The 144,179-nt window shown below is 45.0% G+C and overlaps 4 protein-coding genes across 5 annotated transcripts; 1 reads left to right on the forward strand and 3 right to left on the reverse strand.

Annotated features, from left to right (window-relative positions):
* Positions 1-30,494: 30,494 nt before the first annotated feature.
* AMPD2 (adenosine monophosphate deaminase 2) lies at positions 30,495-45,183 on the reverse strand. 2 transcript variants are annotated; one of them, XM_052636649.1, is made up of 19 exons: positions 45,095-45,183; positions 41,987-42,131; positions 36,975-37,105; positions 36,619-36,749; positions 36,059-36,127; positions 35,858-35,969; positions 35,434-35,620; positions 35,076-35,217; positions 34,859-34,948; positions 34,479-34,608; positions 34,145-34,339; positions 33,927-34,058; positions 33,597-33,760; positions 33,234-33,360; positions 32,982-33,145; positions 32,578-32,698; positions 32,136-32,309; positions 31,845-31,955; positions 30,495-31,522 (listed from the first exon to the last, which is right to left on the reverse strand). In XM_052636649.1, exons 2-19 carry the CDS (start codon positions 41,994-41,996, stop codon positions 31,313-31,315), a joined length of 2,400 nt encoding a protein of 799 aa, XP_052492609.1. In that variant the 5' UTR covers positions 41,997-42,131; positions 45,095-45,183; the 3' UTR covers positions 30,495-31,312. The 2 variants fall into 2 exon arrangements, 1 of the variants encoding a protein (XP_052492609.1); XR_008199102.1 differs by lacking the exons at positions 32,578-32,698; positions 45,095-45,183 and having other exon boundaries at positions 31,495-31,522; positions 41,987-42,417.
* A 4,230-nt stretch (positions 45,184-49,413) lies between these two features.
* GNAT2 (G protein subunit alpha transducin 2) lies at positions 49,414-58,096 on the forward strand. The gene is made up of 8 exons (XM_052636755.1): positions 49,414-49,531; positions 51,225-51,267; positions 51,562-51,703; positions 52,645-52,802; positions 54,805-54,933; positions 55,166-55,295; positions 57,109-57,262; positions 57,906-58,096. The coding sequence occupies exons 1-8, from the start codon at positions 49,414-49,416 to the stop codon at positions 58,094-58,096; spliced, it is 1,065 nt and encodes a 354-aa protein (XP_052492715.1).
* Positions 58,097-66,326: 8,230 nt separating this feature from the next.
* Positions 66,327-110,703, reverse strand: GNAI3 (G protein subunit alpha i3). The gene is made up of 9 exons (XM_052636599.1): positions 110,543-110,703; positions 83,546-83,588; positions 83,283-83,424; positions 78,669-78,826; positions 76,226-76,354; positions 72,945-73,074; positions 72,219-72,372; positions 67,536-67,748; positions 66,327-67,444 (listed from the first exon to the last, which is right to left on the reverse strand). The coding sequence occupies exons 1-8, from the start codon at positions 110,658-110,660 to the stop codon at positions 67,558-67,560; spliced, it is 1,065 nt and encodes a 354-aa protein (XP_052492559.1). The 5' UTR covers positions 110,661-110,703; the 3' UTR covers positions 66,327-67,444; positions 67,536-67,557.
* A 4,239-nt stretch (positions 110,704-114,942) lies between these two features.
* Positions 114,943-116,326, reverse strand: GPR61 (G protein-coupled receptor 61). The gene has a single exon (XM_052636686.1). The coding sequence runs from the start codon at positions 116,296-116,298 to the stop codon at positions 114,943-114,945; it is 1,356 nt and encodes a 451-aa protein (XP_052492646.1). The 5' UTR covers positions 116,299-116,326.
* Between the last annotated feature and the right edge of the window lie 27,853 nt (positions 116,327-144,179).

Consider the following 144,179-nt stretch of genomic DNA (forward strand, 5'->3'; position numbering starts at 1 on the left):
CCATGTTGATTGCAGGGTTACTTACGGTAACCAAGACAGACAAATACCATATGATCTCACTGATACGTGCAATCTAAAAATGCCAGGTTCATAGAAAGAGAATAGGTTGGTGGTTGCCAGGAGCCAGGAGGTAGGGGAGGTGAGGAGTTGTTGGTCGAAGGGTACAAACTTACAGCTGTTAGAGGAACAAGTTCTGGGGACCCAATGTACAGCATCGTGAAAGTGAAAGTAAACACTACTGCACTGTACACTCGAAAATTGCCAACAGAGTCAATCTCAGATGTTCTCAACACACACTGCATGGAAACAGTAACTACGTGAGGTGACGGTTGTGTTAGCTGACCTTGTGGTAATCATCTCACAATATATACATATATCCACTCATCACATTGTCTGCCTCATACTTAGGCAATGGCTTATGTCAGTTCAGTTCAGTCACTCAGTCGTGTCCAGCTCCTTGCGACCCCATGGACTGCAGCACACCAGGCTTCCCTGTCATCACCAACTCCCAGAGCTTGCTCAAACTCAAGTCCATCGAGTTGGTGATGCTATCCAACCATCTCATCCTCTGTCATCCCCTTCTCCTCCCGCCTTCAATCTTTCCCAACATCAGGGTCTTTTCCAATGACTCAGTTCTTCCCATCACGTGGCCAAAGTATTGGAGTTTCAGCTTCAACATCAGTCCTTCCAATGACTATTCAGGACTGATCTCCTTTATGATGGACTGACTGGATCTCCTTGCAGTCCAAGCGACTCTCAAGAGTCTTCTCCAACACCACAGTTCAAAAGCATCAATTCTTCAGCACTTCGCTTTCTTTATAGTCCAAGTCTCACATCCATACATGACCAGTGTAAAAACCATAGCTTTGACTAAATGGACCTTTGTTGGCAAAGTAACATCTCTGCTTTTTCATATGCTGTCTAGCTTGGTCATAGTTTTCTTCCAAGGAGCATGCATCTTTTAATTTCATGGCTGCAATCACCATCTGCAGTGATTTTGGAGCCCAGAGAAATAAAGTCTGTGGCTGTTTCCACTGTTTCCCCATCTATTTCCCATGAAGTGATGGGACCAGATGCCATGATCTTTATTTTCTGAATGTTGAGCTTTAAGCCAACTTTTTCACTCTCCTCTTTCACTTTCATTAAGAGGCTCTTTAGTTCTTCACTTTCTGCCATGACGGTGGTGTCATCTGCACATCTGAGGTTATTGATATTTCTCCCGGCAGTCTTGATTCCAGTTTGTGCTTCATCCAACCCAGCATTTTACATGATGTACTCTGCATGAAGTTAAATAAGGAGGGTGACAATATATAGCCTCAACGTACTCCTTTCCAGATTTGGAACCAGTCTGTTGTTCCATGTCCAGTTCTAACTGTTGCTTCTTGACTTGCATACAGATTTCTTAGGAGGCATGTAAGGTAGTTTATGTCAGTTACATCTATTTTAATAAAGTTGGGGGGATATTCTAAGTAAACCCCCTGAGCACAATAGTTCTTTTCACAGAAACAGCACAGTAACTCAAATATATCCTTTCATTTCTTTTTCATATCACCCCAGGTTAAGGAAACCTGACAACGTCAAAGGGCAATGTGTCAATCAAAGCCTGATGAGAATCATCGGTGGGCAGAGTCTGTAAATGCAGACCCCTCCACCCTCCACCAGACCTTTTGAATTCAAGTCTGGGGAGGGTGGTGGTACAGGGCACTTGCATATATTTATTCCAGACCCACAAGTGCTGCTGATGGGCAGCAAGGGTTGAGAGTCCCAGACCAGAGAGGACATCCTCAGGCTGGGCAGGACAAGGCCCGAAGCCTCCAGCTTCAGAACCAGAGTAAGAGCAGTTCTGGGGCTGAGACAGCAGGGGAAATGGTGAAAAGAGGATGGAGGGGTGGGAAAGGCACGAAGTAGAAGAGCTGCTGAACTGAGGCTGAGATCCAGACACCTCGAAGATGGCTGCTTTCTTTCCAGCTTGTTCTTGATTTCTTTCCAGGCTGGCCTGGAAGAAGGGCAGGTTCAGACATCATCCCTCCCATTTCTCACATCTTCACTGAATGTGCAGAACACGCCTGGACAGTCCAGAAGGCTTTCTGATTTGGTACAAATCACCAGCCTTCAACCCTGGAGATCTAATTCTCTGAATACCTTCATCATCAGGAAAAACTAGAGTTTGCAAACATGTAAACTCCAAACTCTTTTACTGAAGTACAGGGACATATGCTGTGAAAATGGGAAAGCAAGTGTGGGTGAAAATAAGTGCCCCAAAGGTAATTTGTCTGAATTTACAAACATCTACAGACAGGCAAGGTAGAAAAAGCTCCAGGTAAGCAGATCACAGGAAAGAAAAGCTGGTCAGACACTCTATGAAAACAGGCAGAGGGGAGACTGGGGATTGGAGGCTTGCAGGCAGTTTCTCCCTGTGGCCTGGGTTCCAATCCTGAGTTGGCCCTTTCCCAGCTGGGGAATCTTGGGCAAGTTACTTCATCTCCCTGCATACTCGGACTTCCTCCTGATTCCAGCACTGCTGACAAACCTCACAGGGTTTCTTCCTTCAGCAAATGTGTATCAGGTGTCTACTGTGTGGCAGGAACTCTTGAGAAATTCCACAGTGAACAAAATAGACAGATTTTGCAAAACGCATTCATGGGGGGTGGTTTGGGGCATTGAATCTGCTCACATGTGAACAGCACCTTGAACAGGGCTCTGCACAGGGCACGAGTTCCATGAGTGTGTGTGTGTGTGTGTGTATGTGTGTGTGTGTGTTATCCTCAGGCCAGGCCTGGCTCACTGCCTGTGGAGCCTCAACGGCTCTGCTAAGGCTGGGGCCTGAGTTCTCACCCAAGGCTCCTGGAAGCTCTGCTATTCCCTGAGATTGGATCCCACCTTTGGCTTCAGTCCTTTTACATAATTCCCCAGAACAACCTGCCTCTGCCTCACCTGGCCCAGGTGGAGGGCTCAGCTCCTCAAACTGCAGAAGCTGGAAATGGCCCTTCTCCTGCTGTTTGTCTGAGGCTGCAGATCCCTAGCACCACGGGGCAGCCCCTCGTCCCTGCTCCCTGAAATAACCCTTTCCCCAGCCTCTGCTCCAGGATGTCTGGGGGAACAACAACTTCTTGGCAAAGTGTTTGGTAAAGAGCTATGTTCCTTTTTAAAGGAGGAGCCTGTAATCCTAGTACTAATTACTAATTGACTAGTAACCCTAACCAATATTTTTCTGAGTGCCAATCATATCTACTACATATACTTTCTCACTGAATTCTCAAAACATTTCTCTGAAAAAAATTTTTTTTATTTTGTATTGGGGTATCGCCAACTGAGTATAGCCAATTGGATCATAGGAAAAGCAGTTCAGTTCAGTTCAGGTGCTCAGCTTGCAACATGCCAAGCTTTCTTGTCCACTACCAACTCCCAGAGCATGCTCAAACTCATGTCCATTGAGTCGGTGATGCCATCCAACCATCTCATCCTCTGTTGTCCCCTTCTCCTTCCGCCTTCAATCTTTCCCAGCATCAGGGTCTTTTCCAATGACTCAATTCTTTGCATCAGGTGGCCAGTGTATTGGAGCTTCAGTTTCAGTCCTTCCAATGAATATTCAGGATTGATTTCCTTTAGGATGGACTGGTTGGGTCTCCTTGCCATCCAAGGGACTCTCAAGAGTCTTCTCCAACACCACAGTTCAAAAGCATTGATTCTTTGGTACTCAATTATTTTTATAGTCCAACTCTCACATCCATACATGACTGCTGGAAAGACCATAGCCTTTACTAGATGGACCTTTGTTGGCAAAGTAACGTCTCTGCTTTTTAATATGCTGTCTAGGTTGGCCATAGCTTTCTTCCAAGGAGCATGCGTCTTTCAAATTCATGGCTGCAGTCACCATCTGCAGTGATTTGGGAGCCAAAGAGAAATAAAGTCTGCCACTGTTTTCACTGTTTTTCCATCTATTTATCATGAAGTGATGGGACCAGATGCCGCGATCTTTGTTTTCTGAATGTTGAGGTTTAAGTCAATTTTTTCACTCTTCTCTTTCAGTTTCATCAAGAGCCTCTTTAGTTCTTCTTCGCTTTCTGCCATGAGGATGGTGTCATCTGCATATCTGAAGTTATTGATATTTCTCCCAGCAATCTTGATTCCAGCTTGTGCTTCATCCAGCCTGGCATTTTGCATGTTGTACTCTGCATGTAAGTTAAAAAAGCAGGATGACAACATACAACCTTGACACACTCCTTTCCCAATTTGGATCCAGTCTGTTGTTCCACATCTGGTTCTAACTGTTGCTTCTTGACTTGCATACAGACTTCTCAGGAGGGAGGTAAGATGGTCTGGTATTCCCATCTCTTGAAGAATATTTCACACTTTGTTGTGATCCACACAGTCAAAGGCTTTGGCATAGTCAATAAAGCAGAAGTAGATGTTTTTCTGGAACTCTCTTGCTTTTTTGATGATCCAGTGTATGTTAGCAATTTGATCTCTGATTCCTCTGCCTTTTCTAAATCCAGCTTGAACATCTGGAAGTTCACGGTTCATGTACTGTTGAAGCTTCGCTTAGAGAATTTTGAGCATTACTTCGCTAACGTGTGAGATGAGTGCAACTGTGTAGTAGTTTGAACCTTCTTCGGCATTGCCTCTTTTTTTAAGGGAATTAAAAAAAAAATCTCGGAGAAGGCAATGGCACCCCACTCCAGTACTCTTGCCTGGAAAATCCCATGGACAGAGGAGCCTAGAAGGCTGCAGTCCATGGGGTCACTGAGGGTTGGACACAACTGAGCGACTTCACTTTCACTTTTCACTTTCATGCATTGGAGAAGGAAATGGCAACCCACTCCAGTGTTCTTGCCTGGAGAATCCCAGGGACGGGGGAGCCTGGGGGGCTGCCATCTATGGGGTCGCACAGAGTCGGACATGACTGAAGTGACTTAGCAGCAGCAAAAAAAAATCTACTCCTGCTTCATTGGGACTATGCTAAAGACTTTGACTGCATGGACCACAACAAACTGTGGAAAATTCTCTAAGAGATGGGAGTATCAGACCACCTTACCTGTCTCCTAAGAAGTTCAATTCAATTCAGTCACTCGGTCATGTCCATCTCTGTGACCCCATGAATCGCAGCATGCCAGGCCTCCCTGTTCCCCAGAGTTCACTCAGACTCACGTCCATTGAGTCAGTGATGCCATCCAGCCATCTCATCCTCTGTTGTCCCCTTCTCCTCCTGCCTCCAATCCCTCCCAGCATCAGAGTCTTTTCCAATGAGTCAACTCTTCGCATGAAGTGGCCAAAGTACTGGAGTTTCAGCTTCAGCATCTTTCCTTCCAAAGAAATCCCGGGGCTGATCTCCTTCAGAATGTACTAGTTGGATTTCCTTGCAGTCCAAGGGACTCTCAAGAGTCTTCTCCAACATCACAGTTCAAAAGCATCAATTCTTCGGTGCTCAGCCTTCTTCACAGTCCAACTCTCACATCCATACATGACCACAGGAAAAACCATAGCCTTGACTAGATGGACCTTAGTCGGCAAAGTAATGTCTCTGCTTTTGAATATGCTATCTAGGTTGGTCATAACTTTTCTTCCAAGGAGTAAGCATCTTTTAATTTCTTGGCTGCAATCACCATCTGCAGTGATTTTGGAGCCCCAAAAAATAAAGTCTGACACTGTTTCCACTGTTTCCCCATCTATTTCCCATGAAGTGATGGGATTGGATGCCATGATCTTTGTTTTCTGAATGTTGAGCTTTAGGTCAACTTTTTCACTCTCCACTTTCACTTTCATCAAGAGGCTTTTTAGTTCCTCTTCACTTTCTGCCATAAGGGTGGTGTCATCTGCATATGTGAGGTTATTGATATTTCTCCCGGCAATCTTGATTCCAGCTTGTGTTTCTTCCAGTCCAGCGTTTCTCATTATGTACTCTTCATATAAGTTAAATAAGCAGGGTGACAATATACAGCCTTGACGGACTCCTTTTCCTATTTGGAACCAGTCTGTTGTTCCGTGTCCAGTTCTAGTCTCCTAAGAAGCCTATATGCAAGACGAGAAGTAACAGTTAAAACTGGACGTGGAACAATGGACTGGTTCAAAATTAGAAAAGGAGCATGTCAAGGCTGTATATTGTCACTATGCTTATTTAAATTATATGTAGAGTACATCATGCAAAATGCTGGGGTGGATGACTCACAAGCTGGAATAAAGACTTTGAGGAAAAATATCAACAACCTCAGATATGCAGATGATATCACTCTAATGGCAGAAAGTGAAGAGGAACTAAAGAGTTTCTTGATGAGAGTGAAAGAGAAGAGTGAAAAAGCTGGCTTAAAACTCAACGTTCAAAAAACCAAGATCATGGCATCCAGTCCCATCACTTCATGGCTAATAAATGGGTAAAAAGTGAAAGTAGTGACAGATTTTATTTTCTTGGGATCCAAAATAAGTGCAGACTGTGACTGCAGCCGCAAAATTAAAAGACGCATTCTCCCTGGAAGAAAAACTATAACAAACCTAGACAGTGTGTTAAAAAGCAGCAGCATCACTTTGCTGACAAGGGTGCGTATAGTCAAAGCTATGGTTTTGGTAGTAGTCATGCATGGATGTGAGAGATGGACCATGAGGAAGGCTGAGCGCTGAAAAATTGATGCTTTTGAATTGTAGGACTGGAGAAGACTCCTAAGAGTCCCTTGGACAGCAAGATCAAACCAGTCAATCCTAAAGGAAATCAATCCCGAATATTCATTGGAAGAACTAATGCTGAAGCTGAAACTCCAATACTTTCGCCACCTGATGCAAAGAGCCAATTCATTGGAAAAGACCCTGGTGCTGGCAAAGACTGAGGACAAGAGGAGAAGGGGTGACAGTGCATGAGATGGTTGGATCACTGACTCAATGGACATGAGTTTGGGCAAACTTCAGGAGCTAGTGAAGGACAGGGAAGCCTAGCATGATGCAGTTCATGGGATCACCACAAGTCGGACACAACTTAGTGACTGAACAGCTATAGTAGCCGATTACCAACGCTGTGTAGTTTCACATGAACAGGAAAGGGACTCGGCCATACACGTACAGGTAGCCATTCTCCCCCAAACTCTCCTCCTATCCCGGCTGCCACGTAACATTGAGCAGAGCTTCCTGTGCTAGATAGAGGTCCTATGCTATCCATTTGAAAGAAGTTTGGAATGGACATGTACACACTGCTATATTTAAAATGGATAGCCATCAAACATCTCTTTAAATTACATATTTCTTCTACCATTCTATGGATGAGGAAACTAAGTCTCAGAGAAATTAACTAACTTACCCGAGGACACTTAGCTAGTAAGTCACTGAAATATATTTGGCTTAGTCCAGACCACGCCAAGGCCTACTTCTATCCAAGATACCACTCTGCCCACAAAGGCTGTAAACTGAAACCACAGGACCGGAAGATCCAACAACAACTCAAGAGTGTTTCCAAACACCGTGGGAGCTGATGCTAGACAAACTTGGCAGTAAGCAAAGGGCCCTCACACACCAAACATAGTGGGTGTTTCTTAGAATGCTTTATGTCTTTTGTATCGGCAAAAATGCAACTTCACAAGGCCAGAATATGTGAAAGTTAGTAGATCTTATAAATACTTTGAGTGCTGTGAACAAGGTAACTGATACACCCAAGGGAGATCATAATAAGCCAGAAAGAACGTGCTGGAAAGATTCAAAACAGTGAATGGTGGCGGGGTGGGGGTGGGGGGCGGCACAAAAACCTTGCTGGGCTGCAGAAGACTCATTGTATCTAACCTTTGGGCTTTTACACACAATGATAAGATTAGTGAACTTCTGAATACAAAGAAAGTGTCAGAGAAAGGGTGTGACTGGGTCAGGTGGAAACAATTAGACAGCATTGCTCATCACCCGGTTCTGCAAGGATTAACCCACTGCCATTGCTGACTGACAGCACCCTGCGCTCCAGACAGAAGAAATGACTATGATAAAAGGATGCTCCATGCGTTGGACAAGCAGGCCTCTTAGATGTATTAATATTAATTTATTAATCTCAGGAAGAATTTTAGTGACCTCAGATTCTCTGACCTTCCTATACATAGAAAAGCACTTAAATTAGCAACTTGAGCTATCTATTTTGCGTGACTAGCAGTAATGTTTTGCCAAGATGCATGCTTGACTGCACATCAATCAGTTCACTTCAGCCACTCAGTCGTGTCCGACTCATTGCAACCCCATGGACTGCAGCACGCCAGGCCTCCCTGTCCATCAGCAACTCCTGGAGTTTACTCCAACTCAGGTCTATTGAATCAGTGATGCCATCCAATCATCTCATCCTCTGCCTTCTCCTCTTGCCTTCAATCTTTCCAGCATGAAGGTCTTTTCAAATGAATCAGCTCTTCGCATTAGCTGACCAAAGTATTGGAGCTTCAGCTTCAACATCAGTCCTTCCAGTGAATATTCAGGAATGGTCTCCTTTAGGATGGACTGGTTGGATCTCCTTGCAGTCCAAGGGACTCTCAAGAGTCTTCTCCAACACCACAGTTCAAAACTATCAATTTTTCAGTGCTCAGCTTTCTTTATAGCTCAAATCTCACATCCATACATGACTACTGGAAAAACCATAGCCTTGACTAGACAGACCTTAGTTGGTAAAGTAATGTCTCTGCTTTTTAATATGCTGCCTAGGTTCGTTATAACTTTTCTTCCAAGGAGCAAGCATTTTTAATTTCATGACTGCAATCACCATCTGCAGTGATTTTGGAGCCCAAAAAAATAAAGTCTATCACTGTTTCCACTGTTTCTCCTTCTATTTGCCATGAAGTGATGGGACCAGGTGCCATGGTCTTTGTTTTCTGAATGTTGAGCTTTAAGCCAACTTTTTCACTCTCCTCTTTCACTTTCATCAAGAGGCTCTTTAGTTCTTCACTTTCTGCCTTAAGGGTGGTGTTATCTGCATAGCTGAGGTTATTGGTATTTCTCCTGGCAATCTTGATTCCAGCCTGTGCTTCTTCCAGCCAGCATTTCTCATGATGTACTCTGCATATAAGTTAAATAAGCAGGGTGACAATATACAGCCTTGACGTATTCCTTTTCCTATTTGGAACCAGTCTGTAGTTCCATGTTCAGTTCTTATTGTTGCTTCCTGACCTGCATACAGATTTCTTAAGAGGCAGGTCAGGTGGTCTGGTATTCCCATCTCTTTCAGAATTTTCCACAGTTTATTGTGATCCACACAGTCAAAGGGTTTGGCATAGTCAATAAAGCAGAAATAGATGTTTTTCTGGAACTCTCTTGCTTTTTCCATGATCCAGCGGATGTTGGCAATTTGATCTCTGGTTCCTCTGCTTTTTCTAAAACCAATTTGAACATCTGGAAGTTCACACTTCATGTATTGTTGAAGCCTGGCTTGGAGAATTTTGAGCATTACTTTGCTAGCGTGTGAGGTGAGTGCAATTGTGCAGTAGTTTGAGCATTCTTTGGCATTGCCTTTCTTAGGGATTGGAATGAAAACTGACCTTTTCCAGTCCTGTGACCACTGCTGAGTTTTCCAAATTTGCTGGCATATTGAGTGCAGCACTTTCACAGCATCATCTTTCAGGATTTGAAATAGCTCAACTGGAATGCCATCACCTCCACTAGCTTTGTTCGTAGTGATGCTTCCCAAGGCCCACTTGACTTCACATTCCAGGATGTCTGGCTTTAGGTGAACGATCACACCATCATGATTATCTGGGTCGTGAAGATCTTTTTTGTACAGTTCTTCTGTGTATTCTTGCCACCTCTTCTGAATATCTTCTGCTTCTGTTAGGTCCATACCATTTCTGTCCTTTATTGAGCCCATTTTTGCATGAAACAGGAGATGGCAAGAGTACACATTGACATTTTAGGAATCAGTGAAATAATATGGATTGGAATGGGTGAATTTAACTCAGATCACCATTATATCTACTACTGTGGGCAAGAATCCCTTAGAAGAAATGGAGTAGCCGTCATAGTCAACAAAAGAGTTCAAAATGCAGTACTTGGGTGCAGTCTCAAAAATGACAGAATGATCTCTGTTGGTTTCTAAGGCAAACCATTCAATATCACGGTAATCCAAGCCTACTCCTCAACCAGTAATGCTGAAGAAGCTGAAGTCTAACAGTTCTATGAAGACCTATAAAACCTTCTGGAACTAATACCCAAAAAAGATATCCTTTTCATTATGAGAGACTGGAATGCAAAAGTAGAAAATCAAGAAACACCTGGAGTAACAGGCAAATTTGGCCTTGGAGTACAGAATGAAGCAGGGCAAAGACTAATAAAGGTCTGCCAAGAGAACACACTGGTCACAGCAAACACCCTCTTCCAACAACACAAGAGAAGACTCTACACATGGACGTCACCAGATGGTCAACACTGAGATCAGACTGATTATATTCTTTGCAGCCAAAGATGGAGATGCTCTATACATTCAGCAAAAACAAGACCGGAAGCTGATTGTTGTCCAGATCATGAATTCCTATTGCCAAATTCAGACTTAAATTGAAGAAAGTAGGGAAAACCACTAGACCATTCATGTATGACCTAAATCAAATCCCTAATGATTATACAGTGGAAGTGAGAAATAGATTTAATGGACTACATTGGATAGACAGAGTGCCTGATGAACTATGGATGGAGGTTTGTGACATTGTACAGGAGACAGGGATCAAGACCATCCCCAAGGGGAAAAAAATGCAAAAAAGCAAAATGGCTGTCTGAGGAGGCCTTACAAATAGCTGTGAAAAGAAGAGAAGCAAAAAGCAAAGGAGAAAAAGAAAGATATACCCATATGAATGCAGAGTTCCAAAGAATAGCAAGGAGAGATAAGGAAGCCTTCCTCAGTGATTGACTGCAGATAGCCTGTAGCTAAAAATTACACATAAACTGGCCTCTCTGTGTACCTCTTTGGATTCATTACTCTGAGCTAGTGAATGACTATCTGCTGGGCTGTTGTCCTCAGTAAGATACTGAATAAAACATAAACTCACAGCTCTTACATTAGGGGTCTTGCTTATGGTTAACTGTTTTAGTGACCACAAAGGGACCCAGAGCAAATTTCTCTTCTTCACCTGAATCGACAAGGATCCAGAGCGTTGGTACTGGTAAAGTTTCCTTGTGCCCTTCACCTCCTCGAGTCCCGATAACTGGATGTCTCTCCTGGCCTCAGATCTCACATCTTAGTTGATGATCCTGAGTTTTATTCCATGATTGGTAAACTCCTCACTATGAGGAGAAAGTTTCTCTGAACTTAAAGCAGTTCAGAAAGAGGTACCTGGACTTTCAGTTGAAAGACACTGGGAAGGAAGGTCACTCAATGGAAAGGGTTTTTAGGTAGGGGGCTGACCTGGCTAAAAAGACCTGGTGTTCTTTGTTAATTAGCTACTTTAACAGAGTTTATTTGAATAAAGTGAAGATATCATATGAGAGCTTTCAGCTTCGAAGATAAGGGACAGAGTTCCTCCTGGCCAGGTACAGATTTCTCAGGCAACTGAGAAATTTACAGAAGTGGTGGAGGTGAGTCCTCTACCTGGGCAGTGGTCCCTCAGGGAAAACCACTCACTGGTTTAAAAACTGCTTGTCTGAGGGACACACGCATTAAGATTGGCCATGTGAGAACCAGGTTGAGATTGGCTCTGAGAGCCCATGCTGGTTTTAGACTGCTGGAGGGAGAAGAAATAACTCTTGAGTGACACCTAGAGGATTTCAGCTCAAAGCAGCACACCAGCCCGCACCGTTTTCCATAGTAATTCTGTCCTGACAAACCACCTTGAAATGGGAGGCAAAGGCTTCAGATTGAACGAAAAAGGGGTGACAGATGGATGGTCAAACCCTGACCACCCTAGCCGGGCTTATGCATGTACAGAGAATATACTTAGAAGTACTTACTTAAATGGGAACTAAAGAAGATATGGCCTTGAAATGGTCAAGGTGAGGCTCCAAATGGGTTTTTTGTGTATGCGGCTAGAAAAAGCCAGCTTGAGAAAAACATCGTTTCCAAGTTCTGACCCTAGGGGAGCAAAAGTCCTTCTGGAAGGAAATTACACTTATCTTCCTGTGCCTGTGAGATGTGGATGTTTCTCCAATTCTCAGGATGCTCTCTTATCTAGACCATCTCCAATTCCTGAGACTGAGAAGGAAAAAGGCCTTTCTAAACTCTAAAACCTTTGCCAACAAAGGCCCGTCTAGTCAAGGCTATGGTTTTTCCAGTGGTCATGTATCGATGTGAGAGTTGGACTGTGAAGAAAGCTGAGCGCCGAAGAATTGATTCTTTTGAACTGTGGTGTTAGAGAAGATTCTTGAGAGTCCCTTGGACTGCAAGGAGATCCAACCAGTCCATTCTGAAGGAGATCAGCCCTGGGATTTCTTTGAAGGGAATGATGCTGAAGCTGAAACTCCAGTACTTTGGCCACCTCGTGCGAAGAGTTGACTCATTGGAAAAGACTCTGATGCTGGGAGGGATTGGGGGCAGGAAGAGAAGGGGATGACAGAGGATGAGATGGCTGGATGGCATCACGGACTCAATGGACATGAGTCTGAGTGAACTCCGGGAGTTGGTGATGGACAGGGAAGCCCGGCGTGCTGCGATTCATGGGGTCGCAAAGAGTCGGACACGACTGAGCAACTGAACTGAACTGAAACTCAGGCAAGAGACTTAATTTATTCTAGCTGTTATTCATAAACTAGTGGGCTTCCCTGGTGGCTCAGTGGTAAAGAATCCACCTGCCAATGCAGGAGATACAAGTTTGATTCCTGGTCCAGGAAAATCCCACATGCCTCAGAACAACTAAGCCTGTGCCCTGCAACGACTGAGGCCATGCTCTAGAGCCTGGGAGCCGCAACTACTAAGCCCAAGCGCTGCGACTACTGAAACGTGCGCACCCTAGAACCCGTGCCCGGCCACAGGAGAAGTCACTGCCGTGAAAAGCCTGTGCAGGGCAGCCAGAGGGTGGCCCTGTCCTCCGAAACTAGAGAAAAGCCCGCACAGGAGCAAAGACCCGGCACAGCTTAAATTAGAAATTATCTATAAACTAGTGAGTTGTGTTTTATACCTGATTCACAACTAAAGCCTTAAAACAAAAGCTATGTGATCTCTAGTTGTGTCTACCTATTATGTCTTATATATTTTATAGATAAGTTGTGTTTCTAACTTCTGACAGTATTGCCAATCTTAATTTGTAAAGCAGCTCTATTTAATTGGCTTAAAAGTAAATGCTTGTGAATTAACTATTTCTAAATGTAATAGAAACCAACACATTATTTTTAAGATTATATGACCTAGGATTGGGGCTTCCCAGGTGGCACTAGTGGTAAAGTACCCGCCTGCCAATGCAGGAGACATAAAAGATGCCATTTTTATCCCTGGGTCGGGAAGACCCTCTGGAGGAAGGAATGGCAACCCCACTCCAGTATTCTTACCTGGAGAATCCCATGGACAGAGAAGCCTGGTGGGCTATAGTCCACGGGGTCACAAAAGAGTCAGACACTACTGAAGCCACTGAGCCAGCCCGCACGCACGATCTAAGATTAATACTTAGTAAATAAAAACAAGTTTGTTGCTTGGCTTAATTTACATAGGCCTATCTTGTCTACAGAGTTATCAGTATTAAAACCTTTATTCTACCTAGGTTTACTGAAAGTGAAATAAGTTCATGTTATCTCTAACAAAATTTGTCAGCAAGAAAAATAACTTGGTATGATGGTATTTTCATAAGTAAACTAAATGTAAGTGAGATAAGAGTTTGATGTAAACTTTTGAGAATAATAACTTCCCTGGTGGCTCAGATGGTAAAGCATCTGCCGGCAGTCCGGGAGACCCAGGTTCGATTCCCGGGTCGGGAAGAGCCCCTGGAGAAGGAAATGGCAACCCACTCCAGTATTCTTGCCTGGAAAATCCCATGGACAGAGGGGCCTGGTAGGCTAAAAAGTCCATGGGGTTGCAAAGAGTTGGATATAACTGAGCAATTTCACTTTTGAGAATAATTATGTCTTATGGTATATCTACTGAAAAATAGTTTCTCCAGGGAATGCCCTGGTCAATGTTTTCACTGCCACAGGCTCAGGTTCAGTTCCTGGTCAGGGAACTAAAATCCTGAAAGCCATCCAGAATGGACAAAAAATAGGAAAGAAAGATCTTGAATTAAAAAAAAAATTTCTACAAATCTTTATGGTAACTTGAAACTTTGGAGTTTTGCTACATTAAATTAAATTATGGGAATTCATGGAATGTCTAGATTATTTTCAAAATAAGACAAAATACTTAGGCATTAATTGCTCAAGTCTAAGTTTACCTATTTTTATCTTCTTAGTAGAGAAAAAAAAAGAAAGATATTTCGGTTTATCAGACACACATCTTGTACCACAATGAGGAAATAAATTATGCTGGGAAGACATGCGTGTGGAATGTGTTCATAAGCTTGCCAATCTCACGCTGCTTATGTGAAAGTGAGTGAGAGCTTCCCCAGTGGCTCAGAGGTAAAGAATCTGCCTGCCAGTGCAGGAGATGCAAAAGACAGGGCTTAGATCCCTGGGTTGAGAAGATCCCCTGGAGAAAGAAATGGCAACCCACTCCATTATTCTTCTCGGGGAAATCTCATGGACAGAGAAGCCTGACAGGCCGCAGTCTATGGGGTTGCAAAGGAGTCAGACACAACTTTAGCCACTAACAACAAATGTGAAAGTAAATTTACAATTGTTTACTTCTTAGTTTTCACTAGAAATCAAGATTTTTAAAGGTTAAGAATTCCAGTCAATATGTGTGATGAAAACTACTAAAATTAGTAAGGAAAAACATCTTGGTAAGCAAGGAATGAAAATGTGTTTGTTAAGGGAAAAAAGTAATTTTATCCTTAAAAAAAAGGTTAAAAAGAGTTAAGAGAGAGAAAGGGAAAACATAGGACAAAATCTGAAGGTAAAAAAGTTGTAAAAAGTTTGTGGAAGAAACCCTGAGAAAAGAGTTTTGTGCATGGTCAGGACTGGCTAAGGTGAGAATAAATTTAATTGAATGAATGACTTTTTAATATTAAAAGTAAGATAGTGCAAATCTAGAAACTGGCTTTCTCTCTGTTAAGAGAGACAAAGATTTCTTGGAATATCAATCTGCTTTTGATAACAGACTGTACAGTTTCCTCATCTTTTAAATAACCTGTTGTAACTTTCTGTATTTGCCTTTGAAATCTTTATTGTCACTTTGGTTAAGTGAATAAGCATTGTTTAACAGTGACCCATGATCCTATTTGGCCAAGTGTTATAAAATCTTTTGATATCTTTGACAAACTTTCCCGAATCAAATTCTAAATGAAGCCCTTTTAACCTCTAACTAACTTTGAAACATTTTAGCAGGACTCTGAAACATCTTGAAGAAAGATATTAAACAAGGCTTATTTGATATATTAAATTACATGGCAAGCACTGTCAAATGAGTGATAATAAACCTTCTTAATTTATATTTTATGGATAAATGTTACTAATATAAATGCTCTAGAATTATATGAAACTTGCATATGCTCTGGCATAATGTTATCAATCACAGTTCTAGCTATTATGTTAAAATGTCATATGTCATAGAAATAACCAAATTTCTTTGTCAATCACATTGTAATCCAATCTTTAACCATGCCGTTTTGTTTTGACATTTAGAAACAGTTACTGTTTTACTTTGATGCTCTTACAAAATGCTTTATCTTCAAGACAATTCATAGAAAGAACTTCTTGACAAGTAGAGGTTTCTGATAACTTTTAGACCAAACACTGAACGGGGTTGGAAATTACTGAACTCCAGAGGAGGACCTGATGGTCTCCTAAAACTGTTAACAGAAAGTTAATATCAACAAGAATTAGTTACATAGGGCTGAAGGTTTCCTTAAATCATACTAAGTTTAATACATATATCAGCTTAATATTAGTAGGAAATTGGACTGGGCACCTTATGAACAATGTGCTTAGTCAGTCATGTCCAACTCTTTGTGACCCCATGGACTGTAGCCCACCAGGCTCCTGTGTCCATGGGGATTCTCCAGGCAAGAAGACTAGAGTGAGTTGCCATGCCCTGCTCCAGGGGATCTTCCCAACCCAGGGATCAAACCCAGGTCTCCAGCATTGCAGGTAGATTCTTTATTCTCTGAGCCACCAGGGAAACTCAAGAATACTGGGTTGGGTAGCCTATCTCTTCTCCAGAGGAACTTCCCGACCCAGGAATTGAACTGGGGTCTTCTGCACTGCAGGCCGATTCTTTACCAGGTGAGCTACCTAGCAAGCCCCACCTTATGAACCATATCAATATATAATTAGCCTTAAAGATAGTAGTTGGTATAGAAGAGACTGGGTCAGGTAACCAGGGCTACACTAGGCTGCACCTAATGGGAGTTCTTGACTTAAATTTTCACGTATGACCTTATTAACGTTTAAGACTTGTATTCTACTTTACAAGATGTTGTTTCTGCAGGCTTCTCATTGCGGTGGCTTCTCTGTTGTGGAGCCCAGGCCCTGGGGCATGCAGGCTTGAGTAGCTGCAGCTCACAGGCTCTAGAGCACTGGCTCAATAGTTTGGTGCACAGGTTTAGTTGTCTCACGGCACGCGGGATCTTCCCAGACCAGGAATTGAACCCGTGCTCCCTGCACTGGCAGATGGATTCTTTATCACTGAGCCACCAGGAAAACCCAAGATTATAGTTTCTTGTATTTCCCAATGTGTAAGTGAGCCTCTGACAAAAACAATGATTACTAAGCTACTTGAAATCATCAATCAAATATATAGTTCTATATAAGATTAAAATTATTGTCATACTGTAACTCTTGGTATGGGAAGAAGCAGCAAGGCAGAATCATGTCCTAGACCATAACAGCGAGATAAATGGTGCAGAGACCTTTATGGCTACCATTGGAAGGGCCCGGTCCAACCATAACACATCAAGAGGCCTGCCAAGAAAATCCGCATTTGGCCTAGGAATGAGCCTTCCTAGCACCATGGGACAAATTGGTCAGGAAATGTCTCTCAGACGTTGGTAGAATTTATGACCCAAAGGGGAGAAACTATAAGTAAGCAGAGAGCATTGCTCATCACCCATTTCTACAAGGATTAACCCACCGCACTGACCAACAGGATGTTCCGCACTGTGGACAAGCAGGCCCACAGTCAGATGCACATCTCAGGAGGAATTTTAATGACTTCAGATTCTTGTACCCTTTCATGCATAGGGAAACACTATAATCCTTAACTTGAGATATGTGTCCTCTGTGACTAGCGTTAATCTTTCACCCAGATGTACGCCTGACTGCACATCGTCTCTAGCTAAAAATCACAAAAACCTGGCGGTTTACTCAGAGCTGAGTACTCATTTACTGAGCAAATGTCTCCTGAGCCACAGTCCTCAGTCAGATGCTAAATTAAATTTACACTCACAACTCCAGCCTTATGCGTTTTCCTTTCAGTCAACGGTGACAACGAGTGGGTCTGGCGGGAGCACAAAGCAAGTTGTAGGCGTGGCTCCAGCAGACTGGAACTGGGCCTTGTGTGCCTTCAGAAGGCCTGAGCTGACGTGGGAGAAGCAGGAATCGCTAAGTAGTGATGATGTAATAGTGGTGGTGGTCTCATTCAGGGAGTTCTGCCCTTGGTAGAGCATCAGGAGTTGGGGATGCCCCCAGAGGAGGGGCAGTGAGAGCTGTGGTCTCAGTGGGCAATGTGGGACAGGTCAACTAAGCCTGGCTTGAGAACTAACCAATGAAACATGAAGCAGAGGTGACGCAGACTCACGCAGAAGTGGCTGGGAGAGAGGGAAGGCTGTGGCTTCAGGACACAGAGAGGTCGGAAACCCCTCACATCCCCACATCCCTGAACCTCCAGCAAGGAGACCAACTCCAGCCCACCAGTTCCTGGGTCTGAGCCTTCCCACACTGGTCCTGCCTCAGCACTGGCCAGGCCCTGGAGTCAGGGGCAAGGCCAGAAGTGCCATAGCTGGATGGGGTGGATGGAGGAGTGGGCGTGGGCAGAGCCTGACCTCCACTCCAAGCCCACCTCCCTCCCTGCCAAACACACAGTGACCTCTACTCTATTCAGCGTGCATGCAAGAAAGGAGAGGAGAGGAGCCAAGAGGGGTTGCCTGACCACAGGGGCAGAGGGTCTTCCCCTCTTTCCCCTCTCAGTTCTTCTGGCAGGCATAAGGTGGATTAACAGGAGAAAATCAAGGTTATCATGTGCACACAGGGAATCCACATAAGTATGAAGAATTTAAAACACAGCAATGCAAGATTAGGTATATGGACACGGGAGTGCTCAGTCACTTCAGTCTTGTCTGACTTTTTTGCAACCCTATGGACTGTAGCCCACCAGGATCCTCTCTCTGTCCATGGGGACTCTCCAGCCAAGAATATTGGAGTGGGTTGCCGTGCCCTCCTCCAGGGGAACTTCGTGACCCAGGGATCGAACCCACATCTCCTGAATTGCAGGTGGATTTTTGTACCACTGAGCCACCAGGGAAGCCCAGGTATGTGGATGTAGACACTGATATTTGGTCCATCTCCTGGTGGTCAAATTTTCAGGTCCCAGGCAGGGGAAAAGCCACCCCTTACCTCTTGCCCTGGGAATGCCCAGTTTCAGCCCCTCCAGACCTCCCACAGAACACTCGCTTGTTCTGCCGTGGCTCCACTACTCTGGCAAGGGGCATATCTTCATCCACATGAAAACAATAGCCCATTAGGTACCATCTCACACCTAGAGCTCTTCGGGATTTTTGCCCAGGGAGGTAAGCCGCAGCTCCTAGGAGCCAGCAGGGAGACTGGGGCATCCCTGCTGCAACCTTAGGAAGCGGTATTCAGAGATCAACAGGCGCCTTTTATTGAAGAGCTGAACAGGAGCCACTTTGTACGTACTGTTTTATTCCTTACCACCTCCCAAGAAGTAAGTCATATTTTAGCCTCTTTTGCCAATAAGAAAACTGAGACTGGTTATTTCTTCTCACATTTGTTTTACATTGAGGTGAAATTCACCTACCATAAAATTTAACATTTTAGGTCAGCAATTCAATGGCAATTAAGTACATTTAAAATATTGTGAAACTGCCACCTCTATCTAGTTCCAAGGTTTTTATCACCCCCAAAGCAAGCCCCATACCTCTTATGCAGCTGCTCCCCATTGTCCCTCTTCCTCAGCCCCAGGCTGTCTCTATGGATTCACCTGTTCTGGATATTTTGTATAAATGGAGTCACACAGTATATGGCCTAGCGTGTCTGTCTTCTCTCACTTAGCACAGTGTTTTCAAGGCCCATCCCTGTTGTCACATGGCTCAGTACTCCACTTCTTCTTTTTAAAATGTATTCATTTATTTTATTTTGGAGGATGGATATTTATTTTTATGGCTGGATAATATTCCACTGCATGGATATACCCTTTTTGTTTATCCCTTCTTCTGTTGCTGTATCTTTGGGCTATTTTTACTTTTAGGTTATCATGAACAGTGCTGCTATGAACATAAACGCTCATGCATTTATTTAAATACCACTTTTCAATTCTCTCAAATATGTAGGTAGGACTGCAGTTGCTGGGTCTGATGGTAATCCTGTGACTCACTTTTTGGGAAACCACCAAATTGTTTTCCACAATGGCTGCACCATTTTAAATTGCCACCAGGAATGTATGAGGGTTTCAACCTCTCCACTTATTTTCTATTTCTTCCTTTTAATTATAGCTATCCTCATGGTTGTGAAGTTACACTGAGACTGATTTTTTTAATTATTATGATTTTTTTTATTTTCATCAGATACAATGTTAATTTTTTTCCTCCTCCACAGCATGTGGGATCCCCAACCAGGGATCAAAGCTGTGCCCCCTGCATGGGAAGCACAGACTCTTAACCACTGGAACACTGGTGAAGTCCTGAGACCGTTTTTGTTTTTTGTTTTTTTTTTAATGTGAATTAATTTTAAATCAATTTTAAAAAAAGAATAGCTTGGCTGTTTGTGGACAGGGTAGGTAAGGCTGGCAAACACAAAGCCTGCAGCCTGGAGGCAGGAAAGCAGATTTTTTGCCGGTTTGTCACTCCTCTGGCCCACAATGTCTCCCCTGTAGCACCCCCAATGCCAAACCCAACCCTGACTCTGCAAGAAGCCTCCGAATCTCCTCTGTCCCCTGCATCGAGGTGAGCCCCAGGTTGAGGCAAATCTCCTCTGGGTAGAAGGGCCATCACTGTGTCCCCCACCTTAATACCAGGGACCCGACCACAGAGACCAAGTCTCCTTTGCAGGCTCTACCTGGTCCTGTGCGTGAGAACGCCCTGACTCAGATCCCAGGGTTTCCCAGGGCAAGTCTGCGGGTTAGTCCCACCCTTCCCCATGACTCTGGTTTTTGACTTATTCTTATTTCCTATATGTATTAAATATGTATAGGAAAAGTACACAAGTTACAAGTATACAGTTCGATGTAGTTTCACAAAATCTGGACTCTGGATAACAGCATCGAGTAAAAAATAGGACATCACTTATACCCCCAAACAGCCCTAAAAGTCTGTACTACCCCTCAGGGGTTACCGCTGGCCTGACTTTTAATACCACGCCGTGGTTTGGCCCGGTTTGAGGTCTGGGTACCTGGAGTCACTCAGCACAGGTGTCCGGTTTCTTCCGCAGCACTGCCTGTGCGGTGTTCCTGTGTGTCTGTGTGTGGCTGTGGTCTGCTCGTTTCCCCCACTGTCTGGCATCCCTTTGTGTAACTCAGCCGCCTCCATTTCTTTATTCTGCAGTTGACCGGCAGTGAGGGGACTGCTTGCTGAGCTACCTGGATGGTGCTGCTATGACAGCCTACCAAGGAGTGGGGTTCCTGGTCACAGGGCGTGCCTGTCCTGCTTTGCCAGATACCACCAGACAGCTTCCTGTATCCACACCCACTGACACTCCCGCCAATAACACGGGACAGTTCCAGCGGCTCCACACCCTCATCAACGCTTGGCGCGCCACCAGGCTTTTTCCTTTGGGGCCAGTTTGGCAGGTGTCCAGTAGTAGCAATCTGAGGTCTTAGTTCAGACTTCTCTGATGGCAAATGAAGATGAACACCACATGTGTTTATTGGTCATTAGATGTTCTCTTCTGTGAAATGCCTACGACCTCTGTTTATTTTCTATTGTTACCTTTCCATCATTGCTTTTTGGGAGTTCTTTATTCTAGATGCAAGCCCTTTATTTTATGTTCTCATCCTGTGGCTTTTGATAAATAGAATTTCTTAATATAAATTTCATTTATCATTGTTTCCTTCATGATTAGCACTTTTAGTCTCCTGTCTGAGACATCTTTGCACTCCAGAGTCATCAAGATATTCCTCTATATTTTCGTATAAAAGCAGATCTTCAAGACATGCAGAACTGACTTCTGTACATAGCGTGAGGGTGGGGTTGGCCTTGTTTCTTTATGCATATCCAGTTATTGAAAAAGCCATCCTTTCCTGACCCCCAGTTTTCAAGTAATAACAGTGGTTTTTCTTTGACTCACAGGAGCAAGTAGAAGGCATTTTGTTTTCTCCAGGTTTTGGATAAGGGTTGCACTTAGAACTGTATCTGTCATAGCCATACAAATGGTAAGTAGTCCCTAGGAGAAAAAAAAATTCTCCCCAGGAGGCAGGAGGCAGTAAGGAAATCAAAGACTTAGGGGCCAGAAGAAGTATATAGGTGGGACATTCACAGGGAGTCCAGGGGATGGAGCTTTGGCTTGGTAGGTAAATGACAGAAAATGAGGACAAAGAGTTGACTCTAACTTTGGGTTACAGAGACAGGGCAACCCCCAGTTGCCATCCCAGTGGGTAGAGATTGTTGCTCAGCTCCAGGGCTGCAACCATGTCTTACACTGGAAATTCATCCTGGGGCCTGCCACGGGCACCCTTCTCTTACAGTCTAAGGGACCTGCCCCCACCTTAGCCACAATGGGCTCCTCGGCCACCTCATCCACAGAAGCCAAAGGAAGAAGATAGTGGGACCCAACAGACAGAGCCAGATATCCTGGGTTGGCATCCTGGGTCCACCACTTCCTAGCTGTGTGACCTTAGGAAAGTTACTTAACTACTCTGTGCTTTTTCCCTCTGTAAATGGCAATAACAATAATGCCTTAAAAAAAAAAAAAACAATAATGCCTACTTCACAGGGCCAATTTGAAGATAAATGAAATCATACATGTAAAATTCCTAAAACAGTGACATGTGGAAAGTGTTCAGTAAGTGTTAGCCATTGTTATCATTATCCTGGACCACTGAATTCAGGACCCCAAACTCCCTGCCAGAGCTATATGCTGAGCACCCATGGGAAGCACCCGTTGAGAACAAGCCTCCCATTCCAGCTGACTCAGTCCCTGTCTCCAAGAGCCAAGGAGACCCCTCCAGGCTCCACCCCAGGGAGGCACTGCCCATGCAGCCTTCAGGATACTGACCCCGCACCAGAGGATGAAGGGGGATGCCCCCCAGCCAGCCCTAGGATGCCTTTCTCCCTCTCCCTCCTCCATACAGGTTTTCCCCATCCTTGCAGGGGCCCAGTCAAAGCCCACTTCCTCCTTGGAGCCCAGAGCTTCCTCCTTGCTGACCACCACAGCCGACACCCGCCTCTGCCAGCACTCTTAGCAAGAGCCTTGTCTCCTTGACTAGGACCAGGGTACAGCCGGAGCGCGTCAGGAACATACGCCTTCCTCAAGCTCTGAAGGCTACAGGAAAATCCACTCAGAGGAGGTGAAATGAACTTCTGCAGTGCTCAGCTGATCAGTCATGTCTGCCTCTTTGTGACCCTATGGACTGTAGCCCACCGGGCTCCTTTGTCCCAAGGATTTCCCAAGCAAGAATACTGGAGTGGGTAGCCATTTCCTCCTTTAGGGGATCTTTCTGACCCAAGGATCAAACCCACTTTTCCTACGTCTTCTGCATTGCAGGTGAGCCTCTGGGGAAGCCTGAACTCCTGTAGAAATCATCTTAAAACTAAGAGGTGCTCCAGATGAGGGGCCTGGGCAGCCAGGAAAGCCAGTCAGGATCTGATGACTGTAACAGGACAGGGGGCCTGACTACATGTGGCCCATAGACCTGAAAGAAGAATGTGGTGACGAGGGAGTGGGGTGGAAGGGGGTCTGCAGCAGCAGAGCAAAAGGATTCAAATCCTCGAACGGGAGACAAGAGTGTCCGCACCAGCTCACCCCGGGCAGCTCTTCTCCTGGGAGAGTCCTGCCTTAGCCTAAGCCGCATCTCAGTGGGAGGATTCATATGTGAGCCAGCCTGCCTACTGGGCTAGTGGGGTGGGGCCCCATAGGTGCCAGCTGCATGAGACAGTGGTACGGGTGTCTGGAGAGGGCGCCCCAGCCCAGCCTCAGAGGCAGGAGCTGAAGCCCTTGCACGTCTCACAAGGATCTCACTACTGCCACCATGTGGATCTGTTTGAAACCACATAGGGCTACCAGTTAGTGGGGCAAGTGGAAGCTGAAATTTGGTCTACACTCTGCTCACCAAGGAACTTGCCCTGGTACGGTTGCCTGGGCCGGTGAGGACGAGGGGAGCCGGTGGGGGGGAGGGGGGCAAAAACTCTTCTCTACCCCAAAACGCTATCAGGGCTACAACTGCCCAAAGGGCACACATTTTCCTGTCTCCCACAAAGGTGACACGTGGGTGAACATCAGCCCTGGGTTTGTGCGTGACCCAGTGTTCAAGCAGCCCAGCAAGGCCCCTGCTGCACAGCAATGATATGTGGCAGAGGAGAAGGAAGAGAGCCACCTGATTCTTCACATCAGGGGCTCCAGCACCCAAGGCAGACTGCCCTAGGGGCACCGTGACATGAGTCTGTGTACCCCCACCGCAGCGCCGAGGCCCCTGGGCAGCGCTGTGGAAACTGAGCTTTGTTCAGCTATAAGTCAGGGATGGGTCAGAGGGGACTGCAGCTTCATTTGACTTATAAGCTCAAGTCGGATGCTGCCAGGAACTCCCAGATCTGGCTGGGTGACACCTTCCAAGGGCAGATGCAAGAGCCAGTGGCATCAGTGACAATGTGGCTGTACACACACCCTCAGGTTGCAGGTGCCCAGGGCCCAGTGTCAGTCTACCACCTCCATCCAACAGGGTATCCACTGACAAGAGTTCCTGGGTGTTCAGGGACCAAAAGCCAGCCTACTGTCTGCTCACCAAGCTGTGTTCCCCAGCATGAGTCCTGTCTCTTCAAAGGAGGAGCATCTTATTCTAGTTACACAAAGGCACACTATGAGCTAGCATGGCTCTGCCCGGGGGCATATGGCTGCAGAGGAGAAGGGGGTCCAGGGCCAACGGAGGCTGTTCAAAACCCTGGTTCCATCTCACTATTCACCAAGCCATTGCAGGTGGACTTTCGAGAAAACCCTCTGCTGGTATTTGGATTCCCTGTTATAAGTTGGTGAGCAGTTTGCCTGGTCTGCTGCAGGCCTCCTGTGAGCTGGGTCAGAGCGAGTCAGTTTCCGTGCTGCAGTGATCTCCAGACATTGTGACAGATCGAGGATCTGGCCTGCAGGGTCACTTCCTCCAGCAGCCTTTTGACTACCACACTACCATCTCCATCTTGACCTCTGCCAAGATGTTCACCCACCAAGGCCCTCAGCACGTACTCCCGCCCTTCTGCTCCCCTCCCCCACCTCTGCCCCAGTACATGCCTCTCGCCCAGCGAATGTCTTTGCTGACTCTGGGATGTGAGCAAAAACCATCAGCAGGAATCGGACTCCATGGTCTGCTGGGGAGAAGGAGGGGGGAGGTAGAAAAATAGAGACAGGAAGCATTAAGGTTTCATAAATGTCACATGAACACTCTGGCTTTTCTGTGTGCTGATCACCCAGCTCAGAGCTTTATTTAATGTCCACGATAACCAGTGCAGGAGACCTTGGTATCTCCAGGAGACCTTGGTATCTTACCTGTATCTCTCTACAGGTAAGAGAACTGAAGCTCAACGTTCATACGATTTTCCTAAGATCACAGCAATAAAGTGAAAGAGCTATTTACCATGAAACAGTGATTTTAACCAGGGGTCACCAAGTTAACGACCTCCCTGACAGCATATAGACTGAGCCAGGTGAAAGGCTCAGGGAGGGGTGGGGTGCTTTCAGTCCTTTCCAGATGCTGCATCCGATTCTCGGAACATTGAAACAAACATTGAAATTGCACACACATCCCTCATTAAATAGAACCCTCTTTGCTTGAAATGTGAAAGGATTTTCATGAATTTCCTTTTGAAATGACTTGCCTCTGAGTAACTCATTCAATTTACTAGTGGCTATGATTTCTCTCCAATCATCCTGCACAGTCTGGAACTCTTGCCAAAAATCCAACTTACAAATTGTTTTCAAATATAATGACATGTGTATGGATACCAAACTTAAATATTAAAGTTGATGTTAGTTTCTGAAGGCACGTTGTTAAACATTCAGCAATTTTGACATTGTCTTTTTCATAGTTTGCAGCTCCCAAAGATTTTCTTTCAAATCTCCAACATTCCTGGGCCTTTGGAAGTCCACCCTGGCCCCTAAATAGGAGGGTGCGTGCTAAGTCACTTCAGTCGTGTCCGACTCTTTGCAACCCTAAGGACTGTAGCCTGCCAGGCTCCTCTGTCCACAGGTTTCTCCAGGCAAGAATATTGGAGTGGAGTGGGTTGCTGTGCCCCTCCTCCAGGGGATCTTCCCGACCCAGAGATGAAACCCATGTTCTGTCTCCTGCATTGGCAGGCAGGTTCTTTACCACTAGCGCCACCTGGGAAGCCCTCAGTTCAGTTCAGTTCAGTCGCTCAGTCTTGTCCGACTCTTTGCGACCCCATGAATCGCAGCACGCCAGGCCTCCCTGTCCATCACCATCTCCCGGAGTTCACTCAGACTCACGTCCATCGAGTCAGTGATGCCATCCAGCCATCTCATCCTTGGTCGTCTCCTTCTCCTCCTGCCCCTAATCCCTCCCAGCATCAGAGTCTTTTCCAATGAGTCAACTCTTCGCATGAGGTGGCCAAAGTACTGGAGCTTCAGCTTCAGCATCATTCCCTCCAAAGAAATCCCAGGGTTGATCTCTTTCAGAATGGACTGGTTGGATCTCCTTGCAGTCCAAGGGACTCTCAAGAGTCTTCTCCAACATCACAGTTCAAAAGCATCAATTCTTCAGCACTCAGCCTTCTTCACAGTCCAACTCTCACATCCATACATGACCACAGGAAAAACCATAGCCTTGACTAGACAGACCTTAGTCAGCAAAGTAATGACTCTGCTTTTTAATGTGCAGTCTAGGTTGGTCATAGCTTTTCTTCCAAGGAGTAAGCGTCTTTTAATTTCATGGCTGCAGTCACCATCTGCAGTGATTTTGGAACCCCCAAAAATAAAGTCTGACACTGTTTGTACTGTTTCCCCATCTATTTTCCATGAAGTGATGGGACTGGATGCCATGATCTTCGTTTTCTGAATGTTGAGCTTTAAGCCAACTTTTTTGCTCTCCTCTTTCACTTTCATCAAGAGGCTTTTTAGCTCCTCTTCAGTTTCTGCCATAAGGGTGGTGTCATCTGCATATCTGAGGTTATAGTGTTGCTCATAAAGCCAGGACACTTGGCTCCTCCCCATCTCCAGACATGCAGGCTGCCCCAGCAGGTCCAGCTACAAGACCACCCACGCAAGATGGTCCAGGGCATCCTAATTTGGGCAACTTGGGCTTCCCTGGTGGCTCAGACGGTAAAGAATCTGCCTGCGATGCAGAAGACCTGGGTTCGATCCCTGGGTTGGGAAGATCTTCTGGAGAAGGGAATGGCTACCCACTCCAGTATTCTTGCCTGGAGAATTCCATGGACAGAGGAGCCTGGTGGGCTACAGTCCATGGGATTGCAAAGAGTCAGACACAACTGAGTGACTAACACTTTCTTCATAGATTATTCTCATTTTGAAAGCAGAATGATTTGCCAAATGTTGGGTTAAATGTGATTTAATGCTTAAATCTTTATTGGAATTCCATATAAATACATTTATGAATGATGCAACGCTTTGATGTGTGAACGTTCTAATAAAAGGTTTGGAAATTAGGATAACTGTCATCCTAATCAAGCCTTACCAGCCCGTCCCATCTAGGGGCGCAGCCAGTGGCCGCCCTGGTCCCCTCAAGTCCTGCAGGATGGGGCACGGGAAGGTGAAGTAGGGCAGGTCAGGGTGTGATGTGTCCCGGCACAACCCGCCCAACCACAGTGTTTTGTGACTGACAAGGGACAGTCCCCCAGTGCAGACTTTACTCATGGCTGGCCCCATTAAAGGCAGACTGGCCAAGGCAAGTGGACTTGCCTATTTTATTGCATTCTGTTTGGGGCCTTTTGGAGCAGAATAGTTTTTTAAATTCCCTCTGCCATCCACCATCACTCCACTCCCTTCTCCATGTAAGAGGCAGAAGCCCTAAGGAGGGAAGATGCATGCCTCCCGAGCCGATCATGCGGAGAGGCTCAACGTGATCCCATGAAAGGGAAGACGGCAGGACTACACAGGAGACGTGGGAGATGTAGAGGGTGGGAAAGAATTTTAACTGCAGTTTGCACACTTTGATTCATTCTATCAAGAAGCAGTAAGACAGATAGATGATAGACACCTCGGACCTGGTCATTTTACTCATGGGCATCGAGATTCGAAGTATTCTGTAAAGCCTTATTTGCATGCTAAGTCGCTTCAGTCGTGTCCAACTCCTTGCGACCCTATGGGCTGCAGCCCACCAGGCTCCTCTGACCATAGCACTTTTCAGGCAAGGATACTGGAGTGGGTTGCCATGTTCTTCTCCAGGGGATCTTCTTGACCCAGGGATCGAACCCAGGCCTCCTGCATCTCTGGGATTGGCAGGTAGGTTTTGTTTACCACAAGAGCCACTTGGGAAGCCCAAAGCCTTATATGCAGAGATAATAATATCTAATACTTATTGAGCACTTAGTGCTTTATATCCAGAGATTCAATGAATCCAGAGCCAACCTGTGAGGATTATTATTATTGATTGCTATTATTACTATTATTGCTGTTATTATCCCTATGAAATCAGTGAGGACATGGAGGCACAGGGAGGGGAAGTAACTTGTTCAAGGTCACACAGCCAGCAAGCAGTGGAGCCAAAGTTCAAACCCCTGTGGCCGGGCACCACAGCAGACAGTGGTAGCTGGCCATGACACTGCTGCTGCTGCTGCTGAGTCGCTTCAGTCGTGTCCGACTCTGTGCGACCCCATAGACGGCAGCCCACCAGGCTCCCCCGTCCCTGGGACTCTCCAGGCAAGAACACTGGAGTGGGTTGCCATTTCCTTCTCCAACGCATGAGTGAAAAGTCAGTGATGTCGCTCAGTTGTGTCCGACTCTTAGTGACCCCATGGACTGCGGCCCACCAGGCTCCTCCGTCCATGGGATTTTCCAGGCAAGAGTGCTGGAGTGGGGTGCCATTGCCTTCTCCGAGCCATGACATTAGGCCACAGTTATTCCCAACAAAGAAGAGCCCTGATGGTCAATTATGGTGAGGTTCACCATGGGACAGTGTACAGTAATTAAAATTTATAAAGAATATTAAAATATCAATGAAATGTGGAAAGACATTAAAATATTTTTAATGCAAAATAATACATGTATGATCTCATGTTGATATAGGGCAGAAGCCAACACAGTATTGTAAAGCAATTATCCTCTAATTAAAAAAAAATTTTTAATGTCTTTTAAAAAAGAAAAAAGATGTAATATATTTTAAACATATAAATGCATCTCAGAAGTTGACCAAATATCTGTTGAAACTGGTGGATGGTGAGTGGACTTTTTTCTTCTTATTTTTCTGTATTTTCCAAATGTCTTTCATGAAAATTATTCTTTTCAGTTAGGAAAAAGTATTAAGGGCTGATTTAAATTATTTGCTCTCAATGAGTGTTTAAAAGAGAAATTTCTGAGAAACAGAAACTCCACAAATTAGTTGTTTTTAAAAAAAAATAGTGGGGGGAGTTGCTAAGAAACTTTTTAAACTGGTAATATGCTTACAGCGACGCCTCTGAACACTGAGAAGAGTCTACAAGAGACGAAAAAACGGAAGGAAGGATTCTATGATAAGACAAGTTCATTTACTCATTTACAATGAGTAAATAAGGAGTCTTTGCTGTCCTAAGGCAGCTCTTGCCTTTAAGGAACCCTTCTACAAATCCTTTTCTTATCTTACAAATGAAGACACAGCAAGTTTGTTATTAAATACATTCACTTCCTTGAAAAGTAAGGTCCATCAGCCTGTTAAAGATCCTCCCGTGCACAGATTTAGGCCCAGCGTGGGCCCCGAGCTCCCCTGGCTCCAGCCCAGACTCAGCCACTGGCCGATTCCATCTCCTGAACCCATTCCATTCCCAACAGAAATCAGCCAGACTTGTACAATCTCTTGCTCATCATCCAGCTCTAATGCTCTGCTCTCCACTGTATAAATGGCTAGAACGAATTGGCTAGAGATGCCTTCTGAAGACAGGACGCTGCGTCTTGGCCAGGAGCAAGCCCATAGCCCTCAGGTGGCAGCAGCATCAGGGAGCCTCTGTCCAGAGGTGCAGATGCAGGAAGAGATGGGGCTGGAGAGGGGCAGGCTGAGAGATGGGGCTGGAGAGGGGCAGGCTGAGATGGGGCTGGAGAGGGGCAGGCTGAGAGATGGGGCTGGAGAGGGGCAGGCTGACAGAGAGTAGGAGAGTAGGGAAAAAGCCAGCCTTCTTCCTCCTCCCTCACCAGGCCCTCAGTCACACAGGCTCATGCTGTTCCGGGGCTAATTGAGTCAGAAGAGAATGAACAGCGTGTCTTTCTCCCCACTCAGCAGCAGCAGCAGGAAACAGCTTCTCTATCATCAGCCCAAGACCCTGCATAGCACAGGGCACATTCCACTCTCCTCCTTACATGAGCAAGACTCCAGCAACCTCTGTGCCCAAGGAGGTGCTCCCCAAAACCATGCATTAACCATGGGACTGAAGCCAAGTTGCTTAAGTCTGCATTCAGAAGGCACAGGCTTGCTCCAACCCTTTGCAAGAGAATCTGCTGGGAACATGCAGATTTCTGCACTACGCCTCCCACCTACTGACTCAGAGTCTCTGAGGGCAGGACCTGGAAATGGCATTTTAAACAAGCTCCCCAGAAGAGCCTGATGCTCCTGGAGTTGCAGAACCACTGGCCTCAGGGTTGCATGTAAGCGCATATTCCCACATCTACTGGAGGCTGGGAGGGAGGAGGATGGACAAAGTGGAAAGGGGATGCTACTCCACAAAATGATGTGATATGGATGTGCCCCAGACCTGGATCCAAGCGTCCACTTCAGAGGGGGTGGGCCGGGCTGGATGAGGGCCTAGGGACAGCAGTCGGGTCCCTGGTGGGCCTCTCCTCCCACCTCGCTTCCTCTGTCAGTTTCCACATGCATAAACAGTCAAGTCCATTCGTTCCCCTCAGAACTTGCTGTCCCTCCATCCATAATGCTCCTGGATCCAACCTCAGCCACCATTCACCACAGGTCTCCCTCTCCCAACAGAGACTCCACCTGCCTCATTACTTAAATAATCTTTATTTCTCATGCACTAGGAAAGATGGGATTGTATGAAACACTGCATTTCACAGCAAAGGCCTCAGTCCATATCACAACACAAGGGACCAGGGGGGATCCAGGTGTGGTCAAAACTCTGGGGACCACAGTGGGGTTACTATCCTCAGGGAAGATCCAGAACCCTCCTGCTACAAGGGCCCCGGACATGGCACAGGGCGGCTACCCCCTCCCACAGAGGCACAGGAAGCTGACACCAGAGGAGCACACAAACCAGAGAAAGGACAGAGAAAGCTGCTGGGCAGTGACTTGGCAGAGGCGGTGGTCCAGCACCTCCAGGGCCTGAGTCCAGGAAGCCAAGGCTGGGACTCAGCCAACCCTACCTGCCGACGAGCTGCTGGAGCTCACAGATCCCAGGCAGCCCATGCCCACAACATATGTGTACAGGCCACACCTGACTGCCTCCCCGGCCACATAAACAAGACGGGGGCCTGAATTCAAGCTCCAGTCAAAGGCTGAATTTACCCAAGCAGGACCCCAAGGGTTAGAGGGGCCAGCCCCCCACAACCATCCCAAGCTCTCAGATGCTCGAAGGACTGGTCAGGCTACAGAGGATCCTGGGACAGAGCTTCCAGTGGGGCAGACCTCAAACCTGGACCCTCAGGTGCCACATGAGCCAAGACGAGGGCAAAGCGGCTCCACTCGCCCCGGGGCGGCACAGGGACAGACACAGGTAGAAACATGCAGGACAGAACAAGGAAGAACGACACATGCAGAGACCAGAACAGGCTGGGAGGGGTCTGCAGACAGAATGTGGGCAAGGTGCCGAGATGAAGGGCACTGCAGGGGCCGGGCTCACTGAGGCCCGGGGCTCAGGGTGATGCCTGCCTCCTCCGGGATGGTCTCCAGCATCTCGCTCTGCACGGCCTGCGTGATGAGCGCCAGCTCCTGGCACAGGGTCTCGTGGCGGTAGCCCACGCGGATGTCCGGCACGTTGGTGCGGCGGATGTCATTGCCCTCGGGGCCCTCCTTGGTATAGTTGGGTCCCAGCCAGTGGCTCTTCTCCTGGAGGGGCAGGGTAAGGTGCAGGGCTGCAGCCTGCTCTGAGAGGCCAGCAGCCCTATGTGTCTGTGTGTGTTAGTGACTTGGTCATGTCTGACTGTGTGACCCCATGGACTACAGCCCACCAGGCTCCTCTGTCCATGGGATTTCCCAGGCAAGAATACTGGAGTGGGTTGCCATTTGTTCCTCCAGGTAATCTTCCCAACCCAGGGACTGAAGCCGAGTCTCCTACATTGCAGGCAGATTCTTCACCTCCGAGCTCAGCACCCCCGGGACCTTCCCAAATGCAGAGCAGGGGAGGAGGGATGGCGAGGGGATGTGGTACCTTGTGGGAGAAGCCACTCATGAGCACGCTGTTGCGTGCCAGCTCACACATGTCACAGGAGCTGAGCTTCCACACCTGGGTGGCGATGCTATACTCCTCCATCAGCGGCTCCTGCAAGGGCCAGGTTCCCTCAGGCAGGTGCACCGGGGCCTGCTGCCCACCCCCTCCCAGGGCCTGACCAGTAGGCATGCTGCGCTCCAGCAGCAGAGGGCAGCACCAGCCCCGAGGCTCCTCAGTCCAGGTGGCCTTTGTGCCCCAGGACACCTGCCTGGCTGCCTGCCAGGCGCTGACCTTGGTGAAATGGAACTGGAGGGGATCGTCCGTGGACAGCGAGACCATGAGGCCGCGGGACAGGTACTCGGGCAGCGGGTTCCGGTGGTAGCTGAGGAAGAGGCTGTTGTTGCTGAGCGGGGACATGGCAATGCCGACCTGGGCCAGGTAATACAGGTACTGCAGGACCGGGGCCTGGGTGGGCGACAGGTAGGGTGGGCCTATCAGGTTGGGGAGGACACCTGGTTCTGAGGGGTACAGGCCACAGAGCAGGTTTGGGGGCAGTCCAGGCTGGGCAGGAGTTGCAGAGGGTCGGTTACAGCCAGGTTCCTAATTGGGGCCTTGGTGTGGAGACTGGGGTCCCAGCTGGGGGTGGGTGAGGAGGACCAGCTGCTGAAGAGGCCTGATGGGCAGGGAGGAGGGGAGCCTCTGGGATGGGGCAGGCAGGGGTGCAGAGCCTGACCTTGCGCAGAAGCAGCCCATGCGAGATGTTCTCAGCCAGCATGAAGGCCGACACCAGGTGGTGGATGGGCCCCGCCTCCCCGCAGTGTGGCCTCAGCACGAACGTATGGAAGCCCCTCTGTCTGGGGGGCCAGAAGACAGAGTTGGGTCCCAAGCCTGGTGTGCCCAGGCTCCTGAACCCCAACCCAGTGACTCTGTGGGCTGAGGACCAAGGGTCAGGGGTAGGTTCTTGACTGCAAGGGTTGAACTGCAGAGCCCCAGGGGCAGAGAAACAACCCGTCAGATCCAAGAATGGGGTAAGAGGTGGGTCAGGTGGCCCCAGCAGGCCCCGGGGCAGGCCCGGAGCAAGGCCTGCGGACTGAGAGCTAGCCGGGCGGGTAGAGACGTGGAGCCCAGGGCAGGCACCTGCGAAGGTGGTTCAGCATGGCCATGTTGGCGAAGGTGTAGTACAGGTAATAAGCGTAGGGCGGGTTGTCCTCCTCCACCCAAGCCTCAGGGAGCGGGCTCTCCAGGTTGAAGACGTGGTTCTCGGGCTTCGACTCATCATCCACACTGTCAAAGCCATCCACCTGGCCCAGGACGCTGGGTCAGGCCCAGAGCTACAGCCGGGCCTGAGGCAGTGTCCTCCCCACTCCCAGACCCGGGCCACCCCCTCACATGCTCCAGGAAGAGATGCAGCTCCGGGTGGCTGGCAGGGTGGATGGTGGCCTCGAACAACGGCAGGAAGATGTTCTCCAGCATCTCCTGGAAGTTGGCCAGCTGGCCCTTGGTCCGGTACACATCGCTGCGGGTGAGATGTAGGTACACAGGCGCACGCAGGTCAGGGTAGAACCACAGAAGCACTTCTGAGCCATACTGAGTGAGAGGGGCTGGAGAGACCGTGAGTGGAGCCAGGGCTCCCTCCTGTTCCGAGGGCTCGGCTGGGATGGGGGAGGGTCAGCCATCCCAGAGGGCAGGAGGCCAGCCCTGGCCCCATGACCTCTGCCCGCCACGTTCCCTCCCACGCCCAGGGACACTCACAAGAGGCGGGGCACCTGCACGAGCCAGCGCACGTTGGGGGAGTGTACACGGTGCATGACGGCCCAGCGTGCTAGCTTGTCCCACTCGTCCCTTGAGCGGCCGTAGATGGAGAGCCGCAGCTCTGCGTTCTGGTATTTGCTCTCCTCCAGGTCGGACATCACCTCCTGAGCAGCATGCGTGGGCAACTGTCACCCTCAGGCTTCTCCCCCATCCCTGTCCCGGTGCCCACGAGGCACGCTCCATCCGACCTCTTCACGCCTCTCACCCACCCCGCAAACCCCCAGCCACCCAGGCTCTCACTCAGTCAGGGGGGGCTGCCCTCCTCCTCACCTTGATGATGTGAGCAAAGTACTTCCCAGAAACCCTGTTGTCCGTCTTGATGAAGATCTCTCGGAGGACAGACTCCCCAATGGGGTTGTATTTGGCATTGAACTTGTCAAAGCGATGGAAGGTGTTTCTGTCCTGGGGGAGAAAGGCCAGCCCAGGTCACCCCTGAACCCCAGCCTGCACACCAGCCCAGCCTCTAAGCCCCCGTGCCGTGGACTGACGGCGTGCACGTCGAGCGTGTCCACACTCAGGTCGTAGGCTGTGAGGTTCATGCTCTCGAAGACCTCCCGTAGCGTCTGCTCACGACCCTGCTCCACGTGCACAATCTCCTCCAGGTGCCGCTTCATCGCCCGTTTGATGAAGCGCAGCAGATGCTTCTGGTTCATGCAGGATGAGGCATGGATGTGCGTGTCCACCTGCGATGGAACAGGGACTGCTGGGGCCTGGACGGTGGGATGGGAGAAGACTCTCCAAACTGAATGTTGGGGAGGTGGGCAGGCTGTGGAGGGGGAGGCTGGGCACGGGTGCTGGGTCAGTCGGGTGGGGAGGGCTCACCTTGCGGATGTTGTAGAAATCTCGGTGTGGCACCTTCTTCTGCGCGGCCAGCTCCTTCATTTCGTTGAGCAGCACATGCATCTGGAACTTGGAGCTCAGGTACTGGAGCCGGCGGTAACAGAATGACTTTCTGGGCAGGAGAAGAACCAGGCAGGGGCTCAGGCATGCAGGGAGGCACCCGGGAGGGCCTAGGCCGCAGAGTCGAGGGCGGGAGCCAGAGGGTCAGGAATGGGGCTGCCAGGGGACAGCAGCCGAAGACGGGGGATGTCTAGGACTTAGGGACTATGAGAGGGTGAGACTGGGTGACAGGTGTCTGGGGCCAGACTGGAAAAATCCAAGCGGGGAGAGGAGCTGAGTGTCTGGGACAGGAGTGGACTCACATGGGGCCATTGATGATCAGAGCCATCAGCACATTGACATCTGCCACAAATTCCTGCAGGTCGGGATATGGTAGCTCCACCTCTGAGCAGCTGGTGTGGAAGGGGAGCTTGAGTGAGGAGAGCAAGCCAGGAGGCCCTGCGGGCCCTCCTGAGCCAATGCCATCCCTCTTAGTTGCCGCCCCTCCACGGCCCCCAGCACACCCTACACCCCTCTTACTGCTCATCAGCTTCCCTGCGGGTGTACACATGAACCACGCCCCGCACCATGCGCAGACCCAGGCCCAGGTCCCCTGGCATGGTGCTCGGCTCACAGCGCTCATAGGGGTGCTGCTCCAGCACTGGTGGGTGCACCGGGGCGTCTGCAGGGGTGAGGAGGGTGAAGTCAGGGCCAGAGCTCTTCCAGGCCACCTGCCTCCCGGCCCAGAGGCCCCAGCAGGACAGCTCCTGTCCCTGCCTCCCCACCCTGCATGCCAAGAGGCTGGGAAGGAGGCGGCAGGCTGAGGTTCCTGGGCACCCAGCTCAGGGCGGCTGGGATGCCAGGGCACACGGAGTAGGACAGGGATGGGGGGTCCCACCAGCGGACACGGGGGTGTCGGGGCCCTGCTCGTAGGTGCGTGTCTCCAGGGGCTTCTCGGCCAGCTGCTGCAGGTACCGGCGGGTGGTGGGGCAGAAGCTCTGCAGCGACAGGGCCATGTACTTCTCCCGGATGAACAGCGCCCGCACCACGCTCTTGGCCGCATCCAGCAGGTCTGTGAAGGGCACCTGGAGACAGAGATGTGGATACGCTCTCCTCGGTCCCAGACCCAGCCCGCTCTCACCTCCTTCCTGAGGCCCATACCCTAGAAACACTCAGACCATTCTATGCTCAACAGGGTGACTAGCTCCCAACCAGAGCCTCTGCCTCTCCAACTTTTAGAAAGAGAAACAGCCCCTCTAGCCTCTATCCCCATAGCCCCAGACTTGGGGAGCCCAGCAGGATGCAAGGATGGGGACACTCACCCCACACTTCTCCTCTCCGGAGATGGTCACCCGCTGAAACTCCCGCTCCAGCACCGCGTCGCGCTCCCACAGGCCCCGGTCACCCTGCCCCTCACCTTTCTCCCTGTAGAGCCTATAAGTGGGGAGGACAAGGGAGGGGCTGGAGGCAGCAGAGGGACAGGCCCCAGCCCCGCAGCCCCCGTGCCCCTCTGCCCTCCTCACTGGAAGTCTGAGTCACTGTCAGTCTTCAGGAAATCTTGCTTGGCCCGAAGCAGGATGTCCGGCTCCAGCCTGGAGGTGAGAGGAGAGGGCAGGCACATGAAGAGGCCCGTGCTCCCAGCCAGGGCCCTGCACTGTCCGAGGTGCCGTGTGTGTGGTCACGTGTGGCCCTCACAGGGCTGAAGAACCCTGGGCCATGCAGGCTGCTCTCGCCCCACGTCAGAAATCAGAAAACACACCCAGAAGTTAAGCAACATGTTCCAGGACACACTGGTGGGCAGAAGGCTGAACCGGGCAGAGCCCAGCAGCCTGACCCCAAAGCCTATGTCTGAACACCACTACTCTGGGCCACCTCCCGGGGGCGGCCCAGGGGGAGGACTGGTTGGACGAGAACAACGGCCGGGCTCCACAAGAGCCCAGGTGGAAAGAGAGGGATGCTGGGCGGACTGCCCTGTCCCCTCCCCACAACCCCACAGCCGCCGCCTGGCTGTGCCCCTGCACCCGGCAGCGGCCTGGCCGAGCCCCCGCCCTGCGGCCGCCTGGCTCTGCAGCTGGGGGCTCACTTGACATCCTGGCTGATCTGCCGCTCCAGGCGCTGCCTCCGCTCCTCCAGCTGTTCGATGGGGCTCTCCTCCGGGAACTCGTAAGGGGCGCTGCGGAGCTCACTTTCAGCCAGGGAGCGGCTGAACAGCTCCTGGTGGGAGGGAAGGAAGGGTCAGTGTGGCCGAGCAGTCAGGGTCCAGGGATGTGGGGAGGGCACAGGGGGCTGGGGGTACCTGGGACAACCTAGGGATCAGGGCAGAGCCAAATATAAAGTAAGGGGACAGCTTGAGGTGGAGGGGTGCAGGGAGCAGGCACCAGGTATGGAGGCAGCGACGGGGTGAGTGGGGGAAACGCAGGGGGTGGTGCCAAGCGATACCTCGGCGATCTCCTTGCATTTGCCATCCATGGACGTGCGCAGGTCGAGCGGGAAGTGCTTGAGGCAGGGGGCAGGGCCTGGCAGGGATCGGGCAGACTGTAGCGGAGGGGCCCCCAGCCCACCCCGAGCCTCTGTGGAGACAGTGATGCAGGGTCAAAGGGTGCGGGGAAGGGCCTGGGTGCACTGGAAGCCCTGGGCCCCGGCATTACCCCAGGCCAGCCCCAGAGAGAGGCCAGTCCCGCTCAGAGGCTGAGGCGTGAGCCCACCTGTGGACCTCACCTGCAGTCTGGCCCCGGGACCCCTCAACTCATTCCAGGTTCGGGGGTGGGGCTAAGAGTCTGCCCCTACAACAAGCGGACTCATTCACCCCAGGAATAAAAATCTGAATCCTGCACTAGGGGCCACTCCATCGGGCCGTGAGAGAACCTCCAGGTGAGAACCTGCTACAGGCAGCACCCACGTGTCCATGCACACCTATGCACACTCTCACTCTCTCTCTCTCCAGGCGCTCATCTACACCAGCGAAGCCCAGCGCAGCTTCCACGGCAGACAGTCCAGGGTCAGACCTGCCACTGGATGAGCAGACAGCCTCTCGAGGGCAGGCTGACCTAGACCTACAGAGCCTGGGGAGCCACAGCTGCCACTCGGCTCTGGCCTGGGGACCAGCCCCCGAGGGAAGAGGAGGAGAGGAAGTGGAGGACTTGGTTGGGAGCAGGACCCTGACCTCCTCCTGGGAGGCCTGCCTTCTCCCCCAGGACCCCAGAGCTGCCAAGATGTGGCCTGGCCTCAGCCTGCCCCTCCCACTGCTGGCTGCCCCTCCAAAGGGAGCTGCCACAAACAGTCTGCGCCACTCAGAGGCCCCAGGATCTGGGCCGGAGGCCCTGGGGAGGGCCAGGGGAAGGGAGGATCGGCAGCCGGAGTCTCTCTCCACAGAGGGAAGGATTCCTCAGCTTTCAGAGGAGGCTGGCACTAAAGACCTTGACGCTGAAGAGTCTCGAGAGCCTGCCTGAGCTCCCAGCCCACCCCCAAGAACCCTCCCTGGGCTCCCCAAGCCACCCTCCCCGGCAGGAAGCTCTCAAGCCAGCTCTGGGGTGCTCCCCTTCAGCACCCTCCTTTCCCCTCCCCACTGTGGCTCAGGGATGGACTGGAAGCTCTACCCAGGTGGCGCGCTTTGAAGTCTCCAGGCTGCTTCCGAAAAACCTGAGTCCTGTCCCACAGCTGGAAAAAAAGAAGAGGGGATATCTGTCCCAGATCTAGGATCTAGCCCCCACACACACACCCTGCTGCCTGCCTGGGTCCTACCTGCCAAGTCAGGCAGCGCCGGCCAGCAGCCCTGTGCCCCTCGCCCGCCTGTTTGCTGAGTGGAGCTGCAGCCAGTCCCCCAGGACAGCTCAGGGGCCGGCACGGGCTGTACCAAGTGCAGCTGCATGCAGGGGAGACCCTGGGATGCTGGCAAGCAGGGGGCTGGGGAAGCTCAGGGGAGCTCAGAAATCAAGGGAAGGAGTAGCACAGCTGAGAAATAAGAGAAACCCCCAAACTGAACAGGGCCTTAACCTCCACAGTGCCAGGGCCCAGCCCAAAGTGGGGCCCCCAAGGGGGAGGAGCAGAGCAGGCTGATATGGGCAGGGCGGGCTGGCAGGGAAAGGACAAGCCCCCTTAAAATGCAGTGCCCTAGGGGATAGCATCCAGGGCCTGGCTGACCAAAGGGCAGGAGAGGGCAGCAGCCCTCCTGGGCTCCACACCCCAATACCCCTGTCAGCTCCCTCTGCCCAGTGGCCTTGTTTTGCTCGCCACTGTCCTCTGGGCCCCTGACTATGGGGTCCCTTGGGAGAGACAGGGCCTCTGCAGGGGGGACGTGCTGGCTGGCAGCTGGGGTAGACACTCAGTCCAGGGAGCAACCAGTTTATGGAGCTTCCCTGCTGCCCCAGAGAAGACCAGTTCTCAGCCCCCTAGACCTCCAACTCTTCTCCAAGCCTATTGTCAGGGACAAAATGCCTGGGAAGAGAGGTTCAGACATAGGGCTAGAATTTGGAGGACTTAAGTTTAACTCTGTTCCCAATTATTGGTGAGTCTCTACCATCCGGGGGCTTCAAGTCTGCCTACTACGGGGTGATAAGGGGTCCTGCCCTGCCTAGCCACAGCTACCATAAGGCACACAGAGATATGGCTCTGCAAGCATTCTGGAAAGCCCCATCATCTGTGATTAGGAACTCCTGGGACCCTCCAAACACTTCCCACACCCAGTCCCGCCCACTGGGGGTGGGTGGAGCTTCAGGTCCCAGCGCAGAGAGGCACACAGGACTGAGGGCGTGAAGGGAACAGAATGGGTGGGGTGGGGACACTATCTCTAACTTGGAAGAGAGCAGAGCAGAAAAAGGAAGGAAAGATGGACACTAGCTCGGCCCTCAGAGTTTAAGGCACAGCCTAAGGTTTTTGTATTCCCCCCAAGAACCCTGATCCTACCCAATCCTCCCCTTTTCTAACCCCTCCAGACAGGCCGGCCACAGACCCCCAGGACTGGTCTGTATCAAGTCAGCAGAACTGACACAGAGGCCCTGATCTCAACCACCTCTCCTAGCAGGGTGACCCATGGCCTCCTCAGAAATGCTGGGGTGGCCCGGACAGGTCCTAGCAAGCAGCACCATCCCCTCAGGCTGTTAGGCCACCATAAAGGACTGCCAGGGCTCACTAAGGGTGACAGACAGGCAGTAACCACCACGCTCCCTGAGGACCAGTCGCCTACTGGTCACTTTCTCCCAGGGTCTGTGCCACAGCACCATACACACACACACACACAGACACACACACACAGACACAGACACACACAGACACACACACACACACACACACACACACACGGCGTGGGAGAGGTGGCCAAAAGTCACAGGGGCTACGCCCTAGCCATTCCCATTAACTCCAAGATTCTTGCCAACCCGTCTACCCGCTTGACCAGAGCCCCTCACTCACTGCCAAGGCTGCCCCAGTAGGCAGAGACTACTCAAGGCTTTGACCTACAAGCATCAGTTGCTCCCACCATGCGACCACCCAAATGTGGACAAATCTAGCCTCAGGGGACACACCCTGTGGGGGCACAGACCTGGGCACAGAGAACAGAGCCCCTCGGCCCAATACAGAACTCAGGCCACCATCTTCAGGAGCATAAGAAAAACAGAAGGTAGGCAAAAGAAAAATCAGGCTACGAGTACAGACAGCTGCTGGGGGGATGCAGAATACTGGCTTGACCTGGTCATCAAAGTAGGGGTGGGCATCCCTTAGCCACAGGCCTGAGACCAGCAGACAGAAGGTAGATTCCCTCAGCAAACACAGATCTGGGCAGTGGAGCCCTCAGGAAGATGGGCACAGCTGCACCATGCTGCCAGCTCCAAATGGTGCAGAGATGTCTACTGGAGTGGGAGCCGAACCCGAGGGTGCAGGAGCACACACAGGCGAGCAGCAGCCCCAGCCTGAGCCCAGCACTGGCCCGGCCCAAGGGCACCCCACACTTCGGAGGAAGCTCGCAAGACAGACCAGAAATGAACAAACTGCAAACAATAGATACAGTTGAGCCTTCAGCCCCTGGATGCCCACAGCAGTAAGTGTGCCCTAATGTCAGGCGCCCAGTAAGAGGGTTCGAGATCTGGGATCCTGGAAAGAGAAACTAACCTCAGGAGGACAGCCCGAGTCTGCCTGGTAACCACACAGCCGCCAGCAGTGTGGCCAGTCCGCAAACCAGTCAGTCCCACACATCCCCCACTCCACACACACTCCACATGCAAACAATCTTAGCACAGCCACACACGGACACGTGTGAAAATACACTCTTGCTGCACCCACACCCACGCCCACTCCTCATTACAGAGGACCGCATCCCTGACACGGAAACCAGTCACCATGCACCCCACCTCCGTCCCCAAACCACCTCCCAAGCCAGCTGTCCCTGGGAAGAGGACAAGGGGCATCACTGCCGAGAAGGTGTGAGAGAAGTCCCCCTCGTTAGGGGACTAGTGGCCTGGGTGAGAGGTGAGGGTGGGGAGCAGGGCCAGACTGAGGACAGGAGGCATACACTCACCTGGTACTGCAAAGGAAACCTGGAGGCTGGCCCGCTTCTTAAAGGGATATTTGGCCTTGGGATTGCCGGGGCCAGATGAATAAGATGCCATGGCTCAGGCTGCCGCGGAGCCCGCGGGGGTAGTCTGAGCTGCACCAGCTGGGCTTGGCTCTGCCACATCCAACCCCTTCCTCCGCCCCGCCCCCAGCGGGAGTGACTGATGCAGGAAGCAGAGGCCCCGCAGGCGGAAGAGGCCCTGGCCACGATTTCTGATGTTGTCTAGGCAACCTCAGGAAGGGGCGGCCTCCATCCCTGCTCCTTATCCCTCCCTTTCTCAATCCCTGGAGTGACTCGACTGATGGTAGCTGGGCCTGAGGGGGTGGAGGTGAGGGGGATGGGCCAGCCCCAAGCACCCTACTAACCCCGCTATGAGCCAGGGCTCTGGAGCAAGAGAGTCAAAGTTCAGGCTAACTGGTCCAGCCAGCCTGGGAGGAAAAAGATAATAGAGAGAGGGATCCAGCGCAGGTACCCCAGGCTCAGAACACATTTCTCTCAGGGTCAGCGGACTCCGTGAAAACACAGCCCCTCTGGGGCAGAATCCCCTTTTTTCCTTATCTGAACCTCCGGCCCCCGGTGGCTCAGTTCTGGGAGGATGGGGTAAACTGAGAATCCCAGTCCAGTAGGGAGGAGCCTGTCTTGGGAAAATTCCACTGTCCACAGAAGCTGCCCTCTTAGAAGACAGGGAGGCCAGGAGGCAGGGGCTTTCTCTGGGGTCTGGGAAAAGCGACCCCAATGGCTTCTGACGTTTCCTTCTGTCTTTCCACTCAGGCTCTGCTCTCCTGGCCGCTCCCCAGGAGCCGACCGCCTTCCCTGGGTCTGAAGGCAGTGCCCACCCTATTGTCACTCTGGCCACTGCACTTCTCTGTCCCAGAGACCCTGCCCCCCTTCACATGCACACACTCACCTGAGGCCATGCTGCTCGAGCCCTGGGGGGAACCAGGGAGTCTGTTCGTCAGGGTCTGCACAGCCTGGAAACCCGGTCACGAGGGAGGGGAGGAGGGCTAGGGTCCAGACCCTGCCAAGTGGCTCCAAGGGCCTCTGCCCTGGCACTGAGATGGGAGAAGTAAGACAGTCTTTCAAAATTGCTGGCTGGTTGGAGGCGGGCCCCCTGCCGACCTGGGCCGCTGCACTGGCCTTGTAGACCCCGGAGCCCCGACCCCCAAGCCCGGCACTCGGGAGGCGGGCAGACCACGTGCTCCCCAGAAAGCGGGACCCGGAACTCGTCTGGACTCGTCTCCACACTTTCAGGGTATTCGGGGTCGGATTCCGGTAGCTGGACCGTGAGGGAGTCACGCAACAGGTGCGACCCCACCAAAACCGCCCTAGCGACGGCGCTCTCCTCCGCAGCCCCAGGCCCAGCCAGGTCCGTGGCCCCGCCCCTGCCCGGGCCCGCCCCCGCTATTCGGCCCCGCCCCCGCTATTCGGCCCCGCCCCCGCCATTTTCGCTCTCCCCGGCGCCACGTGGGCAGCCGCCACTCAGCATCCGCCCGGCAACGTCTTGGGTAACTTCTGTGCGTCAGCTTCCTCACCAGTAAAGTGATGGGGTAATCGCAGTACCTCACTCAAAGGGGTTATTGTGAGAATTAAACGTTAAGCACCTTTGCACGATGCTGGGCAAAAAGCCAGTGCCCAATAAAAGACAGCTATTATTATAGTCCCAGGATTCTCTTTTAGCTGAAGCCCTTCCCCGCATTCTTATTCTAGGTCGTCTTTCTTACTCACGCAAGCGTACCTGGGCAGGGTGTGCCCTGCAATTCTGGCTCCTATTCCCACATTTATCTGTGTACTTGTTGGTCAAGAGCTCAGGCTCTGTAGCCAGAATGCCTGGGTTCGATTCCAGACTCCACCTACTTCCTGACTGCCCTTGGGAATATTGTTAACTTCTCTGTGCTTCTTCTATATCCTCTATAAAATGAGTGTGAGACCCTACTTTATAAGCTGTTAGGATAAATGAAGTAACAGAAGTGCCTGGCTTTAGTTACACTCAATGTTTCCTATTATTGCTGTGTCCTTGGCCTCAGTGCCCTTTATATTTGATTCCCTTTACACTCTCAGTTGATTCACCTGTCACCTATAAAGAAGGTGTGCTGGGCTATTCTGGGGACTGCAGATACCCCCCCTAACCAGCACCCCTACTCCCAAGTGGCAGAGAATCCTACCACCAGGTTTAAAGGAAACCTGTGGGGGAAAGGACCTAATGTATTAGCAGCTCAGTCTTTTTCCTATTCTCCACCTTGTGGGAGCCCTTTGTCCCCCAAACCCAGTTGTATTAATGCTGTTTGTCTAGCTCCTCCCAGTCCTCACCATCCCTGCAGCCAAATTCCTTCCCAAACTCTGCCTCCTCCTCCATCCGCCCAGGCTGGATTGTGGACCCTGAACCCTATTCTCTACCTGAATCTAGTATTGCCTCCGTTGATCCCTGCCTAATGCTCTTCACCCTGGACAACTAAAAAAAAAAAAAAAAAAAGTCTCTGTAAACAAGGGGGAAAGGTTCACCTCACACAGAATCAATAAAACTAAAAAGAGAACAAGGAGAAACCATGCTAACCCATCAAATTACCAAAGATTAATGAGAAAAGAGTCCTAAAGCAGGCAAGGGTGTGGTTAGTGAAATGGGACACATACATGTCCTACTGGTGGTTGTAAACACTGGTAGAATTTTTCTGAAATCAAGAGTCTTAAAAAGGTTCATATTATTTGACATAGTAATTCCACTTCCAGGAATTTGTTCTTTAAAAAAAAGCTGCAAGAAAAATATGCACAGAATTGTTCATAACTGCAATGTTTATCACATAGAAAGGTTGGAAACTTAAAAGCCCAACAACAGGAAAATGTTTAAATTATGTCATATGCACACAATGAAATACAACCATTAAAAATTGTTCTGAAGAATTTCTTAATAAGGTGAAAATGTTTACAATGTAAAATTAGGGTGGAAAAAATGGGTGCAAAAATCTGTACAATACAGGATGGTCCTAATTGACACAGATGCATAGAAAATAACCACCTCAACAAATATAACAAATGATTATCTGTGAGTGGTGGAATTATGGGTTATATTTATTTTCTTCTTTGTGCTTACTTGCATTTTAAAAACTGTCTACCATATATATCCATTATTTTTATAATCAAGGAAATAGAAAGCAACAGAAGTCTATGAAAATCTATAATAGCCTCTACACCCCACCCACTTAATACTCTTCTGTGTTTTAACTCCAGACTAAATTGGTTTGGTGGCCTTTAAGAATTGAGGCTGCTGTGCTCTCAACAATGAATAAAATAAATCTAAAAAAAAAATTTAAAAATCAAGGACCAGGTAAACCATGCAGAATGTCATCTATATTGTGCTTGCACTAAATCACTTCTGTTGTGTCCGACTCTTTGCGACCCCATGAACTACAGCCCGCCAGGCTCCTCTGTCCATGGAATTCTCCAGGCAAGAATACTGGAGTGGGTTGCCATGCCCCTCCTCAGGGGATCTTCCCAACCCAGGGATCAAACCCATGTCTCATATCTCCTGCATTGGCAGGCGGGTTCTTTACCACTACCGCCACCTGGGCAGTCCCTGGGAAATCATCTATATTGATACAATGCAAATTTTGACATAGTTTTATGGGGAGGTATCTTGCATTGGACCAGGTCTTTTTAGGACTCCCCCTTAATCCAGATCTACCTACCTAACCAGCCCGTAGGTGGCAAGGCAAACCAGTTCACTAGTCCCTTCCTGTCCCTCCCTAGTCCTATCTGCAGCACACCCTTCACCCTGTAATCCTCCCTATTTCTAGGCCTTTTGATATGCTGTCCCTGCTAGGAAGTCTGCACTGATTACAGTTAAGCAGCATTCTCCCCACCTACACATTATCAGCAAGAATCTTGGTGGGATTTCACTGTCTATCTAGAACAGTTTGGGAAATGAAGGAGTGAGTCATTCTCTCCAACCTCTAGCTGTTGGGGACTGAATGTTGCCTTTGAGCCTCTGAGATCTTCCTTAGCTTGAAACAAGCTTCCTTACCTCCTAGCCTGTAACCAAGATGGGTTCTTGAATGGCTCTCCCTGAGCCCCAGGCCTCACTGACAATGCACTCATCTCTGAAGAACTGCTTCTTATCTTCTTGCCCGATGCTCACTTGTGATGTCAGCCTCCTACCGAGGCCAGAGCACTCTCAGCAGATGGTAAGCCTGGGAGAGAACACCGGCAGCCTCAAAGAGATCATTGGCCCTGACGCTTTCCCAAGCCATACCTTATGCCTAGACCCTTTCAGAATCAAGCTGTTCAGCTTTTCCTCAGCTTCTATCAGAAGCCAGCCCCCCACCCAGCCACCCAGCATTGTTTATGGCAACATGCAGCAGTATCCAACCATATTTGTTTGTAAGTCTTCAATGAGCTTTAGCCAAACCTTTGTCATTCAAGGCCCTTCACTTATCCTTGATTTCATCTCCCAGCCCTTCCCTCCATGTACTTTTCACTTTTACTCCAGTCCCATCACATCAAACTTGCCAGTCTTCTCCAAGCACACTTTGTACCTCCTGCCTCCATGCTTTTTCTCATGCTCTTTCTCTCCTCCAAGTGCCTATCCTCCATTTCTGTTGTTCTGCTTTTCTGTTGAAAGTTTGTTTGTTTTATAATTTTCCTCCCTTCTTCTACTATAGAATTGATCCATCTGCCAGTGAGATGTGTGTATAATTGTCTTTCCTACCAGGAGTCGAGGCTAGGTTTTAAACAGCTCTGAATTCTCCAGCACTAGCTGGAGTGTTCCTTTAACTATGTTGTTTCTCTGTGAATTTACACCATCTCTTCCTTTGGACTGTAAGGTCCTGAAGGAAGTTCCTCCTTCTTCATGGCCCCACCCCCAAACTCCAGCTGGGTGATAAGGCTTTACCCACAATCCCTACCACTGGGTATAAGACAGATATTAAGATTTCCTCTTAACTCAGAAAGCAGGACTTAAGTGGAAATTGTGATTTTTTTTCTTTCATTTAGAATAATTTGGTTATGCAAATATTCAAACAGTAAAGTCTGTTGCTAAAGGAGATAAAAATTTTGTTTCGGTTATAAGGGCTATGAACTAGGACACCTGAGCTCTGGCTGACTCTAACTTGTTTATTAACATGAGGATCACCTTTCCATGCTTCAATTCACTACCTCTAAAATGGGAATAGCACCTACATGCTTTACTGACTCCATCAGGACATTAAACCTAAATAAAGGAGAACAGCCACAGGAAAGGCACAGGAGCTGAAGACAGGAGACAGGAGGCATCATGGCGGTCCATGCACAGCAGCAGGTCTACACAATTAAGAGGTCAGACGAGGGCCAGGAGTGCCCATACTCAGGTTAGTAGTGGAAATTGAGAGCCCAGCAAGCTAGGAAACAAGCAGGAGCAGTTTGCAGAGGTGGTAGATGAGAAAGAAAGCGGAAGTGTTAAGTCACTCAGTCATGTCTGACCCTTTGCAACCCCAGACTGTAGCCCCCAGGCTCCTCTGTCCATGGGATTTTTCAGGCAAGAATCCTGGAGTGGGTAGCATTTCTCGTCTCCAGGGGGTTTTCCCAACCCGAGGATTGAACCCAGGTATCCTGCATTGCAGACAGATTCTTTACCATCTGAGCCACCAGGGAAACCCAGATGAAAAAGGAACAAGTATATTTTCCCCACTTGTGAAACAAATTAGAGGTCCCTTTAACAACACAAGTGCGGCTGTTATTGAGCTCATGCATTTGCCTGTCTTTTTTGCCCAACATTCTTTCAGTGGCTGCTTTTATGGGGCAGTGGAAAGAAAGATCGCCTGGTCTGTTTACTAAGCTATCTGACCTTGAACAAGTTATTGATACTTAACCCTCAAGTCGCAGCTATCTGTTCTGTAATTTGGGGACAAGAGCACTTACCTCGAAGTTAGCATGGGTTAACTGAGATGAACCATGTAAACTGTCTAGCCCAGTTCCCAGCAGTCCCTTGCTCTGAACAGCGCAGGCTGCAGCACAGCTCCGCCCTGGGTATACGTTGCCGATATTGTGGGTAGGTTAGGCAGGGCTGGTGAGATATAATTACTGAAACTTCATAGCCAAGATTCCAAGCCGGTAACAATTTCAAAGACTCTCCTGTTTTCCCTCAGTAAGCACTTGCCAATATCTGATTGGGAAAAGATGATCACTGTGGAAGGCACCTTGGCGGCTGCCTTCTTCATCAGCCCTGAGAGTCTGGGCCCAAGGCCCAGGGCTTCTCAGCCAGATACCCAGATATGCAGGCCAGCAGCAGTAGAAAGGAAGATGATGATTAAGGATGGCTTAGAGTTCCTGGCAGGCAAGACCTAGGTCCTACCCCCCACTTTCTCAGTCTCCCTGGCCACACTGCTTCACAATTCCACTCTAAGAGGAATAAGCAAGTTAAACCCTTCAAGGTCAGTGGCTCTCCACATTGGCTGTACGTTAGAATCACCTGGGAAATTTTAAAACTCTTCATGCCTGGACTGCACTCTAGACTCATTAAATCAGTATTTTTTAAAAGGCTTTCTGGGCAAATTCCAATCTACACCAAAAGCTGAGACCACTGTTCTAGATCAGGATTTTTCAAACTCTGTTAACTTAGAATACGGTTTCTCAGGCTCTGGGATTGGCATTACTACCGGAACACAGGGCTTCCCTGGTGGCTCAGTGGCAAAGAACCCTCTCCGCCAATGCAGGAGACGCGAGTTCAATCCCGGAATCAGGAAGATCTGCTGGAAAAGGAAATGGCAACCCACTCCAGTATTCTTGCCTGGAAAATTCCGAGAGAGGAGCTGGCGGGCTACAGTCCATGGGGACCCAAGAGAGTCAGACACAACTTAGCAACTAAACAACAACAACAACTGGAACTTATTGATTCAAAAACACACTCTTTTCAAAACATGTATGTATTAACATCTTTGAAATCAGAATGATCTTCCAATCAGTGCCATCTAAGATTTGATGAAATACAGAAACAAACGTCTCAGGTAATTCTTATCATTTAGCCAGTCTGAGGGGGAAAAAACAGTTCTCTAGTACTACCGAGGGCAGAGCTTTCCAATCTTTAGTATCCTTAGTCACCTGTGATCCTGTTAAAATTCAAGTTCTGAATTGGAAGGTCTGCGCTAAGCCCTAAGATTCTGCATTTCTAAGAAGCTCCCAGGTGATGTGTGCGGGGCCTTGCATACTTTGGGTAGTGATATTCTACAGTATGTCCCTCTGAGGAGCTTCCACAGCAACTCATTTAAGTAAACTTGCTTCCCTCGTAGCTCAGTTGGTAAATAATCTGCCTGCAATGCAGGAGACCCTGGTTCGATTCCTGGGTTGGGAAGAGCCCCTGGAGAAGGAAATGGCAACCCACTCCAATATTCTTGCCTAGAGAATCCAGTGGACAGAGGACCCTGTCAGGCTACAGTCCATGAGGTCACAAGAGTCAGACACAACTTAGCGGCTAAACCACCACCATCCCCATTCTCTCTACCATATACTCATTTTCCTTCCTTCTTTCATCCATCAAACCATCACAGAGGATCCACAAATAAACCACAAGATCTGAAGGATTCAAAGATGAATCAGATTTGGTACCTGACCTCCAAGGGGAGGAATTCGGTCTGGGGAAACCCATTTGTAAAACCGATAACGAAGTGATGAAGTGGTAATAACAGGAAGATGTAAAAAGAGACAAGCCAACATAAAGGAACGCTAATAGCTTCCTAGTGCAGCAGTCACTGGAGGAGCTGGAGGGAGCTGCCCCAAAAAGGGCAAACCCTAAACAAAGATTCCTTGCCAGGAACCGGCCTGCTATGATGGGAGCAGTGCTTTGATGCCTTGAAACCATGAACTCTGGAGTCACAACATGGGGAGAGCTTCCTCTGCACCTCTAATCTCTAGCTGTATGCAAGTGTATCTGGAAGAGCCTTTTAGGAGATCAGCCCCTCTGAAGTATGAAGCCAACCATTATCTTACTCCAGAGTTCCAGTATCTGCATCCTAACCTCCTGTGTCAGAATCCAGCACATCATTTCCCTAGTTACGGAAACACTTGAGTCTTTGCCCTTTGTCATACTGAGCTCTTAATTGGTTTAGCCCATCACACTGCTAGATATAAAGGCTACAATCCCTAGACTTAAGTAGGTCTGCGGCTGGGATAGAGTCTCAGGCAAGACAGGCAGGGTGCAAGAACATAGCACCTGCTCTTTCACCCAGCTCCCTACAGACTGGCTTTTTAGGACTAAGAAACTGATACTTGATCCCAATTTATTTTTCCTTATCTTCCCATCTCTCAGATAGGAAACCCTGGAGGAGAATCTTAAGGGCTGAAGGAAGCCGCCGAGAAGGAGACGGATGAAAGATGGGGAGTGGAGCCAGTGCTGAGGACAAAGAACTGGCCAAGAGGTCCAAAGAGCTAGAAAAGAAGCTGCAGGAGGATGCTGACAAGGAAGCCAAGACCGTCAAGCTGCTATTGCTGGGTGAGCGAGATGGGACGATGAGCCAGAGGAGAAGGTACTGCTCCTTCCCGCTTATCCTGGATGGTAGGTGGGTTCTAGCCTGCCATGTGGGGAGGAGGGATGGAAGGTTATTTGTCCTTCCCCCATGCAGTCTCAGGCTAGGGGATCAGGAGCTCTAGGGCTGAGCACAGCTACCCCAAGATGTTCTACCAAAGTTACTCTGGAATCATTTTGCTCTTCCTTGAACCAGGAACAGTGCAAGGGCCAGGGTGGACCCACCCATCTCCAAATCTACCAAACCTAACACCTAACAGCTTAGCAACTTACCATGAACTCTGGGCTCAAAGACACTTAACCAAGTCTGCAGTCAGAGAACTCTGAGTCAATGAACTCAAGAGGATAGAGAAGTCCTACCATATAGTCAGTGTCATCTAGACTCAGGAATATGATTTTTACCAGTTCCTTCTCCTTGTTTGCAGTAAAAAAAGAAATCTTTAAAAACGTTAGAAGTGGGGAGCCCTGAGTGGGAAGGAATGGAGTCTTTACAGAAGTCCTTTCCTGGCTTTCTAGTCAGTGGCTGCCTCTAAAGCCCCTGCCAGATGGGAGGCTCATCAGCTTGATGAGCTCCTAAGCAGATCACAGGTTTGTGCTGAAAAAAGAAAAGCACCTCAGTCAGTCAGAAACTGATCGTGGCTGTAAACAGAACTAAGACAATAGAGTTTGGGAAACCTGGCCTAGAAAAAACCCCAGTGGTAGTACAGAGGTAGGCAAGCTGGAGCAGCTAAGATCTTTATAGCAGAAGACTGGTTGGCTGGGTCTCCAAGCCCATGAGGTGCCTGGGAACTAGAGCCCCAAGCTAAGGCACCTCCTTTTCCTCAGCTGATCTGTGGCACAGCTCTAAGGACACAGAGAAAAGCACACCTCTCTAAGCAGACTCAAGGAGCCCAGGAGGCTACCAAGGGAAAAGAGACGGCAAGGCCACTGAGCGAGCTTTTAAGCCTAAGCAGCTTTCTTCTACATTCAGGATAAGAAGCTTAGAGGAACCAAGCACAGGATAAGTGGTGGAGTGGGGATGGGGGTGGGGGCAGGGCGGGTATTAAGGCATCAGGGATAGTATAGACTGGGGGAGTGGGTTGAAGGGTATGCAAGTTTTTGATGGAGGGAGAGTGAAGTGTGAATGAGGATATAAGAACATTTTAATCAGTAAGGGAAATAGCAAGATAATAAAGTGTTTCAGTGAAGTGATTGAGTTCTCCACAATCCTGCTCCAAGATCACTCCTGAGTAAAAACAGGCAGAGCAGAACTGTGTTGAAGGAATTTCCCTGAATCTATCAGTGGTTCTCAACAAGGTTTTGCACACCTGCCCCCTTACCGCAAGACATCTGGAAATGTCGAGAGCATTTCTGGTGGTTACAACTGCAAGAGTGGAATGCTATTGGGCTCTAGTGGGTATTGGTGGGGGCACGGGACAGCCCTCCACAGAAAACTCATCCACTCAAAATGTCAACAACGCAGACGCTAAGAAACTCTCCTCCAATTCCAGATCAAATGGCCTGAGCTCAAGGCTGGTACACATGGAGGTAGTAGGCATCCCTGTATGTTCTCCCCTAAAAAGGCTCCCAAGTGAGGAGTGGCTTAGACTTCTCACAGGCCACTACTGGAGGGTTGGGGAGAACTGGTGGAAGTCTGAAGCATAAGCATTTCTCCCTGCAGGTGCTGGGGAGTCAGGAAAGAGCACTATCGTCAAACAGATGAAGTGAGTAGGAACAAAGCCCCACAGGACTGAGGTAGGGTGAAGAAGTCAGTGGAGTCAGTAGAGGCCGAGGATAAAGGGCTCGTTACCCTTTAGGAACCCACATATAAAGAATATAAAGGACCTTATTCCCAATGTCCCTTATTCATGCCCCATGTCCCTCACTCTCCACTCTGGGACAGCAGTATGAATAGAGAGAGATTGGGTTCTTATAATCCTTTAAATCCTCCCCGATTCACAATCCCTTAGGTCTGGTTATTCAGGTCCAACTAATGCCTGGGTGTCTTCTCCTTGCAGGATCATTCATCAGGATGGCTATTCGCCAGAAGAATGCCTGGAGTACAAGGCCATCATCTATGGCAATGTGCTGCAATCCATCTTGGCTATCATCCGGGCCATGCCCACACTGGGCATTGACTATGCTGAAGCGAGCTGTGTGGTACGTGGTTAATGGTATATGGTTAAGAGTGAAAGGAAAGGCTGAGGAGAAGAAACAGACCAGTGGCCAATAAGCTATGAGGAAACATGCATCAGGAAAAGGTTCATGTCACAAAAATCCCACTCGAAAAACGTCAAAGTGTTAGTCCCTCAGTCGTGACCAACTCTTTGCAACCCCATGGACTATAGCCCACCAGGCTTCTCTCTCCATGGGATTTTCCAGGCAAGGATACTGTAGTGGGTTGCCATTCCCTTCTCCAGATCTTCCCAACCCAGGGATAAAACCTCAGTTTCCTGCATTGGCAGGCAGATTCTTTACCATCTGAGCCACTGGAGCAGCTCATTTGCTGAGCTTCAAATCTTTACTTCAGTCCTAGCAAAGCATGCAGTTCTTACCTTAGTAAGTGTTCATTAAAAAATCTGCTCTCAGCTTCCTCTGCCTTTTTATTTTACCACGTAAACTGCTCCCCTCAGGTTCCGTGCCTTGAGTGTGGAACTTTCGTAAGCTAAATCCCTAGTTCCAGTATTTTCCTTTTCCTAGATTTGAATCATTGAAGAAACAAGGAGGGTGAGCTCCTGTTCACCATCTTGTCCAATTCATGGCCAGTCTGGTCCTTAAACCAATCTCCCTGTAGAAGAGGACCCACATTTCCTGGCAGGTCCCTCACATTCGGACTAAGGATGGAAGATGAAAACACCTCAGAGGAAGCCCCTGGGATCTCTGCTATCCACCAGACATCCCAGGGCTGGGTGTACTGTCACGGTCCACACCGCAGAAGCACCCTCAGAAAGTAATCAGTTTGTTTACTTAGAATCTTTGTCAAACACCGCCTCCACTTGAGGCTTTGACAGAATGCAAAATGCTTTCCTTTCAGAATTCCCAAAAGCCTCCTGGAAAGTCATTACTCCCATGTAATTCTGATCCTGGTTTCTGCCTTCCAGGATGATGGGCGACAGCTCAACAATCTGGCTGACTCCATTGAAGAGGGCACCATGCCTCCTGAGCTAGTGGAGGTTATCAGGAAGTTGTGGAAGGATGGTGGGGTGCAAGCCTGCTTTGACAGAGCTGCAGAGTACCAGCTCAATGACTCAGCATCTTAGTAAGACTCTGGGGGCAGGGTGCGGTGAGGTGTCAGCAACATTCTGGGAGAAATCTCAGCCAGTTGAAATTTTCTGGCCCTGAAAAATGGAGAACTAAGGACTGAATTCAGCCTGTATACCTACCTGTCTTGTTAGGCTTTGAACAGTGTTTTACTATACTCTGAATTTAATGCCTTTGAGACCTCTGCCCCAGTTCCCTTCCCTCTGTATTTATTGCTCTAACATTGGTCCACTGCAGCCTACAAAGCTGAAGACTCAAAATCCAAAACAGAGATGCTCTGTTAACAGCCCTCAGTCCCCATCTTAAGTCAAACACAGAGCCTCTTCTTTCAGAATCATGAATGCTAATACAGCCCTACAGTTCTGCCACATACTCCTTTAGGAGGCATGATTCATGATGGCCCTTTCAGTGCAACACAGGCTCTACCTAAGTCACTAACCTGAACTCTCCTTCACCCCTAGTATCCTATGTCAAGGTGCCAAAGGACCCAAACTGCCATGGCAAACCAAAGGTCAGGGGTTAGAGAGCACCAACTTTGCAAAGCTGCTTTCCAAAATATAAGGTAGACAGAGTATCAATCCTACTCAGACAGCACGGTCTCACAGACAGGCATCAGCTTCAGCATCAAAAAGACCCGGATTTAGCCACTGTTCTATCACCTGGTCTAATAATAAAGTTATCATTTACTGTCCTTGCAGCCCTCACTCAGGCCTAGACACTGCTCAGTGCATTAGGTACATCTCATTTAATCTGCACAATATGTCTTCATGGTAGACAGTAGTTTTTATCAGTCCCACTTATAGAGGAAAAAACTGAGGTTCAGAGAAATAAATTAACTTACCCAAAGTCACACAGATAAATGGCAGAGGCTAGGATTTAAATCTAGGTCTATCTGACCACAGAGTTGAAGGTTTTTTATAATACACCCACAATGCCTCTTGTCCTGGACCAGTTATTTAACTTTTCTGGATCTTTCCTTCATCTGTAAAATGGGATATGAAACCTGAAGGTTTATGAGGTTAAATGAGAACTTAAATGTGAAAAGCCCTGCCATATATAAAAAAAAAAAGTCCTTTACTTTTCTTTTTTCTCTGTCATCTCACTTCATATCTGCCTTTTTTTTTAAACTTTTAATGGTAACTGTCAAACATATACAAAAGAATACAATCAATCACTTGGCTTCAGCAGTCACCAACTGATGCCGACTTGTTTCATTTTATATCCATTCCCCATTGGATCACTTAAAAGTAAACTCAGATATACCATTTCATCCTAAAATTTCATTATGTATCTAAAAACATACTCCTAAAAAAAAAAAAGTCACATCATTATCACACCTAAATATTTATTAAGTCCTTAACGTCATCAAATATCCAAGTCAATGTTCATCCAACTTTCTTCAGTTATCACAAATGTTTTCCCTTCAACTTGATATACAATGTCTATGCATTGCACTGGTTCATGTCTCATGTTTCTGAAATCCGTTTTAATCTACTCCTGCTTCCTGATAGAACTTTTGACACCCATTTAAACCAGCAGCTCCCAAGGACCAGTTTCACGGAAGATAATTTTTCCATGGACCCAGGGCACGGGGCGGGGGGGGGGGGGGGGGGGGAGATGGTTTCAGGATGATTCAAGTACATTACACTTATTGTGTACTTTATTTCTATAATTATTACACCAGCTCCACCTCAGATCATCAGGCATTAGATCCCAGAGGTTGGGGACCCTTGATTTAAACCACCAAGTCTCATTCAAGAGTCTAGAAAACTTTGTAGTCAGATGAAACATGAGGAGAAGTTATCTGACAACCTATCTTCCTTTTGTAAGGATATATGAAGAGGGTTTGAAGTAAACACTCCTAGATTTAACAATACAGATTCTCGTGCTGGCTCTATCACCATATTACAGTTATATGCCTTTGGGTAACACCCTTCACCCTTCTTGACTTCAGCTGTGGAAAATTTAATATCAATTTAATTGACAATCCCTTTTCTCAGCTACCTGAATCAATTAGACCGAATTACAGCCCCTGACTATCTCCCTAATGAGCAAGATGTGCTACGATCCAGAGTCAAAACCACAGGCATCATTGAGACTAAGTTTTCTGTCAAGGACTTAAACTTCAGGTGAGTACATTGTTCCCTCGGAACACATCAGATACCCCAAAAGGGGGCGTAGGAATGCTTCTTGGCCTTCACTAAAGCCCAGTGTGAACTACTACTACTTCCCCCCCTTTCCTCTCCACTTCCCATCTTACTGCTAACTGGCCCCAAGATGGCCACCTCTCTGGGGTAAACACCAAGTGCATGTGGGTCATACGTTGGGTATACGTTTAAGAACAGGTGTTTTTTCTCTCAGGATGTTTGATGTGGGAGGGCAGAGATCAGAGAGAAAGAAGTGGATCCACTGCTTTGAGGGAGTCACCTGCATCATTTTCTGTGCAGCCCTCAGTGCCTATGATATGGTGCTGGTGGAAGATGACGAAGTGGTGAGTGACTTCTGCACCGAGCAGCTTTGATAAACAGATCCCCCATGACCCTTCCTCTAAGCTTTGTGTCACTCCAATGGCCCAACCTGGGTGATCTCTGCTAACACTAATGGTCGAGCAGTCTTCTAGCAATCAATGTCTCAGGCAAATAATTCTAGAAATACTTCTTCTTCTGCAGGTTCTAGGTTAGCACTTTAGAGATCCAGATTTACTGAGAGCTTGGTCTCAGATGAGACATCCAGGTACTACTTGGGACATCAAAAAGTTCATCAAAGAAACTGAGTATTACAGAGATAAGTGATCATTAACTTAGCAAAGCAAAAGAGTTACTTAGTACTCTCCCAGGCTGCCTCTGGAAGTAAAGGAGATGAAAATGACAGAGCAGAACAATGAATGATGTGCATCTTTATGCAACATGATAGAAGGGTTGAACTAGTAAACTCACTTGAAGCCTAAATATATACTCAAGTGTCAACAGAACTACAGTGAGACTGGCAAACCAGGTTTCTCACATGCCACTTAAATTGGCAGCTGGAGAACTACCTGAGGGTGGTTCTCTTGAGCCTATAGACTTTTACAAGACAGAAGCTCTGTAGGATACTGTCAGCCCAACCAGGTAGCATCCGAGTTTTAGACAGAGGATGTCAAAGGCATGGAAAGCCCGAAATTCACATAAACATCTGCTCCACAAATGGAGGCCCACAGTTAACTGCCAGAAGACAAAGCTCCTGTCCTCCGACCCCCTGCTCCAGTTCTTCTGCCTTCTCCTTAGTGCCTCAGGTTCACATTTCAGCACTCTGAATATCCTCTAGCGAAAATGTCTTACAGAGCCATTCATTTTCCAAGAACTCTTCTGTCCTTAACCTTAAAGTTTACAAGGTCTTAAAGGATTCTGTAGGAGTGTTAGCAATGAGCAAAGGTTACAAATTAAATTTGTTTTACAGGTGAAAAGACTGAGCCCAAGTCAGCTAAGAGCACATTCCAAGACCCTAAAGGCCTGCTCCCTAAAAAAAGGCTGCTTTGGGGGCACTGGGTAACCTCTGGACTCCGCAGATTATAGCACTACTTCTCACTCCTTCCAAGTGGCAATCAGAAAAGGAAATAAGGCAGAAGTGCTTGTGGTGTGGCACTGAAAATTTTTTAGCCCTTACCATTTGGCACTAGGGCCAAATAATCCCTATTATGTTCCTACCCAAACTGAGATCTAGGACTGTCTAACAGAAACCTATCAAAATCGTCCTGGAGATGGAAATGGACACATGTTAACTGGCACCCAGTTTCAACCCTGAATCAGCAGCCTTTAAGGACATCAGAGTCCTTACCTGTGCCCTGGCTGCCAAAGATTTCCAAAACATTTATTGTACACCTATACGCCAGCTACTATTATGGACACTTAGCGAAGGAAACGGCAACCCACTCCAGTATTCTTACCTGGGAAATCCCATGGACAGAGGAGCGTGCAGGGCTACAATCAATCAGGTTGCAAAGAGTCAGACGTGACTTAGTGACTAAACATCATCACCATCATGGACACTACAAACACACGGTCTCATTTAACTATCATAATAATCCTATGAAACAGGGAAACAGAGACTCAGAAAAGCTCACTAATTTCCTCCAAATCATACAGCTGATATAGAGATCAGAAGTCAGATCTCTTTGGATCTACTCTACCACACTCAACAGAGATAAGCTGTTCCTTATCTTTCCTTTTACATTTGGAACACAGGTCTCTTCAAGGGGAGCAACAACAAGAAGCAAACAGGTATGCCATAAGCCCAATCTGATATTTCTGATGGTTTCCTCTCAATAGAATCGTATGCATGAGTCACTGCACCTGTTCAACAGCATATGTAACCACAAGTTCTTTGCGGCCACTTCCATTGTCCTCTTTCTCAACAAGAAGGATCTCTTTGAGGAAAAAATCAAGAAAGTCCATCTCAGCATTTGCTTTCCAGAGTATGATGGTAAGTGTCAAAGGCTAGAGACAATTCTTTCATAGTAATGATAGGCATTGCCTCATTTCCTATACCAAGAAGTTCCTATTCTAAGGAACTTGTCTTTCAGTTCAGTTCAGTCGCTCAGTCGTGTCCAACTCTTTGCGACCCCATGAATCACAGCATGCCAGGCCTCCCTGTCCATCACCAACTCCCGGAGTTCACCCAAACCCATGTGGAGTAGTAAGTGTAACTCCTTTGCTTTGCTGAGTTGATGATCCCTAATCTCTTTAATATTGTCTTATGAGTTTTATGATGTCCAAGAGATATTTGGATGTCTAACCTGAGAAACTTGAGTATTCAGTTAGAGGTTTAAATTCAGATATCTCTGGAATAGAGCAGACATTAAATACAGATGAGCCACTGATTATTCAAATGATACCTGCCAGAAATCAAAGGTGTCTAAAGAGACAGAGACGCCCTCTCCTCAATTCCTTTGCTCAAGTGTGAAACACTGGAGTGCAAGAGAGGAGAGGACCCACCCTCCAAAACTAAACCCCCAACCACAACTGTCTAACACATTTTGAGGATCAAATCAGTCACTTAAAAAGTAAGTGAGCAACTAAGAAGGCCTAATTTATCCCACTTCTTCAATATTTTTCTGGAAAACCAGGGAACAACTCTTATGAGGATGCAGGAAATTATATCAAGAGTCAATTCCTTGACCTCAACATGAGAAAAGATGTCAAAGAAATCTACAGTCACATGACCTGTGCTACAGATACACAGAATGTCAAATTTGTATTTGATGCAGTTACAGATATTATCATCAAAGAAAATCTCAAGGACTGCGGACTCTTCTAGTTCTCACCATTCCTCAAGTATGTTCTATAAACAGGCTCCGAATTTCATTAATTTTAAGCAGAAAATTAAGGTCAATATATTATGAAAAGAAGAATGAATCCATTCTCCCTTGGAGATGGAGTATGTATGATTGCAACTGTGTCTCATTTGTTCTTTTAAAAGCGAGATAGCTAGCACAGTTTAAAGAATGCGAGACCAGGAAATCAGAAGACCCAGGATCCATTATTGGCTCTGCAACTTACTACTGATGCAAAAATGTAAATATTTCATTTGTCTGAGCCTTGAGTCCCTCATCTATAAAATGAAGGTAACTTCTCTACTACTTCACAAGGTTATTCTAATGATCACAAACATAACTGAAGGAAGGCACATAAAAACTGTGTGGTGACGCAAAGAAATCCCAAATTAAAGCTCCCACTAATGAAATTCAACACCAAGGTTTAGATGAATTATCCCAAACAAAAAAGCCTAAATTAGTTAAAAACAGAATTTCAATAAACCTACCACCCTTTTTTACTATAAGACCTTTATGTGCCTTAGCTAAGAGATCTGAATCACCAGAGAGATTTGAGTTTGTGAGCTCTAAGGCACACATCCAGTTGCTTTTTTTCTTTCTTTTTTTCTGTTTTTTTGGCCACATGGCTTGCCTTGCAGGATCTTAGTTCCCCAACCAGGGACTGAACCCAGGCCCTGGTCAGAGTCCTAACCACTGGACCACCAGGGAGTTCCCTAAAACAATTTTCATTAAATCATATTATCCCTCTGCTCCCAAACTGCCAGACTGTGTTTGTTCCCTATATCTCTGTAGGTATAGAGATACTTATCCCTCTAAGTAACTCTCTCAGCTATATAAGACACTTTCTAAATGAACCTAGAGGACAGAACACACTCCCACTAGAGTATTAATGACTGTATTGCTGCTACTTCTCTGTCACAGAATTTAGAACAAGTGAGCAGTCCTAAAATCCTCATTTCAACTGCTACATGTTTCAGAACAAAAAGGGCAGCTGATTTTGCTTTAGGCGCTGAAAATCTTTGCAGTTGGATCCATGTGATGCCTGGCTGAAAATAACATCTCCCCAAACAGGCCAACAATTAAATTATCCCTTGAACTCCTTTGAGGGGAAACAAAGCTTGTATTTATCTTGACAGGAGGTGGTGAAGTCAAGTATAGATTTAGCATTTACAACTACTAGTGAGGAAAGCTCTTGGCATCTAAGACTTAGTATATAAAAGAAAGTGTCAATTAAAATGAAAATCTGCTCCTTGCCAGAAAAACACATTCACACTTAGGCTACTACTAGCAATATTGATACTAGAAAGCCATATGAGCTTGAAATACACTGAAGAATAAATTTGCAGGTGTTAAAATTGGATTCATTTAATAGTCTTTCTGATTCTTTGAAAAGAAACCAACTTGGGAAAATTACCAGGGAAATAAGGAAAACTACTGTCTACTGCCGATTAAAAAACTTAAACCCAAGGAAAAAAATCTGGGCAAGATTTCTTGAATCCAAGCACTGTTCAGGGCCTATTCTAAAGGGCACACTCTAATGCTCACTAACCTCTTTGCTTTAACTCAACTTATAGGGGGTTCTGAGGTGTTTTTTTCTTTTTTCTTCCTTTTGGTATCATAAATCCCTCTAGCAGTCTGATGAAGCCTATGGATCTCTTTCTCAGGATACTTTAAAATGCATAAAACAAAATTCAGAGATCTACAAAGGAAACCAACATACTGAACCAACAACGGTTTTATCTCTGGAGTTCTGAAGCCCCAGGTTACGAATTTTGCTACAGCTATGATCTTAGCTATTCAAGGCCCAAATGTAGTTTTTCCCATTTATTCCACCTTCAAGTAGGGTAACCCCACCTACCCCAAAATCACGCCAAATTGTTTGCTTTTCTAAATTACCTTTTCCTTGATCTTTGACTCTAGGCAGGAATTGGTTATAGGTCAAACAAACTATAGAAGCCCAACACAGACTCCTTGGTTATTAATGTTCATATAGAACTTGCCCTACAGTACTAGCATGAAAACAGAGTCAGTGGGACAGGTCTTATGGTAGAACAATCTCTAGCAGAATAAAACACAGTTATATTTTAGTCTTCTTCTGCTCTGGTAGAAGAAAACTTTTAACTGGTTTATAAACAAATTCCCAAAAGCCAAAAGATGCCCTATATTCACTTTGCAGAAAGGTTATCTTGGAGGCTGGATAGGGAAGTAGCAGTACTTAAAAGCAACACTTCTACAGCTGCTTTACTCAGGTTAGAATCTGGTTATTCATCTCATAATGCTTTCAAGCTAAAACTCTTCTGGTGAGTTTACACAGAATAAAAATTGGGGGCCTTGGTCATCCACTCATCTGTTCCTTAAAACAAAGTCAAAATAATTTCCTAAAGCTCTTAGCAAACACCAGGCTCTTCTCTGAGTAAAGGTAAGAGGACTTGACTTTAAATGTTCTGGGTAGGCTTCCAAAAAGCATGTTAATCCTTACTGCAGCTTAATTGTTTGTCAGACCCAGAGATGATTCCTAAACCTTACACTATTAGAGACAACTACATTGGTACTTCTCCTATCCTATTGGCTTATTTTTATCTCATGGACATTTTGATTGTGTCCATGAAAAGTTCTCTTTGCATAAAACAGCAGCTAGAAAGCTTAAAACCAAAATTATGCCAAATACTCACTCTGCTGTCTATGTCTTCTTTTGCTCCGTTTTAAATTTACATTATACTGTTGAATTTTATGTCATCACAAATTCTTTTCTGTAACAAGATAGGTTAGAAACTAATACTCAACCCTGTTTTCATACACTGCAACCTTAATGCTTAGGATGATAAAGCTATTCCAGGTCCATCACTAGCAATTTATAGATAAGAAACTGAGGCCAAGGGAGGTGGAGTGTCTTCATCAAGATCACACTGCTGGGAAGTAACAGAACTTGAACTCCAAAATAGGTCTTCTGAATCCAAAGCCAGTAGTTTTTCTATCTGCACAATACCAACAGTCCACCAAACACCGTAATGTCAAAGTCAATTTTCTCATTCACCTAAGCTCCTTCTAGTCCCAAACAAGTCCTTTTATTAGCACAGAATAAAAAAATATATAAATAGCTTTGTTTGCTGAAGGTATAATTTCCTGTTCTGTTCTTAAGAGGGCAGAGACCATGTTTTCCTTGAATTGCGTGACTAGACATTGATGAAAGTAAGCCAAATGTAAATTAAGTTCCATTTCATATCAATCTGATGACAGTTGCTTTTTTTCTTACAAAAATATGACACATAAGGACAAACAATATGATTTCACTTAGATCAAGAATCTAAAGTAGTCAAATTTATAAAGACAGAAAGTAGAATGGAAGTGAAGAGTTATTATTTAATGGGTACAGTTTCAGTTTGGGAAGATGGAAAAAGTTCTGGAGATGGACGGTGGTGATACTGCATAAAAACATGAATGTACCTAATACTACTGAACTATATACTTAAACATAGTTAAAATGGCAAATTTTATGTTATGTACATTTTACTACAATTAAAAAAAATAGAAAAAATATAACTGAAAATGTGCTTTTATGTCTCTGTCAAATAAAGGATGGATAAAATGAGCACAAAAATTCAGTATAAGAACCATATAAAGACACATTTACTCAAAATAGTTCCTACTCTGATAAAAAAAATTCACGCACATGTACCCCAAATAGTCAAAATCTGGGTGGCCCCATCCCCAAGGTGAAAAATAAGAACCTTCAAAAACCATGCTATACTTGGAGATGTGCCGCAGACCAAAGTGTGCTGGCCCTGCTGGGTGGAGAAGGTGGTGAAGGGTGAAGAGCTCTTACCTCCCACTGCCCTCTCTACCCGGCACAGCCCCCGAAGCACAGATTCCAGCAGGACTTCAGTGTTGGGCCAGGGACTGCAAGTGTGCCAAGCCTCTGGTGATCCTGCTAGGCAGAAGTGTGAAGACATCTCTGTGAGGTCAAACAGATAAACTGCAAATTGTAGGAACTTTTCTGCCCTTTGGTCATGGAAAAGCAAACACTGGTTTGAACAGGAAATAAAGAACTGGATTTAAATGCAAAATTTTTACAGACCTTTTCACCCGGCTTCACAAAATAAAATTTGCAGTTGAATTTGTAGTAATTTAGTTCAGTTTAGGTTTTTGAAATGGGTAGGGAAAAGTGATTATGAGAAAAGACAACTGGCAACAAAGAGCAACATTTGTAGGTATTGTCTCAAGACTTACTTTTTTTTGGAGTAGAGTATAATTTCGAATATCATAAAGAATATTTATGAAACATTTCTAATGTTATTTCTATTTGATCAGAACTATAGTGTATCAGAACTGGAAGGAGTACTTTAGTCTGTCTTTAGATGAGGGATATAAGACTGAAAGATTTCATAGCTAGCAGGAAGCAGGGAAAAGACCAGAACCCAGCACATCAAGCAACTCTCCAACCTCGTAAAAGAACCCTTCATCCTATGTAAGCAAAGGTGAACAGTTAGAAAAAACAGGTAATTTCTTATAATTTGTTATGTCCACTGGGATTCTCTCTTACATATAAACAAGCCTCTTGATAAAAATGTTTGGATAACCCAAAGGAATATGGCCGGGGGGTGGGGTAAGATAGGGTATCTGTACAACCAGGGTGTACAGAATTTAATATTCCAGCTGTAAATGATCTTACAGCTAATGCTAACACATTGAGACAGTGTACCCCATAAGTATATTTACTAATATTTGATTCTCTCTCCTACCATGTTGACTCCCACTAGATTTCAGGAAGGGAAAACATATACCCCTGGGCATACAGAGATATATATTTAACTCCTCAATCATTCATTCCCCTTACCTACCTCATCCCCAACAAACTTTCATTCTATAGCTAGTTTTGTTTTTTATCTACCGACTGTGAATGGATATTCATGTTATTATAGTTATCTTTGTTATAGGATTTTATCTTTACTTTGGTGTATCTATTTTCACTGAAAATAAATGGAGTGAAATAAATGAAATAAATGTTTAGAAACCCCAAGTTTCTTGTTTTGTCTAACTTTTGTATAAAAACTAAATACTCTTATCCAAAATGCAGTAATGTTCTTTGGCTAAACATTCCTCAAACTAACGTTTTGGGTGAAAGGCACTTTAAGTTATGTACAAAAGGTGCTTTGTCCTTACTGCAAATAAAAAATAACTCAAGTCTTTCACTAGTGACTTAGAGGTTGTTTACTATTCCTGTTGATCTTTAATATGAGGTCTACTCAGTTGTCCCCAGGATGTTGGCCCAGGTTAGTCACATCAGAACCACCTGAGGAATTTACCTGAAAAATACATATTCCCTGGACCTGATTTGGACATGTTAATTGAGTCGAGGTGAGCCAAAGAGCCTCTATGTTAATCTTGCACCACAGGTATCTGCTGCTGCATAATATTCCATATTATCTCTTATTCCTGAGAAGACCTGAGTAAAGCCAGGTGCAGGCCTGACATAGTATCAGAAAATAACTGTCCTGCCCTGATTTGTTCTGAAATATGCTCTCCTCAGCAGAAGTAATTCATAAAAGATTGTGAGAAAACTGGAGGGTGGGTGGTGAGGGGGAATAGGGATTCAAAACCTAAACAAGCGTAAAGGAACAAGGATCCTGACCATCCTGGAAGTCTGTTCTTCAGTATGCCTCACTTAAATTAAATCTTTTACTTTCTGATAGTTGATAGCTAAAGGTATCTAAGTTTCAGGTCTCTAAGCAGCTTGGTTTTCTTTTGTGTTTGGACAGTCATAAGTTTACAAGGAGACCTGTGGCTGGTTCAGGTCAGATCTCTGATTTGTACTTTGAAGCCTAAACTGGAAGAAGAAAATTACCTGGCAGTACAGGGAAACTGAGATAATCTTATTCTTAAAGTCAGAAAGATCTCACAGGGAATCAGTAAAAGGAATTAGTACTATTAATATTTTAGGTTTGTATCAATGAGTACGGGGCCACTGTTTTTTGAACATCTAAAAGAAAAAAAAAATCATTCAAAGGCAGCTTTCTGACTGACTGAGAGACTAACTTCCCCTTGTATGTAACTGCCAATACAGCAAGGAGCTCTACAACAGGAAATGCCAGAACTATGCTAAGCAAACGGATAAATATAAAAAAGTAACTAACCAGATCAGGCCATCAAGGTCCAAACAAAGTTATAGCTACAAATCAGAGAGAACGGCCACACATCAGTGGCCAGAATATAAGGTGAGCAAATAAATTCGAAGAACCAGCAGTTATCCTTAAATACTCCAAAATGTGTATATAATAAAACACAAATAGAATACATAAGAGAATAAAAAGTAAACAAGGCAAGGAAACAGGTTTTTAAAATGTGGTCCATCTATTCTTCAAAAGCAGCACCTTGTAAAAAGTCACAACCTGTCAGGTACAATGCACTGAACTAGAGGTCTAGAGTCAAACCATCCAAGACAAAAATGATACTTCAAGATCCACTTATGAATAACTCTAACAGTTCTTAGAATTTTCACGCCAGGAGGTGAATCTGTTGAAAAGCTGAAATTTTAAGGTGATTTATTCCCTAAGACTGACCATTAAGGAGCAGAATTCTTCCTCTTTACATAGGAGTGTAACAGATGGCAATTTTACACCCCAGAGTTTTAATCAGGTGGCTAAGATGTGACTGTCAACAAAATAAAGCTCCTGTTACAGTCCTTCCTGCTAACGGCTATTTATTGTTATTTAATTTTTAAATTTTCTTAGATGTGCTGATTTCTTAGATGGTCCAAAGCCTGGCCAACTAAATTCTGAAACATGATCCATCACAAATTTTCAGTATTCTCCACCAAAAAGATACAGGCAATTTTTCATTTCTTTGATTACAAATATCAATTCTTTTTCTCCAAGCTAGTAGATATGATGTGTCATCCCCACATTTTGGCTCTGCTATAAGAAAAGATCTTTTAATTCAAAACACAATAGTGGTTTGTAAGGCAGACCATCAGATTCATCAGATCAAAATCACCCTTTTAAAATTATAGACTGCTAGCCCACCAGCCAAGAGTCAATCTCTGAGATGGATCCAGGTGATTTTGACTGAAGGCATATTTGAAAACCACAGACTGAAACTGTGCCCTCAACGAATGTGCATTTTGATAAATTATTTGGGATGGAGGGGTAAGAGGTGATCCTCACAAATGTAGGACAAATGTAAATGGTGTAAAGTCAAAAAAGCAGAGAATTACTATTTTCATTAATGAAAAAGCTAAAAAATTAACACATCAGATAGACATATTCAAATGAAAATACAAAATGCATTTCAAGTTAAATTAACTTTTTTGGATTATCTCTTGTTTTGGGTTATCAACAACACGATCCCACTAGCCCAGACTGTAGAAAAACTACAGTTAAAGTAACATTCTACCAGTTCTCATTTCCAACTGATTCTACATCACAGAATACAATAAGGAAAAGATATATTCAAAATGAACAAGAACGATCCCTTATTTACACTGTGAGCATAAGTCAATCACCAACTGAAGCTGATACTCTTCTTTCTTTTAGATCCAGTTTTGCCAGTCCTTAAAAAAAAAAGTTGTTAGATAATACAGTTATACCACCTGCAGAGTTATAATTTTCCCAAGAAAGCAAAAAGAAAAAAACCTACCAATAAAGGCACTGAACTGCTGTGGCTTGCTTTCTGAACCAGTTTTGATGACCACCAACCTTTTTTTAAAACTACTGAAAGGTCACATCAAAAGATGAAATAGAATCCAATCCAAAAAGACTGGACCCCCAAAAGGCACTACTCAAATTACTGATTTGGAATGCTCAAACTGCATTCTCTTCATTTGCCTTCCCCTAATGGACCATTCAATATTTAATGACATTTGCAGTACATTGCACAAAAGGACCTGCAGGCTGACGTGAAAAGAGCTCTTCACAAAACCAGAATGTAAATCTGGAAAATGGGTTTTGACTGTGCATCACTTATACAGATATGACATAACAACCTCAGTCAGGCCAAGATTCAACAATACTTATACACCAAAAGACTTAAGACCTTCAGAGAACCCTTCTACCTAAACCCATTCTCAGACAAAGGCCTAAGCACACAGCAAGGGCAAAAAACAGCAGAGGAAAATATTTCCAGAAAGGACTAATTACAAACAGGAACAAACCTGGACTCTTTACTCACCATTTTAATACTGCTGTCAACTATAACAGATTAAAAATCTGTACACACGACAAAGTAGAAAAAAGTCCCCAAATCAATAGTTTCAGCAAAACAAGGTACTGACTAAAGATTACTACAATCAACATTGCTACAGTAAAAAAACAATGGCAAACAGGGATTTGGCACCACATTTACAAAGTAAAAGCATGCACTTTTAATACACTTCAGATGTTTCTCAACAGAAAAGGCCAATGGAAGATGGAAAACATGGGGCATCTTTTACAGAACTCCCTATGACTGAGACAAACAAGCAAGGATCAAAGTGATCAATTTAGCAGATATGTAGCAGCAAAGTCACTGGTTCTGTTTGGAATTTAGCAATATACTTTTCTAACTGACTGCTGCCCTGGGTGTGTCTGTATCCAAGAAGCTGACTTTATCATACTACATCAGCATTTATCTCGTAATTTGGTGATAAGCATAAACTAGGTTAACCTTCAACCACAAGCTTAAAAAAAAAGAGAGCGAGCTAGAATCTTATTATAGACTTCTTCAATGTAACTGCCATTTAGAAACCATAATGGTACTCTGAGCAGGATAGTAACATAAATTTCAACCAAAAAACCTATAATTAGAGCCCAAATAACTGAAAAGAATTAAGTTATTATGGAAATATTATATTCTGACCATACCTAGAGTTAAAAACAAAGTGTTCCTACTAAGAGGAATATTTTCAAGATGATCTGGTCACATCATGTGCATAGTTAAGATTGTGTTTTAATAAAGGTTCTTTCACAAAAAAATAAAATTCAGTGAAGTTATTCTTCCCTTAATGAAAAAAAAAACTTGAAAAAATGAACTACTGGTGGTTTGTCAAGAGGGAAGAAGAATAACAGTAAGCTACATATTGAAGTTCTGGAATGCAGCACCTCAACTTCACATCTGCCCTAAACGTTTGAGACTATGAAATCCAAGTCATGTCTCGATGATCAAATCATACTACAGTTGCTCCAATTCCAATGTCTGACTTTAGCATCTTGTGTCAATTAAGAGTTCCCTAATACAGAAGATTGTGCTAAAAGAGTGCTAGGATTCTGCATGCTGCTGCCATTCCCTGGTCCCGTTCATGCTTGCAGCTGCCCAATGAGGCAGCAAAGGAAGTCTGGTCTCAACACTCCACACCGTAATAACTAGAAAAGAAAAACAGCTGTAATTAGGAAAAGTTTACAAAGTCAAGAGACATCACTAACAGCACTATAACTAAACTGTTCAAAGTTTTACCTTTTATTAACATCCACACTCTTCAATAAAGTCCACATTCCTTTAAGTTGTTTTTAATGATGACATCTGTTACAGCATCAAAAACAAACTGCACATTCTTGGTGTCTGTGGCACAGGTGAAGTGGGTATAGATCTCCTTGGTATCTTTTCTTCTGTTCAGATCTTCAAACTGGCACTGAATGTACGCAGCTGCTTCTTCATATGTGTTGGAACCTGAGGCAGACACCCAATATTCTTAGTTCAAATTATAACAGCTGCCTGAACTCAATTAAATCAGGCCATCACCATTTACTTATGGAGAGAGGGACTATAACCCAATTGAAATAAACAGATTCCTATTTTTCTATAATCATTAGGTTTTTCTATAATCACGTTTCTTGAGTGCACAATCTCATTGTCAGTAAACTTATCACAAAGATCCAGGAAAACAAAGCTTTTTCCCTTTTTCCCTTTTATTTGCATTTTTTTAGCTAAAAAATTTAGAAAGTATAAAAAGAAACTAGGGAAATAGGAGGATGCATTTCTAGAAAAACACAATTGCTTAAGAAGTTAAGAGAACTTGTGTTCCTTGGGTCATGTTGAAATAAACAATTCAAAAGGGTAACTCACGCTTCCTTTCAAAATCATCCAGTTTTAACAGAGCTTAGCCTCAGAGCCTTACAGCAATAGTTTAAATAACCAAAGGTAATCAGTAGATGCAAATGGGAAGGGGCTTGAATCGCACACTTTTAAGTGGTGCATTTTATGGTACGTGAAGACCTCGATAAATCTGTTCTTGCTTCAAAGAGGGGGTTATCCAAAGTAACCCTATTTCAACAACATTTGAAATTAACACTTAATCACTTGCTTCCGAAACAATCTTGTTTACTTGTGAGTTTTTAGAATAGCTTTAGAAATTGGCTACAGAGTACCCAGGGAAACTCAACCAAGACAACACATAGTTGCCTGAGAATTAGGGGCTATTTTCAGTGACATTAAGCATGACCCAAAAAATATCAACAACCAAGTATATAAAGAAGACTAAATAACAAAGGAAAGCTTAAGAAAAAAGTGACTATTATTTAAACAATATTTTAAAAGAGGAAGGAAGATAGCTTGGTAGGTGGTTGAATAAGATTTACTGAGATGTACAGAACTTCTGTAAATTAAAGCAGCTGCTGCTGTTCACTCACTCAGTCATGTCTGACTCTCTGCAACTGCATGGACTACAGCGTGCCAGGCTCCTCTTTCCTCCACTATCTCCTCAAATTAATGTCCACTGGGTCAGTGATGCCATCCAACCATCTTATCCCTCTGTTGCTCCCTTCTCTGCCCCACGAGGAATGCAGAAAGGCAAACATTTAGACAGATGACCAAAACATGATGCGAAAATTCTTAAGAAGAATGACAGCAATGGAAAACAGGCTTGGAAATTCATCCCACCCCCTACCAAAAAATGGATAAGATACTGACAACTCTTTGCTGTGTGTGAAGATTCCCAGCTGAAACATTAACATCAATCCTTTACTTGTCTTAAAATTTTTCTCCCATTCTGGCCACCTTTTATAAACTTAACCAACTCTCATCTTCCTCCTGGTGGCTCAGAGGTTAAAGCATCTGCCTGCAATGCGGGAGGCCTGCGTTCGATCCCTGGGTCAGGAAGTTCCCCTGGAGAAGGAAATGGCAACCCACTCCAGTATTCTTGCCTGGAGAATCCCAAGGACGGAGGAGCCTGGTGGGCCCCAGTTCATGGGGTCGCAAAGAGTCGGACACGACTGAGCGACTTCACTTTCACTTTCATCTTCCTCCTCACTCTTAACAGAGGCTGCAATTCTAAATTCTCTAAGAAGAGAGAGGTCACGGGGCTTTAAAACTACATCTCAACTTTTTAAGTTGAGATGAAACTCACATAACATGCAGTAAGTTTACAATCAGTGGTATTCAGTGCAGTCACATGTTATACAATCACCACCTCTCTCTAGTTTCAAACTTTCCTACCACCCCAGAAAAATACTCCATTAAGTAACCATTCCTCATTCCCCCGTGTCAATTTCCTGCCAACCAACTTGCTTTCTGTCTCTATGGATCTGCCTATTTGGGATATACCATATAGAAGGAATCATACAAATGTGACCTTTTCTGTTTGGCTTCTTTTATTTAGTATAAAGTTTATAGTATTCATCAAAGTTGTAGCATTATCAATACTTTGTTCCTTTTTATAGCTAAATAGAGGCCTGGCAGGCTGCACTCCATGGGGTCAAAAAGAGAGAGATATGACCAAGCACACACACACACATACCTAAATAATATTCCATAGTACAGATATACTAATTTATTTATCCATTCATCCTACCTAGACTCTTGATTCCTTCTTTTCCCACCTGATTACAAATTTTGCTCCATTAATTACATCTACTTTTAACAACTTCTCTTTTGCTTTAGGATCTTACCTCTAAGCCTATAAACATTTAAAGATCTCTCCTTCCCCTGTCATCTAAGCTGCTCAAGAGGAGGCTCCACTTGTCTTTATTTCTTCACTTCCCACTCAGTAACTCACTGGTCCTGGCTCTGCTCTCATTCCACTGACAATGCTCTCCATTAACAGTCAATGATCTTCTAACTGCTAGCTCCACAAGACATTTTTCCAAAATGCATTTACTTTACTTATCTGCATATGACATTGTTGACCACTCCGCACTATTTAAACTCTCCTCTTAGTTTATGACACTTTAGCTTTCCAGATTCTTCTCTTTATATCCAATACATACCTTTCTTTCTCTCCTGCCAACAGAGGCTGGTATTTGCTCCCATCCTACTCTTTTCTCTCCTCATTCTATATCATCACCCTAGGTCATCTCATCCATTTTCATGTTGTATTTACACATGATCCCAAATCAGTATCTGTTACTAACCTTTAACCTCTCCCCAAGCTCCAAGGCCATATATATAACAATCTATTAAATATCTCTATCAGGATGTTTCAGAAACTTCAAAACCAACATTCCAAAATATGAACTCATATTTAACATTCCTAAATGAATTTATATTTAGGAATGTACCAAGTACCAATCAAGAGTATCTCTGACTCTCCATTTCCTTACCCTAGCTACACCCTTTCACCTTATTATATAAAGCATTTACAGCATCTGCTCAGCTAACAAGAGGTCTACTTTCCTAGAAACACTTAATTCTGATCTAAAGGTCATAATGATACAGCCCTAGTGCTCACATTTGTTGACCCTAACCTCAACTTACTGAGCTAAGGGTTTTTGCCTTACTTAACCTTGGCCAATCAATCTGAACCTTGGGCCAACAAATCCCAATCTAGCCTGATTTTTTAAATGGAGGAGATACAGTAACCATGACAGGGCCAACTTTTATCATATACACTAAACAGGAGAGAGTTGCTAAGGAGAGAGAGAAGAATAGAGAAGACACAGGAGAGAAAAAAGATGGGGAAAGAAGGGCTTCCAGGACTTCTGACAATATTTCCTAATTCTAACTGCATTCTTGAGGACCGTCTGCATTCTTGTCCCTGAATTCTATATCTCTGTACCTTCACCAAAAGTTTCTATGTGTATATTCAAAGTCCTTACTAATTCAACTCCCCTACTATCTATCTTTATTGGCATCTATTATGTAATCTTTTAAAATCAGTTCCTACTACATCATGTACCCCAAAGAATATCCTTCAATAGTTCCCCTCTGTCTCAGCATGGCATACAATGCCCTCTACAAGCATCCCTGCCCATTTCTCTAACCACTCCTCCCCACAGTCTAAGCTCCAGCAATTTCAAATTCCTCCTAGGTTTTAGAACAAATCATGTCTTTTTCTTTTTTTGCACATCAAGTTAATTAATGATGACATTTTGAAGCCAACCATTTTGATCCAGTATTTAAATAACAAGCTGTTTAATATTAAAGCAGAAGCTACTGTCACAATGCTGCAAAAATACAGCTTTACCCATAAACCTTTCACACAATTATACATTAAATGCTATTTTTATTTAAGCAAGGCACCCCTATTTGTTCTAAAATATGAGATGTGCTCTCCACTGGAGTACCAAATGAGGAGACTGAGATTTTTTTCCTATCTAGAGCTGGTTTAAATTCAAGTGAACCCACTGATGTCCTTACATGGCAGTTATGACAAATGATGTCAATTTTAACTGCAGATTTTTATATATGCTATTTTCTTTTCCTAAAATGTTTTTTACTCCCCCACCTGCCTGATGATTTCTAGTTCATCCTCCTACTCTCTCACTCCAAGTGTCATTTCCTCTAGAAAAAGATTACACTGATCCCACTGAGGTAACCACTTCTTTGGTTCTTCTATTAACGAACATTTCACACTAAAATGAAACTCTTTACATGTGTCTCTCTCTCTCTTTCTATAACTAATGTTAGTTTCTTGAGTGCAAAACTCTATCTTATCCTTGTTTTTTGTGAATATATTTATATCAAATTTTTATCTTTCTTTACCTCAAAAAATGAAGGCAGAAATATCATAAATATGATTATATCTGGAATAGCACTTTAGACTTAAGGGGTCTTACGCACATGCTTAATGCTGATACCACTACAAATGAACACTCTCCACAAGGAGATACATACAATATTCAAAACAAATGACAGCTGTAGGAAGGCCATGAAAGTTTTGATTCAAGATGTATACCTCCAACAAAATCTTTCATGACCCTTTACCTGTGTATTCTGGATAACAGATAGTTAATGAACTCCTCTTTATTTTTTCCTCAAAAAGATCTTTCTTGTTGAGAAACAGAATGATAGAAGTGTCTGTAAACCATTTGTTGTTACAAATGCTGTCAAAGAGTTTCATGCTTTCATGCATTCGGTTCTGAGAAAGAAACAAAGGATGATATAGGTCAGTAGCAAAAAGTAAAAGTAGATTAACTATTAATGAAAAACAGACCAGAAAGGGTTTATTTCTTTTCTTTTCTTTGACTGTGCTACGCAGCATGCAGGATCTTAGTTCCTCGACCAGGGCTTGAACCCATGCCTCCTGCAGTGGGAGTGTGGCGTCGTCCTAGCCACTGGACAAGAGAAGTCTCAGACCACAAAGTCTTAAAACCACTGATGTGCAATCATGGAAACTAGTCAGATACTGATAATACAAAAGCTGAGTCAGTCCTTATTTTTATAATTCTTGAAGCTTGGGAAGTGGGAATAAGGACTAGCTAATAAGAGACCTAATCCTGTCCATATACTCAGTGTGCTGTCATATCTCCTTATGGTTAACAGGATATAAATCAATAATTTGAAAATTTAATCTCACTGACAAGGAGAAAAATTAAGACTATTAGGTTCTGGTTCAATAAGTAAATGGATGCACAAAGTCTTCCTAAGAGTTATTTTCCATTTCCTGCTTGCATTAGACAGGTCTTTTATTTACCAGAAGCTCCAACATACCATCTCCTCATCTTCAGCCAGAACAAGGTCATAATCACTGAGGGCCACACAGAAGATAATTGCTGTCACTCCCTCAAAACAGTGAATCCACTTTTTTCGTTCTGATCTTTGGCCACCTACATCAAACATCCTGAACAAGGGGAAAGAATGCACAGTTTTAGCAAGGTCACACACACACACACACACACACACACACATTTCTAAACTGAAATGGTTAGGGAAGTTACCACTATTGCATTTTCAAAACCCCATTTATAATTAAAAAAAGACAAACAAGAAGCAAATAAAAATTATCTGTAGTTAAATGTAAGAGAACAATATGAGAAAATAAAGTTGAAGAACAATCAAGATTCTCATTTTAGAGAAACAGTTGAGCCTCCTCTCTATCAAAGCTTGTGCCAGACGTGCCAAAAGTCAGCAGAGTGAGCAGTGAAACAGATTAAAGGAAGGAGGGGAAAAAGACAGGAAAAATGAAAAGCTGAACAATACTGAACAATCTGAGATAGTAAAAATAATAACATTTGCCAGACACTACCCTAAACATCTTTAAGTACATTAACTCATTTAACCCTCATAACACTCCTGCCAATACTATTATTATCCCCTTTTACAGATGAAGAAACTGAGGTGCAGATATGTTCATTTGCCCAAGGGAACACTAACTAACAAATGGGGACTGGAGCTCTAATCCCTGTACCCAAGCTGGTACTCACAACACCACTCCACCTCTCAAAACGATTTATCTCTTTAGTTAAACAGATAAAAAAGAAAAAGAACGATGAAAAAACAGAAATCCCCAACTTGCATCCTGCTTCCATAATTCTACTGATTCAAAATTTTGTTCTCCTTACTTTTTCTTTCTTTAAATCGAGTTATAACTGAGATATGTTTTTCTTACTTTAAGGAAAATATTTTCGAGATTAACTGCAGAAAAAAGTAAATTATATTTTGTGGTAGAACTCTAAGAACCCAGTTTCTAAACACAAAACCAGTATTTTCCAACTTCAAGTCTCATTCAACCTAATGAATAATAACAAAGCCTCAAAACCATTCACACACCTCATGTTCCACTTCTGATTAGTTTTACTCCACTAATCCCTTCCAGGAGACTTAACTTGATATTCTGAGTAAACTGCTGAACTTCTGTCAGCAGTGTCCTCTTTTGCCACCTACGGTGAAAGAAGGACCTGCACCGCTTTGTTTTTTAACTGGTACTAGGGTCTGAAGAGGTATGTATACAAATGGTTAGCTACTCTTAAGTTATATGTTTGAATGACAATGATAAAATGTTTTAAGGTTAAACTCTGCGAAGCTGGTTCAGTGTGTCAGATCTACAGGGACTAGGTGTCTATTTCAAGAGAATATTTCCTATAGAGACTGAGAGAAATTTAAGACATAGTTGAATAATTTTTCAGTGTATGTTTTAAAAGGACAGTCATCTCATCTCTTCATGACCCAACTTCAACTTTTGGCTGATCTTAACACAGTTTTTTGAAACTTTAGTCCTGACCCCTGAAATGAGGCAATCACAAGTTGGCGCTAATACAACTTCTAAAACTTGTAAGTTTTAGAAAAGTTAACATCACACATTTCACCATGGACCTTCCAAGGGCAGACACACACTGGTACACCAATAATTTCAGTATGCTCTACCATTTCTTTCTATGAAATCCATAAAACTGGTAGAACACTGTGAAGTTCCCAAAGTGGGCTTTTCACATATATTAACATTTACAGTATCATTCACTAACATCAACATTTTATAAACATTACCTCATAACTGAGAGGCAAGTAAGCAATTACAGAATGCCTTGCATATAGCAGATGCTCAATAAATGTTTGAATAAATGGATAGTAGTTTTTGCCTAGAGAGAAGAGGAAAAGGAAGAAGTGATAGTACTTCATAACAAGATACCTACATGCCAACAATAAAGTGTGTGCAGAACCTTAATTAGATCAGGCTATTAATCCTGACATAAAGAGACCAATAGGATTTACCTAACTAAAGATCAACTATGACATCGACAAGTTTCCCACACTAAATAAGTAAAGGTCATGACATATAAATGGATTACTAATCTTACAGCATACATCATCTCATTTTTACAGTTTCATGACTTATAATCCATGGAGACTCTGCTATTCTTGTTAATAAATTCATCAATACTACGAAAGCAGCTCTTCTACTCTAAAAATATTCAGCTGAACTGCTATTTTCCATCAGGTTTCAAATCCATTTTGGTGTATTAAGACTTCGAGACCTCAACTAGTGTCTAGTAATAGCTAAACTCTGTATGGATTTTGCATACTGTTCTGCATACAGAATTCTATGAAGCAATTTTTTTCAGAGAAAAGAAAATCGAGAGAATCTGAGCTAGAAGTTACATTTGCATGCAATAATGCTAAATGTCACATTCTACATATAAGCATAACGAAGTAGCTAAAAAGGACATCATACATTGAAGAGGGAAAGTTTACTCCTAAGCTCAAAGGTCACAAAAGCAGAAAACAGGAACCAAAAAGACAGGTCTATTATTAACACAGAGACAAGCTGAAGCCTATTCTAGAATTACTAATGCTGATGAGAAAATCCCCTGTATTAGAATACCAGAGTTTTCTCTCTCTAAAACAGTAATTGTTTATAAATCATCTTACTTCTGCAAATTGACTCTACCCCTAGATCAATATTCCACTCTGTACATAGTATTAAGAATTAAGCTGTGCATTATACTGTGCACTAATCAGTCAAAGGCCATGACAATATTAGCTTCATTCCATTAAACTTAAAGAGAAGTGAGATCCAGTAAGAAACGGTTGACACTCGTGAGAAAAGCATTTCTATTTTAATATCAAAATGCCAGAACAAAGCCACATAAACTAAACCAAAACACTACTTTCTATCCTTTTAGTATTGTTGCTACCCTTCTAAACAACAAACATTCAATACCTGTTTTGGTGACTCCAATAAAAAAGCAGCTGAAAAGAATAAAATTAAAGATAAAATAAATTGGTAACCACATGATTACTTTTATTGATACGTAAGTTCTAATTTAATTTTGAATTCAAATTGCTCCAAATAGAAAAAATATTTGACGATATTTGGAGAAAGAAGAAACACTTGGACCCATTCACTTAAAAGAGCCAAATACTAGCAGATGAATATAATTATAAATTTCTGAATCAAAGAAAGTTGCCTAGATAAATTATACCCTGATTAACAGATACTAACTAAAGGAAAGATATTTGTGTTTGGCATATCTAGAAAAAGGCTAGTGACTTACTTGAAGTATAGGTCTTTGAAAGTGAAATGTGTTTCCACAATGCCTGTGGTCTTCACTCTCGTCCGCAAAACATCTTGCTGAGTTGGAATGTAGTTGGTTTGGGATATTCTATCCAAATCATTTAGGTAACTAAGTAAGTAAAATACACATTTATTTTTACCTAATGAAGCCAACCATGTGCAGAGCAAGTCAACAGACTAAACTAGATCCTTGCTGAAAGCAGAATCTGTACCTGTCACTAAAGTGGCAGAACAAGTCAGACCTTCAGTATCTTAGAAATGATAATGAGGAAAAAAAAGGGGCATCTAGCACAGGACAATTGAAGTAGATTCTTTATACACTACACAAAAGTGTTATTAATTCTACCAAAATTTAACTGTGAAAGCCAATTAAAAAACATGAAAACACTATTCTTAATAAAGACTCCTGAAATTCGATACTAAATCAACTGTGCACTGCACAGTATAAAAATCCAACCAAACAAAAGCCCTCAGACAGTTAAATTAATGGGTCATTTGTCTGTTTAAACATTTGCCAGGCATTAGAAATGCCGTTTGAATTATTAAAATTAAAAAGAACTACTAAGCTCAGTAAGAATGAGTATTTATTTCCTCCTGTTTTCATTCATGAAACAGAAAAGTTAAAAGATTTCTTTTTAATCTAAGCCAAAAACAAATAAATACCTCCAAAGAAACTTCACTTGTTCAGTGAAATAATTTAAAAACTTCTTCAAAGCTAAATTAAATTCTGCACAATTTCAGGTCCCCCCCCCCAATCTTTTTTTAAAGAACAGCTGATATCATAGTAAGTGAATTATTAATGACCCTCTATACAACTTGGTAGGAAATGGCAACCAACTCCAGTATTCTTGCCTGGAAAATTCCACGGATAGAGGAGCCTAGAAGGATATAGTTCATGGGGCTGCAAAGAGTCAGATACGACTCAGCATGCACACACACACAAAGCTAAGTACCATCATTAATGTTAGGGAATCAGTCAAGCTTAGATCAACAATTATGAAAAAAAAAAAAAACACTCTATAAATCATGTGTCTTCAGGTATAGTTAGAGCATTCAGAGCTTACTGAATGCATGTTTTAAAAATTACAATCTAGCTTTGATGACTACAGAGAAAATTACAGAATCCTGACAGGAGGAGAAGGGGACGACAGAGGATGAGATGGCTGGATGGCATCACTGACTCGATGGACGTGAGTTTGGGTAAACTCTGGGAGTTGGTGATGGACAGGGAAGCCTGGCATGCTGCGATTCATGGGGTCGCAAAGAGTCGGACACAACTGAGCGAATGAACTGAACTGACATGTTTCTGAAGTCAAGTTTTCATTTAAAAAATATGTTTCTCAAATATCATTTAATTTCTTCTTATAACAATTTAAGCTAGAATGATAGGAAAAGTAGGGGAATATAATATTGGAAAAAATACCTTAATGCTTAGAAATGCCTTCATTTAGTACAGAGATGAATATAGGTAACAAAAGCACACCAAGACCCCAAAACAACATTAAGAAAAAACCCACACATTCTGAATACAGGTCTTATAAACACATTGTAAAAGAAGCAATATAGGACAACATGTAATAGCTTAACAGAAGTATTAATTACAAATTTTCTAAAACTATGTAACACTCCAGAGAATTTTCTTAACAAATAGATGCTTCAACTTTGTCCCAAGATTCAACATTCTCCTTCTATACAAAGGCTATTATTGTGATCTAGACAAAAGATTTTTAAGTGGTAACTGCTAAGTTGCTTCCGTCGTGTCCGACTCTGGGCGACCCCACAGACGGCAGCCCACCAGGCTCCGCCGTCCCTGGGATTCTCCAAGCAAGAACACTGCAGTGGGTTGCCATTTCCTTCTCCAATGCATGAAAGTGAAAAGTGAAAGTGAAGTCACTGAGTCATGTCCAACTCTCAGCGACCCCATGGACTGCAGCCTACCAGGCTCCTCCGTCCATGGGATTTTCCAGGCAAGAGTACTGGAGTGGGTGCCATTAGAGAAATCCATAGTGCAGCCCAGCCACAGAGAGTTGTGTGCATAAAAGGGATATCACAATTTTAACTTCTCTTGTTAGCTGGCAATCAATGTAAAGCCCTTATGCAGAGAGAACTTACTGAGTAGAAAGAAATTCAGGACTCAGCTGCAATTGATTTCTCTCCTCTCACTTATTTACTATAAATGACCACAGAGCTACTCTAATGATGCCAAGTCTCCCATTTACATTCCAAGAGGAAATATTTTTCTCCAAGCCACATAAAATGACCAATGGCTCTATAACCCTAAACTGAAACAATTTTTATAAATATATCCTACAGAATTCTAAGGGTGTCTGTTCCTAAAATATTCCCTTAAGAATAGGCACTGAACTTTCGATAGGGTCACCAAGATACTTTCTGTTTTAGTTTCACAAGGAAAAGTTACTTACTATGAAGCAGAATCATTGAGCTGATATTCCCTGGATCTGCTGAAGCAAGCTTGCACCCCACCATCTCGCCATAACCGTTTAATCACTCCTGCTAATTCTGGAGTCATGACTCCTTCTTCGGCACTGCCAGCTAAAACAAACAATTGCCGGGCATCGTCCTGAGGAAAGCATTTAAGGGAGAGAGACAGATGATTCTCTATTTCTTGAAGACTTAGTAAGTGTCTCGTTAACACACACAGGCAAATGGTACCACACATAATACATGGTAACTACTTCTAAAAAGAGACATGAAAGAGACCTTTCTTGGCAGTGTAGTTTGAGAGAATTTACAACGAAGCCTGTCTCCTCCCTTCTCACCCAACTAGTCAGAAGTGCACTCCCACTTCTCACTCCACCATTCCCTGAAAAGATCTCTCCTGACTGTCCTACAAATCTCCATGCCGGTCACTCGTGATTTCTTTGACAGAAAAAACTGGTCTGAGAGACAGGCACATGGAATACATCCCCATTCTGTTAAAGGAAGCCTACAATAAAAATAGCAATGAAAAGACTAGCAGATAAGAGGTAAAGTCTAAACACATCAAAGGGAGTAAAACATTAATCAAGTTTAAGGCAACACTGTTCTCTTTCCCCACCTAAATCTCAGACAGAGAACAGGAAGAAGAGACTGAAGCATTTACAGAGTCTGGACGTCTAGTGGAGGAAATAAATCCCTAAGGGAAAAATTCAGAGTCTCCAGGTTTCCCCCAAGTATAATAATCTTCTAAATAAGAAAGAGGAAGAAAGGTAGAAGAAGAAAAAGAAAGTACCATAAAGAGATTTGATCAAAACTTCCTGAGTCACAGGCACAGCTTTCTAAGTGGTTATACTTTTAAAACCTAAGACATGTGAGAGAGAAAGAGGACAGAAAGGGCTGTGAGAATTGTGACTGCTTTGTTCTAACCAGCCCTGCTTGTCAGATACTTTAAAAATAAACACAGATCTCATGGGATGATTTCCCTGCCTTGAATCTAATTATTTATCTGTCTCAGGAGATTTTTAATTAACTATAAGAATGCAACTGCTAAACAAATTCATAAAGAAGTAGTAAAGGGGGAAGGGGAGCAATCAACTATATTACAAGTAGTCAGGTAATACTCTTCTTTTGTGATTCTTTCCAGTATTTTTCCCAGTAATATTTGAGACCCATCCCTCTCTAATAAACTTTATCTAATATCTATATTCCCCTCCTCTATTTTCAGATATAATAATTTTATAAAAAAGGAATGAATGAGAAAAGCTCAAAAATTACACAAACTGGCAATGTAGTCAACAGTGGGCATGTCCTTCTACGTATACGGTATAAACCCATGGAGTGTAGCCTACCAGGCTCCTCTGTCCATGGGATTCTCCAGGCAAGAATACTGGAGTGGGTTGCCATTTCCTTCTCCAGGGGATCTTCCTGACCCAAGGATCAAACCTGGGTCTCCTGCACTGCAGGCAGATGCTTTACTGTCTGAGCCACCAAGGAAGTTATATATGGTAGATTGCCTTATTTAACATTTAAAGATTTTATAGGGACGTCCCTGGTGGCTCAGTGATAAAGAATCTGCCTGCTAATGCAGGAGACACCGGTTTGATTCCTAATCCAGGAAGACCTCACATGCTGCCAGAGCAACAGCCCTTATGCCACAACTACTGAAGCCCACACGCCCTAGAGGCCATGCACCACAACAGAAGCCACCGCAATGAGAAGCCCATGTACCACAACTAGAGAGTACCCCCTCACTCACAGCAACCAGAGAAATGCCTACGCAGCAACGAAGACCCAGCACAGCCAGAGATAAAACTAAATTTTTTTTAATTAAAAAAAAGTTTAAAAAAATAAAGACTTTACAGTCCCTTGGTTCTGAAATTTGACCTATACTCATGCAAGTATTCAAAAACCTCAATAAGTATTAGTTTTTTTAAATACCATGATTCTAATTTTAGAAACTTTAAAACAGAGATACTGATACATATTTTTGCTGTCTTGACTTTGTTAAGTTTTAGGAGGAAACATCTTTCCCTTAACCCCTTCCTGAGACCTACTCCTGCCTGTCCATAATAAACCCTTTTTTATAGCTCCATAAAGAGGCCCCTCTTTTCAGTGATCATCATACCTCCACCTATAAAGCAAATATGAAAAAGCAACCTATCCCACACCAGTTCTATGCTTTTCCATTCACTCTCCTACCAACTACAAAAAACTAGCAAAAGATAAGTGAGGAGCTATAAATATAAATCCTTACATATGAAAGAAAAAAAAAGGGAAACTTCAAAAAATTATATAGGGTTGTAGATTATGATGAGTAGATGCTGGAGGGCTAGGTGATTCAGCAGGCATGAGAGGAATTAACAATGTCAACTGCTTCTGGTGCCACAGGAGTGTTAGGACCTGGAGATTAATGGTACTGATTTGATCAAGAAAGAAATGAAAGAAAGAGGGATAGTATGGTGTGAATGTTTGTATCCCCCTCAAATTTCTATCCGAGAAGGCAATGGCACCCCACTCTAGTACTCTTGCCTGGAAAATCCCATGGATGGAGAAGCCTAGTGGGCAGCAGTCCATGGGGTCGCTAAGAGTCAGACACAACTGAGCAACTTCACTTTCACTTTTCACTTTCATGCACTGGAGAAGGAAATGGCAACCCACTCCAGTGTTCTTGCCTGGAGAATCCCAGGGACAGGGGAGCCTGGTGGGCTGCCATCTATGGGGTCGCACAGAGTCAGACACGACTGAAGCGACTTAGCAGCAGCAGCAGCAAATTTCTATGTTGAAATCCTAGTCCAAGTGATAGTTTCAGGAGGTAGGCCCCCTGGGAGATGCTTAGGTCATCAGCGTGGTGCCCTCACAAATGGGTGAATGCCCTTATAAAAGAGACTCCAGAGATCCCCTCCCCTCCTGCCTAGTGAAGACACAGCAAGAAGTCTGCAACCTGGAAGAGAGCTCTAACCAGACCATGCTGGCACGCAGTTCCCAGGCTTCCAGCCTTCAGAAGCATGAGGAATACATTTCAGTTATTTATAAGCTACTGAATCTGTGGCATTTTATTACAGCAGCCTGAACATTCTAAGACAGAATGTCAACTGCATCTGGTGACAAAGGAATGATGGGACCCAAAGATTAATAACAACTAATCTGACAGAGGAAAGAAAGGAAGGGAGAAGGAATGGCCAGGATAGAAAGGAGGTCAGATAGAGAGTGAGAAATAAAAAGGGAGGAAACTAAGAAAGTAAGTAAACAACTGAGACAGAGAAAAAGCCAACAAAGAGAGGAAGAGAGTAGTATTACTAACCAGTTACTGGATACAGCAAATATGACAGAGAAACAGAGTTGGGTGATAAGAAGGAATGAGAAAAGAGAGGAAGAAAGTAAGAAAACGAGAAAGAAATGGTAGATGGTGTGGGGAAGAAGGAAGAAGACAGGCTGGTGAGAGAAAGGATAGAAAGGAATAAGACAAAAATAAAGACTTCATTTATTCTTGTCTCAGCTACCACATTTTTCCTGCTCAGAGGGTTAGAAAAAGTCTCTAATTTCTGTGATATGGAATTTCTACAAAACTGTCAAAGTCATGCCGCACACATTCCTCTTCACTTTTTCTTTTGCTCTCTTCTCTCTAATCATTTATAATCATTATTACAGCTTCCGTTCCTTCATGACACCTCTAGACTTCCTAGTCTAACATCAATTATAACCATCCTTTTACGATGATTCCCTCCAATACTTTTCCCACTTATTTACTGAATATTAATTTGCATTTGAAAGGTTGACACTTGCTTAGAAGAGTTCCTAAGCTACTTTACAGACATAGAGGCTTTGCCTTTCCAGGCAGTCTCCCGAAGTCACTTCCTTTTATTGACCATAGCACCTAAGTATGCCAATGAACACAGCTGATGACTCCCTTAGTTCTAGGAAAGTGTTCTATACATTCCTAGCCTTCTCTTGGAATTTAGCTAATGATGATATAAACAATCCTGCACCTTCATTTTGGCCCTCTCCCCACTGTATCAAATATCTTAATTTACAAACTACACTTTCAGGGCCCAATAAGTATTATAATCAATCAACACAACTTCTGAATATCTGACATTTCAAAAATTATACTAGGACATGGTAAAACTCAATTCTATAGCCTACAGTACAGTGTAGTATAAGGATACAGTATTCTTGAATACTGGAAAATCACCTCTAAAATTGAGACTTAGTGTTCACCTCCTTATCAAGTTTATCTCAGAGACTGATATTTGTTTTAATCTCTACACCTCAGAAAGCAGAGCTACTTGCCATGACAACCTCTTTTAGACCATTTTATCATTCACTACTACAAAGTCAACAGCGCTGTAAAAGCAGCAAGTAAATAAAACAGTTACCACAGAAACCTACAGTATATCCACAGAATCCCATTTCCTAGATTTATATTTGTGGCAGTAATCAAGTATCTCTTAAAGTAGACTGTTAACACATCTCAAATGAGCAGACAGTAGTTTGCTACATCTTGTCACTTACATTTATTTCCCTAAAACATGAAGCAGATTTTGCTCAACTGCATCTACTGAAAAAGAGCAAGTAAAGAGGAAACGAGAAACACTTACTGCTCTGGCAGCTTCCCCGAAGTCAATCTTGAGCCGTCCCATGGCCCTTATGATTGCGATGATGGACTGTATAGTGTTGCTGTAGACAACTACTTTATACTGTTTGCATTCTTCCTCTGAATAGCCATCTTCATGAATGATTCTTCAAAAAAAAGAAAACCACAAATCATTACCATGGGACTAAAATGAAAGACACTATGGACTTTCACGCATTTTGAGGAAATGTATTGAACACTTTTACAAAAGACCATGTTCCAACTTACTTCATCTGTTTCACAATAGTGCTTTTGCCAGATTCTCCAGCACCTGAAAGAAAAGAAAACCAGACTTTCAATTCATCCGTAATCCAGCTCAAAAGCATGATGTCAACATGAGTGATAATTCTAGATTAACAGAAACCACAAGTCCCAGGGAAAACTTTGATGATGTTTTTCTATCAGGAAAAACTACAAAGCTTCTCCATTAGAGATTTCACACACACACACACACACACACACACACATATATATATATATATTTTTTTACTTTCTTCAGCAACCAAATATAATTCATTGAAAGTGTCCCAGTGTCATCTTGATATAACTTGTGTAAAGCAGGCACTCTAAAGGAGAAATGCCAACATAAACACCTCTACAAACTCATCATCTACATGAAACATCATGCATGATACAGATACTGAATACAGGCAAAAAGGAAATGATTATTTTTTGGCTTATTCACTTCCACTAATTCCTCTCTCTATATCAATGAACCTGAGAAGACTCTTCCATCTTAACAAATCCAACGGTCAATTCTCAGCCATGACTAAAGAGTTCAAAACAGAAGCAGAGGGGGCATTGTCTCTACCACCTTTCCTCTGCATATTCCCTCAAAATCACATTTCCCTCCTCAGCCACCTAGATTCACTTTCATAACCTCAGATGGGGCCCCAAACTCCTTGACATTCCACCTGCACTTCCCTAGTGAACTCTCTTACTTCCCAAGATGCCTATCTAACACCACCTCCTCTCTCTCAAACTTTACAAACCCCTTCCCACTCTGACTCTCAGCTAATGATTCTGCCTCCTTCTTATGGGAAAAAGTAAAGCATTCTGAAAAAATTATCTCATTTTCCCATGACCAAACCCTTCAATCTATCTCAGTTCAGTTCAGTCCAGTTGCTCAGTCACGTCCAGCTCCTTGCGACCCCATGGACTGCAGCACTCCAGGCTTCCCTCTACCAACTCCCGGAGCCTACTCAAACTCATGTCCGTCGCATCGGTAATGCCATCCCAACACCTCATCCTCTGTCATCCCCTTCTCTTCCTGCCTTCAATCTTTCCCAGCACCAGGGTTTTTTCAAATGAATCAGTTCTTCCCATCAGGTGGCCAAAGTATTGGAGTTTCAGCATCAGTCCTTCCAATGAATATTCAGGACTGATTTCCTTTAGGATGGACTGGTTGGATCTCTTTGCAGTTCAGGGGACTCTCAAGAGTCTTCTTCAACACCACAGTTCAAAAGCGTCAGTTCTTCACTGCTCAGCTTTCTTTGTAGTCCAACTCTCACATCCATACATGACCACTGGAAAAACCATAGCTTTGACTAGACAGACCTTTGTTGGCAAAGTAATGTCTCTGCTTTTTAATATGCTGTCTAGGTTGGTCATAGCTTTTCTTCCAAGGAGAAAGCGCCTTTTAATTTCATGGCTGCACTTACCATCTGCACTGATTTTGGAGCCCCCCAAAATAAAGTCTGCCACCGTTTCCATTGTTTCCCCATCTGTTTGCCATGACGTGATGGGACCAGATGCCATGATCTTAGTTTTCTGAATATTGAGTTTTAAGCCAACTTTTTCACTCTTCTCTTTCACTTTCATCAGGAGGCTCTTTAGTTCTTCTTCGCTTTCTGCCATAAGGGTGGTGTCATCTGCCTATCTGAGGTTATTGATATTTCTCCCGGCGGTCCTGATTCCAGCTTGTGCTTCATCCAGCCCAGCATTTCGCATGATGTACTCTGCGTATAAGTTAAGTAAGCAGGGTGACAATATACAGCCTTGATGTACTCCTTTCCCAATTTGGAACCAGTCTGTTGTTCCATGTGCAGTTCTAACTGTTGCTTCTTGTCCGGCATACAGATTTCTCAGGAGGGAGGTCAGGTGGTCTGGTATTCCCATCTCTTGAAGAATTTTCCAGTTTGTTTTGATCCACACAGCCAGAGGCTTTGGCATAGTCATTAAAGCAAAAGTAGATGTTTTTCTGGAATGCTCTTGCTTTTTCGATGATACAATTTGATGTATGGCAATTTGAACTCTGGTTCCTCTGCCTTTTCTAAATCCAGCTTGAACATCTGGAAGTTCACGGTTCACATACTGTTGAAGCCTCCTGGCTTAGAGAATTTTGAGCATTACTTTCCTAGTGTGTGAGATGAGTAAGGTTGTGCGGTAGTTTGAACATTCTTTGGCATTGCCTTTCTATGGGATTGGAATGAAAACTGACCTTTCCCAGTCCTGTGGCCACTGCTGAGTTTTCCAAATTTGTTGGCATATTGAGTGCAGCACTTTCACAGCATCATCTTTTAGGATTCGAAATAGCTCAACTGGAATTCCATCACCTCCACTAGCTTTGTCTGTAGTGATGCTTCCTAAGGCCCACTTGACTTCACATTTCAGGATGTATGTGAAGGATGTCTGGCTCTAGGTGAGTGATCACACCATCGTGGTTATCTGGGTCATGAAGATCTTTTTGTATAGTTCTTCTGTGTATTCTTGCCACCTCTTCTTAATATCTTCTGCTTCTGTTAGGTCCATACCATTTCTGTCCTTTATTGTGCCCATTTTTGCATGAAATGTTATCTTGGTATCTCTGATATTCTTGAAGAGATCTCTAGTCTTTCCCATTCTATTTTCCTCTATTTCTTTGCATTGATCACCGAGGAAGGCTTTCTCATCTCTCCTTGCTGTTCTTTGTAACTCTGCATTTAGATGGGTATATCTTTCCTTTTCTCCTTCGCCTTTTGCTTCTCTTCTTTTCACAGCTACTTGTGAGGACTCCTCACACAACCATTTTGCCTTTTGCATTTCTTTTTCTTGGGGATGGTTTTGATTACTGCCTCCTGTACAGTGTCAGAACCTCTGTCTATAGTTCTTCAGGCACTCTATCAGATCTAATCCTTTGAATCTATTTGTTACTTCCACTGTATAATCAAAAGGGATTTGATTTAGGTTATACATGAATGGTCTAGTGGTTTTCTCTACTTTCTTCTATTTAAGTCTGAATTTTGCAATAGGAAGTTCATGATCTGAGCCACAGTCAGCTCCCAGTCTTGTTTTGCTTCTCCATTTTTGGCTATAAAGAACATAATCAACCTGATTTCGGTGTTGACCACCTGGTGATGTCCATGTGTAGAGTCTTCTCTTGTGTTGTTGGAAGAGGGTGTTTGCTATGACCAGTGTGTTCTCTTGGCAAAACTCTGTTAGTCTTTGCCCTGCTTAATTTTGTATTCCAAGGCCAGATTTGCCTGTTACTCCAGGTATGTCTTGAGTTCCGACTTTTGCATTCCATCCCTCTGTAATGAAAAGGATATCTCTTTTGGGTGATAGTTCTAGAAGATCTTGTAGGTGAGGTCTTCACAGGACCATTCAACTTCGGCTTCTTCACTACCGTAAGAAAGTTCTTTGTGTGCTACTTGATCATTACTATTTTAGTGTCACCTCTGATTGTCAATTAAGTGGTAAGAACAGAGATAAGACCATATATAAATGTTCTGTAAAAATGTAGATATCTGGAATTTTAAAATGATTTGAACGTTACTTTAACCAACAATTTTGGTTGATAAAGTTGAGAAATATTAACAACAGATTATAAAGGATTATGCTTTTAAAACAAAAGTTATTCATCTGTTCAACATTACTTACCTATGTAACCAATTTATATCAAGCGCAGTTCTAGACCATGGGAATACAGGGATGAGCAAACATTCATGGAGCTTACATTTTGTGGAGAAGACAGGAAATGAACAAATAAATAATGTGAGGAAGTGATTGGTAGTTTGTAAAAACTAACAGAGTAAAGGGAGAGAATGTGATCAAGTGGGGGCTGTTTTGATAGATTAGTCAGGGAAGGCTGTTTTGAGGGAAGTAGAAACCTGGATGCAGAAGATATTGCAAAAATTTATCCCAGGCAGAAGGAATGGTAAATGTGAAAATCATGAGTCAGGATCTAGCTCACTGAGAACCAGTTTGGTATGCTGGAGGAAAAGCAAGAAAGCTGGTCTGACAAGTACAGAGAACAAAGTGTAGAATAATAGGAACTGAGGGTGAAGGAGCAGGCAGGGGCTGGAGCATATTGGGCCTTATTGCCCGCGAATTTGATTTTGAGTGTAATTGGACATTATAGGAGAGTTTGGGGACAGAGTTGTGGTAAGGTCTGATTTACATTTTACAAAATTCATTCCAGCTACTGAGTGGAAAACTGACCATAGGAAAGGTGAGATCTGAAGCATTCAACCATTTGGGAGTCTTTTACAGCAATATAGGTCTGTGATTTCCAGTATGCTCATGACCATCCATTGTGGTACAAGAAGAAACTGTTAGAACTGTATATTTATATTTATTTTTAAAGTTAAGCTCTACTAATTCAGGATACATATCTGTCCTGGCACCCACATTCCATCTGTATATTAGCTGCATGTCACCAGTTTTGGCCTGAGCAGGTGGGTAAATGCTGATGTCATTTACTGAGAAGAAATGACATGGTAGAGCAAGGTTTGTGTGAGGATAAGGGTAGGGAGGCAGTAACTCATTTTGGACATTGTGAGATGTCTACTAGAAATATGAGGTTATCAGGTAAGTGATTGACATTTATAACCCTGGAGTCAAGGTTAGAAGCCAGGATTTAGATTAGAGATTGAGAATCATTAGGAAAGAGGCAGTGTTCAAGAACTTTGGAACCGTCCTGTGTAAACGCAGTTTTCAGCTTTGGCATTCACTATGTAATGGTGGACAAGTTAATTTGACATCTCCATAAAAAAATGGAGATGGTAATAATATGTACGTCACTGGGTTATTGTGAGGACTAAATAAGTTAACACAAGCAGAGTGTTTGAACAGTGTCTAGCATGTAGTATTCAGTGGATGTTAACCATTACCAATTTATGAATGGTGTTTAAAACTGTGAGGTTATTAGATGAGATGGCCTAGAGAGTGAATGTACGTAGAGAAACCATCCAGGGAAGGAGCCCTGAAGCAATACAACCTTTAGAATTCAGAGGCAGGAGCGGGGACGCTGAGAAGGAGTCGGGTAGGAGTCAGACCAGTAGGCTGTGGGTTCTAGTAGCTGCCTAGTGAAGAAAATATTTCAGGAGGAGTCATCAACTTGGACAAATTCTGCTTTTGAGGGTTTGAGTAAGATGAGGACTGAGAGTTGACCATTGCATTTGTTAAGATGGAAGTTACTGAAGACACTGAGAAGTGGTTTCAGTTGAGTAGTGCATAAACGCCTGATTGGAATAGGTTAAGGAGAATTAGGGGCACAAACTTGGCCAACATGTATGTGTGTGTGTGTGTATATATATATATATATATATATATATATATATATATGTATATAGACAACTCAGAGGGCTTTGGGTATGAGAGGAAGAGAGAAAATGAAGTGGTAGCTAGAGAAAGATTTGTGCAGTCAAGAAAAGGTAGGAAGTGGGGTGTGTTTGAGGGACTTCCCAGGTGGCGCTAGTGGTAAAGAACCTGCCTGCCAATGCAGAAGACATGGGTTTGATCCCTGGGTGAGAAAGATCCCCTGGAAGAGGGCATGGTAACCCACTCCAGTATTCTTGCCTGGAGAATCCCATGGACAGAAGAGCCTAGTGGACTACAGTCCTTGGGATCACAAAGAGACACAGCTGAAGTGACTTAACATGCATGCATGCATGGGGTGTGTTTGTGTTGATTATAAGATGGAAGGTAATATAGCAAGTGTGTATACTGATGAGAGTGAACCAGTGGGTAGAGAAAACTCAATGTTGTTTGAGTGACATGGAATAATTGTAGCAGCCAAGACATTGAGTAGGTAAAATAAGGTGGAAAAGTGCAAAGTTGGAGGGGTTAGTCTTAGATATACTGGCAGAGATAGTTCATCCAGTGATGAAGGTAGAGAAGATTAATGGAGGTGCAGATAGAGGAGGTGGCAAGAATACACAGAAGAACTATACAAAAAGATCTTCATGACCCAGATAACCACGATGGTGTGATCACTCACCTAGAGCCAGACATCCTTCACATACATCCTGAAATGTGAAGTCAAGTGGGCCTTAGGAAGCATCACTACAGACAAAGCTAGTGGAGGTGATGGAATTCCAGTTGAGCTATTTCGAATCCTAAAAGATGATGCTGTGAAAGTGCTGCACTCAATATGCCAACAAATTTGGAAAACTCAGCAGTGGCCACAGGACTGGGAAAGGTCAGTTTTCATTCCAATCCCATAGAAAGGCAATGCCAAAGAATGTTCAAACTACCGCACAACCTTACTCATCTCACACACTAGGAAAGTAATGCTCAAAATTCTCTAAGCCAGGAGGCTTCAACAGTATGTGAACCGTGAACTTCCAGATGTTCAAGCTGGATTTAGAAAAGGCAGAGGAACCAGAGTTCAAATTGCCATACATCAAATTGTATCATCGAAAAAGCAAGAGCATTCCAGAAAAACATCTACTTTTGCTTTAATGACTATGCCAAAGCCTCTGGCTGTGTGGATCAAAACAAACTGGAAAATTCTTCAAGAGATGGGAATACCAGACCACCTGACCTCCCTCCTGAGAAATCTGTATGCCGGACAAGAAGCAACAGTTAGAACTGCACATGGAACAACAGACTGGTTCCAAATTGGGAAAGGAGTACATCAAGGCTGTATATTGTCACCCTGCTTACTTAACTTATACGCAGAGTACATCATGCGAAATGCTGGGCTGGATGAAGCACAAGCTGGAATCAGGACCGCCGGGAGAAATATCAATAACCTCAGATAGGCAGATGACACCACCCTTATGGCAGAAAGCGAAGAAGAACTAAAGAGCCTCCTGATGAAAGTGAAAGAGAAGAGTGAAAAAGTTGGCTTAAAACTCAATATTCAGAAAACTAAGATCATGGCATCTGGTCCCATCACGTCATGGCAAACAGATGGGGAAACAATGGAAACGGTGGCAGACTTTATTTTGGGGGGCTCCAAAATCAGTGCAGATGGTAAGTGCAGCCATGAAATTAAAAGGCGCTTTCTCCTTGGAAGAAAAGCTATGACCAACCTAGACAGCATATTAAAAAGCAGAGACATTACTTTGCCAACAAAGGTCTGTCTAGTCAAAGCTATGGTTTTTCCAGTGGTCATGTATGGATGTGAGAGTTGGACTACAAAGAAAGCTGAGCAGTGAAGAACTGACGCTTTTGAACTGTGGTGTTGAAGAAGACTCTTGAGAGTCCCCTGAACTGCAAAGAGATCCAACCAGTCCATCCTAAAGGAAATCAGTCCTGAATATTCATTGGAAGGACTGATGCTGAAACTCCAATACTTTGGCCACCTGATGGGAAGAACTGATTCATTTGAAAAAACCCTGGTGCTGGGAAAGATTGAAGGCAAGAAGAGAAGGGGATGAAAGAGGATGAAATGGTTGGATATCATCACCAACTGCATGGATATGAGTTTGAGTAAGCTCCAGGAGTTGATGATGGGCAGGGAAGCCTGGAGAGCTGCAGTCCATGGGGTCTCAAAGAGTCAGACATGACTGAGCGACTGAACTGAACTGAACAGCAGTGTTGGAAAGAAGTGATTTTGCCCATGCATATCTGAAAAAACCTTAATGATTTCATTCTGAGGAAGAGAATACAAAAGCATACCAGGTACATTTTATATAGTCTCAAACACACGATTCCCAGATTATCCTATGTTAGCAACAACTACAAAATTAACTATGAAAAGTAGTGATTAATGAAGTAATGTGTACCATTCTTTTATATAATGAAAACCGCATTTCAATCACTAATGTTGTATTATTTTGAGTGAAATAAGTTTATTAATCTCAGAATCAATTTCTACTCATCCCACTAAGTTCTACCCTATGAAGGTGCTGATTGTTTTAAATGTTGCTCTCTCTCATGTTTTTCCAAAGTTACTCATAAAATGTCAGTTGGTCTTCTCTTTATCATACAACATTATCACACAACATACAGGTTTTTATCAGGCATCTAGTTCTATTTCTTAAAAGAAAGCACCTCTTACCACAGAACTAAACACAGGATCTGTTTCAGTGGGCATTCCATGGCACTTCATACAAGATAAGAATCACTTTATACCAAGTCTCTGCCCCATTCAGTTTCTGCATCACTATGAAAAGCACCACCATCTTATCTTTCTTCCAAGTAGGAAATCTAAGAGTCATCTGGAAGCCACTCACCCTTCTCTCTTTACATCAGGCTGTAACAAAATCTTTTTCTTATGCATTTCTCAAATTAATCCTTTCTATTCTTCACATATCTGAGCCTGACATTATATCTATTGTATGTTACTGCTATAATTTTCTCAAACTTCTAGCTTAAGGCCCCTCTTCCTTCTCATCATCTCCAAATGGCTCTATTTTTTAAAAAAAATCAGTTTAATAACTCTCCAAATTCTTATAACATTTTCTATAAGCCTTTTTCTTGTTAGTTTGAACTCTTTACTTTCACCTCAATCCTCTGTGCTTCCCTGCTTCAATAGTAAGTTCTCTAGTAACTTCTCACTCTTAGGTTTTCCCTAAACTGCTTCCCTTGTCTCACCTTCTTCCCCCAATATACATGTGGTGTTAGAAATTTCCTAATTTTATCTACATCTTTTTACATATCTTCCTTCAAAATTCATCAAATTTAAGGAGAGATTCATTAACTATCTCCAATCTTCAACAGTAAGGATATAAAGAATGGAGTAAACATAAAGGAATTGCAAAGACCGACTCCATGGCTTGGAGAGGAAGGAACTGAAGATGACTTTGTAGGCAGAAGAGGCAGAACTGGGCAGGAGACAGATATACAGGGGAAAAATCTCAAAGTTTCCAGAGACAGGAAGGAATGGGATAAGTTCGGCTTAAACGATTTATCCTTATAACAATATTTATCTAAGGGACATCCTATATAAAAAGGAAAAAAGGCTGAGAGCTGAAGTTATAGAGATTTTTGAGAGAAAATGAAGACAAATAACTAAGTTAGATGGCCTGTTCTCAATAAAAGAAGCAAGGCAGTCTGCAGAGAATAAAGAAATAGAATTATTAATAATTTAAAAATCATGTTATAAACTGTCAAACAGAACAAGAAAGAAACGTGTACAGCTTAGTGCACACAATCACCAACACTGTAAAACCAAAAACAATTTACCAGTACATACTCTACTGTAAAATCACTGTACTTACCTAAATATATTCTAAATTTTACTTTTAAGGAGCGCCTTGAGAGCAGGTTTCACATCACAGGCCCTCTCTATTTCTTCCCACAACATATACTATATTATGGGTGTGAAAAGTAACAGGTGGTGATGATTTCTTTGCAGGTTTTCTTTTTTAAGGTCAGTGAATTGCTAGCATAAATAAATCATTATATGTCAGTAAAAACATTTTGCTTACATACACACTGATTTTAAAAATTAACCCTGAAAGATGGCTGACGTTCAAAAACACCGTGTCACCTGATACCTCCTCTTTTTCTCTTTCACTTTTGACTAAAAGAAAACTTTAAAGTCAGCCCAAAGAAGGTATGTGAGTTTATTATGCTCTTTCATATTTGTGTGCCATTAGGTATAATACATTTCTTCATCTATAAAACAGGGGTCCATAGGAGGTTCCTAGAGCAGTGCCCAGTACATACTAGGTATTCAATAAATTTTAACTAGCCATTATTTATGAATGCTGTTTTCTCTGTTCTGAATACCACCAAGTGATGTTAAGGCCCAAAGAGCTTAACTTAATAAAAAAACTTGTTGGATACTGGATATTGATGTTGATTCAAAATCGCAGTAGAAATGGTGTAACTACTTAGCTGTTCTCTCACAACAATACTATAGACAGAATCTGGATTCACACACTTAAACAGCAACCTACAACATAAAAGCTACAGCAACCTACATCAAAGCATTAGTCATTTTCTCTGCCCCACCCTGAGGAACAAAGACACTTTCTTTCTTAAATTTATTTTCAGTTCTAGATTCTCCTGTCTGCTCTCTCTTCTCCCACGCTTCTCACCCCTCTGCACCTCTGCAGCTGTTTCTTTAAGCCTCCCCATAGGTCTCTGCACTACCACCTCCTTCTACCTCATATACTAGTAGTTACTCCAGTGGCACCTGAAAAATCTCTTTTCCTTTCTAATCTTGTTTCTGTGGAGAAATCATGTAACTTCTAAAAGCCCAGGATTACAGCTGCAGCATAATCCCTTTTCTAGAGGTCTGCACAGCTCCCAGCATGTCACTATTTTTGGATAACCCTCTAGCCAGTGCTAGACCAAGATACAGCTCATGGACTCTCCGTAGGCCTCCAAAATCAGACTATGGGAACATATGACTAGAACAGGTATAGACAGCGTCTCTCCCACAGCAAATTGAAAGCTTGGTCGGTACATTTCATTTTTCTTTCTAAATTATTTTCACCTTTCATTTACAACTCAGGCACTTAAAAAGATTTTTTTAGTCAAATGCCTTTCTCCAGGTGATGTTCCCAACCCAAGGATCGAACCTGGGTCTCCCACATTGCAGGCAGATTCTTTACCATCTGAGCCACCAGGGCAGCCACGTAGTAACGCACTCTATGCAAGAGGAGACTCTGGTGCCAGCTCTGCCATGACTAGCTTGTGACTATGGGCAAGTCACCTAATTTAATGTCCAGTTTCCTTATACATAACAGGTGAAGGATTTTGGCCTCAATGTGCCTTATGGCTGTATGCTAATAGTCAATGACTGTATTATAATACTAAAGACAGACTAATTCTAACACACAGAGGCTTCAAATCAAACCACGGAGCCACATCTTCCGATTAACCCAACAATCCACAGTACTACCGTAATACGTGGTAGTGTACGCACTCTACCAATTACGCACTCTAGTCAAGAAGGAACAAAGAGCAGAAAGAATTAAAGAGCGCAACGACAGTGAGAAGGTAAGAGCTATCTAGCAGCCAAGCTCCTATAATCATGCTCAAGGATACTCTGTATTTATACAGTCTCAAACTAGAATAACATTCAAGTTGATTACTATTCATAAAAAAAAAAGTGAGTATCTATAAAGATCACAGATGCACAAGTCATGCTATTTCCAGTAAGATTATCTATTGTGGGAGGGGTCTCATGTTGATGTCTGCCATAAATCAACACAATACTGTAAAGCAATTACCCTTCAATTAAAAATAAATGTTTTAAAAAAGATTATCTATTGTTCATACTGATTCCTTTCTATTAAGGCAAAAGTAGCGAACAGAATAAAAATTCAGATTAACGTAAAAAACTGACATTTCATCCAACATGTTTTTCAAGGTACGATACTTAACAGAAAGACTAGTTTCCAGCTTTCTAACTCAGTAAAAGAAATGGTTAGCAAAATTACAGATGGGGAAAACGTCACAGAACAAACAAAAATTGTTATTCAGCCTTTGAAACAAAAAAACACAAACATATCTTGCATTGCCTGGCACTGCTAGACACTGAGACTTCAAAGACAAATAAGTTTAGGAATTTATGGTCTTACAGGAGAAGTTAGATCTATTTTTCTTGTGAAATTAACCAATTTCCTTAACCTAAAATATAATTTTCCCCCCAGCCCACTGTCCCTCTAAGCATGCCAGTCTTCTGCATTTAAACATTCTTGAAAATACTATTCAATTCAAACTCAATTCTTTGCTGAAGCCTCCCCTATTCCCTCTGAACACAGTCAATTAATACTCCCTGCTCTGATGGCTGGCACAGATTATTCCCTTTCAGCATCAGCCCTAGAGGTTAATTTCCAAAATTAAGCCCCACACTGTCCTTCCCAGTCACATCATCTCATTTTATCTCTAGCCAGCTCTAGCTACTCAATAAGAAAAAAATTTTTGACTCTCTTTCCAGCTCCTAATCTCATAAACTGCTAATGGGTTTTTCTTGATTTTGATTAAAATGGTAAACTTTTTGGTACAACCTGAAAATCCTTCCACATCTATGTAATTCTCCTTCAAAGTGACCCTAACCAGGTTCAATCTGATCCTACACAGGCTAATGTCAAATACCAAAACACTAATACTTGAACCAATTATTTTAATTATTTGGGTTGGGGGTCTGTTTAGTATTCCACTAGCCCTAAACTCAAAAGCATGATCCTCAAAAGCACAAAACACTGCCTTCTTTCTGTGTCTCTATCCCCAGTCTAGACCACATTCTAGGGCAGAGTAGACACGTAGTAACTGTGGGGAAAATGGCTTGAGTTTCTATGAGAGTCAGTGGTTGCCTAATCACATTTTGCAAATGCCAGTTCCAATAGATGGAATTTTCAATGTGGGCAGTTAACAGAAACAGGACATTTCCATTCCTCTGCTATCTTTAGTCAGCCCCACACCCATTCGTGGTTACGCCTTCAACTCTCACCTCACAACTATACTTGACAATAAATTAGGACTCACTCACAAGTCTCCTATTCTCCCTGACCTGTACTTAGGCGCTCAGTCATGACCGACTCTTTGCGACCCCACGGACTGTAGCCCACCAGGCTCCTCTGCCCATGGGATTCTCCAGGCAAGAATACTGGAGTGGGTTGCCATGCCCTCCTCCAGGGGATCTTCCCAATCCAGGGATCAAACCCAGGTCTCCTGCATTGCACGCAGATTCTTTACCATCTGAGCCACCAGGGAAGCCCCCTATTCTCCCTATTCCCCTCTAAACTTCATTCTCAAACCCTGTTCCAGCTCTCTTATACCCATTATCCGCTTCAGTGAAATTAACTGCTATCAATCTGTCCTGCCCACTCTATATCCAATACCTGAAAGAGTGTAAGAAATGTTATGAGTGCTCATTACATATTTGTTCACTGAATGAATGAATGAATGAATATCTTAACAATAAAAGATGGCAGTGAGTTGTGAACAGGACAAAGATAAAGGACCTCCTCTCTGAGAAAGATTTTTCTAGGAAGTTAACTATATACCAATCACCAAAGAGACTAAAAGTGCACTAAGAAATTTTTATTAAACTTAATTGATATACTAAGAATACTTGCCTGCCCATAACCTCTTCTGGAGACACTCCTATTTCATTTGGGGGTTGGAAACTACAGGATCTGGGCCATACCCCTCTCTATGACTGAATAATCAGTAAATACCTCACACAGGACCCACCCAGTCACAGGCTGACAGAAGGCCTACACCCTGTGTGACCTAGCTCCAAAAGATGAGTGGGTTAGTGTTAGTCGCTCAGTTGTGCCCCATGGACTGCAGCCCACTAGGCTCCTCTGTCCATGAGATTTTCCAGGCAAAGATACTGGAGTGGGTTGCCATTTCCTTCTCCAGGGCATCTTCCCAACTCAAGATCGAACCCGGGTCTTCTGCACTGCAGGCAGATTCTTTAACAACTGAGCTACAGGGGAAGCCCTGTCTGAACCATAGCCACTCACTCTATTTTGACTTTTTAACTGTAAAATTTTCCTTAATAGCCAGAGCAGATGTCACCATTAATGACGTCAGTGTCTCTCTAGGTATGAGAAGATGCAAGAATTGGAACTCATAAAATCTTTTCCTGAAAGGATCTAACTATCTGAAGGCCTGTTCTGACAGTTTTTCCCAGAGCACAGAGTGCCTCGTTTATGATTTTCACCCTGAACTCCTTTCATGGGTGTTGAAAGTCAGCAATTGCAGTAGCCATGATTGTATTTCATGACCGTTTTATCCCACGGTGCTGAGAATGTCCATTCTCAGGTTTGGCAAAGATTTTGTTGATAGGCCACTCAATGTATTGTGACTGGAGTGAGTGAGTGAAGTCGCTCAGTCGTATCCGACTCTTTGCAATCCCATGGCCTGTAGCCTACCAGGCTCCTCCGTCCATGGGATTTTCCAGGCAAGAATACTGGAGTGGGTTGCCATTTCAACCAGTCAATTATTGGAGGACTCTGCACTAGAAGACACAGAAAAAGTCATCCTGAACTACAAGGTCACAATGTGTGAAAACTTAGACTACCACTATAGCACATCAACACCAAAAAGGTATATTAGTCACTCAGTCGTGTCCGACTCTTTGCAACACCATGGACTGTAGCCTGCCAGGCTCCTCTGTCCATGGAATCTTCCAGGCAAGAAGACTGGAGTGCGTTGCCATTCCCTTCTCCAGGGGATTGTCCTGACCCAGGGATCGAACCCAGGTCTCCTGCACTGCAGGCAGATTCTTTACCATCTGAGACATGAGGGAAGTCCCCCGCTAAAGGAAAGGATTCAGAAAGTTGGTGTGGAGAGAAAACAGCATAAACAAATACACACAGAGACTCAGAGATGTCATGAGAGAAAGACTGCACAAAAGAAGACACTAAAGATAACTGAGGGAAGAGAGAGTGTATGGGACCAAGGAGACAAAAGGGAGAGGAAGACACCAAGGAGAATCAGTAAAGACAAAGTAAAAAGAGGCAGAAACAGTGGACAGTGAAGACAATGAGAAACAGAATGAAGGCAGACAGCAGGTGGCCAATGCCAGCACTGCTTCAGTTTCTGCAGCCTGATTTTTCAGCTCTTCCTGCACTTTCATATATCTGTCTCTAGTTTAACAGAAATTCCCCTCTTCAACTCTAAGCTAGTTTGAGTGAGTTTTCTATCCCTTGTGACCCAACAAAACAAAACCACCATGACCACCACTTTGAATGGAACTGGCTTAAAAAGCTAATTATAATCAATTACCCCTTTCCTGGCCTTTAAACCTTTCTAAGTTGCTTCAATTAAATACTGAATATAAGAAGAGATATTTATGACATGTGTGAGACAAAACAAATACATGTGTACCTATCACTCAATATAAAAAGTTAAACATTACCAGTTATCTGAAGTTACCTATGTGTCTCCTCCCAGTATCAATTACTTTTTCATTAAATATTTCTAGAAGGCAAATACTCAATAAGGGATGGGGAGAATCTTTTTTTAATCTCTAACAACCAAAATATGTCTGGCTTACACAGTGGTGTAGGGTTTGTTCAGCTTCACATCTTTCATGGACTTGATCCTATCATTTTACAAGCCATATTATAAACCACAAAGTAGAAAGTTAACGTTCATAAACCACCTAAATGGGGACAAAATAGTTTAAAAAAGGGGGGGGGGGGGGGCAGCTCACTTAGCCAAGTAGCTCTCCTCAAAATATTTTCACTTGAAAATATGAACAGTGTTACTAAAGATCATGTGTTTTCTTTGGACAACAAGTCAATTAAAAGGGGGAAGTAGGCTCTCTTCTTCACTTTTATGAAATATAACAAGTGTGCTTAAGGGATCAGTCATTTGTGAGCAAGAAGGGGGTTCATTTTGTGACTGCTGCAATGTTCTAATCCTGGCTTCTGGTGAGTAACTTTCCTTTTATTTCTTTGAAAGCAGAGCAACATAAAGTCACTGTAGTGCTAAGGCTAAATTACATGGTATATACATGTGACCTGACTGAAAACTATTTTTGAATAGGCACATTTCTTACCAGCTAGCTCTGTCTCAAAATTTTCTTGTGAGACAGAAATGTGAAATACACATTTAACCCATATAAATAATTCATAGCAGTGATGTCCTACAAAGTAAACTGTAATGTTACATCCATTCATCAAATTTTCACATTTAAAAATATTAGAATCATATCGCTACCTAAGTCTCAAACATTGATGGCAGCATACAGCACTTTTCTAAATGCCTATTTAATTGAATGCAAATACCAACTTTAAAAATTTACCAATAACAAAATATAAATTTAGTTGTCTACAATTTCAATTCAGTTTCAATTCAACTTCAGTTATACATCCCTATGGATGTCTACAATTTCAATTTCCTTTACCATATAAATGCTCACCAATGCTGTAAGTCAAACCCCAAAAACTCTGGGCTCATACATGTATTTCCTTCTACTAACCTTTATCACAGCATGAATTAGTAGTAGAATGGCAAAAAAGAAAGGTAATAAAGGGGAGGAGACTGCAAAGTCTCCAGATGATTTCCCCCAAATTCTATCTATATTTATCTTTATCTAGGGGCTTCCTTGGTGGTTCAGTGGTAAAGAATCCACCCATAATGCAGGAGATGCATTTCGATCCCTGGGTCTGGAAGATCCCCTGGAGAAGGAAATGGCAACCCACTCCAGTATTCTTGCCCAGGAAATCCCAGGGACAGAAGAGCCTGGCTGGCTACAGTCCACGGGGTCGCAAAGTTGAACTAAACAACAACAAATCTTTATCTATTCATAGTAAAATGTAGCTTTTTAAAATCAGCTAGTAAAAATTCAAATCAATACTCTTCAAATCTGCTGTATACCTTACCTCCTACACTCCTCCCATGCCAACCCTTTACTCCAGGGCAAACCTATTTGCTCATTCGTATTCTGAGTCTATGCGCATACTACTCCCTCTGCCTGGATGTGCTTCTCTCTACTCTCTGCCTTAAGAGTTCCTATTCATCCTTCAAAGTCTATCTCAAATGTCACCTCGGAGAGGACTTCCCTGATATGTCTCTCCCTCCTCCCAAAACTGGCTATTCTTTCTATAACAACATTCCATTACCACTGTTTACTTGTGTATCTCCACAACTTGAACTGCTTAAGAGTTTTGTCTATTTCTCATTTATATCTCCAGGTTAGCAAAGTACCTGTGTACACATAAGACAATCAGATACCTAATCATAAATAAATCAATAAACAAGCCTCCTTCTGAACACTGAAAATCAAAAAGCTTAATAAAAAGTAGCCTTGACTAAATGCAATGCAGTGTCCTGAATTGGATCGTGCGGCAGAAAAAGAACATTCATGGAAAAACTGCTGAACTTCAAATACAGTGTGAAGTTAAGTTAACATTAATGCATCAACATTAATCTCTTAGTTCTGACAAATAAACCACAGCTATGTAACACATCAACACTAAGGAAGATCAAGCAAATACTATACAGGAACTCCATGCATTATTTCTGCAGCTTTCCTACAAACCGAAAATTATTCCCAAACAAAAAGCTTACTAAATAAACTTTTAAGTAGTCTAGAAAAAGTTGAAAACTACAAAATCAATGAGAACATGAATGTGGACTTTAATTGCAACTATAATAACAAAAAAGAATAAGAAACATACGTGTCTTCTTAGACATAGACAAAGAAAGGAAATTATTTTCAATAATCTGAAATGAGCCTAAACATGTGAAGAATTATTAATGCTGCAAAATGGTAAAAAAAAAAAAAAAAAAAAAAAGACTTCCATCATTAAACTGAAGTAGTTCAATTTTTATTTTCAGAAATACATACATAACTCAATATTAAAATAACTTGCACAGAAAGGTTAAGACTGTGCCATCATGTCACATACATCAGAACCAGAATATCTACATAAGTCACTGTAGTATTTATATCATTACTTCAAACCGAGTCCTGTTCTGAAGTTAACGATTCCCATGTTCTAACTGCAGTAAATAGAGACGGAAATGTTCTATTAAAGGTTATCTCACTCTAAAACAATCCTTCTGTAATTTATAGTAATTTGTAAAACAAAACTTCAAGGTCAGGGGCAAAATTCATTTCCTCATTAGTTCAAAGCAGTGACTAAAGGGGAGCTTTGCTGCTCAACTGATTTTAAAATATTTTTAACCTAATGATTCTAAAATTATATTGGTAAGTTCCAAGGTCATATCTAAGTATAAAATACTATCCATTAAATAAAACCTATAAAAACTAGAGATTTCAATACATGACTAAACAGAAATCCAAATACAATGTTTAAAGATAACATGTTCATAAGTTCTCAGAATTCAATGGAATACTATTTTACTTTTAAAATCCAACTTGAAAGGATAAAGGAAATTTTTTGAGTATTTAACCAAGTGTAGATAGGTTGCACGATCAATCACTACAAGAAGATTAATTACAATATGACAAGAACCAAGTTATACTGCTCATTTTTAAAGAGGTCTGACTTAAATGGTCCCTATTTTACGAGTGTAATAAGCGTTAACAGCAGGCCACGTGAATAAAAGCAGGAAATACAAGAACAATTTAAATATACAAATAGTATATGTTTCAATCCTGGCGAGACATGCCTGCCATGCCAGCTGTATAGATTTATACGAGCAGCTAAAAAAATTAGGACGCCATCTACTTTTAAGCAATGAAAATTTTTTGAGATGTAAAATACTAACAGCACTCAAAAAACTTAAGACTTTTATATGATTATTAAAACATTTATCTATTTGAGATACAGACATGTGACTATAGCAAAAAAAAAAAGTACTGGAACAATGTATCTCAGCTAACCCTTAGAAGTCCTAAACTTTAAATATCTTCTAAGTTAAACTCAAAAATCAAAGGAAACTCATGTCTAAAGACTATATCTGGGAACTCCCTGGCAGTGCAGTGGTTAGGACTCTGCACTCTCAGTGCCATGGGCCCTGGTTCAATCCCTGGTTGGAAACCAAGATCCCATAAGCTGTGCAGCACATCCAGAAGGAAACAAAAGACTACACCCTCCCGAAATTGTTTCAAAGATCACCTAGGCCATTATTCAGGTACAAATCAAACAAATTTGGTCTTTCTGGTATCCTGTCTTTGCTTGGTTCTTATCAGATGTGTTCATTTCTGTTAGCACCTAATAGCAAGAAATCAAAAATAGTGTATTCCATTTACATACAGTGCTGCATCAAAACTGGAACAATTCAACAGTGATCCTAACACACTGTTATTCAGTTCAAGCAGCTTGAATTACAGAAATGACACGGATGACTGCTGCATAGGTAAAACAATAGCCTGCATAGATAAAGGTTTAAAGATAACTCTAACTTGCCCAACACTGATAAAGAATTAGACAAAATGAAGATAATTAAAATAGGTAGGAAAATCAAATACTAGAAGACTTTATTTATATCCTCTTGAATACTGACATACAAGGTACTTTGTGAATTTGTCTTTCAAATTTTAAACTTGTTTCTAACTATCTTCCTAAACAGCTTTATTATGTTACACTACTTTCAATCAAACTCAAGAAGAAGAGAAATAACACAAATATAGCCTTTTTAATAACTTGCTAAAACATTCCATCTAGTTGACAATATTAATTTCACAGACAAGAGACCTCTGAGGTTGGACCTCACTGTACGGAAAAAGGAAAACAAAGCTCAGAGATGAGGACTGCTCTTCCAGCTTTCCGTCTCTGCCCTACATTACATGCTGTCTCCTACTGCTCAATTGAGTTACTAGTCCAAATAGATGGATTTTATTAGTGCTAGTCTGCTGTATTCTGTTGACTACAAAACAAATGTTTTTAATTAATTTTTATCGGAGTATAGCTGCTTTACAATGTTGGGTTAGTTTCTTCTGTACAGCAAAGTGAATCAGCAGGACATATACATACCCTTTCGTTTGTGGATTTCCTTTCTTTTCATTTAAGTCACCACAGAGCACTGAGTAGAGTTCTCTGAGTTACACAGTAGGCTCTCAATAGTTATCTATTTTATACCTAATATCAATAGTGTCCATACGTCAACCTCAATCTCCCAATTCATCCTACGCTATGGACTTCTCAGGTGGCTCAGTGATAAAGAACCTCCTGCCAAGCAGGAGATGCCTGCTTCAATCGCTGGATCAGGAAGATCCCCTGGACAAGGAAATGGCAACCCACTCCAGTATTCTTGCCTGGGAAATCCCACAGACAAAGGAGCCTGGTGGACTACAGTCCACGGGGTTGCAGAGAGTCAGACGGGACTTTCACAAAGAGTCAGACAGGACTTAGCAAATAAACAGCAACAACAACATACTACAAACTGGTAATCTGAACAAATTTAGTGTCCACTGCTCTAGACAATTCTTACAAGACCCACATTTTAATTTTTTGGTCTTTAATGCTAATATTCTAGCTTCTGAATACTTAAAGCATATCTTCCTTCCCATTTCTCCTAACAAGCCCCACTTCCGAATAAAACCAAACAGAAGAAGACATGGCATGGATAACTAAAATCTAAGAACAATCTCTTTGCCAAATGTTTTTACCTACTCTCTAACAAAAACCTCTAAGCAACGTTATCAACAAGGAGAAAAATGGTCCATTTTCCCTCCTCCCTTAGCTCTGGACAATTTTCTGGTGCTCATAAAAATAACAGGGGGAAAAGTCAGCCAGGAAAAAGTAGGGACAATGATGCACAGATTCTGAACTGATTATATGCATTTAAGAAAATTAATTCCTGAATTAAAAATCAAAGGTAATTAAATTCAAGTGACATTAACTACTCTGGTTGGATGTGTTGCTGTTTTGTTTGGCCTTGCCATACACCATGTAGGATCTTTGTTCCTCTACCAGGGATTGAACTCAAGCCCCCTACAGCTGAAAAGAAAATCTCTGAGTTGGATATGTTGATAATGGGAGTTTAAAATCTTGCATCTACCTGAAGTTGAATTTAATTACATCTCCCAACCACACAAAATGACAACGTGATGTTGAAAATTAGCAGCCATGTTCTTGTGAATTAAAGAAAAACTAAACAATGATATGTTTAGCTCTTCATCTCATTCCATTAAGTTCAGCTTACATTTAATGAGTGTCTACTAGCTAGGCATTATCATCTATCAAACATTAACTCTTTAGCCAAGCCTTTTTAATAGAGAACTTGGCCCACCTAGTCCCTGAAAGGGTCAGCCTTATGAAACTCATGATACCCCACAGCCCTGCCATATTCCCACCATAGGTAGGCACCTGACAGGGATGGGCCAATCTGATATTCTTTTCCAGGAACCCAGAATGAGAATCCTGGGAACCTGAGTCAGACGATATGAAGTACCTGAACTACCAGATTAGGCAGTGTGTGAGCCAGAGGTATCACAGTAAGTCAAAATTGAAGACCTGAAGGGAAGTAGGAGCAAAGAGGTCCTGAGTGAGCAGAGAAAGCTGATCTGAAGAGGTGACTTACCAACAAAGCAGAGCAAGTGACCAGTCTCTAGGAGAAATGGAGGGAGGGGACATGTATTACATTCCACATGCATTCGACCTGCTTGTATTTCATTTCTTATCTATCCTTGGATGTCTGATGCCTATAAAGTTGCCTACTGTGTCTTTTCAACAAAGACCTCCTTGACTGGAACAAGTATGAATGAGTTTCTATTTCTTACAGGCAAAACACCTTAGCGTTATACTAGGTGCTGCAGCAGATATGAAGATAGAAAAATACCAAGTTCACTCAGCTTTCAAAGGCCATACATAGTTGGGAGCTGCTAAGTTTACAAATAACCATAATATAAGGTAGATGATAGCATAAAAAGTACTATGAGGTTTCAAAAAGAGGGATACATCACATCCAACTCAGAACATCAAAAAGGTTTCATGGAGGAAAGGAAACTAAAATAGTAATTATAATAGATGGTGCTTGGGATAGTTAAAAAATATATTTACAAGAAAAATACAATGTTGGAGACATGAGTGGAGCTAATAACAAAAAAAAATAATTTTACTGGTCCAGGAAATACCAATATCTGGTTTACAACTGAGTCACAGAACTTGGCAACTGACTGGTTATATGGATAAGAGCAAGCAAGGAGTTAAAAAAAAAAGTTCAGTTTTCAGGGTAGGTGATTTTGAGAATGACAATCCCAGAACAGAAAGGTTCACAGGAGGCGGATTTGGAGAAGAGAAGTCAAGAGGGGAGGCAAGTTCTGTACTGGATATACTGACTTAACACAAGTGGCAGTGAGCAGTTCATTAATCACTGGGGAACTGCAGAAAGAGAAGCCATCTCAAGCACAGTAAATGGTTTTCTCAAAATTCCAAGTAAAAAACCTTTAGACAAAAGAGGTAAAAGATTTTCCAGTGTCTAGGTTTTTCCTTTGCATTTTGAATGTCCCATTTTTGCCCAGCTACTGATTTTCCTGGTCCAAAGATGACAGACTTTAAGGAGGTTAGGCAGTATCATAGAAAAACCTGATGAAAATATGGTTCTTCTCTCCAGAAAACCCCACGTAACCACAAATACTGCTAACAATTTTATAAAGTTTATGGATCTTCTGAAGCCCTAAGGAGTACACACATCCCAGGTTTTTTTTTTTTTTTAAAGGCATGATGTGAAAGACCCTGTGGAAGGAGAGAGTGGGTTGGAAGAAAAAGAGGAAATATCTGCAGGGACTCATCCACTCCCTTTTCCCCTCCAAGCAACTAGAGCATGAAGCGGCACACCATGCGGGAGAGGCAGAGTGAAGAGCGCAGAGCTCAAGGTCTGCAGTTTTACCAACCATCTGTAAGAGAAGGAACTATTTTTATCAGAGAGATATCTGCCCCCAAACTAAAAGATTTTTAGTAGTAGTCTAACATTGGGCTGGAGGAAGCACAGCTGGAATCAAGATTGCCGGGAGAAATATCAATAACCTCAGATATGCAGATGACACCACCCTTATGGCAGAAAGTGAAGAACTAAAGAGCCTCTTGATGAAAGTGAAAGAGAGTGAAAAAGTTGGCTTAAAGCTCAACATTCAGAAAACTAAGATCATGGCATCTGGTCCCATCACTTCATGGCAAATAGATGGGGAAACAGTGTCAGACTTTATTTTTCTGGGCTCCAAAATCACTGCAGATGGTGATTGCAGCCATGAAATTAAAAGATGCTTACTCCTTGGAAGAAAAGTTATGACCAACCTAGATAGCGTATTAAAAAACAGAGACTTTGTCAACAAAGGTCCATCTAGTCAAGGCTATGGTTTTTCCAGTGGTCATGTATGGATGTGAGAGTTGGACTGTGAAGAAGGCTGAGCGTCGAAGAATTGATGCTTTTGAACTGTGGTGTTGGAGAAGACTCTTGAGAGTCCCTTGGACTGCAAGGAGATCCAACCAGTCCATACTAAAGGAGATCAGTTCTGGGTGTTCATTGGAAGGACTGATGGTGAAGCTGAAACTCCAAAAGTTTGGCCACCTGATGCGAAGAGCTGACTCATTTGAAAAAACCCTGATGCCAGGAAAGATTGAGGGCAGGAGGAGAAGGTGGGGACAGAGGATAAGATGTTGGATGGCATCACCGACTCGATGGACATGGGTTTGGGTGGACTCCAGGAGTTGATGATGGACAGGGAGGCCTGGCGTGCTGCAGTTCATGGGGTCACAAAGAGTTGGACACAACTGAGTGACTGAACTGAACTGAATAGACTAAAATATGTTTAATATGCTAAAAATTATTTTTAACAAAACACAGTTGCAGCAACCATTACAAAGTTAAAGGTCCCATTAAATCCAGAAGTACTAAGCACCCAACTCTACGGTCATTCCTGTACTTACAACAGAATTAGCATACTCAGACAAGATCACAATATTGTAACTGCTGAAAAGGATACCACACTTTCAGACTGTAGAAATGCAAATAAAAGACACAAAGAATAGTAAATTCTTATAAGAAACAAACCAACCTATTCTTGCATGTGAATTTCAATTTTTTATGCCAGTTTCTTTTGCCCAGGCATGAGATGCATCATCACAATAAATCAAAGCTATGAATCTTATGCCAAACAAATAGCAAACATTATAAAGAATATCATCTTATGAGAGTTTAAAATAATAGCATATTTATCAAAGCACAGTCCGATTTTCAATAACAAGCATATTCAGTCAGTAACATGCAGATACTTAAATGTAAATAAATTATAAAATATAGGGTTTAAGTGAATTAGATAGTTCCAACCCAGTATTCTTGCCTGGAGAATCCCATGGATGGAGACTGGTGGGCTACAGTCCACAGGGTTGCAAAGAGTCAGACACGACTGAGCGACTTTACTAACTAATTAACTACTACTCTGCATGCAACTTAATTTTTGCCCTGCCACTACCAGCAAAATCCTAAAGAAGAAAGCACTAACCTCATTTTGTATAACAATGCTTTCTCAAGGTCTGCTAAGGGGAACTATCAAGAAATGGATCGAGACAGCACAGGAGTAGATCATTCAGTAACTCACAAAACTAAAAGATAATGTTTAATTCCTTTTACCACAAAAGAGTTGTATTAAAATTCTTTGAAGGTCTCTGAAAAGGGTTCATTAATATTTGAAAAATAATCAAATATCTGTCTGAAACACTCTTGAAAAAAGCAACTAAAATGACGTTTTCCAATCATTGTAACAGAAGTCACCGTTTAGTTAGTATTTATTTGCTGAACAGTTTACATATATTATCTCATTTGAGCTTTAGAAATAAGTATCACATCCCCACTTTATATATGAATATAAGACTCCTAGGGTTAAGTTACATGCTCTGGGTCTCACAGCTAGTAAATGGAGGTGGGAATTGAATTCAGTTTTATGTGACTCCAAAAGCAGTGCTCATACCCATTATACCAGTGATTCCCAACTTTGGTCACATCATGCTGCATGCTTAAAATTATAATACTTGTACAGACTGCCAAATAAACTGGAGGGACCTGATGAAAATAACGTACATTTTTTTTATATTATAAAATTATGACATGAAAAATAAAGTATAAAATGTTATAGATGATATTAAACACTAATTGGTATAAATCTTCCAAATCAAATATTTTCAATTGCCAAACTCAGAAAGTGTACTGGTGGAATCATACCAAAAATGTTCAAATATCATTCTAAATGCTGTGAAATTTGAAAAGTTAGTTACAAAATGATTTAAAATCATAAAAATGATTTAAAATTTCAAAACCATAAAACATTTGCCAACAGCACACTGCAAGCCTTCCTATGCACTACCATCTGCTTAGGAAGCCCTGTATAACATAATTTTGTTTCTTTATAGAATATTATGATTAGACACCAGTATATCAAGAGCTTCTCAATAATACATCTAAAAGAAATTTAAACAAAAAGTAACAAAACAATTATAATACTGCATTCCTCCTGAATTTCTATAGTAACTTTAATTGGTAACATTCATTTTGTTAAAATAATAACAATGACTGCAACTTAGACCAAGTTTGATAGTTTTACAGAGAGGAAGTAAAAATGACTTGCATGTGTATCAAAGGAGGTATTCAACAGCAAAATTATTTGTTTACTGTGATGAGTGCATTTTGTTTATAGAAATAGCAAAGAAGATAACTTTAATTTCATATATGTGTTATGTCATGACTCAAGCAAATGCATCTCTCTCTGCAACCTGCTTGAATCTGTTCATTTAACTTGCTCAAGATTAAAAAAAACTTACTTAAAACAATGAAATTGATTAAAAAGGAAAAGCAAATGTAGTACTTTTTTACCTACTGCTTTTGAAATTTCCTAAGTGATCATGTGTTTAATTTTGTTTTTAATTAAATGCACTATTTATAAAGTCCTGTATTACAACAGCCTAATATCCTGAGGGGATCTCTGATTATGAATGTAAACCAAAATAACCATAGAAGATAAAAACACACCTTTACTTTCATAACCAACTGATCGATAGAAACAATGCTAATGCCTTGAGTACTATAGTTTATATCAAACACCTGAAAGGTCCCAAGGAGCTATGTCCAACAGTAGCTGACACACGCTGGTTAACAGTTTATATTTAAGCATCTACTACCTACCAGGGACCATGCTCATTCACAAATGATACCCGTTATATGGAAGAGTAGCAGTTTGGAACTTCAAATTTTTTTTTCATACATTCTGTAAGATTAAGTATTCAAACTGAAGGCTCAAACTCCAGTGCATAACCTCCTCCCTTTATTCAAAAAGCTGTTACCAAGGATTCTACAATCTACAGACTGTCAAACACGTTACCATGAAAAGACTAGCACGAGCACCCTGAACACAGAATAAATCCTGGGTTACGGCGGTGCGTTCTGTCCTCTGGAGCTTCACACCATAAAAATTTGGCACTTCTCCTAAAGCAACTTCTTTTTCCCCAAAATCAACTGTTTTAAAGAGCAAAGTTCTACTGCTTACAGAAACCATTACTTCCATTTATTCTTCCCTAACAGATCCCTAGAAAATACTAACAGTGAAGAAAAAATGTGGCCTGATTTATTGGTAAGCTGACATCAGAGTATTCTATATGATTCACTGAGCTTCTAGAAAACAATTTCTCAAAAATTCTAAAACCAACCAGGCTGAGTAAAATGCATCTGACTGTACATAAAAACTACTTAAAACGAATGTCAAGTAAAATAAACAGTAATTCCTGAAGGCAGTATTTTTCGTTTGAAGAAACAAACAAAAAACCCCAGCTCAACAGAAGTCTGTCACAATCACATCTTTTACAGTACGTCCAATTCCATAATTAATCCTAAGATAACTGCATTCCCACTGCACACCATCCCTAGCAAATATTCATCAACTCTCACTGTGTAATCTATTGTCATCATCACATCCTATGCCACAAACCTCAAACAAGACAGTCTTTAAATATCCTCAGCTCACACCAGCTCTTATAAAAACAGTGGAAGGAGTTATAAAAACCTTAAGAAAATAAAAATAATAGGAAATAGTGGATAAGTACACACAGCCTCTACACTCAAACTCTTTCCCTTTACACCTGAGAACTTTTCAGTTATTTCAACCATACACCTTTATGTTCCTGGATGACCCAGGGTTCCTCCACCTCTGCGAGAGCTCAAAATGTCCACTCTCTAATAAATGACAGGGTCCTACGTGACCACTCTGTTCAAGACCCCCTCTCTATTTATATTAATTATTCAAGCCCCCCCCCCAGCTCTAATGTCATAAAGTATCACCACGCTCCAAACTCACAATCCATTATACAAGCCCAACACACTCTCCCGTCCTCAACACCAACTCACTCTAACCCTTCCCTTGAAAAACCTTCTCTAACATCAGCTCTTCCTTTATGAGCTTTTCCCATATTCCTAATACAGTCTCAATGTCCTACTGGACCACATTTAGAAGCTCCTTCGCTAAACACAATCCCAGCATGGTGGCACACCCTCTTTCCAACCTAATTCCTACAACCCCAAAACCCCACCCCCTCTTCATGCCCTCCGGCACCAGCCACAACCCCACACCCCGCCCCACGTCCGTCACGCCCTCCAGGTTATTCGGGGTCCTCTCCTCCCGCCCGGCCCGACCCCCCATTAGGACTCTCAAGTGCCTGGGCCCTCTAAACCACCCCGCCAGCCCCGCCCCCAGCCCCTCACCGAGTAGCAACAGCTTCACTTCTTTGGCCGCTTTCTCCCCGTCCTCCCGCAAGTTGCGGTCGATCATCTTGCTTCGCTCCACCGCCGCCTTATCTTCGGCGCTCAACGTGCACCCCATGGCGGCGGCGAAAGAAGGGACCGGGCCGGGGCTCACTCAAAAACCGCGGAGACTGCGGCTTGGCAGGCGGAGACACAGTCTACTGCTGGGCGGCGGCCCTCTCCGTCAGCTCCCAGGGCGCCCAGAGAAACCGGATATCCGGCGTTTTACGACACTTCCGGCAACGCCCGCGGCCGTTACTTCGACCTTCTTAGCTGGGGTAAAGGAGGCGTAACCAAAAGCGGAAGTACAGGGAGAGAGAGAGAGACCAGGACGCCGAGCGTCGGTTCCGAGATGTAGGGCGGCCCTGTCGAGCTTACCGGGCGCCGCTCGACTTTAATCCCCTTTCACCTTTTTGGCTGTCTTTTTTGGATGAATATAGAGATACCAGGGACTGGTTTCTCCGGTTCAAAGCACCCTCCCGAGGTCGCACGGCCGATTGGCGTGGGGAATGGGAATTCCCAAGTAAAAGCCCGCAATCCGCACGGGAATTTCTGCTGGGAATTTTTCCACTGGCCAGAAAACCAGTTTAATTCTGGCTGTGGAGATCTGAGACCAAGTGTAGGATAGTTAGTCTGTTGGCGTCGTCCCAGCCAGAGCTATGGGATGAGAATTACAGTCTGGGCCTCGACGCAGTCACGCTCCACGTCTGGAATAAGTTAAGACCCACCATGCCTGGGACTTTGCAGTCCCTTTCTGCCCTCTCCTCTGGCTCACCTACTGGTACCCAGTGGGCTTGAGTTGCCCAGCTACTATGTCGGTAAAGGATCTCTTGAAATCGGTAATAGATCTTACATAAGGTAAGAATGTGGTTTTTCCATGAAATTTCCATGCCGCCTTTCCCCCACACAAGTCAGATTTAGCCCTGACATATTCGTCGTGCGTTAAGGACTTAGGACTTCTACCAAGATTAGTCAACCAAAGTTCCACACCCTAAAACAAACCAGTGCATCCTGTGAATCTCTATTAAAATTTCCTGTTGTGGTAATACACGAAAAGAGAAGTCATAGTAAAATTTGTTTCTCAGCTATAGTATCACCTGGAAGTTGATAAATCCCCTATGAAAGCCCCACACTGATACTCTTTTTACTCATAATCCTGGATTCTATGGTGAAAGTAGCCCTACGTTACCGTTACTTCCAAAGAGCCCCACAAAAACATTCACCGTACATTCTAGGGAGGGGAACTCTTGCAGCCTCCAAGACCTTTTCTTATGATTAAATATTATTTCCCCAATCGAACCTAGACCTTAGAATATAAAATCCCAACAGAAAGATATATACGGTGACTGATGATCATTAGAGGGATTTCTTGAAAACCACATTAAATAGCTTCATGCACCTTAATTTGTCAATGCCAGTTCTTCAGAGTTCCAAGCCTCCTACTCTTCCTAGTGACTGTTAGAATGTCAGTACTTACGGGAGGAAAGGGCAAGAAGAAGGGAAGAAAAAACAATATTTATGGAGTACCTATTTGCCAGGTATGGCTAGGTACTTCGATGTGTCATCTCGTTTACTCTTCACAACACCCCTGTGATTGTGGGTTGTTGTCCACATTTTTACAGATAAACAAATAGGCTCAGAGAAATTAAGCATCTTTCCAAGTTCACACAGTGAATAAGTAGATCTGACTCCAAATTCACTCCTTTTCTACCATGCCTTTATAAGATGTTACCTGGAAGTCCTGACAACAGCTTTTTATTTAGGATTGAGAGTTACTCCAACAACACTGGGGTGAGGGAAAAAATGACTTGAGAGCACAATTTTCTCAACCTGTTGATTTCTTCAGTGGATTTATAAGTCAAATTTTGCCTAGGAACTGCTTTCACAAGCTTAAGAATTACATATGGAACTTTACCAAGTGAGCCTGGTGATTAGAATACTCCTGGAAGGTGGTCATGACAGAAATTGTTGGGAAAGTTCTCGGCAGAATAGAAGAGAAAATTTTATTTCCTTCATGATCAACTCAAGGAAAAATAAATGCGAATAAACCAGCATATGTCAAATTCTGTAATAAACGCCAGTGAGGTCACAGTGTCAAGAAATTTCAGCCTAAATTAGCAATATCCTTGCACTCAAGATTCTCTCCTTCTGAAGTATGGTCAAGGAAGAGTTGGAGGGCAAAGTCAAAGGAAAAGGCAAAATAAATTAACAAAATGGCTGCCAGGCAATGCTCCCCCTCCCCACCCACACGCCTCTTTCCTATTTCCACTAGACTCACACTGCCACCTGCTGGCAACGCTCAGTCTACTAGTTCATCAGTGATGTTTGGACGGTTTCCCCTGTCTAGAAATGCGATTCCTCTTGAATTTATCTTAAAAGGGAGGAGAGAGTGGTGGAGAACATGCCTTCAATCGCAAAAGACTCTCTTCGACGTATAAATTATCTGAGGGAACTCCTCAGTGCAATAGGCCTTGCGCTAAAATAAGTCTAGCAGTAGGAAGACAGAAACCTGGAAAATTTCCTAGACCTGGAGAGAAAAAGCTGCCCTATTTCATTTAATAAATCATTTTCTTCAACTAAGGTTTCATCTGCAACCCCCACACTTTCCAGTCTGCAGGAAGCCTCCATGTAGACATCTTGCTGCAATGGGCTGAACTCTCAAGTTAGAACCATGAACATATTTTTCAATATATTTCTCTAAAATTCTAAAATGCTTTACTATATGTGAATGCTCTGTCAAAATATAAAACAAGATACCTGATCAAATTAAGACTGTGCACTCCTTGAAGGCAGTGACTATAAATCTGTGTGAGTCCCAGAGAGTGGGGTATTCAGCTATTATGCACTGGGTTGAACTGAAGGAGTCAATGTTGATATCAGCATAACTTTTTTATAATAAAAATTATTTATTAGCTATTCGAAGGGGAAGCTATCCTACTCCCACCAACCCGACTTCCCCCTTGAAGCTCAATAAACCAGGAATTTGTTCAAATACAGATCACATCACCATCTGGTCCTGCCTTGACTCTTTAATATTACCTGATTGAAATGAGGGAAATGGATGAACAGGTAGTCCCAGATGGGTGTCCTGTCCAGTTTTGCAGTTATTCCCCCTCCCTTGAATATACTGCCATCAGTACCACCTAACAGAGTTCCTACAGTCTCAATCAGTGAACAGCTGAGCCCAGTTCCTGTGCCCCCTGTCCAACCCAGGGCTGCAGATAGGAGAGAGATTTAAGTCTTTGTCACTGAAGCTAATTTTGAGAGCGATGAATGGGAGTAAGGAAGCATTTAATGAACCATGGAAACCCCACCTTTCCCATTCCCAACCTTAGTCTCTTGTACCCGGTTGTCCAAGGGGCTGGCGATGGGTCACTGCCATGAGGAGAGAGATCAGGGAGGCCAGTTCTGGAAAATAAAGATTTACAGTATTATTGGTCAGGGTTATTATGGGCCTCTCTGTATCCAACCACCTTAGCAATTCAAATGCAAACCCCCACCTTCAGCAGTGCACCCCCAATCCTTCCAGTTCATCCTAAAAGACAAAGAGGAAGAGCCATCCTGCTTTAATCTTTCCTCTGCTAAAATCAAGTCCCAAAATTGATCTCTCACATCTAAGAGAGAGACAGAAGAAATGCAACAGAACAGCTGTTCCTGGAAGGTGGGAGACAGAGCTGCAGTCAGCTTTCCTCTCTTCTACGCTAAGGGCCCTGATTACTACTTCCCCTTTCTCTGACCAAACTCAAGAAAGGAGTAAAGCTGGTCCTCTCACTTCAAGGAGACCTCAGGTTTAAAACTAGAAAAGAAAAAAATCTGTTAAATGGAAACACTTGGCTGCAATTTTGTCCTTTTTTTTAAGCCTAGCAAGGAAATGAGAAGTCAGGGGTCATTTTCTTACTTTGCCTGGGTGCAGTTTCTACCATGGACTATTATACTGAAAAATGAAAGATCCTAAGGAGTCCTCAGAATAACTCCATGCCTGGCCTGCTGCCCTATATCCTCCAGCTCCTGCCCTTAGAATTTCCTTGCTTTCTGAAGCTTGGAAAGTTCACTGGTTGAAAAGCATCATCATCATCATCATCATCATCATCATCATCATCATCATCTCACCTTCGTGACCCTTGACTCTCGTCACCATCTCACCAGGTTCCCTCCCCCAGTAGTCAAGGATCATAGCCATGTCCAAGGCTTTTGCCACATATCCATCCAGTTGGCTCTGTTGCTGACCCAGAAAACATTAAGCAAAAGCTGTGTGCAGGGACCCCAGCCCCAGCTAGCCAGGAAAAGGTGATCCCACAAGGAGTTCCTTGCAGTTATAACTGGCCCTCAGCCCCATCACCCTCCAAGTGTCCACCAGCCCATCATGACTCCAGTCGTGGTGAGGGAGCGGGACGGAGGTAGCTGTCCGACATGGTGATATCGCTGGTAAGTTGTTGCTCCAAGAACTCAGAGGTCTCCTCAGCTATCTGGCCAGGGATTCGAAAGTCAACTGCAGGTGGCTCCTGCTTGGGGCTGGGTACAGGTCGGGAAGCCCAGGACTCTGTGGGACAGCCAGTGCTCTGAAGAAACTGCAGGAAGTTCTCCTCAATGGAGCCCTCCCGGCTTGGCAGCCTCAGCTCCTCCTCTGGAGCCTGTTTGAAGAAGCAGACAAACTGCTTGCTGAGCTCCCCCCGGATCTGCCGATTAAGACATCCATAGAAGAAAGGGTTGGAAGTGAAGCAGAAGTAGCCAATCCAGGTCACCACATTCTCCACCTGCCCCGTTGAAACAGGCTGAGCACTCAGGGCGACGTAGAGGTGAAAAGAAAAGTAGGGCAACCAACAGAGCAGGAACTGTCCCCCCACAGCCAGGAGGACCACTGCTGCCTTTCCTCCCCCAAACGTCCGGTGTGGCGTGGTCTGGGGGGCCCCCGAGCTGGTGACCATTGTGGAGCGGCTGCTGAGAGACTCAGAGCGTTGCCGGGGGGTCTCCATCCACGTGGGCAGCGGTCCGTGCTGCATGGCAGCCACACGGGCTACTCGGAACATGCTGCAGTAGACCACTAGGATGAGGAGCAAGGGCAACAGGAAGTAAAGGACAGCAAAGGCCACCACAAAAAGCTGGCAGTAGGCACTGTGGCTCCATTGGAGTGAGCAGCCTAAGGGGACACTGGGAGCTCCCTCCTCCCGCGAGACCCTTCCCAACACTGGCACAGAAGCCATGGCCAAGGCCTTCACCCACACACCCACCAGAACAGAGGCCACCAGCCCCAGCGTCATGCGCACCTCGTAACGCATGGGGTGGACCACGTAATAGTAGCGCTCCACGTTGATGGCCGACACTGAGAGAATGGCCAGGCTAACAAAGCATATGCTCAGGAACAAGTAGAGGCGGCAGGCGACCTCCCCGAAGAGGTCATGGTCAAAGAGGGCGGAGCTGGAGAGCATGGCAAGGGGCATGAGGGTCAAGGCAGCCAGCAGGTCCACCAGGCAGAGGTGGAAGACAAAGACAAATTTTCGAAGGGCAGGTGTCTTGGCAATAACAGCCATCACAGCCGCATTGCCAGCCACAGCGGTCAAGTCCAGCAGGAGCATGAAGAAGAGGGCCACGGATTCTGAAGCCACGTCCCGCAGCCCTGCCTCTGGGACCCCACTGGCAGTAGAGGGACCTGGGGTTTGAGGGGCCCTCCCCAGAGTGGAAGAGTTCCCTGATGACTGGGGGATGGGTGAGGACTCCATGGGGCCGAAAGAGGACACCCAGGGCACCTCCTGTCACAGGCCCATCCCCCATCCTAGTCCAGTGCCCCTGGGATGGCAAGCCCAGGCCCAGGCTTCCCAATTTTGTGTGTGCAGATCTTGGGGAGAGAGCGCCCCCTGCTGGAGCCTCTCAGCAGGCTCGTGCTGCCAGCCTTCAAGGCCAGTGACTGAGGGCTCAGGAGGCAGCTCTGGTCCACCTTGGTGACTGCAAAGAAGCAAGAGAGGGAGCGATGCAGGAGCCTCACCCACTCAACACTCCATCTTCTGAGTGGTCTCCAGCTCCTTTTCCACTTCCTTTTCCTCTCTTTTCCACACCCTTCTCCCCTTTCAAGGACTGTTGTCCAGAGTATAAATCCTCTGTCTCCCTTTCTCAGGGTCCCGCTGAGCTCTGGGATCGTGCCCCAGTTTTAAGGTTGCTTATGTAAATTTCCTGATTTCTTGTCTCCTCAGAATGGCAGGAGTCGTTGCAGAGAATAAGCACGAGATCCGGTTTCCAGTCCCAGGTCTGGGAATTACTAACTCTGGCTCTTCTCAGCTTCAGTTTCCTCATAACGCCACCTGTAAAATGAAAGGAATAATACCTACTTCACAACTGTGTTTGGAAGATGCTGCAGGATTTATTAATAAGATCCTAATAAGCAGTAATGTATATATGGTGCTTTCCACATGCCAGGCCCTGTTCTAGCACTCCACATAATTAACTCATTTTAATCCTTATGCAACCCTATGAGGTATTTTGCAATTGATAAAACTGGGCCTACCAGAGATAAAGGAACTTACCGAAGGTCACATAGCTAGTAAGTGGCCAGGTCCAGTTACACACCCAGGAGGCCTGGCTCCAGGGCTAGTACTCCAGCCCACCGTGCCATGCTTCGCCTGAAGGTGCCCTCCACAGTGGCTGCAACACAACAGACATTCAGTGAATAATTGATGAATTTGAAACATCTCTAAAAATGTCTCTCGGACTTCTCTGGTGGCTAAGTGGTGAAGAGTTCCACCTGCCAATGCAGGAGACACGGGTTCCGTGCCTGGACCAGGAAGATCCTGTATGCTGCAGAGCAACAACTGCAAGCCTGCATGCCTTACAGCCCATGCTCCACAACATGAGAAACTGCCCACGATGAGAAGCCAGTGCACCACAATGATGAGTAGCCCCTGCTCGCTGCAACTAGAGAAAAACCCACACAGCAACGAAGACCCAATACAGCCAAAAATAAAAAGTAATTACTTAATTAAAAATTAAAAAATGTCTCCCACTGAACTGAGGCTACCACTGGGAAGAGATCACCTGAAAAGAGGAAAGACTGCGCTTGAGTTTGCTCTAACATCACCACGCCCAAGCCAAAGAGCTGCTCCTTTGGGAGCGTTTAGAAGGACCAGTGAAAACAACACGTCCCACTGGCAAGAACCTGGGAAGTCAATTCATCCAGCCTCCATTGCTCCCAAAGCCAGAAGGGCATAAGGCATATGATAGCTGCCCATCTCTACCCACTCCTTAAATTCCCAAGGTCACTGTGCCCCCCGGAGGTGGGAGAGGAGCTGCTCCTAAACTCCCACTGTCCAGGGCCCTGGATCTCGGGTTATTGCAGCTGACCATGGAGGGACCTCTGGCCAAAGCCCTCCTGCTCCTGGGCTGTTACCGTAGACCTAGAACAAGAAGGGGGAGTAGGCGTCTGTGTAAAACGTATGGGGAGCAAAGGTGGGTGAGCATAAGGCAGAGAGGTAAACCGGAAGAAACTGGCAAAGGAGAAGTCTCCGGGTTCAGCGTTTCTCATTTCTCTGATAAAATCTGTTTTATGTGTCTCATTATCCATGGGGAGTTCACACAGAATTGAAATAAGTTGCCCAACGTACAGTTGACCCTTGAACAACATGAGTTTGAATTGCTGGAGTGAGTCTACACGCAGATTTTTTTTTCAATAGTAAACACTACAGTACTACAGGATCCCATCAGCAGTATGGGATGTGGAACTGCAAGACGGAAGGCCGACTATAGTTTATACCCGGATTTTTCACTGCTCAAAGGGGCAGCACTGCTAACCGTCACATTGTTCAAGAGTCAGCTGAAATTTTAATTTTTTTGATTTCCGTATGCCATTGTTGCAGTCCAGAGTCCCTCAGCATAGTGTACTAAGGCATAAAAATTAAAGGCAAACTGTGGCAATGCCAAGTCTGATGGGCTTTTTGCAGACAAGTCAGAAGTTTCCTGGGTCACTCTCCTCGTGTTAAACTGGAGAGTTGGACTGGAAAAACTTCAGGGTTTCCATATGTGATACATTGGATGGCTCAGTGAGTTCCTGGGCTATGGAGGGCCTGGTGGCTGCTCAATTAAAAACCCCATCATTTCTCTGACTGAAGTAGAGAGGCCCACATGGGGCAGATAGGTCCCTTGCCCCTCTATAGCTACAGCCTTACAATCACCCTTGGTTTTTGGCATTACCATCAACTTTGCACTAATTTAACTTTTAGCACACCATGCATGCAATAGGTGCTCAATACAACTTAGTGACCTGAATCAAACTCAGATTGATCAGTTGAGTCCTTTCCTACAGGATATACTCCAGGAACACTCAGTCCATCAGTTGTGTGCCAGCCAGGAGCCTCTTCTGGAATGAGTAACTCGGGCTCCTGGACTTGAGGGAGCCCTAACTTTGGACTGCCTACCTAGAGATGTGCCTCTCCCAGGGGATAAAAGACAGCTCCTATCACATAGACTCGGAGTCTGTGGAGAAGGTGAAAGAGAGGGCTCAGAGTAGAGACGCTTATCATAAGACAACCTTCCAGAAACAAATGTGGGAAGAAACACCAGGAGAGGCAAACGTGCCCTTTCCCTATGCCATGACTCCCCCATCCCTTCTACCTGGGGTGGGGCCCAGAAGACATGTCTCTGGGGCCCTGGAGCTAAAGGAGTCAAGGCCCACCACATGGGCCCAGACATCAAGAGTCTGCCAGCAGGGCCTGCCCAGGGTCCCAGACCACAGGAAGCGGATGTGTGTTCCACATGGTGGTAGAGAGGTGCTGTGCAGTCATAATGGAGCCCTAGGCAAGAAGGCATTGAACATTCCTCTTTTTCGCCGCCCCTCTGAGCCTTACCAGTATCTCCGCACTGCTCCCTAAATAACAGCATCCCCATTTACCTTCCAAAGAAAAGCCAGTATACCCGCTCCCCAGCACTTCCGCACGGATGGACCAGGGTAGAGGCTGGGAGGGACATGGGGTAACAGTTTCACAGTGGAAGCCCAGGGAGCCTCGCTCCACTCCTCGCTTGATTATCGTGGCTTTTCGGATGCTCTTCTCCTCTCCCTGCTCCCTTCTAGCAACCCTTTCCTCACCTCCAGGACATCTCAATACCTGGAAGGCTTTGCCATCCTAGAGGCTGAAGTCTGGGCCTCTAGCAGGGGTATGGTCAAGTTACAAATAGCCTTGTCTCAGGAGGCAGGATGTACATAAGTGCCCAGCCCAAGGCCACAGAGGTGCTGGGATTCACATGCACCTGTTTCTTAGTTACAGAGCTTCCATTCTGAGGACCCGAGCCTGGCCTTCCTCCAGACAAGAGCATGCCCCCCCAAGCCAGGAGAGATTTCCAGGGGGCTATGGCACCTCCCCCAGGCAGAGTTGTCCATGCCTAGGACACAGAGTTGCCCGTCTGCCTGGATGCCAAAGGACCTGTTCCTAGGATGTAGGGGACCCATTTCTATGACATGGAGCAAGATAGATGGGGAACCCTGTCTGTCTGCAGGATGTGGATACTCCTTCTGTAGATCAACCCCCATCTCTAGACTTCAGAGATGCCCACACCCCAATATTTCCTTCAGGATACCTGGGGGCCCATCCCTGGACAGAACTGCCCACCATAAGGGAGGGTGGGCTGTATACCCTTCTGTGGGGTATCTCAGCACTCATCACCAGGCCTGGGTCTGGCCCCCATTTCTGGCCTAGTCGGCAACTCCTACCTTTGCTGAGCAGCTCCCAGCTCCCATGTGATAGCGCCTCTCAGCTGATGCTTCTCCAAGGCTGCTGAAGCCTGAACCACTGCAGTGATCAGTGAGAGGCAGCCGGCAGAGCAGGATGCTCTGAGAGCTTCTGGGTCCTAATGGCCTCCTGCTTCCCACCCAGACCCTTGGAGCCACTTCTGGAGCCAGGAGCCAGGGACCAGGGCCCCCAGGCAAGGTACCCAGGAGTGGGCCCAGCCCCTCCCACTCCTCTCAGGCTGCTAGAGTGGTAGCTCAAAAGCCTGGTGAGGCCAGGTGATGGCAGGCTGGGGAGACGCTCCTGGCTAACCTGATGACATAAAAAGAGCACTCAGAGTCAGAAGATCCAGGTTTAAGGCCTGACTCTGGCAGTTCCTAACTGTGTGACCTTAGGCAAGTCACTTGTCATTTCTGGCCTTGGTTTCTTATTTGTTCAAAGGGAATGAAAGTGAAAGTGTCTGTTAGTCATCTCTGACTTTTTGTGACCCATGGACTGTAGCCAGCCAGGCTCCTCTGTCATGGAATTCTCCAGGCAAGAATACTGGAGTAGGTTTTGCCATTTCCTACTCCAGAGGATCTTCCCCACCCAGGGATCGAACCTGGGTCTCCTGCATTGCGGGGAGTTTCTTTACCGTCTGAGCCACCAGGGAAGCCCTCAAAGGGAATAGAAGACAGGTGATCCCTGAGGCTTCTGACAGCTGTGCCTTCGCTTGGATCTGAGACATCAGAACCAAGGCACTTATATAGTAGGCCAGCCAGTGCAGACACAGGACCCAGGGTCAGGTCTGACAGGGGCTGTGGCTCAAGAGCGTGGCCCAAACTTGGGCTCCTTCAAAAGCTGCTTCCTGTATAGAGAGAACAGGTTTGGAGGAGAGCTAAGGGCCTTGTCCTAATCCTGCACTTGCCCCTCAAAAAGTGCTTTATTATTGTCTTCTTAGATAGTATGTTTTTCTGGTATGGGGCTGCGAGAGCTTGTGGAGACGGGAGAATTGAACACCCTCATAAGCCACCCTGTGGTACCGACACAGCACTGCTCCCTCAAGGCAGGGTGGGAGGCAGGCGCTTGGGGAGGCTCTGATTGTTAACAGAGCTGGGAAACATCATTGGCAGAAGGGCGAAGAACAGGTGATGAGCCTTTGGAAGTGAGATGAAGGGGCATGACTTCCCACAAACTATGAAGAAAACAGCTCCCTCAGGATTGGGGCTGACACCCACGGACAGGATCCTAAGACTGTAGAGTTGCAAGACGTCCTACAGGCCAAGGCGTCTGTGTTTCTGGGCCCAGGGAGGTGAAGAGATTGCCCAGAGTCACGTATGGCAGAGCCGTGAGCCTAGACAAGGAATTCAGTCATGATATCTGCTCCAGAGCCCTCTTCCCTGAGACTCACCTGTATAGGAACTCCTTCTGTCTCGAAAAAGGAAGAAAGGGAATTCTGGAACTGTTTACCAGACCCCAGTCAAACAGTTATAAGAACAATGAATTTTCCAGGGAACACGAAGAGGGCAAGGTGGCTGTCCCAGGCCCTGGGTCGACAACAAAGAGTCCGGCGACCAGCCCAGACCCACACTGTGATCTCCACTGTTCCCATCCACCCTCTCCTGAGCTCTTATGAGTGCCAGCCCCTTTACATACGAGGCCTTCAATCCCCACACCAGCTCTGTGAGGCAGCCATCATACACCTTACGTCACAGATGAGGAAATGGGTACCAGAGGTGAAGGGACTGCACAGATCACATAGCTAGTGAGAACCAGAGCCAGTATTCGAACCCACGTCTGTCTGAAGTCAAGGCATTCACTTCTTCCCCTGCCCCCATGGCTTCTCTGGAGGTCTGACATGAGACTCTGGCTGCTGCTGCTAAGTCGCTTCAGTCGTGTCCGACTCTGTGCAACCCCATAGATGGCAGCCCACCAGGCTGCCCCATCCCTGGGATTCTCCAGGCAAGAACACTGGAGTGGGTTGCCATTTCCTGCTCCAATGCATGAAAGTGGAAAGTGAAAATTGAAAGTGAATTTGCTCACTCGTGTCCAACTGTTAGTGACTCCATGGACTGCAGCTCACCAGGCTCCTCTGTCCATGGGATTTTCCAGGCAAGAGTACTGGAGTGGGGTGCCATTGAGGCCTTAAAGCCAATTCCATAGAAATGGCCACCACCTTCCAGGAAATAGCCTAAAACAAAATTAGATATACCTGAGTATAGGGAAATCTAATTAAAATGTCAAATTAAACCCGAAGACAGCAAAGTGATTTTTATCAAACCTTGTGCTCTCATGTTGGCAGGATCATCCTGGAATCAGTCAGACCCTCTGGGATCAGGTAAAGCCTGTCCCTGATCAGGGCCCACATCATTCCTGCAGGGGCCTAGCTCAGACTGACCTGGCCCCCGTCCAAGGATTCACAAAGAACCAGAGACTACACTTAGAATGGGATCATAGGAGGGTCTTCCCTGGAGCGTTCATGGCTGGAATCCAGATTCAATCCTTGGTTGGAGAACTAAGATCCCACAGGCCACACAGTGTGATCAGGAGAAAAGAAAGAAAGAAATAGCACTGGATTGGTCAGAAGTCCTTCGTTCTAACTGGGCTTTACTCTGTTGGTCAACAGCAGGAACTTAGCCTGTGCCTGAGTATTTCTATCTATGAAGTGAAGTGAAGTCGCTCAGTCGTGTCCAACTCTTTGCGACCCCATGGACTATAGCCTATCAGACTCCTCCGACCATTGGATTTTCCAGGCAAGAGTGCTGGAGTGGATTGCCATTTCCTTCTCCAACTGGGATAAAAGTCTTCACTTCCTGCCTACCCAACCGGGATGTGTTGTTGTTGTTTAGTCACTGAGTCATGTCCACCTCTTTGGGACCCAATGGACTGTACCCGCCAGGCTCCTCTGTCCATAGTGTTTCCCAGGCAGGAATACTGGAGTGGGTTGCCATTTCTTTCTCCAGGGGATCTTCCCAAGCCAGGGACTGAACCCACGTCTCCTGCTTGACAGGCCGATTCTTCACCACTGCCCCCCGAGAAGCCCATCTAATAGGAATAAGCCTGCTCCTCAGGCTCGGGGGAGCTAGTACAGTTATCCTAGCTGGTCAAACAACTGGGGTGGTGGCCAGCAGGCCAAGTCTCCAGGTCCTGAAGTCCCTCCCAGGATCCCAGCAGGGTCCTTGGTACTGAAGTCTGATTTAGTACTGAGGTCTGATTTCATCCCAGGCTTGCTCCTTGCCCTGCCTTACCCTTGCCCACCATCATCTCTTTTTTATTTTTGGCCATGCCGCATGACTTGTGGGATCTCAATTCCCCGACCGGGGACTGAACCCAGACCCCAGCAGTGAAAGTGTTGAGTCCTAACTACTCAATCACGGGGCAGTTCCCCACCAGCACCCTTTGATGGGGTTACGTCCACCCCTCCCACTCTCTCCTGCCTCCGCAAGATGAGGCCTTGAAATGGACCGAGCTTATCTTTCATTCATCCACCCACGTGTTCAGAAGTCTCTTGAATGTTCCATGTGTTCCCACAGCCCCCTCCCCCTGGCCCTTCGCCTGCTTAGTGGCACCCACTGCCCTCCTCCTCTCCTCTCTCTGGGTCTGTCAAAACCTGCTCTCGGGAAAGAGGCTGATAAATCCACTCACACTGATAGCAGCTTAATGTGTTCTCTCTCCCAGGAATATTAACAGTTTAACAGGGAACAAAGGGAAGAAGCCGGATGTTGGGCTTCCGTCATCGACAAGGGGTGTCCCCGAGATCCCACAGCAAAGACTGGTGTTGCCCCCCAGGATGCTGACATGGCGCCCTCCCAGCCCCCACCACACCCACATGGACGTGCAAGCCTCCCCATGTGGAGAGCAGGCTCACAGCTGGGACCTCCCCACCGCAGCTCAGCTCCTGGCTGTCCAAAAGCCCCCTGTGCCAGCACCAGCCGCACCTGCTCCCCAGGCAGCCAGCCCCCTGCCCACCATCTGTGGCCAAGCTGAGGGCCTGAAGAGGGAGTCGGAGGAAAGCAGAGGTGAAAGCCTTTCCATTCCCTTTATTCCCCCACAGTCTGGCCTACACCCCCTGCCAGGAGCCAAGATCCGACAGTATATTCAGCCTGCAGCTGCCACTGGTCATGTGAGCCTATTGCTAGGTTACAGGGACCCAAAAATAAATCCTTCCCAACCAGATTAGAAACTGAGGGCCTTGGATGAACCAGACTCACAAGAGTGGCAGGAACACCCACAGTGCCTGTGCAGGCCAGGCCTGCTATGAGACCGCAGAACCTTTCCCTTGCTGCCTACCCAACCTCCATCTATCAGCTGGGGCTCAATGCTGGACCTCCAAAGAAAAATTCCCAGAGAGCTGCTGGACCCTTGCTAATCACACAATAAATAGGTATCCAGGCAGAGTGGCCCTTCCTCACTAGTATCAGGGGCTGGTTGGGCGATACCTCTCTGCCTCTTCTTCCCATCCAGCCTGCCCCCTCACATGCCCCGCCACATCCCAGTGTACCTGCAAAGCACCATTAATCATTTGCCCTGTGGCCAGAGGGCTGATCTGTGCCAGTTACCTTTTTCCAGACTCTGGGAGGGAGGGAGATCTAGCGGTCACCCCAGAACTAGGCACTTTGACAGGAGAAATGTCACAACAATCTTTTGAGTTAGTTTCAAAAACTCCATTTACACATGTGGAAACTGAGGCTCAGAGAGGTTAAGTGACTTTCTCAGAGCCACACAGCTAAGCAGCTAGAAATCCCAGATCTCTATTTACTGAGTCTGGAGATGGGACAAGGAAAAGGACAGGGAAGAGAAGTAGGGGTCCCTGAAATCCCTTCCCTGGAGCATGATAGCTGGACACTTTACTTTGAGTTGGGAATGCTGTCTCTCTCTGCTACTCAGTTCCACATCCTGAGACCAGCCACAGCTGACCCAGGCCACCTGCCTCCTTCTTTATGGCTTTGGGCCTTGTCACCTTCTCTGGTCCAGGACCTAGATGGGCTCATTCCTGATGCTCAGGCCTGAGGAGAGTCATGTACAAATCCCCAGTAATCATCACCCTTCTACTTCAGAGCCTTCTGCAGTCAGAATAGCAGAGCTTTGAGGGTCATCATGGGTGCATGCTCAGCTGTGTCCAACTCTCTGCGACCCATGAACTATAGCCCGCCAGGCTCCTCTGTCCATGGAATTTTCCAGGCAAGAATCCTAGAGAGGGTGCCATGCCCTTCTCCGGGGGCTCTTCCTGACCCAGGGGTCAAATCCACGTCTCTTGCATCTCCTTCACTGGCAGGCAGGTTCTTTACCACTAGTGCCCCCTGGAAAGCCCCTGGTGGCTCAGACAGTAAAGAATCTGCCTGCAATGCTGGAGACTGGGTTCAATCCCTGGGTCAGGAAGAGCCCCTGGAGAAGGGAATGGCTACCTACTCCAGCTTCTTGCCTGGAAAATTCCATGGACAGAGGAGCCTGGCGGACTACAGCCCACGCAGTTACAAAGAGTCGGACACGACTGAGCGACTAACACACACTTGAGGGTCATGGGGGCTTGCCTGATAGCTCAGTTGGTAAAGAATCCACCTGCAATGCAGGAGACCCCAGTGTGATTCCTGGGCCGGGAAGACAGCGTCATAGGAGGTCAGATAGCAGTTTTACAGATGAATAGGCCCAGAGACACGAAGTAACTTGTGCAAGGGTACAGAGCTAGAGGGCAAAGGAGAAATGACCAGAATCTAAGCCTCTGGATTCCTATCCCCTTTTTTTGTGCCTGTCACTAAGGACAATTGGGGGGTCTGTCATACTTGGCACTAGGGCAAACCCAAAATTCCCCCAATACCAGGTTCCCTTCCTTGACCTGCCACATCTCCAAGGCCCTTCCACCTGCCAGTTCTCTTCAGGAAAGTGCTCCTCCCCAAGCAAGGGTCTAAGGAGGCCCGGACTTCCCACTCAGCTCCTTATACATGTCTTGCCTGCCCATTCTGATGACACCCCTATCATCACCTAAAGCCTTGGAGAATCCCATTCTCACCTCTTGCAACTCCCAGCAGCCAGAACTACAGGCTTCGTTACTCAATTCATGAAATATTTCTTGATCACCTTCTATATGCAAAGCTCTGTTTAGGAGGTAAGAGAGAGGGTACAAAGGTGAAACAAATACAAACATCACCCTCTTGGTGCATACAATCCAGAATGGAGATGAAGCAGGTTATCACCTTCAAAGGAGAGTCAAAATGCTGTGGAGGTTCAAAGGAAAAAGTGAACCCACTCACTCAGGAAATCTGGGAAGGCTTCCTGAAGGAAGTGGCAGGGGTCTTAAAGGAGGAGTAGGATTTAAACTCCAAGTAAATCGAAGAATTGATGCTGTTGAACTGCAGTGCTGAGAGAAGACTCTTGAGAGTCCCTTGGACAGCAAGGAGATCAAATCAGTCAATCCTAAAGGAAATCAACCCTCAGTATTCATTGGGAGGACTGATGCTGAAGCTCCAATACTTTAGCCACGTGATGTGAAGAGCCAACTCATTGGAGAAGATCCTGATGCTGGGAACGATTGAGGACAGGAGGAGAAGGAGGTGACAGAGGACGAGATGGTTGGATGGCATCCTTGACTCAATGGGCATGAGTTTGAGCAAACTCCAGGAGACAGTGAAGGACAGAGAAGCCTGGCGTGCTGCAGTCCATGATGCCGCAAAGAGTCAGACATGACTGAGTGACTCAACAGCAACAACTGAAAGAGGAGAGGAGCGTAGTTCAGGTGGAAGGAGCAGGTCTTGGGAAACATGCGGACAGGCAGGGCTATGGAATACCAAGGCAAGAGAAGTTGTCCGGTTTGAAAATAGTCCATGTGTAGAGAAGAAGTGAGGACAGAGAAGCAGACTGGCTAGGCTGTGAAGGCCTGGCAAGCCAGACTGGAAAGGCAGCACTGGAAAGTGTTTTGAGCAGGGAAGCACAGGGCCACACATGTGCCCCACCTCCGGGCTTTCAGTGAGTCAGCTGATAAGTATTTACTGAACCCACAAGTTCCAGAGTGAGGGGTTGAACTCAAGGCTGGAAGTTTTCCTTATCATTCCGGCCTAGAGAGAGGTGCAAAAAAACACGTAGATCATCATGGAGACAGTGTCTGTGAACGTATGACAGCGTGAAGTCAAAGGAAAGGGGCCATCAGCCATGAAGTGATGGAGAGACCAGATGATGCCCCTGCCTCCCAGGTGGGGCTCTCACAGGTGACCTGCATATCTATTCTGTGGGGGAGGTGAAGAGCTGAGTGGTAACTCAAATGCCTGGAAACTCTCCCTTCTAGATTTACGTGTCGTAAGATGCTGCCCAGCCTGATCGGCAGGGACAGGGCATCCTGGACCACCCAGCTGTTCATTCCAGGGCAGGTTGCCCAGCTGCCCACTCACCGCCAGGTCTTGGGCTCTGACTTAAGAACGAAGAGCTGAGCTGGGTTTCCCAACTTGGGTTCCACAGAGTACTCTCAGCAGTGCCTGGTCTCGGACTGTAGGGGGCATCCCTGCTCTCCATCTTTGGGACAGTGCCCCCTAAATGACGCGTACTCAGCCCTTGGGGACAAACTGAGAGGTAGGGTAACCTGACCCTTCCTTCTCCAGACTGGGCATAGCTGGGCATAGCTGGGCACAGGGATACGAGCTCTAGGCTTCTTTCCCACTTTTCTTTCCTCCAAAGTCCTCTCGCTCCATTTCTGACCCACTAAAAACATGATCCCCATTCCCATTCAAGTCTCATACCCTTACGTCCGAGGAAGGGCCAGACTTCTAGAGCCAGAGCTCCTTAGGGATGGAGAGACAGCCTGTGCGTAGTCCCTCTGAGCAAGGTGGCGAGGGACGGATTGTCAGCCCTGGCCCACCCACGTGAGGACCCTATTGGAGAATGACGTGTGAAAGCTTGTTCTCTCAGATGGCCTAGCCTGGAAGGGTAGCCCCGGAGGGTCTAAATCAGCCCCAGGAACGCGGGATCAATCCTGGATAAGTAAGGGCCTGAAGGAAGACACCAACTGCTTGCGACATTTCTGGGCCTCTAGGTTGCCCTGACAGTAAGTAGCCACAAGAGGGCAGTGTTGATCACAGAGCTGCAAACAGTCAACTGCTGTTTCCAGATAGAGGCGCCTCACTTCCAAACTCGTCAGCTGTATCCTTCCTGAGGGACTTGCTGTCTTGTGGGCCCCAGTTTTCACCTTTTAGACTCCCATAATATATGCATGGAGGGCCAGGTAAGCGGGCCAAGGATCCCAAGAGAAAAATCTCTCCTACTCCTAGGAGGTGGGTAGGAAGAGGTAGCAGGCTAGCATCCTGGAAGGAGCACTGGCTTCAGAGTCCACAGGCTGCACCCGCATGAGTGAGCAGTGAACTTCGGGCCACTCTCCCCACTTCTCTGAGCCCCAGCTCCAAACGAGGGTTGGACTAGCCCTGTAGGTGCTCTCTAAGGTCCTTTGCAGCTCTAGATTTTGAGTCTGAGTCTTAGCTGCTGTCATCAAGTGGCTTCTTTCTCCAGGGCCCTGGCAGCTTGAGAGAATCAGGGCCTGGGGGTAAGGGAGTGGATGCAGGAAACAGCAGTGGACACTTCTACTCTCCACCAACCAGGTCGTTCCTCTGGGAGTTACAGCCAGAAAAAGATTCAGTCCCAAGACTGGGAAGGGACCCAGGAGGGGATGAATGGCATCAGCCAGGCCCCAGGAAGACTCCTCTAAAGGGTTCCGTTGGATTGGTTTGTGTGTGATGGTGTGAATGGTAGGAGGGCTGGTGCTGGCTGAGCAGTGTCCCCTCCCAGGCCCAGGCTACCCAGAAAGCCACAGGGCCAGATTCGACAGACCCAAAATGGAGGCTACAGGAAGCCTAGACCCCTTCCCTTGGCCCTTGCTCTCCAAATCCCCTGACAGTCACCTTGTCCACTTCTCCCCACATTGCTCTGACCCCTGCCCTGCTTCCAGCCCACACCCTCATCCCCAGAAAGCAGAGTTCACAGCCTCGATTCTAGGGGAGGGTCCCTGCCTGACCGACCCATCTCTGTGGGCAGCCCGCCTGGCATCCCTCCAGACCAGCTCTGTCCCCTGTGCCTCTTTGTCCCCAGTGTCTCCTGACTCCAGTCATTTCACACCAGGCCCCTGGACACACTCTGCCCAGCACCTCGGCTTCCCTGGTGGCCATCTGATCCGACACCTGGGGCCTGACCTTACCCAGTAAGGTCCTGCTTCTTGCGTCCCATCTTCTCTTTCTTCCCTGCTGGCCTCATTTCTCACAGTCTTGTCTCTTATTTGGCTTCCCTCCTTCGACCTCTCTCCTCTGCCCTCCCTAGCCTGTTCTCAGAACTCTCTAAGTCTCAGAGCCTCTTTGCCCTGGGCCTCTGCTCCCCCGTCTCTGTTTCTTTGCCTCAGCGTACACCTTTCCTTTCTCTCTCTCTCCTCCCTCACTTCCTCCTCTGCAGTGAGTACATTGAGAATCGGATCCATTCCTCCCTGGACTGAAGGTATAAATAGCAGAGGGAGGCTGGGCTAGGAGCCAGACTTGCTACCAGCCTCTTCCTTGTAGCCCCAGGCTTGGGCATTCGGGAGTTAGAGGATTGGGATTGAAAGCCACTGTACAGGGTGGCAGACCCAGGCAGAGAGAGGATGTGACAGGAATCTGTGGGTGTGGATCTTTGGGTCCTCCCCACCAGCTTATCCATCTGCACTAACATGGTTACAGAGTTCCTTCTTCGCTGCTGGAGAAGGAGCTCTGGGTCAGAAGACTCCCCGGGGCCGCTCAAAGGCCTTGCTACCTCCTCCTGGACACAGATGCATGGGCCCAGGTGGCAGCCAGCAGACAGCAGCTGGGGACTAGAGTGGAAGTGGTGGCCTCAGGAAACAGGCCACAGTCTCACCCCAGCCAGCTCCCCGGCCTAATTAGAGACCGGAACAGGCATTGATCGTCCCTGAGCTCATTATGTCACAGCTGGGGAACAGCTGGCCAGTTTTTTCCAGGCCATTAGCTGCGCCATGAAGTGGAGAGAGGGAGGGGGCGTGTGAGCAGGATCAATACCCTGTCTGTCTGCGGGGGAAGCGCCTCGTGGCTGCCTCCTTCTGCACTCAGGGCCGGGCTTCTTCTCTCTGGAGTGGCCTGCCTGCGTGCTGAGCTCCTTGAAATTCGCACACCAGGCTCAGCTCCTTCCAGCCTGGAGGCAGGAGAGACAGACTCTGACCTGACCCTGATCTGATCCACGGGGACCCCCTGAGTATTCTCTTTCTGGGGATGAGAAGGGCAGGAAAGAGTTTCAGGTTACCCACGCTGGGCTCAGAAGGGACCTTTAAAGTCCAGCTTCTCTCCACCCCCTAGGCAAGATGACACCTATGGCAACTGTTTCTGCTGGCCCAGGGCCCACCTCTCTGTGCCCCCGGGCTGAGCCAGGTTTGGTTTCCAGGGGGCAGGGGAGGGGGCGGGGGGGGGGGAGATACGAGGGGATGCTCCAAACCTTGGGGAATGGCAGATGGTGGAGGAGGGAGGCAAGCAGGTCAGCTGAGCGGGACCCAAGACAGGAGGCAAACTGCCCACATGCCCTGACCCCCAGGAGGCCCGCTGTCAGAGGGGAGTTCAGCTTTATTCAGTGAACTGGCTTTTTACTTACAGAGTTAGAAGGTGTCAAGACCTCTAAAATCCCCCAAACGATATGTCTCAGTTTACAGAGAGAGAAAGCAAACTCTGCTGCTGCTAAGTTGCCTCAGTCGTGTCCGACTCCTTGTGACGCTATGGGCTGGACCTCCCCAGGCTCCTCTGTCTATGCAATTCTCCAGGCAAGAATACTGGAGTGGGTTGCCATGCCCTCCTTCAGGGGATCTTCCCGACCCAGGGATTGAACCCTCATCTCTTATGTCTCCTGCATTGGCAGACAGGTTCTTTACCACTAGCGCCACCTGGGAAGCCCAAGCAATTGCTAACATGCCTTAGGCTCTCTATGCCCGGCCAACTGCTCTCAGCGTTTTGCTTTAGTTCTCTCTGTCCTTTCCTACTGCTTGTATACGAGTTCTAATAGAGCCCTGGGGACTTTCAGTCATGTGTCCTTAGGCTACCAGTAGAACTGTGGGAACCACCAGGTTCCCCTCCATCCTGCCTCCACCCCCCCAACCCCCCCACCCCCATGCTGAGCACCTCCCTGGGTCCAGTTGCTGCTTCCTGGGCAGTTCCCCTATCCCATGAACAGAGGCCAGGATGTGCCACGCCCTCTGCTCCCCAGACATCCCAACCTAGCCTCTGTTTCCAGAATCAGCAGTGAATTGAGCCTGGGAGTCAGAAGGCATGAACTCCAGACTTGAGTTCCTGCTAGGCTCAGCTCCAGTCCTGCAGAGCTGGTGGACTGGTTTGACTAGATGAGCACAGAGGACAGAGGACCCTTATCCATTCCTCGTGTTATGGATGAGGAACCTGTATTCCAGTGAGCAGAAGCCGTTTGCCCAGCTGATTAGAACAGATCTGAGGCTGAGTTTGCCAGCTCCCAGCTGGTCGGCGTTGGTTCTGTTCCACCACAAAGCCTTGGCTCTAAGTTCCCAAAGCCACAGATCAAAGTCTAGCGGGTCACCCTTGACCCATCCAATGCGCCTGTGTGTTCAGTTGTTCAGTCATGTCCAGCTTTTTGTGACCCCACGGGCTGTAACTCTGTCCATGGGTCCAGGCTCCTCTCTCCATGGAATTCTCCAGGCAAGAATACTGGAAAGTGAAGTCGTTCAGTCATGTCCGACTCTTTGCCACCTGTGGACTGTAGCCCACCAAGCTCCTCCATCCATGGGATTCTCCAGGCAAGAATACTGGAGTGGGTTGCCATTTCCTTCTCCGAGAATACTGAAGTAGTTGCCATTTCCTCCACCAAGGGATCTTCCCCACACAGGGCTAGAACTCATGTTTCCTACATCTCTTACATTGCAGGTGGATTCCTTACTGCTTGAGCCATCGGGGAAGGCCCTGACTGATCCAGCACATCCTGACAAATCCAACAAATTGGTTCCTAACAAGCCCAGAGTGCACCCTCTTCCTCAGGCCTCTGAGAACCAAGCAGAATGCAGGCTGGTCACCGCTGCTGCCAGAAACAGCTTCTTCTCCTGGAGCCTCTATCCAGTCAGGAGCAGCTGCTACCAAGGGAGCTGACGGAGCAGAGACCAGCTGGGCACTGCGGTGTCTGATGTTCATCCATCTGTCTGTCTGGGTGCAGGAGGTGCTGAGAGCAGAGGGAGTCTGGTGGCAACCTGGCCTTGCCGAACTTCCTCCTGCCTGATTCACAGAAATAGAGCGAATTGGAAGAAGTTAAGTAATTGCTCCTTCTGCTGGCGTCGTGAGGAAAGAAATGTCTATGTGGGCTTAAAGATGACACAGCAATTGGCCTCAGAATCAGGAAGAGCACAGGAGTGGGTTCCAGAGGCCAGCCTCCCGGGGCCATCAGCAGGATGGCCCCGTCCTCGTCGGCTTCTCCTTTGACTCCAGAAGGAAGAGTGACAGCCGTAAGCAGCAGCAGCTGAGATGCTGAACCCCATGGTTCCAGTCAGAACGTAGGGGGGCAGGGGTGGTCGGACAGCCTAAGGAGGGAACCCTAGCATAGGGTGCCTCAGATGGGGATCTTGTGGCAAAAGAGCTCTGAGAAGCCAGGGGCACAGGAATCAGCCCCCCTGAGCCCGGAAAGGGACAGAAAGGCACCAGCGCTGAACCATCTCCCATCAGAGTGTCCGTCAGAATATCCATGATGAGGAGAGCCCTTGTCCTGGCTGGGCATCCCACGGGTGCCATTTATTAGCCCTGTGGACTGGGGCAAGACTTGGTCTCTCTGAGCGTCAGACTTTCCTGATCTGTGACAAGATGCAGAGAGCATTTGCCTCACAGGTTGCTGCAGCTTTAAGGCTCACGGGGTGGGGTGGGGGGAGTGTCTATGAGAGGCTTCAGAAAACAGGAATGATGATTTTCATTACCCTACACTGCCGGCTGTCAGTGCCTGTATGGTGTGTGGCGCTAGGACCCTGATGCCCAATTGCCAGCAGTGGTTTGTATCACAACATGTGTACACAAGGACTTTGGTCAGGAGGGACAGAAGCAAAGGGCCTTTCCTCCTAGAAGGGACTACCCCAGCCCCACCAGCAGATGTTTATGAATCTACAACAGCATTCATCAGTCCCCCCAGGGTCCATCTGCTCACAGAGATGAGGCCTAAAATTGAAGCAGCCAGGATGGGAGTGCGTGCACACACATGCACACACAGGGACACAGCAATCCATGGCTCTGCCATCAATTGTCCTTCCTTCCTAGGTGCTGGGCCTTCTCAGCTCACAGTCCATTAAAGGATCAGTCTCTCCGGGTATAACATGTTGTGATGGTAACTGGTTGAAGAATTAAGAGAAATGTCAGGACTGAAGGGACAATTTTGCATTTATTAGTTTTGGTTTTCTGGGGAAAAGATACTACTAATGATTTATATTTGGTATCATATTTTATGACTTAAAAAAGAGTGTCACATACATTGCTATTTAAGCCACATGGCACTCTTAGGAGATGCATACTATTATCTGAGTCTCCGAGAGTTGAAGGGATTTTCCTTGTCTTCATATTTCATGACCTTGATATTTTCAAACACTACCGTCCAATTATTTTGTAGAATGTCCCTCAGTTTGGGTTTGGCTGATGCTGCCTAATGAGTGAATTCAGGTTAAGCATTTTTATCAGGGATGCTACAGCAATGATGCTGTATTCTCAATTCATCTCCAAAGAGATGCAAATGTTGATTTGTTCTGTGTCAGTCGTGCTAACTTTTTTTAATTTTTTATTTTTTTGGCTGCACACTAGCTTTTCTCTAGTTGAGGCGCCTATGGGCTTCTCTTGTTGTGACCCACGGGATTCTCGCTGCTATTCACATGCTTCTCTAGTTGCAGTGTGCACGGGCTTAGTTGCCCCATGGCATTTGGGGCCTTAGTTCCCCAATCAGGGATCAAAGCCACTTCCCCTGCATTGGAAGGCAGATTCCTAACCACTGGACCTTGGTTCCCATGGCCAGGGAAGTCCCCAGGCATGCTAACTTTTATCAGTTGGTGAGGATCATGTCAGCCAAATTTCTCCACTGTAAATAGTTATAAGTACTGTGGTTATAGATTAATAAGCATTTGTGAGGAGATACACTGAAACTATGTAAATATCAGGTTCCTCATCAAATTTTCACCCACAGGTTTCAGCAGCCATATTCTTACCTATTTATTACTATGATGATGACCAAAGGGTGATTTTCTAATTTCCTCTCTTTTCTGTCCTTATCAATTGGCATTCCAGTGTAAGTTAGTGCCTTCCCTTCTCACCATGTACTTACTTGTATCTGTATTAACTCATCCATTCCTGTTTTAATCGGTGGGTTACTATCAGTTCAGTTCAGTTCAGTCACTCAGTCTTTGTGACCCCATGAATCACAGCACGCCAAGCCTCCCTGTCCATCACCATTGCCTGGAGTTCACTTAAACTCACATCCATGGAGTAGGTGATACCATACTGAATGCTAATACTAAAATTAGTTACTTTGTTGCCTAAATTGTCCCAGACTTGGCCTGCATGTATCCTTTCAATCTAGATTATGTATCCTTTTGTTTCCATCATTCTTTGAGCACTTCCATACTTTCTTAGTACAAGAAGATGCTCTGGGTTCAACTGTAAATTTTTAGGCTGATCAGTCTTGGTTCTTTTTAGTGGAAAATGGTCTTTAGAAATAAAGAGCTGAGTGATTGGTGTGTTCACTGCTATTTGGGTATCATTGCTTATAGGACCTCTCAGCAGACAGAAACAGAGATATATATGTACACACACACACACACACACACACACACACACACACCCCTACCTCTATGAATCTATGTTTAAAACATGGGTTCAAACTAGTTATGCCCATTCTGATGGCTTATTTCCTTTCTATAAATATAACTCCTTTCACTAAGGAGCCATGAGAAATATGGCTCCCATTATCCTCAACATATTATTTTCTCAAGTCCTCTACTTGGAAACAATCTCCTAACCATACAGGCCATATTCTCTGCCCCAGCCTCACCAAACATTCTGGTTGCACTGGCCAAATTTTGACCCTAGTCTCACTGACCACATCAGCTGTGCTAGCTGAATCCTCCATCTATATCAAAGGAAAATAGGAGAGGAAGAGCACTTGTCATTTTAAGGATTGGATTTATCAAAGTTTGTCCTCATCACATAGTGAAATCAGTTACAGTCATTCAGACACATCACATAACCTAAAGATATTTCTTCCAATAACAGAGCACTTTTAATGTTTCTAATAGAGCCGGTATTTAGGAAATTATTTCTCGATGAATCTGAAAACAGATTATAATATGTATGTATTCTTCATTCTATATTTTTAAAACTATCATAATCTGTTTTCTTATTTTATATTGATTCTAACTTTGTAAAGATGACTAAGAAGAGAATCTTTGTTCTACTGGTAAGTTCAGGAACAAACTTTTTAAAAAGGTATGTTAGAGACTAGTTGTTTACCCAACCATTTCTTTTGCCTCCTGGGTGCAAGCTGGGCTACATTTCTCAGTCTTGCTTGCAATCAGATGTGGTCATATGACTGAGTTCTAGCCAGTGGAATGTGGGCAGAAGTAATGAAAGCCACTTCTAGACCCATCAAACCTTCCACACAGTTCTGCAGGCTCTCAGCCTCTACTCCATCTGCTGACTGAATACAGAGGATTCAGTAGAGGATTCCAAAGCCTAAAACAGTTAGCAGAGCCACAAGGTGGATAATTCTAGGTTCCTGAATCACCCTGTGGGGGGCCATCAAGTGAACATCTGCATTCAACCCTTATGTGAATGTGATGTCTATTTGTATTGTGATAAGCCACTGAGACTTCAGGGTTATTAGTCAGGTCAGTTAGGTCACCCTAACTAATACAGAAAGTAAATGAACTGCCCATGTTTACCCTGTAGAAGTGGTAAAGTATCATGTGGAATGTGACCTTCTGATCCCTGCTTGAGGGTTCCTTCTATCAGATTATGCATGTGTGTGTGTATGTGTGTGTGGGTGTGTGTGCTCACATACTCTTTGCGACCCCATGGACTGTAGCCCACCAGGCTCCTCTGGAGTTTTTCAGGCAAGAATACTGGACTGGGTTGCCATTTCTTCCTCCAGGGGATCTTCCTGACCTAGGGGTCAGACACAAGTTTCCTGCATCTCCCGCACTGGCAGGTGGATTCTTTACCACTGAGCCACCTGGGAAGCCCCTTCCTAACAGTCAGACCAAGTGAAAAGTAACATTTTCCTTTTAGCCCAAGCATGACACTAGATCCCCTTTTAGCCCTTCTCCTTTCCCAAGGGAACCATGGCCCACACTTGCTGTTTCGTGGATTCATCTTCACCAAATGAAAGCACCTCACTTGCCTAACACCTGACCTCTGGCAGGATACTTACTCACCCTGTAGAGGTCTCTGATGAAAGGTGACTGCCCTTTCCTGCAAGCAGACTCTGTGGTTGGTGTGGCAGTGGTAACAGAGCCCAACGATGGGATGGTCCAAAGGGCCTGGGGGACAAGTTGATTTCCTCCTCTGACACAGGAGGTCAGCAGCAGTTCCTGGTCACTCCTACATCCTGGCTTATTCATAGGCTGATAGCTACTGGTTCAGTGTGTCAGCACAGTCCAGGCTGCTAAAAACATACATCTTCTTGAACAGGATGTTCCTCACCTTTCTCCCTCCAGACAAGACAAGTTTTAGAGACTAAGAGAGCTAAGAGATCAGGTCAAGTGGGTGGGAACAATGCAATAATACAGGGGAAAGGAAACCTCTGACTGCAGATGGGGACATGAAAGACCTTGGGAGTTTTCTCAGTATCACAGTCTAAATTTTATAGTAATTCACAAACTCATATTTCCAGAGTTGGGCAAAACTCCAAGGTTTGCCTAGCCTTCATTTCATAGAGAAAAGCCTAACTGTCACTTCATAGAGAGGGAATTGATGACCTGAGTGATTAAGGAGCATGTTTAACGTCACAGAGATAGTCAAGGCTAGGACTAGACCCCAGAACAGTGCTCTTAGCACTTTTCTGCTTTGCTTGCAGGTCTGATGGGAGCCACTCAGTTCAAGCAGTTGGAGCAGCAGATGTAATTAGGATACTAAGTGCTGGAGAGTGTGGTCCCTGAGGACACATCTCTCCATGACCTTGGCCAACCCCCAAGCCTCTCTGAAAGCCTTTCCCTGCTTATATGAGAAGCCAGCACCCATCACCCACCAGGGTCTGACACAAACATGTCTGGGGTGAGTCGCTCAATTCCAAGGTGAAGCAGGAGTGGGAACATCTCCAGTTAAAACTCCAGAGCATCTGGGAAGGGAAAGAGTCTCCAGACTGGAAAGGCATGGAAATTTCCCTGAACCCAGAAGCATGTTTGGAATAGCACCGCTGCATCACCACTCCAGCCCGGCCTTGTTAGTGAGGCAAGCCGCAATCAGGAGATAATTAGCTTGCTGTTATTTATTCCCTGCTCTAATCAGCAGCCCACTGCTTGCACAGTAGAGAGGGCTCCCACCCCAGAGCAGTGGGGGTTCTCGGGGACCTTTAGTTACCAGCCAGGAAACAAGTGGCAGAAGACAAAAGGCTGGGGAGACGAAAAGAGGGAGGGAGAGCCTTGACCACAGGACCCAGGCGCTGCTGGGCTCTGCACAGCAAACAAATCCCTGGGGAGAGGCAGCTGGGAATCACCAGGAGCCCCGGGCAGCGCTACACTCCGCTTCATTTTGTTCCTGGAGTTGGGCTCTGGTCGATAAAGGGCGGCTGGCGTTCAGCTCCCTGTTCTGCCTCACTGCAGTCAAATTGCCTTTTTCCAAGGCGACTTTCAGAAAAAAAAGATGACATTTATCAAAGCCTGCTGAGTGGTGACCTTGGTGGGAGGGAGAGGGGGTGGGTGTACTGTCTGTGGGAGCAGGCAAAGAAAATGAGGAAAACCTAGAGGGAAGGAAATGCTTTCAAGCCTCAGAGTTGTTGGAACAAACACAGAGATGACTCAGGGTTGGAGGATGTGCTCAGCCACCCTCCCTCCTGGCCCCTTCCTCATCCTCAGTAACTCATTCTCACAGGCAATCCCTGCTTTTCCAGGCCCAAAAGTAGACTGAAGATGCTCCATCAAACAACAACCTCTGGAAAGGGGTCAGGCCTATGACTTGATAACTACAAGATACACAACCTTAGAATCAGTAGCAGTTTCAGAATTTCTGCATCGGGCAGGCTATGAGGCTGCTATTTTATTGGAGCAGCAGGAAGTGAGGGAACCAGAAAACTTGTACTTTCCATAGCAAATACATTTTTTTTTTCCTACGTATGTCATACCTCTGCAGGGCATGGAGGGCATGCATAAAGCCCTCCCCAACCATTTACTGGCCCCAGTGCTACATTTTTTGTTGTTGTTTTTCAGTCGCTCAGTCATGTCCGACTCTTTGTGACCCCATGGACTGCAGCATGCCAGGCTTCCCTGTCCTTCAACCAACTCCTGGAGCTTGCTCAAACTCATGTCCTTTGAACTGGTGATGCCATCCAACCATCTCATCCTCTGTTGTCCCCTTCTCCTCCTGCCTTCAATCTTTCCCAGCTTCAGGATCTTTTCCAATAAGTTAGTTCGTCACATCAGGTGGCCAAAGTATTGGAGCTTCAGCTTCAGCATTGGTCCTTCCAATGAATATTCAGGACTGATTTCCTTTAGGATGGACTGGTTTGATCTCCTTGCAGTCCAAGGGACTCTCTAGTCCTAAATAGTACATAGGATCCCAGAATTGGAAGAGAACTCAGGAGTCATCTGTAGGAGCTTGGGTCCTACACAGGACCCACCGTAAGTCTTCTCGATTCTCTTCTCTGGCCTCATAAGACCTTTACACACAGGCTTTTATTTTACAGCACCTGTCCCCATGCATTGTGAACGTCGATGTCTCAGTTTCCTTTACCAAACAATGATACCTGAGAACAGACAAGGCTTCTTGTGCCTTCACCTCCGTATTTCACTTTTCTATTCCTAAACACTCACAGGAGTTCTTGCTATATGTGAATCAGGGTATGTGTAATAGAATGAATGAACAAACAAATGAAGGGACATCTGAGCAAAACAGTCATCCAGCCCCTGCTTTAACACTTCCTGTGATGAGGAGTTCATTACCTCAAGATGGAAAAGATCCATTACGGGACAGTTGAAATGTCAGAAGTTGTTTCTGGACACGGAATGTAAATCTGCTCTTATGACACTTCTATAGAACAGTTCTTCCCTTTAGAGGCCCAGAAGCACAGAGGTCCTCAGTCTAGGTCTTATGAGATCACTGCCCCCAGGAAATATGTGTAAAATTCTGTGTGTGTCTGCCTGTGTACTTAGGGGTAGGGGATCCATGGCTCCACAAAGGAGTCCTATTGCCACATTTTATTTATTTATTTTAAATATTTATTTATTTATTTATTTGGCTGCACCTGGTCTTTGTTGTAGCATGCAGGAATCTTTAGTTGTGTGGCATGTTCCCTGGGAACACAGAGTCTTAAGCCACTGGATCACCAGGGAAATCCCTGTATTTCCAAATTTTAGAGCCACACTTCATTTGTTTACTCCCCCATGAAATGTATACTAGACAAATCAAGAGTCCTCAAAAATGTCTACTTTTTTATATTTTTTCCCTCCTACTTTTCCAAAGAAAGCAGACTGCCAGGTTGTTATGTATCTTGAGCAAAACTAGCCCTGCTACTCTAACCACGGATGATTAGACAGGGATTAATTCACATACTGAAGTTAACCCATGAATAGGTGCGGCACACAGGAAGCTGAAGGAAAGAGTTTGATAGGAACTGTGATCAAAAGGGCACACCATGTTGGATGGCAGCAATTTGACTCATTCAGAGGCTCTTCATGGGAAATAAATATCTTTGGTGATACTCAGAAAGTGGGTGACTTTGGAGTTGCCAGCCTCTTTTTGCCAATTCAAATCACTTTTTCAATTCTCCAAGCCTTGGAAGCACTGGGCTCATAGTGACTACAGCTAATAAGACAACTCCCCAGTTACAATAAACCTCTGTGGGGTCCTGCAATAAACCTGCCTTCCTGAAACCTATTAGGTGTGACTCTTCTTTGCAGTTGCAAAGATTCTGACTAATACACAACCCTCCAGTTTTCACAAGTGGCTATTATGACTTCCTTCTAAAGTATAAGATCCTCATTTGTAAGCTATCTTTCATATATGAGCTACCAAAATAAGTATTCACACATATTCTCATTAAATCCTTATAAAATCCTACAGTAGTCATTCTCTGGAGAAGGCAATGGCAACCCACTCCAGTGTTCTTGCCTGGAGACTCCCAGGGACGGGGGAGCCTGGTGGGCTACCGTCTATGGGGTCACACAGAGTTGGACATGACTGAAGCAACTCAGCAGCAGTCATTCTCAACTTGGGTAGGGTACAAAGAACCACCTGACTCTACCTTAAATATAGATTCCCAAGCCCCCATCTCCACAACTTCTAAGCAAGTCTGGGGTGGACCTTGAAATTCATTTTTTAAACAAGTTACTTGGAGATTCTGATGTTGGTAGTCTAAATCCCTCACAAGAAGAACACTGCCCTAGGAGTTTTTCCCAACTGCCTTGATGATCAAAATGCCTCTCAGACTCTGCCCATAGAAGTTCTGATTTAGTGGATAAGGGGCTCTGGAATTGCCGATGCAAGAGACCCAAGAGACGCGGGTTCGATCCCTGGGTCAGGAGGATCCCCTAGAGGAGGAAATGGCAACCCACTCCAGTATTCTTGCCTGGAAAATTCCATGGACAGAGGACCCTGGTGAGCCACAGTTCCATGGGGTTGCAGATAACTGGACACGACCGAGCATGCACCAAGCATAATGTCCATTTTATCTGTGAGAAATCTGAGCCCCAGAGTAACTTATCCACAGTCATATAGATAGTTGACAACAGGGGTGAGATTAGAATCCAGCTCTCTTGACATAGTCCCACGCTCTTTCTACTGGGTCACAAAGGCCACACCACCTGTACACAGGCCTGGACATAATAGGCAATTGATAGAGGTTCGTTAAATAGAATCCATGCAGGCTCTAGAGGGAAGAAACTATTTCTATAAAGCATATTTGCATCTTGTTCCACCCAGCCTCACCCCCAAGGCACATAATAAGTGGTCTGCCCTAGGGGCTCAACAGATGTTTGTGAGAGAATGCGTTATTGTATGATTACTGGACTCTGTGCTGCCCTATCAGCTACCTCTGGCTGTGCTCCAGATTGTAAATGAGCTGCCCAGAACTGAGCTTGATACACGAGTGATGGTCTGATCCAAACTGAGGATGGCAGGATCTCCTTTGCCCATGTTTTTATAGGAACTCCTGTCTGTTCTGGGGAACAGGACCTTGCCCTTCCTGCCAGTCTGGGGTGTGCCTTCATGAAACCAAGAGGAGCTGACAGCTCTATTACTGGCCCTGGGCCTCTCCCTCCTTCAGCCTCCACTGTGGCTTCCTAATTCTATCTTCCCATTCATCAACACTTAGAACTCTGCTATACCCATAACCTTGATAGCTTTTCCCCAGTAGTTCTTTGCACTACTCCTAGAAAAGAACCCTAAAGAACCCAGCGCTGAAAAGAACCCTAAACAAGGATGATGGGCACCAGACCATTCTTACCTCCCCACATTTACAGAATGCATACCACACATTACATACTCCATAGGAGCATGCATGCTAAATTACTTCAGTCGTGTCTGACTCTGTGTGACCCCTATGGACTGTAGCCTGCCAGGCTCCTCTGTTCATGGGATTCTCCAGGCAAGAATACTGGAGTGGGTTGCCCAGCCCTTCTCCAGGGAATCTTCCCAACCCAGGGATCAAACCCACATCTCCTACATCTCCTGCATTGGCAGGCGTGTTCTTTACCACTAGCACCACCTAGGAAGCCCTCTATTAGGCACATGAGCTTATTAAATACACAACACCATTAGGCAGATACTTTATGCCCTTTTTACAGGTTAAGTAATTGGTTCAGGTCATCCAGTGAGTGGCAGAGCCAAGATTTGATCCTGAGGAGCCTCGCTCCAAACACTATGGTCTTAACCACAAAGTTATACTCCCTTTCAAGGTTAACTCAGTTCTGCCTTGACCCAGTTTGTGAACTTGACTGCTAAGGCATCTTCCAGCACTGGTAGTCTAAACTTCTCTCATCTCATAAATTAGTACCAGCCCAGGTGCAGTGTGATTAGCCTGAGAACAGGCTAAGAACAGTAGAATGTAAGTGGTCAGAGTAGAAAATTCAGACACAAATGAATAGGTAAAGACTCAAAAAGTATGATTATAGGGAAACACTTTATTAATTCAAAGAGCCCAATGGCCTTAGATAAGAGAAAAAAAATCCTTAACTGCAAGTTTATCATTTAGTTTAACTATAATTCTTTACAAAATCATAAAAATACCAACTTCCTACACTGGAATATTAACTCCTCATATAATAAAAACTAATTCATACAATGTGAACTAGCTTAGAAGTCTCGTGTTAGTTAAATTTTAATTTTCAATGTAAAGCCTTTCTAAATCAAAAGAGAGTGTTGCATGTGCATGAAAAGAAAATATTTTCAGACTTTGACAAAACTTCTTAATGAAAAAAAACATCAAATACCTTTTGGAGGACCTTCGGTGGCACCCCACTCCAGTACTCTTGCCTGGAAAATCCCATGGACGGAGGAGCCTGGTGGGCTGCAGTCCACAGGGTCGCTAAGAGTCGGACATGACTAAGCGACTTGACTTTCACTTTTCACTTTCATGCATTGGAGAAGGAAATGGCAATCCACTCCAGTATTCTTGCCTAAAGAATCCCAGGGATGGGGCAGCCTGGTGGGCTGCCATCTATGGGGTCGCACAGAGTCGGACACGACTGAAGCGACTTAGCAGCAGCAGCTGGTTATCCAGACTTCCAGGGAGGAGCTCCAGAGTAGTCTTATTTGTCATAATGCCTTGGAACAAAAGTCTTTCATTTCTGAGATATATGGTCAGCTGCAGGCTGACTGAGGTAGGAGAACCCCACTGCTAAAGGCTAAAATAACATTCTGAACCATGAATTTATTTGTCAGCAATATTTCAAAGACACATCTATCTGATGACCTGTTGCAGAACTATTTTGAGATGTCCATATGTGGATGTCAAAAGTCAAGAAAGTGTTTATGATTTAGCCATCAGGAATGATCACCTCTGTGGAAGCAGAATAACCCTGACCAAGAGCAAGTGCTACAGATTGAACAAGATGACTTTAGAATTATTAGACAATATATACGTGCAGTGGAATATTACTCAGTCATCACAAAGAATGAAAGAATGCCATTTGCAGCAACATGGATGGACCTAGAGATTGTCACACTGAGTGAAGTAAGCCAGGCAGAGATGCTGAAACAGCATATGACACCCCTTATATATGGAATCTAAAAAGACATGATACAGATGAACTTATTTACTTAACAGAAACAGACTCACAGACTTAAAGAATGAACTTATGGTTTCAGGGAATTGGAGGGAGAATGCAGGGGAAGGGATAGTTAGGGAGTTTGGGATGGACATGTATCCACGGATGTATTTTATCCACGGATGTATTTTAAATGGATAACCAACAAGGTCCTACTGTATAGCACAGGGAACTCTGTTCAATGTTATGTGGCAGCCAGGATGGGAGGGGAGTTTGGGGGAGAATGGATACATGTATATGGATGGCTGAGTCCCTTTGTCTCCACCTGAAACTATCACATTACTAGTTGGCTACACTCCAATACAAAATAAAAAGTTTAATAAACAAGAATTCTTTGACAAAACTGAAGATATCAAGACACTGAAAGATGTCTATGGCACCCTTCTACCCACACCAGTGATTCCTCTTCTGCCCCTGGTCAGTATTCACATCCTTGCACTCCCTGCAGACCAAGCAGAGCTTCCAG

The sequence above is a fragment of the Budorcas taxicolor genome, chromosome 3 (assembly GCF_023091745.1).
Source record: "Budorcas taxicolor isolate Tak-1 chromosome 3, Takin1.1, whole genome shotgun sequence".
In the NCBI taxonomy this organism is placed as follows: Eukaryota; Metazoa; Chordata; class Mammalia; order Artiodactyla; family Bovidae; genus Budorcas; species Budorcas taxicolor.

What these genes read in the sequence shown, in the direction of transcription:
- GNAT2 (XM_052636755.1), top strand. Translation starts at nt 49,414, where the DNA reads ATGGGGAGTGGAGCCAGTGCTGAGGACAAAGAACTGGCCAAGAGGTCC. An exon ending in CGTCAAGCTGCTATTGCTGG is followed by an intron (nt 49,532 to 51,224) that starts GTGAGCGAGATG and finishes TTCTCCCTGCAG; the next exon opens with GTGCTGGGGAGTCAGGAAAG. An exon ending in CTCAATGACTCAGCATCTTA is followed by an intron (nt 52,803 to 54,804) that starts GTAAGACTCTGG and finishes CCCTTTTCTCAG; the next exon opens with CTACCTGAATCAATTAGACC.
- GNAI3 (XM_052636599.1), bottom strand. Translation starts at nt 110,660, where the DNA reads ATGGGGTGCACGTTGAGCGCCGAAGATAAGGCGGCGGTGGAGCGAAGC. An exon ending in CTCAATGATTCTGCTTCATA is followed by an intron (nt 76,355 to 78,668) that starts GTAAGTAACTTT and finishes TTACTTACTTAG; the next exon opens with TTACCTAAATGATTTGGATA. An exon ending in TGGCTGAAGATGAGGAGATG is followed by an intron (nt 72,373 to 72,944) that starts GTATGTTGGAGC and finishes TTTCTTTCTCAG; the next exon opens with AACCGAATGCATGAAAGCAT.
- AMPD2 (XM_052636649.1), bottom strand. An exon ending in CCGGAGAGGAGAAGTGTGGG is followed by an intron (nt 35,621 to 35,857) that starts GTGAGTGTCCCC and finishes CTCTGTCTCCAG; the next exon opens with GTGCCCTTCACAGACCTGCT. An exon ending in CGACACCCCCGTGTCCGCTG is followed by an intron (nt 35,218 to 35,433) that starts GTGGGACCCCCC and finishes TCACCCCTGCAG; the next exon opens with ACGCCCCGGTGCACCCACCA.
- GPR61 (XM_052636686.1), bottom strand. Translation starts at nt 116,298, where the DNA reads ATGGAGTCCTCACCCATCCCCCAGTCATCAGGGAACTCTTCCACTCTG.